This window comes from Capsicum annuum, chromosome 8, assembly GCF_002878395.1.
Source record: "Capsicum annuum cultivar UCD-10X-F1 chromosome 8, UCD10Xv1.1, whole genome shotgun sequence".
Taxonomy (NCBI): domain Eukaryota; kingdom Viridiplantae; phylum Streptophyta; class Magnoliopsida; order Solanales; family Solanaceae; genus Capsicum; species Capsicum annuum.
The window spans coordinates 164768777-164888782 of NC_061118.1; the positions used below are offsets into that span (position 1 = coordinate 164768777).

Sequence of the window (120006 nt, forward strand, 5' to 3'; positions counted from 1 at the left end):
TTCCTTATAGAAGATCAATAAATAATATTACTTCTTCTAGTAAGTTATTTCTCTTTTCCAAAATTGATTAGTTCATCAGGTATAGCAGGGATCACAGATTTATTAAGTGAGGCTTCCAATTATAATATTGATTCGCACATGAATAAATTACCATATTACAATAAATTACAAATTATTCCACCAAAAATCTATAATTGCACTCCTCGATTTAATTTTGAAATCTACCATTACATCTTATTTAACTCCCCACGTTAGAATTACCGACACCAATTAATTAAATTAAATTTCTGAAAAATTTAACTCATTAATTAATTAAATCCTTTATTTACAATGTTTAACTTATTTCACATGACGGATACAAAATTCACCTGCAGTGTTTTCACGTTAAAACTTCTAAGCAACCATAAAGGGGTGTCTTTCATCTCAAGTCTGAGACATGGTTCTATCTACTAATTAATATTTCGCTAAGTGATTTGTCATCATCCAACCTATTAGGAATATGTTGACTCACAAAAGAGTCTCGCCTTTTAATAGATTAAAACGGCAAAACAAACCACATAGATCATAATAATTATATCAAGATTAAGAGTATAAGTACATGTAATGGATTAGAGAAATCGTTAATTAATAGGAAAAATTGCATATATAACGACATGTTTATCAGTATTTATCAAAAATCCCAACTATTTTCAAAATTTCATAAAATCCCCACTTTTATGCTCTGAAGATACATATAACATGTATTAGATACATCCTATAGATACAAGAAATAATTAAACGGATTAGCATGATTTATGGGATGTAACGACCTAAATAGCATTAATATAGCAATTACTCAAACTAATTATTGTTTAAACGGAATAATATCCCACAATATGAGAAAATTTGTTTGTTATCCCACAATAATAGCTAATATGCGTTAAAAAAGGCAAATAACATAAATCTTCATAATTGAGGAGTAAATCACTCTTCATTAGTTCAAAAATCCTTAGAAATCATAAATAATTTTAATGGGTTCATTCAAAAGAAAGGAAATTCATTATTCTTGAAAAAGAATTTGTTATCCCTTCTTCTTTGTTATTCGTTGTTGTTCTTCTTTTTTTTCGAAGATTCATAATAATGAATATCGCGTCTTATTAGTACATTTCAATATTTGGTTGTCTGATGTCAAGCTCGAAGAATATAAGATTGATGGTTGTGGTCGGAGATGTACCAATGTCGATCTCAGACGCTATCTCAAGAAAAGCCGATGAAGATTTTTCCTCACCAGTTGTTTCACTGTCGAATGTCAATAATGTATGCAATTTATCCGTCATGAATACAGATTAAAAAGTCAGATTATAATCAAGAGATGTACTCATGATTTGTTTGTCAACTCGTTTATAACCTGAATTTTAAGTTCCTTTTCTTAGAATTTTAAGTTTTAAGTTTGTGGGTCAAATTACTAGTTTTAAGTTGTCAAATTACTCATTTTAAGTTTATTGGATTATAGTCTGTCTATGCAATCATTGTTTCAATTTTAAAGCCAAACATTCTGATAAACAAAATTATGTATCTCTTGTTGATTGAATTTAGCCAAAAGTACAAAGTTGTTTTCATGTTTAAGTCAAAAATACAACACAGAACGATATATAGAAAAACTGTATGAACATAATATTATAGATACAAATAATACAAATATGTATCTTGGTTGAAATACATGTATCTATTGATATGCATAAATCAATAAATGTTAAACAATAAGAGATACATATAATTCATAAACAGTGAAGCAGTGATCCAAGATATGAGAAATGTATCTATAAGCTTGTAAACATGTATCTATTGTTGTGTTAATTTGAATAATAATTACAGAACATTAGAAACATATAAAAATAAAAAATGTATCTAATGAAAAATAAAAAATGTTCACATTAAGCAAATTTTAATAAATTTCTTATGTATTTGTGAATTTAATATTAATTATATTCAAAGTAACTAAATGATATAAAAAGATTTATCTGAACGTTCATTGATAAATTTCTTACATATTGCACAAGACTATCGTTACGTAATTAACAATTGATACAATCATTAAAAAATTGTATCTATTGAAAAATATATTTTGTGAACTGTATGAAGCGTATGAACAATTACGTTCAGCTCAAAGTTATTCAATTTAGAGACAAAATGTCTTGCAAAGAGAAAAAATTAAGAAAGAAAATTATGATTGAATATGAGATTTAATTGTACGATGTATCGTTATGTTGCACAATGTAATGTTGTGTTGGTTACTTTCATTACTAAACTTAGTTATATATGTTTCAATAAACTTGATACATATAGTTATAAATATGTATCTAATACAATGTGACAAAAAATGTTAAATATGATAACTTTGTAAAGTGTAACAAAAATGTACAATAAAATAATAATATATCATAATTTGGAATAGCCATATGACAATCATTGGTGATAAGGTAGAATCCACGATGTTGAAAAACATCTAAAAAAAACACTAACAACATGTACTAACATCATCAAACTATATAACAGTCAACTAGCCAACAAGTAAACAATTACTCAATATGCAAAGCACAGACTTTTTCTTTTGGTGTGAAGCTGCTCCTTTGCCTTGGTGGATCGTCATTTTCACTAAAGTATCCTTTCTCCGCCTTTATAGAGCCATACTTGCACAAAAAAGTGGCATATCTCATGCGATGGTATTGAGCATCAATACCCGATGAGAGAATGCCTAATTCCTTGCTCAGGTACTCGGCATAGACAGCTACAAATACACCACAATCCCTGCATAGCGATTACTAATTGAATTAAAAATGCATATATACTTGTTTAAGATAATGAAAACAATGAAAAAGGTAATGTAATACTTACAAACTTTCACTATCTTGTTGTGCTATCCCGGTAATATATTTCACTCGGAATGGATCCTAAAAAAATATCAAATTTAAAAAATAGTATTAGATGCAATAATTCTACAAGAACACAGAACAATATATAGAAAAACTGTATGAACATAATACTATAGATACAAGATAATACAAATATGTATCATGGTTGAAATACATGTATCTACTGATATGCTTAAATCAATAAATGTTAAATAATACGAGATACATACAATTCATAAACAGTGAAGTAGTGATACAAGATAAGAGAAAATATATCTATAAGCTTGTAAACATGTATTTATTGTTGAGTTAATTTGAATAATACTTACAAGACATTAGATACATATAAAAAATCAAAAATAAAGAAACAAATATACAAGAAATTGAAAAAAACGTATCACGCATATATAAATATGTATCACGGCCAATTATTTTTCAGATCTGAACATGCAAATACCTTTTGAAGTTCATCTCTTGAAATAACTTTAACCACTCTTCTTCTCTTAGCGGGAACATCAACTCCAACACTGTTAGATCCTCTTTTCTTCGAAACAAGAGCTTCTTTTTTCTTATCTGTTTTGACCTTCTTTTTTAGTAATTTCTTCATAGTATGAGGATCGTTTCTATGATTTGATCTATTTTCATTAAAATCATAAGATTCGTAGTCAAAACTATCAGGAGCGAAATTTACAACTTCTTTATATTGTTTGCTATTGTCTAATTGAGAGATTCCAAGACTGAATCTATTCATTATGTTAATTGAAAAAAATTTAGACGAAAAACACCAATAATCAAAGACTTTATTTCAAAAAATAGCCGAAAATTAGTTTGTAAAAATCAGTGCAAAAAAATTATTTTTGGAGAAATATTGTTCAGATAAGACTACAATAAGTTGAATATAATTTTTAGGGGGGGAAATTACCTTAAATCAAAAGTTTGAAATAGAGGAAGAAAATAGTTGAAATCGTCGCTGAAAAATTGGCGAAGAATGAAAAAAAAAAATGGTGTAAAATTGATAAAGTAAGTGGCTGATATTAAGGGGTTTAAATATGTATCTCAACTTTACCTAAAAGTGGTAAGTGTTGAAATTTTTGTAATATTTTTAAAGTGGGGGGATTTTTTTAAGTTTTGTAAGTAAAGTTGTTTTATTAGATAATTTTTTCTTATTAATATTTAGAACATAACTGAATATCTTTAATTGGTCCGTTCAATACATACGAAATGTACTAGCACAAGAAATTGGAATATTATCACTCCCATAATTAAGATCAAATTATATTTAATCTTGTGCTACAATCATCAAGAAGTTTGTCCTACCTCATCTTTGATTGTGAACGTTGATTTATTACTTATAAGAACCAACAATTTTAATCTTTCGTGCATGAGTTAAGATACTTCATATACAAAATTGTTTACTATATAAGTAAAGGACACACACGTTAACACAATAATCTATTCAAATAAAGATTTTATTAATATAATAAATAGCCTTTACATTGGATGAAAATATAATACTATAAACACAAACTACATGGTTAATAGTATATCCTAACATAGTCGACGCTATTTCAACTCTACATATTTATACTTTTCTTTTGTTTTTCTATATGTTTTTGATATAAACTTGCAATTTCAACTAAATTAAATTCGTATAATTTACATAAGCTTCATTTAAGAAAAACTTTAAATTAATTCTTTTTTTCATCTTCAAGGTCGAACTCAAGACCTAGGCTGAAAATAGATTGATCATATTCATTTCATCATAATCATCGATGGTGCCACGTGTTCATTCACTGATCTCCTAAACAGTATTATATGTACAGTCGGTCCAATTAAATGTAAAGTCATGCACCAAACACGCTACATATTTATACTAATATATTCTTCTCAGACCAACAATTAGTCGTTAATTTATTTGTCTATATATGTGAATGTGCACCTAAACGACCAATGAATTCTATATTTGAAGATTCCACAGAACAGAATTATGTTTGGTCTTGAAATGTTATTTGGGTCTAAATTAAACTAATCTAGATGGTACTACTGTTTTATTATATGCATTTTATTGTATCCCTTTCCTAATCCAAGGGGCAACAAGCTGTAACATGAGTTTACTGTAACTATATATTGTTTATTATTTAATTAACTCGTCGTCTTATTTCCGAAACATTTTATTTATTAATACTTTATTCATTTTATTCAAGATTAGTCATACTAACTTGAGTCACAATAAAAATTCGATAGATTGTTAGTAAATTCAAATATCCACGATATTGATGCAAATGTAGCAATTTTTTTTTGAAACTCTAGGAAAATTTGCAGCCGCTATAACTTTTTTTCACAGCCTCTGCCCTTTTTGATGAGCACTTTGTGCGCAATCGCTCGTAAATTATACAGGAGATGTAAACCGCAAAAATACAGCAAATTATAGATGACAAATGTACAAATATCCATTTCTTCTATTTCAATTTATTTTAGATATTCTAATCGAGCACGAATTCAAAATCTAAGACAAAACGAAAACTTTTAAAACATATAATATTGGCAGAATACATCGGCAGACCCCTTAAGTACGCACCATCTTTCACTAGGCACCTCAAGTGGACGTTACTCACTTTTGACACCTAAAGTAGTCATAAAGTGTGTCATTTTGGCACAATCAGCAAAGAAAGTGTATTACACTCGCTTTTAAGCGAGTTTGAGGGGTATTTTTATAATTTTTTATCTTTAATTTTTTAAAAAAATTATTGAAAATCTCACATTGTCCTCTCCACAACTTCTTTTTAGCTTAACCTCCATTAGTGGAGGTGAAATCAACGCTAAAAAAAAAATTTCACTCCATTAACAAAATACTCAATCCATTAACATGTCTACACAATAATACACACCATGAACACCAAATAATACCCCTTCCATTAATCAACGGAACACACCCAATTATAAGAAATTCAAGAGGAAAAGTAACGAAAATTTATAATCAAAATTTTCAGAAGATAATGAAGATATAATCATGATTGGAACTGAAAATTTTCAAAAGTACTGAAAATTAGAACTAAAATAGTGTGTATTATTTTCTTCTGCTAATTTATTTTCTTTCGTGTGTGTAGCTGTGTGTATGCCTACTTAGATGAAATGAAAGTTGTGTGTGCGTTTTCGATGGTGAAGTGGATGTCTCGATGCGGCGGCCAAACAAAAATGGTAGTTTGGGGGTGGGGGAGGTAGGAGGGGTGGGGAGAGGCTATGGAAAAAATGACTTAAGGGGTTTGGTGGGGTGGGGATGGGGATTGAATTTTATATTTTTTTTTATAATTATTTAAGTTAAAAAAAATTACCAAATGTCAATATTTGATTGGTGTTTTTTTTTAATTAAAAATAGTTATTTAACAATTAATTTGGAGAAAAATGACAAATGTCATAATATTATCAGTCACTTTATACGTCATCGGTGTGTGTAATACACGCACACGATATATTTTTGCTGATTCAGTAAAAGGTGTCAAAATGACACACTTTATGGCTATTTGAGGTGCTAGAAGTGAGCAAGGTCCACCTTGGAGTGCCAAAGTGAAAAATGATGCGTACTTAAGACTCTGACGATGTATTCTGCCTGTAATATTTGATATATCATAAACAACATGCATACGGCTATAAAACTTTTGATTATAGTGATCTTATTCGCTTGAAAGGAGAATAAAAGTTGTTAGGTAAATTATCTACTTTCCTTCCTACAATGGTTGGATTATTGGATACTTTGGATATTGGACGTAACTTTGATCAAGACATCATTAGTATTAAACACAAATTTTATTATGCAAATTATTTTATAATACAATTAAGTGGTTTGTTACCAAAAACCAACTGCCTTAGCTTGACTTGTGACTTTTTCTACTCATAAATGAAAACAAGCTCTTATAAATTACTTCCTCCTTTCTCATACTATTTGAATTATTGCAAAGTTAGAAAGAAATGAAGATTATTAATTAAAATTTATGGTCAAAACCAAACCTTAAACATTTGTTTCAGTTATAAAAGAAGAACTTTTGAGTTAAGTCGTTTCGAATTATAGTATTTTGATATTGTTTTAGAGCAAACTAAAAAAAAATTGTCACAAATTTAAAAAAAAAAGATAGTATTTAATTAATTATTAGATATTTTGAGTCATTTTTCTATTGCAGATTATTAGACATTAGTAACGTAAAGCTGGGGGAAAGAGAAGACTGACCAGAAATTTCAGCTCTAAGTAAACGACCACCTTTTTGAGTAAAGAAGAAAAAGATAAAATTAAACTCTTTTAACTTTCACATTTGGCAAAGTATTTCTATTTGAGTTTATAAGTTATGCATGTGGCTAGGGTAAGAAATTTCTATATCATCAAGAATTTTTAATATATTGTAATCAGTAATTTCCAGACTTCACTTGGTAGGAATGCACTGGATATGTTCTCATTATTGTTGTAATCAGTAATTTACTTTTAATACAAATGACATTCTATAACACTTTTTAAAATAAATAGTCCAAGTTTGATATCTTTTCAAAATGTGGCCAGTCGGGTATACTAATTTCACTTTATATCCATTTCCTAATTTGAGTTATTTTGGCCCATGTAATCCAGATACAGTCCATGTACGATACTGATACAGTTTTCAACTTGAGTCATTCGATCCTTTTAAAAATATTTCAGTTTTTTTTTGCTATAAAATTTTTAACTTGAAAAATATTTTGTTTTTTTTTATTGTTTAGAAATAATAATTAAGTATAATCTATATCTATATCTATAATATAATAATAATAATATATTAAAAGTGTGAAGGGCCTTAGAAATGTTGTTTGAACTTTTTGTCCTTCATTAAAAATCTTTGCTTTAGACAAAATCGTCTTTTCACTATTTTTTCCTATTATTTAAGAGTTAAAAATTATTAAATATATTTATGGTAAAACTTTTCCTTATTAGAAGTCATCTGAATTTAATATTTTTTCCTAATTTAAGAGTTGGAAATTATTAAACCTATTTGTGATAAAACCTTTCCTTATTCGAAGTATCTAAATTAATAACAATTAATAATTTTTTCTATTAATTTAAAAATTCTAAATCAACTAAATTTGATTTTAAAAGGGTTTAGAAAATTTAGAAATAAATATAAAACTATTAGAATAAGAAAAATTTGAGAAACACCACATTTTAAAAAGTTTTAAGTACGTAATAAGAATGTAATCAATGATTTTGTAAATATTTGACTTTAAAAATAAGAAAAATTTTCAAATATATATATATATATATATATATATATATAAACATAACACAAATATGATTAAAATTGATGTGTCTCTCTTGGCCTGTGACAACAAGAGAAAGATGTACCATATGACAAACACAAAAGTAATGATTAATCAACCAATTGAAACTTTTGATGGTAAAACATATTTGTGTATATGTTTATGCTTACATTATTATATGAAAGTGTAAAATATTTTTGAAAAGTGATTTGAACTTTTAGACTTTATTAAAAGTCTTTGCAATAGGCAAAATCATTTAATTTTAAATAATTAAACGTTACACGTGCAAGACACGTGCGGTTAAACTAGTTATGTAAAAACGATATAATTGTTATATAGAATATGATTTTACTTGTCTTTTTTCATTAATTAAGAAGAGACAATTTTTTTTTTTCATATTTTACCCTTTGCATTAATTATTTTTTCTTCAAATTAAAATGTAAACATCATTTAATAGGGGTACTATGGTAAACTAGGCATGTTATTAATTATTTTTCTTAATCAATGTGTTATCTCAATAAGGGACAGAAAATTTGAGACGGAGGGAGTATATAATTGTTGTATAAAATGCGTGGAAAAAAAAAGTACAATTATTGTATAAATTGTGTATCGAAACTGTATAATTTTCATATAGAATATTTATATGTATCAGATATGTATAAAAAATGTATAGAAGGTTTATAGAAACAGTGTAGAATAAGCCAACAAATTGAAATGGCTAGAAAGTGAAATTTAAATTTTATGACCATTTTCATGAAAATAGTTTAATTTGAAGTGCGGTTTATGTTATTTTCCTATAATGCAAGCTCTTCTTGAATGTCCATACTTATTTTAAAGGGATAATAAAATGTATTTAGTTTGTTATTTTAATGCTGAGTGTGATATCATTGAAAAAAAATAAGTATACTAATATACAGTTCTTTTTCTACAAAATAAATAAACTGTGTACATTAATAATGTATAAATTTATTTCATATTATTATTGACTTATAATAGTTTGCATAAAAGCTCTTCAACACAAGCTTTTGTAACTTAAAAAGCAAAAATAATAATCAATAAAGATTATGGTGAAGTTGTAAATGTTCTTCTCAAATTTGAGCCAGTTATTTAGTTATTTCGGATTAATTGGGGTTCAAGAATAGAACCTTGAAAAAAAAATAATAACCATTAAAGATTATGTTAAGTGGTAAACATTCTTCTAAAATTGAAATGAGTTATATTGAGTTAATTGGGGCTCAAGAATCAAATCTTCTAAAAAATAATGACCATTAAAGATTATGTTGAAGTGGTAACCATGCTTCTAAAATCTAAGTTATTTTGAGTTAATTGGGGCCCAAGAATCGATCCTTCAAAAAAAAAAAAAAGGAAAAAATGACAAATATACTCTTCAATTTTGTGATTTAGAACAATAAATGATGGAGAAATTATGTCCTTCCTCTGTCATTTTTTCTTTATTATGTTTCACTTTTCAAATGTCAAGCTTTGCGAACTTTGACAAATATTCTAAAATGTATTTTTTATCGAATTAATATGAAAAAGATTACAACTTTTAACAATTATATTTTATAATTTTTGAATATCTAAATTTAAAATTTTAAATATTAAATTAATCTAATTCAATTTACCGGTAATATACTTTGAGTGACCTAATAGAACAAAATTTCTTATACTAACAATGCATCAGTTTAAACTAATTTTGTATATCTCATATCTCATTTAACTACGGGCAAAAGAAAAAAAAAGTATGAGTTTGATCTCATGTAATCTCTTCTTGATTATCAACGAATTTATTTTGAAGGGAAAATTGAAATGTATTTAACTAGTTACAAGTTTATGCAACTTAAAAGCTAAAATTATAATCACTAAAGATTATGACGAAGCCGTAAGTATTTTTCTCGAATTTGAGCTAGTAAACTATTTCGAGTTAATTGAGGTTCAATACAAAAATTAACTCCGAAGAAAAGAAAAAAAAAAAGATAAAATAAAGAAAAAAAAGGACAAATATACTACTCAATTTTGTATTGGGTCAAAATCATTTTGCCTTCCCAATTTTGCCTTAAAAACCAAACTCCCTCTCAACTTTGAACAATAATCATACTCCCCCTTTATCTTAATTGATTTTTTAAAATTCTTATTTTACCCTTTATCATCAATTTTTTATTCTTTTTTTTAACTTCTTTAAAATCATCATATTTTCATTTAAAAAAAATTCATAGAACAAATTTTTCATAAAAACATAAACATTATTCATATAACAAAATTTTCATAAAAACATAAACATTATCTTCTAGAAAAAAAAAGTAAGAAATATATAAGCTAATGATGATCTTTATAAAGTAAATTGGCGTAATAAGAAAATTAGTTTTATTAATAATAATCAAAACTATAATATTTATTTTACAAGTGAAAATAATAAGTAATACTAATTTTATAAACATATTTCAATGCAGAAAATACAAACAATAAATGAAAGAGATAAGCCTCTAGTACCACCCCGAACTATGGTCAAAGTTGTTATGACATACTCCAACTTCCCAGGGTTCCTATTATTCCCTGAACTCAAAGTTAGCGTATTTTTGTCATTTTTTGTGCTAATGTGGCACCTTTATTGCATAAAATGGAACCCACATCAAAGGTGTCACGTCATCTAAAATGATTGACAAAAGGTATCACGTTAGTTAAAAAGATTGACAAAAATACGCTAAAATTTAGTTTAAGAGTTAATGAAACCCCGTGAAGTTGACGAGACGTAGCAAATTTGATCATAGTTCGGGGATACTAGATGTTTTTCTCGAATAAAAATAAGGTCAAATTTTAAAGATTATATTTATTTATATAAATTATAAAATATGTAATACTCTATTAATGACAATCACAACTTATTTACTGATATAGACAATAGATAATATCATTTCTTATCACTTGATCCTCATACTAAAAATAAATATTTTAATTTATCTATTCAATTTGTGAAATCAAGAGAATTGTATTATATTTTTTTCTACCCTTTAGTGTTAAATAACTATATAAAGTAACAGTATAGACAAATTTAAAGTTTCAAATTATCATTAATAAGGTTAATTTAACAAATATACCTCTAAGTAAAATTTTCTTAAGGATTGTGTTATATCAATAAAACGTTAAGTAATACGAAATAAATTTAGTAAGAGAATGATAAAACACGAAAATATTCGCACATGCATGTACATACATATGTATATATACACACTTAGGGGGTGGGTTGTTTGGAAACAAGTTATTCCGGGATTGGTTATTACAAAATAAGTTGTACTAACATGCATGTGTGATCACTTATCTCATCATTGTGGTATAAATGGTGCGACAAATAATTTTGAGACTACCCAATACATCTAATTAAATGCAGAATAAATAATCATGAACTTTATCTCTGAATTATTATAATTATAACTCACACCAAACGACTCTTTAATACATATAATACTAAAATAACGATCTTAAAAAATAACATTGAATTTTATGATAAATTTATAAAAAGTATTAATTTACATATAAAGTTAATAAATTTAAATAAAATGCTACAAATATCCATGTTAAAAAAATATTCATTACATATAATATAAAAAGATATTACATAAATATAAAATTAAAATTATAAGGATAAAATAAATATTGTATGAAATAAAAGGGGAATATAATTATTCTTCAATGTTGGGAGATAATGATTTTCACCCATTTTGTACTCCACATGGTTATTTATCATTCTTTTAAGGAGGAATATATTCGTTTCAAATAACACAGTCAGTAGGCATATCCCCTTTACCCATAAAATTAATGAAATTTATCAACCTCTTACAATTTGAATTAAACAAGAAAAAATACCTCTTCAAATATCTAATGTATGAAAACATTTCTTTTTATTAAAAAAATATAAAATTAAAATCAAATTGTAAAAGACTAAAAAAAACCCAAATAAATGATGTGCCGCACAAGGTTTAAAAATTATAGAGGCAAAATTCAGAAATAACATACTTATCCCCTTAATTATTAGTTTCATAATAATTATTTCATAATTACATAATATAACAAGTTGTATTTTGTATTTTTGTAAACTGTTGCTACAAAATTACAAATACCCTTATGATTGATATATATTTTGTATTTTTATAAATTGTTGCTATAAAAATATAAATATATCTGCTACAAAATATAATTTGATAAAAGTGTTGTTGTTTTTATACTTAGTATACTAGTTGTCCAAAATTATATATAAGGTGAATGGGAAAACAAAGAAAACATCCTAATCCTAATCGTTGTAGTACAAAACAAAAATGGCAAAGACGAAAGCCTACTTTTATCATTACTAGTAGAAGAAAACTAGATGTCTAGTTGAGTACTATATATATGTACACATAAAGAGAAACGCGTGACACAAGTATCTTTACCTCTTCTTCTACTTTTTCTCTCAACTGTATACAAATTGTTCTCTCTTTCTTTCTTTTTTGTAAAATTGTGGTTGGAAATTCTGATCAAAGAAGATTAGGATGATGATGCGATCGTGTTGTAGGCCATTAGAGAGGTGTTTTGGGAGAATAAACGGAGATGGACTATTATGGCATATGGATTTAAAGCCACATGCTTCTGGTGACTTTTCAATTGCTGTTGTTCAAGCTAATTCTTCTCTTGAAGATCAAAGTCAAGTGTTTACTTCTCCTTCTGCTACTTATGTTGGTGTTTATGATGGACATGGTGGTGCTGAAGCTTCCCGTTTTGTCAACGCACACCTCTTCTCTTATTTGCACAGTGCGTGTTTTTTCTTCTTTTGTTGACTTGATTTTTCAGTTTTTTTTTTTATTTGATGTATGGTTTTATGGGTCATGATTTGTTTCTGCAATTACTTGCGTAATGGGTGATTTTCTGCTGTTTTCGTTTTTGGTCTGATTTTTCAGTTTTGCGCGTGGTATACTTTTCTGGGTATTAGGGTAGAAGGATAGTAGGGTGGGAAAGTTGTCTTATTTTTCGAGAGTTTAGGCTTGTTGGTGTTCTAGCCATAGTCCTTGCTTGTGATATTAATTATCTTGTTTATTGTGTTTTATCACACTATTTTGTTGTTGTTCTTGTTTCATCCTTGTAGAATGGAATTTCACTGGGTATGTTGTTGTTGTACTGTTGTGGGTCACGATTTGTTTCAGCAATTGCTGCTCAAAGTTCTTTTTTAAAAAAAAAAAATAATCCAGGATTAAGCTACGTTTTCTGTTACTAATTTTTATGAGGGATTTTGGTTTTGAATTTGTAGAGTTTTCGAAAGAGCAAGGGGGTTTATCATCAGATGTTATAAAGAGGGCATTTAGTGCTACAGAAGAAGATTTTATTCAATTGGTGAAAAGATCATTGCCTGTAATGCCACAAATTGCTTCTGTTGGATCATGCTGTTTGGTTGGTGCAATATCTGAAGGTGAATTGTACGTGGCTAATTTAGGAGATTCTAGGGCAGTTCTAGGACGCAGAAGTTTTGATGGGGAAAAAAGTTCAGTCATTGCAGAAAGGTTATCGACTGATCACAATGTTTCGTGTGAGCAAGTGAGGAAAGAAGTTGAATCACTTCATCCTGATGATCAGGCTGTGGTGGTATACATTCGAGGTGTTTGGAGAATTAAAGGCATAATTCAGGTGATCTTGCTTGTTTCTCAGTTGACGAATTGCCAAGTTTTTTATATCTGTGTTCTAAATGTGAGAATATGTATTATTTGGAGTAATGTTAAATTTGAACTTTCCAGGTGGGAATGATCTGAGTAGTCCAGGTTATACAATTCACGTTTTTTACTTTGCTTGGTGCTGACTTTATGTTCTTCCAACTAATCTGGAACTGTATCTTTAATGTTAAACTTGAACTCTCAGGTGGGAATGATGTTCTATCTGAATAGTCCAGGTTATACAATTCGCGCTTTTACTTTGCTCGGTGTTGACTTTATGTTGTTCCAACTAACATAGTAATATATATTTTGCAGGCCTCCTTTCACAACATTAGTTTCATCTTTATTTTGCATAATTCTTTTCTCTAACCTTAGATCGTTGTCCTGTTGGTTTGATGGTGGTTATGTTTTGCTCTCTTTCAGTCAGGTTCATTAGTGCTGAGCCCTGAATTTATGAGCTGTGTTGTGTATATTGTATGACTTGGGTAAGTTTAGGCTTCAGAGCATGAACTGTGGTAAATATGCTCTATTTTATTTTGTGTGCATACTGATAGGGAATTTCTGTTTATCTTTGTCTTGTGTGTTCTTAAGGTTTTATATCTTAATACTCTTCCAGGAATCCCACGCTATGCCTCTTGTTCCACTGTTTCATGCAGTTCAAGTTAGAGGAAGCCTGTGTTCCCTACATGAGATGGTCATGAAATTAGACCTAGATCTGTTTGTTTTCTGCTGATAAAAGCATGGACATTATCCTAAGAGAGTACAAGGAATGTTTGCACTCTATGTGTAGTCTTTTGTCCGTTCCTCTCCAGTCTTGTGTGATCGACTGGAGATCTTAGGACGTTTCTAACTTATACATCTTCATTTGCAGGTCTCAAGATCTATTGGAGATGCCTATTTGAAGAAACCTGAATTTAACAGGGATCCTATCTTCCAAAGATATGGGAATATTGTACCTCTGAAGCGGCCTGTACTGACAGCAGAGCCTTCAATCGTTACAAGAAGTATTAGGCCTCATGATTTATTCCTTATATTTGCTTCGGATGGCCTTTGGGAACAATTAAGTGATCAAGTAGCTGTGGAAATAGTATTTAAAAACCCAAGAGCTGTAAGTTTCAATTATTTCTTTCTTGTCTCCTGATGAACTTTTGAAAATCTGTGCATTTATGGATATTGGTGAGTTCAATTGAACTCCGCATTTTTTTTATCACTGAACATAGTTATATATGTTAAAAACTATTCAACTTTCACTGAAAAGTATATAATTAGTTTAGTGCTAAGAAACATAAAGGTTGAACGCGTCAAGTTTATATCCTAGATCCGCCTCTGGGTCGAAGTGTAGATGGCATTAAAAAGTAGTCAAGAGACATTTCATTCAGCATTCAAGTTACATACCTATGCTCAGCCGTCTCTACCGTCCTGGATGCAAGCTTGAGTGAGTATGTGTAACCTGGCTGGCATGGATTGGAATGGGTTTGCTACTTCTACTTTTGTATAGCTCGTCCTGTTTCGTGAACTATTTCCTTGATTTGTAGTTTTAGATATGAGACAATCCTGTTATGACTGATCCTGTTTATTTGGTTGATGTACTTGCAGGGAATAGCTAAGAGACTGGTGCGAGCGGCCCTTCAGGAGGCTGCTAAGAAGAGGGAGATGAGGTATAGGGACATAAAGAAGATTGAAAAGGGGATTAGGCGCCATTTCCATGATGATATAACAGTTATTGTGATCTACCTTGATCACCAGAAAGAATCCTTCCACTCCAAAGGCACTCTTGGCTCTATCACCGCACCTGTAGATGTTTTCTCATATAATTCAGATGATGCTGAGGAGAAACAATGTTTTCTCATATAATTCAGATGATGCTGAGGAGAAACAAGTTATTGGAGCTTTTTGAACAGCCAAAAACCGCAACAAGAGGGTGGTATATTCAGTACATAATGTTACATTATTGGGAAATAGCGACATACATGGCATTACATGGAGAGGATACAGGTTTGATGTAGATAAACCGGGTTTATGGGTGACTGCTTGGATGATTTGGGAGCAGAAATTCAGTTTAGGATCTGACCAAACCCATTGTTTTGTTCTTTTCAGAAGGATTGTGCTTTGAGATAAGTGGTGCAATAGAGGATTGCTGTTAATTTTGAGCTGACAATTTCTAGGTGGGGAAGTTTTCAAGAAACCCTTTCTGAAAATTCCCAGGTTTTGTTGTATTTTGCTTTCTTGCTGGGCAAAAAGTTGAATAATGTGAGAATCAGATTATATCTGTATCTTGCAGTTAAGTGTTATGTGGTCTTTCTATTCATAAACATACACAAATCGTCGATTTGAAATCCATTGGGTATTCTTCAAAATAAGTTAAACAAACTCTTAAACACTTATCCTTGTCGATATAATGCTAAATGTAACAACAATAATCAAGCTTTAATTCAACTAATGGGTCGTAACGATCCTTTGTTTCAATGTGATGTACTTTCTAACAAGGCTCTCCAAGATTGTAAATGTAATCCTTTATACATCAGTTAGCACATTGTTCATATTTTCGCGGTGTACATGTATAACAACAGGAAAAAGGAAGAGAATACAACAAAATGGTATTACTACTAAACTATAGTCCATAAAAAAAAGAAAACTCATTTCTTCATCAATCGCGCTGATAATCTAGTCTTTTCCTCCTTAGAAACGTGAGGATTAAGCTTACGGAGGTTGTTAATAAAAGCCAGAGCTTCATCTCTCCGATTGAGTTTACAATATGAGTCTATAATGGAGTTATATGTGCTATCATTCGGTTTACAACCTTGCTTGATCATGTAACGTACCACTTCAATGGCATCAATAAACATTGCGTCAGCTGCATACCTTGCAACAAAGGTATTATATGTGATCACATCAGGAACAATTCCAGATTCCTTCATTTCTGTAAAGATTCGTGAGGCATCTCTCATCCGCCCATTTCTGCAATAAGCATATATTACTGTGTTATACGAAATAACATCAGGCCTGACTCCTTTTGCTATAATTTCCATCAGTAGTTGCTCCGATTTCTCATAATTGCCAGACCGGCTGTACATGTACATCAAACTATTATACGTAGTCAAGCTAGGAGTGAAACCAGAATCACTCATGAAGTTCATGATCTCAGCTGCCTTTGTAACCATTTGCTTCCGACCATAGATGGAAAGCATGGCATTTAAGGTGGTTATGTCTGGTGAGAAACCTCTACTTCTTAACTCAGAAAAAGCTCGTTCAGTCTCCACTAAAAGATCACTTTTGCTGTAAACTAATACAAGGGTTTTCAGAAGCACAACATGAGGTTGGATTACGGAAGAGTAAATCTCCTCTGCAAGAGAATGAATCCTGTCAATCTCTTTCCCATTAGCATATGCATGGAGTAAGGAACTGTATGTTAGCTCATTGGGCTTACAACGACCATCTTTCATCTCTGCTAGTACTTTTTCAGACTGTTCCCACAGCCCTCCCCGAGCCAATGCTGCTAGAACAGCGTTATATGTGGAGAGATCCGGAGTGACCCCTGCATCTAGCATTCGCCTGTAAATGACCATAGCTTGATCAAAAGCTCCACAACGACTGTAAGCACCAATTAAGGTGTTGAAGGTGTCTCTCTCAGCTACAAACCCTGCTCTCTTCATTTCTTTGAACACTCCAGTGACTTCTGAATCCATTCCATTCTGGCCAAATACGGCTAGGAGCGTGTTCCAAGTGACAATATCCGGAGAACAACCAAACGTCCTGATATCATCGAAAACCTTCATCATTTCAGTGAATTTTCCTCTGTTACCATACATTTTAATAAGAGCATTGAAAGTACAGATGTTTGGCTTACAGCCTGCACTCGTCATTTCCTCAAAGATTCTCATCGCTGATTCATCCTTACCAGCCTTCTCATATCCAGAGAATAAGGTGGTATACGTAAAAACATCAGGCCTAATCACTTTTTCGGTCATCTGGGATTTCAGCTCCATCGCTTCCTCCATCAAACCATCCCTAGCATAAGCAGATACCAACGAATTATAAGTCACAATGCTTGGTGAAAACCCATGCACCTCCATCTCTCGTAAAACCTCCATAGCTTCTTTTGGCCTCCTAGACCTCCCATACACATCTAATAACGCATTATATGTAACCTTATCAGGCAAAAAACCTCCTAGCTTCATCTCCTCAAAAATCTGCCTAGCTTCCTCATGCAAAGATCCACGACGACAGCAAGTAATAAGAGTATTATAAGTATAAGCATCGGGAACAACTCCAGAATTCTTCATACTTTCAAACACACCCGAAATTCGACTCCAAGGCATACCCATTTTCCCATAAACATTCAAAATCACATTGTAAGTAATCAAAGTAGGTTGACACCCTTCCTCCTCCATTTTCTTGTAAGCCATCACCGCATCCCTATACCTCCCATTACGCGCAAATGCAGTAATCAACGAAGTATATGCATAAACATCAATACAAAATCCATCTTTATGCAAATTGTGCAGCAAATTTGAAGCAACCGAAATCTTCCCCTCTTTCCCTAACATACTTACAATCACAGCAATAACAGAACCATTCAACAAAACCCCAGAATTCGGCCGATTTCTCACCCATTCAAACACATTCAACGCTAAGTCACCTTTTTTATAATACCCTAAACCCTTAATAATACCCAAAATATCAAAACCCAAAGACTCTATATCCAATTCAGAACCTTCTACATAATGCTCTGTATACAAACTAACCAAATTTTGGTGAATATTTTGAACTTCAAATTCAGGGTTAATAAGTGTTTGCAGAATTTTTTCACCTTGAGGGGAAAGCCGATGAGGATTCCATGGTTTGCCTTTGTTGAAATCACTGTGTTTGCCAATACGACGTCGTGTTGTTCTCGGTATAGGAGAAGGGAAATTTGTAGATTGAGGAAAATGGGTTGATTGTGTTGAAGTAGAAGGGAAATTTTGATGGTGAAAAAGGTCATTTAAGAATGGTGCTAAAGGTTGATTGGAGGGAACAGTGAAGGGGGGTTTTGGGTCTTGGAATATGGATTTTGAAGGTGGAGGGTTTGGTAGTAGAAGAGGGAGACCTAATTTGTCCGCCATTAACAGAGTTCAGAGAGCTTCTGCTAGTAATATTGCGCAACAAAGATACTATCCCATAGTAGTAATAACTACAATTTCTCCTATCTTGTTTTTTTTCTTTTGGTACTACTAGTACCTCATTACTCACTAGACTTCCTATGGTGACCAGTTGTTTTGTATTCCTAAGATATTTTCTTTTTCATTTATTTCATCTTTTTTTTTTTTGTCTATTTTGTGATTTTCAACTCAGGTTACTCAATCTTGTTCTAAATTGGTGACTTATTTTGACTTGCAATTTTTTTTCTAAAAAATAAAATTATCATCTTAAACTAAAAATTTATCAAATATATATAAAAAAATCAAATTTTGCAATCTTAAAAGAGAGAAAAAAAAAAGTAACTCAGATAAATTGAAACGGAGTAAATATAAATAACCCTACAAAAATACTTTTTTCTTCTTTATCACAATTGGAATGGCAGATGGTTGAAAGGCAAATTTGTGTTTCCCCTTAACAACAAAATACAAAATATATTAAACGTTCCTTCTTGTGCAACCGAAAATTAACAGTATAGCCCGTATATCTTCCGCAAGCTTGCGAGGTGATATTTATGAAAGTAACAAACAAAATAGTATCATAATTAATATAATCGCCGAGGACAATATGAATCATGTTAGTCCTGCAAGTGAAGCGAATGGGATGATTTTCCGGAGGCGTAGCCAACCCTCAGGAGGTTGTCCGAACCATTTCGACGAAAAAACATTTAAGTTTTTTTTTTTTAATTATTGACCCCTTACTTGAAATAATTCAAAGAGAAGGAAAAGAGAACAACTACTTTAAATAAACGTTAAAAGAAAATTATTCATTGATCACACTCTCACAACATTTTCTTGCTTACAACTGCAAGACGAAGACACACAACCTTAGACTATTACACACACACATAATTCAGCTTAAAACAAACATTATTGACAAGGGACTTTCCAAAAAAACAGCTGATCTGCATGCACTTGTTTAACCAGAGATATCAATCGCCTTCACCTCAGGTTTCTTCTGCTCTTCTTTAGGAACAGTTACAGTGAGCACTCCATCCTCCATAGCTGCCTTAATTTCCCCCATCTTCGTATTCTCCGGCAGCCTAAATCTCCTTAAAAACTTGCCACTGCTCCTCTCCATACGGTGCCACTGATCATTCTTCTCCTCTTGTTCTCTGCTCCTCTCACCGCTTATCTGTAGTATCCTTCCTTCTTCAACTTCGACTTTCACTTCCTCTTTCTTGATCCCCGGCACGTCTACTTTGAAGATGTGATCTTGTGGGGTCTCTTTCCAATCGATTCTTGCATTTGCGAAAGCAGAGGTTTCACGAGCTGAGGAGGGGGTGTTAGCGATTGTGCTTGAAATTGGGAAGCCTTCGAATGGATCCCATAAGTCGAGGGAAAATGGGTCGAAGATGTTGCTCCTGCGACCATCGAAGAAGCTTGGAATCAGAGACATCTTGGGGAATTTGTTGTTTGAAGAAAGCAAAAGATTGTATTATGAAGCTTGAGTTTTTCTTTGATAGTAGTGTTTGATTTGCTGATATAAATTTGAGAAAATGTTGTGCTATTTATAGGCGATGAACCAAGAAACCTGTGTAATTCCAATATAATCAAGGATGTTCACCAGAGAATTCAACAATATTCTACAACTTCTTATCCAATTTGAGGCTAATCCAGGATGTTCTTTGGTTAATTTTTAATAGGAAAAATAAGAGGCTTCTACAATATTCCAGAGAATTTTTTTCTGAAGCGTTTAAGTCATAATTTCAGTAGTGCATACAAAGGTAAAATGACTCGGGAGGCTTTGTAATTGACTCTGTTTGTTAGCTGAATCCGTCCAACTCCCTCCACAATTGTCAATTGAACTCCTAAATCTAATAAAATCAAACAACAAATTAAAATAAAATAAAATACTCGATAATACATATATATATATATATATATATATATATATATATATATATATATATTAGTTTCATAAGGCTCGTGCTAAGTTCGGGCCCAAAGTCAAAATATAAACATAATAATGTAAATTTAAAAATATAATTTATATCATATATTTTTTTACTTTATAATTAGTATAATCAGATGGCATATTAAACATATCTTATTGATAAGTTTTCATAATTAGTAAAATACTGAATCACATAATTGGATAAATTTTTTTTAAATCTAATTTGTGAGGACGAAAATATTACCAGAGTATTATAATATATCAAAATGCTACAAGTAATTCGATATTTTATAAAATAATATGATTTAAAATATGTAATAATTAGGATTCAAAGAAGATCACAATAGAAAATATTGATATTTTTATAAATTTGTGGGTACGTAATTATTTAGTTATAGAAAGAAATAAATTATATTTATTGAGTTTTAGTTTCTCTCGTGTGTGATTTCAGTAGCAAGACTTTTGCAACATATTCTTTTTCATCTTATAGAATTATCTGAAATAAAATATTTCAATGACTTCAAGATTATATTATAACAATTATATCCTTAATTTAGAGTCATTATATAAATTAACTTAATAATGATCTATAAGAATATTAAACAATAATTAAACTAACATTAATAGATTACTCCATTTGGTCGATTTAGTTGTTATGTATATTTTTATATGCCCCTTAAAATAATACCTATTCACTCCATTTTAATTATTTCTTTATCTTTTTTCATATCCACCAAGAATTATATTATTTATTAAGTTATTTTATGTATTATATATGTCTGGAGGGTCGAATATAATATTAGAAAAATCTATAAGGTAATAGTTGAAATCATTATAAAATTTAATTTTATATTAAGTTATCTTGAATAATTTTTTTGAGTTAAAGATATTGTTGAATTAAGATAAAGGAAATTTTAATTAAAAGACAATCTAACAAGTGGCAAGAAGAAACCAATTACAAAATTTTAAATCTAATGATCTTAACAAGAAAAATAAGGGCAAAAATAAAAATATATTAAAAAAATCACCATCACTTGCTATGTGTAATAACCTTATTTGACCAAAAAAATAAAATATCAAAAATGCCCTTGTGAAGACTATCGAAAATTGATATCCTCTCTTATATATAGTATAGTAGAAAAATATATATATATATATATATATATATATATATATGAAGAAGCTTCAAGGTTTAAGTTGAAAATCACCAAAATAAAAAAATTGTATGGACTACAATAGATAAGAAAAATATCTTAGGAACACAAAATCAAGGACTCGTACCAATTACAAACAAGATAGGAGTAGTATTTGTTATATCTTGAGCATTACCAGCCGAAGCTATGGACTCAAAATCTATCACCCAAGACCCACATCGTCACTTCGTTTGTTTCCTCCGATCCAACATTTATATGTGATTAAGTTGCGTAGAGCGGCAGAGGTAAACCTTGCATGGACCCTTACACTTTGTTTGGATGGTGGTTTGCTATGATTTCATAATATACGCTACAGTATGAGATGGTATGGTATTGTACTTTGGATGGTTGGAATATACTAAAATATCCCTATGAAATTATTTTATTCAATCACTTATTCCAGGAACTAAGTAATATGAATACCAGCTACAAATTGTATATCTCAAAATTATTATCCTTATCTCACCAATCAAACAATCCAAATTTTTTTTTAACTTAACAATGCATATATATATTTTTTCAAAATTATTATCCTTATCCCACCAATCAAACAACCAACCCGAAGGTTTTCATAATTTGACAACGCATATATATATATATCTTTTGCGAGGTGACGATATGAAAGCAGTATTAGTCCTGTATGTAAAGTGAACGGGCTGATGATTTCAGAAACTTCATTTAAATAGAGAAATAATACCGGATATTTTCATACATATGCAAGGATAACAATTCCCAAAATTCTATAAAGTTCATTAAGTGTTGCAAGTCGAAATTGTTCTAAATATATCCCGTAACAAACTAACAATCCATTGGCTACTAATTTTACATCGAAAAACCGTCATATGTAAATCTCAATACCAAGATCAAAATTTTAGCAAAAGAGTGATCTCCATAGGTTAAGGCTCCTTCAAACAAAGTTCAGATTTACTAAATTAACAAAGCACTACTCTTCTTAGTGAAAAATCATCACCCAATCTAGAGACTAATTTTTTTAAAAAAGTTTTCCTTCTACGCTTGTCTTTAGATCATTTAAAAAAGTGAAAACTAATCAAATCAGTTATCTCAAGGAATCAACACGCTTCTTTCCATCAAAAATTGTCTTTTAACTTCTCATCACAAATTATCACCTTCTCGTTTTGACGACCCTACAAAGGTAACATATGGCTAAGTATCAACCCAACTATATATAGATAGATGGTAACCCCCATAAAGAAAGAACAAGTAGAAATGCACTTCAAACAGTGGAGTACAGTAGAAGAAAGCATGGCCACCCAACTATATATAGATAGATGGTAACCCCCATAAAGAAAGAACAAGTAGAAATGCACTTCAAACAGTGGAGTACAGTAGAAGAAAGCATGGCCGCCTTTTTACGTATCACCCAATACGAATTATAAGTGCAATGCAGAATATACGGTATTAGTAATACTTGCATTAGTAATGCTTATATTAATTAGTTATATTGATATTGTTTCTTATACATTATTTAATTTGACATGTTAAAAATAATATATCTTATATAATTTATATAAAAGAAATATTTATTTATAAAACTATCCTTCTTTGATTTATTACATTTTTTTCAACAAAATTCGTTTGCCATCTCAAACATAATTAGTGTTGTTGAACTAGTATATAGAGGTTTAGGATTAATTGCAAGACCGTCGTCTTTACGCATGAAATGTTATGCAGGCGGATTAACATAATCGAAACAAAAATAAAATACAAGATATAGAATAAAGGAATAGTCTCAATTTTTTTATTTAATTTTTTTAAAGACCCTCGAAGCAAAGCAAAGATGCAGTTATTTAAACCAACAATTCATTATTGGAAATTAAAATGGTGGAAAAAGATATTTTAATATGTTTTGAAAAGATTTACTGTTGCAAATTAAAATGGTGAAAAAAAAATTGTGAAATATTTTGAGAGAAAAATTGGATATATTAAGGTCATTTAATAGGTTAATGCATGTCTTTAAAGTTTTTGTATTACTAATACATAGGAAATGGTGTGTATTACTAATACACATCTCAATATACAATAGAATATATATCTAATGTTTGTATTAGTTATATATAGGCAAAAAGATGTACCAAACAAGGTACTAGTAACACACATTAACTAATGCATGCATTATATTTTCCAATATGCTCTACCGAACGATCCTGGTACAAAGAGAAGTTATCCATGATTAACAATACTGGAATTAGCAATGTAAAAATTGCAGTGCTGAAATTATTTTTCATCAAGTATTTGATTCATTATATTAAAAATTAGATATATCATGTATTGTATTTGAATTTAAAGTTGTACAAAATCTTCTTCAGATTTATATCCTTAAATTTCTGTAGAATTTTTTTACTTTATTTAACTAATGGAAAATGGTCAAAAGCCCTCCCCCAAACCTTTACCCCAAATCCCAACTACGCACTCAACTTTTAAATGTGACCTATTACCCCCGGAACTATTTTAAAGTAGAATTATTATCCCCTGAATTATTTTAAAGTGAAATTATTACCCCCCCCCCCCCCCCTTCCCCCCCCCCCTCCCCTCCCGAAAATTGACAACCAGTCATTTGAAATGTGATGTGATACACGCGCTGCCACGTCATTTTTTTATTTACTCTAAAAAAGTTAATTATTTAACTTTATTATTTTTTTTCTTCCCCATTTTTCATTTTGCTCCATTTTCTTCTTCAATCAATTTCATCTTCTTGGGTCAAATATAGAATTCTTGGGAAAAAAAATGACGGATTAATGAAGTTCTTGAATGACGGGTTAATGAAGTTCTTGAATGGGGTTTTAATGAAGTTCTTGAACCTAATTTCATCTCTTTTTGCTCAAGATCACCATTAGTGGCGAATTCTTCCCCATTGTGGAAATTCAAAGCTTTGAACTCGCCATTAATGATGGATCTTGAGTAAAAATAGAGAAAATCGAAAAAATGGGTTGAACATTATACGTGGGTTATGTTGGAAATTATGTATGGCATTGTGGAAATTCGAAGCTTTGAGCTTGCCATTAATGGTGATCTTGAGCAAAAAGAGAGGAAATCGAAGTTGAATTTTTTCAAGTTTTTTGAATCGGAGTTCCCCAACTTCTTCATTCAAGAATTCATTAATCGGAGAAATCTTATTGTTTCCTTAGTTCAAGTGTTTCTTGGTTTCGATTTCAGAGCAAAGAGAATTTCTTGATTTCGGAGAAATCCATTAATGAGGAAGATGAGAAACCCCATTAATGAGTTCTTAAATTTTTGTTTTAAAAAAGAAAAGAAGAAGACATGACGTGTCAATTAAAATTCATTAAGAAAAAGTAATAATTAAAATATTTATTATATTATTAAAAATAATGACGTGACAATAAAAAATAAAGAATTTAAAGTGAAATGGGGTCAACTGACGCGCCCATGGGCGAGTGTAGTCACGTCCAATGACAGGTCAGCAATTGGTGGTAATAAATTCGATAAAAATAATTTTAGGGGGATAATAGGTCACTTTTAAAGGTTGAGTGCGTAGTTAAGATTTCGACTAAAGGTTGGACGGTAATAGACCATTTTCTCTTTAACTAATCAAATTACTCACTTTTTATGCGATCTTATAAAAAAGTTAAAATATAAATAATAATTCTTACTCCGCTTAATTAATTATTTACTTATTTTTTAAAAAATTGGGCCTAGTTGATTTAAAAAAAATTTAAACAGTAAAAATATATTGTATAAGAACAACATGGATTATTGATAATGTAGTTTCATAATTTTAAATTATATATTTATTGACAATAATCTACTCGTTTTAAATCAGTCAGTCTATAAATTGAATAATTACAAATAGAATAAATGTTAGCTTACGTTTGAAGCTATCAATCAACATGAGAGAGAAAATGACATTTAGGTGCAAATTAAATATGGTATAACCATTAAATTTGAGGTTAGATTTAATATGAAAATAAAAGAAAGCTTTTATTAAAAAAGTAGTTAAATTATTTAATTCTCTTATTTATGTATTATTAAACAACGTATAAATAATTTTATGATTTTTAAAGTATAGATAATCTACTCTATAGTGTATAAGTGTGTATAAGTTATTCATGTATTAGCTGAAATTAAATTTAACTAGAACAATCAAATATTATATTAGCTGAAATTAAATTTGAATAGAACAATCAAATATTATATTGAGAAAATAGTCTATTACCTCCAACCTTTAGTCGAAATCCCAATTACATACTCAACCTTTTAAAGATACCTATTATCCCCTTAATCTATTTTTTTTTCTATATTTATTACTCCCTGACCTGTCAACATAAACCAAGTAATAAGACATTCATGTATTTCATGCGCCTGGCCCACACCTAAACATAACAAAATATCTTTTTTCACAATTTCATTTTCAATTTCCTCTCTCCTCTCTCTTCTCTCTAAACCTTTCATCTTCCTCTCTCCTCTATCTTCTCTCTAAACTGCGATTTCATCTATTTTTTTGGGGGAATTTTTGTTATAATTGAGATATTTTGGGTGTGAATTTTCAAAGAATCATCTTGTTGCTGTTACAAGGTGTTTTTTTTTTTCCGTAAACTGAAAAAAATTGAATTAGAATTTTTAGCTAATCTCCAAATTTACAAATTAATTGAGTGAAATTAACTGATTCTTACTGTTATGGCGTTGTCTCAGTGTTCGATTAACAACATAATTCGTTCGTAAGTACATGTTTTGTTGATTGTTTAAGTGAGTTTATTAGAAATTAGCGCTTTTCTTCGATTTGTTGTTAATGTGAAAACTTAAAAATTCAATTGTGTTTAATAGGAAGTGCGTGTTAATATGTTGTTAATTTGAGTGATTTTTTCCAAAATTGAGTTAAAATTAAATAGAGTTTTATGCTAATTCCCAAAATTTAAAATTAATTGAGTGACATTAAGCTGTGGTTTTTGCTATTATATTGTCTACGTGTTTGATTAACAACATATTACGTTTCTAATTACATCAAATTAGAATTTTTGTTGATTGTTTAAGTTGGTTTATTAGAAATTAGAGCTTTTGTCCGATTTGTTGTTAAAATGATAAAATTTCTCAAAATCAATTGCGTTTAATAGCATGTGTATGTTAATGTCCGAAACTATGACTCAGATAACTCAGCAGTGTGTAGAGCTATGTCGATCTGAAGATAATAAAATTTCAGAGCTAAAAAAAGACGTTGGTAAACTCCATAAAACCCATAACGTTTATTATTATTTTGGTTTTTAATTTTGTAGCATGTTCATGATTTTTTTTTCTTTTTCCATAATGTTTCTACTATGCTACTATGTCTTGTTTGATTCTTTATTGTGATCAGGTAAGACATGAATGATTTTACGTTGATAACTCTAAGATAGTACCATGGTGAGGTCTTACATTTTAGTAGGGGAAAACCAGTTTATAAGGGGGGGTTAGTAACAGAATTTTTGAATGTTGACGTAGATAAGATGTCATATTTTGAGTTGAAAGACTATATTAAAAATTGGGACATAGCATAACTTGCACTTTTAGTATTAAAGCATTTAACTATGGCATTTTGGTAGATGTTGATAATGATATGGATATTTTTGAGATGATGTGTTCCTTGCAAGATGGGGATGAAGTAGAGGTATTTGTCAACCATTTGTTGATGAGCCAGATGTAGTGGCCCCCCCTCCCCCAAACCTTTATTTTTAGAAAATGTCTGTCCTAGAAATTTAGAGGAATCTGGTGCATCTTTTAATACTAAGCCTAACTTTAGGGTAAGTGGGGACCATTTAAATGTGGAGGATCCTACTTCTTTTTTTCCAACCACACCTCCTTTCAATACCACACCTCTTTTCACTACTGCATTAAGTGTTGCTGTAACAACTAATGCTGCAGTAGATGATATAGATGTTGGTCTTGCTGGATTTGATTTTTTAGAAGAAGAAGTAGAGGCTTCTGATTATTCTACTGAGAATAATGTTGAGTCAGAAGGAGAATTAGTTGGAGATGATGATGAAGAGGAGTATGGTAATGATGTACCTGAGGAGGTTAGGGAGTTGAGAGTTGAAAAGAGAAAGTTTCAAAGGAGAAAAAGAAATGAGAGAGTACCAACTGACAATGCAGAGGTACCAGTAGGTGAAGTAGTACCAGATCTAGGTTTTGATGAAACTGAAACCGGTAGAGTAAGTTATGAAGGAAGGCTTGGAGGTGATGAGCCTTACTTTGCAAGTTCTGATGAGGATAGTTTTGTATTAGATGAAGATGATTGTTGTGATGATGATGAACATGAAATGGTTCATTCTGGTAGAGCAAGAACTATGAAGTTGTCAAAAAAGAGGACAACAAATCAAAAAATCATTCATGACCCAACTGCAAAGGAAGTTGTTTGCCAGTTACGTATGGTGTTTAAAGATATGAGTGAATTTAGAAAAGCAGTGACTAAATATGTAATAAGAAAAAGGGTTCTTGTAGAGAAGTGGGTTAATGAGCCAAAAAAGGTTAGAGTTAGGTGCAATGATGGCTGTCCATGGCTTTTATTTGCAGGTCTTGACAAGACAACAAATGATTTCATGATAAAAAACTTATATTCCAAAGCATACTTGCAATAAGACAACCAGAAATTACTTGTGCAATGCAAAGTTCTTAGCTGAAATCTTTAGAGAAAGAATAGTTGAGCAACCCAACATAAGAGTATTCAAGTTGCAAAAGTTGATTAGAAAAAAGTTCAAACTTTATGTTGGTAAGATCACTGTGAGAAAAGCAAGGTCTAAAGTCTTAAAGGAGATAATGGGTGATCATGTTGTAGAATTTGGAAGAATCCTTGACTACAAAGATGAACTGTTGAGGATAAATCCGGGGACCAGTTGCGTTGTCAAACTTGGTGAGGCTGATGAAGCAGGTAAACCAAAATTTCAGACTTTTTACATATGCTTTGATGTTTTGAAGAAGGCATGGGTACATTGTAGGAAGTGCATAGATTTATATGGTTGTTTTCGTAAGGATATTTGTAAAAGCCAATTGTTAGTTGTTGTTGCCAAGGATGGAAATAACTAGATGCTGCCACTTGCTTGGGCAATAGTTGAAAAACAGAATACAAACACCTGGACATGGTTTATTAGGTGCATTAGGGATGACCTAAGACTTGAAGAAGGTGAAAGTCTCACCCTGATTACAGATATGCAGAAGGTATGTACAGTATTTTATGTTTAACCTCATTTCTTTTTAATTTAACTTAGTACATGTAATTATGCCCTAACTTCACCCTTTTTTTGTTATGTATGTTTACTGAAAGGACTGTTTGTAGCAATTGAGGAGGTGTTACCTCAATCTGAACATAAAAGATGTGCAAGACACATCTTAGCTAATTGGGCTAAGGATTGGAGAGGTCTTCAAAGAAGACAACAATTTTGAAAGATAGCAAAAAGTACATTTGAGTCTCAAATGAGGAAGAACATACAGAAGATGAAGTTGCTTGGTCCTGGAAAAATGATGTAAGACTTAATGTACTGCAATATTAATTACTGGTGCAAGCTTTACTTCAACACAGAAGTAAAGTTTGATTCAGTGGATAACAACATGAGTAAGTGTTTTAATGCATCGATCTTGGCAGTTAGCAGAAGACCATCATTTTCCTGCTTGAAGAAATAAGAGTGAAGATGATGACAAGAATAGGCACTCTAAGGGAGTTTCCAAATACCTGGTGTAGTAGTTACTCACCAAGGTGTTTGAAGATTTTAGAGGAGAACATCAACAGGGCTCTGGATTGTACCATTAAGTTTAATGGAGTGACTGGTTTTGAAGTGAAAGAAGGGCTTTGTCAACACACAGTGGATATTATCAAGAGGACATATAGTTATAGGTTGTGGCAGTTAAAGGGCATACCATGTGCACATGGTGTGGCTGCACTATTGTTCAAGAAACATCCCTTGTATGACTATATTGACAGCTGCTACAGTAAGGAAACATATTTGAGGACTTATGCAAATGTTCTTAAACTATTAACAAACATGAAAATGTGGCCTGTTTCATCAAACATTACTGTTGCACCACCTGAAATTAGTACCTTGCCTAGCAGGCCATCTAAGTCTAGGAAGAAGGAAGCTGGAGAAACAAAAAAATCTGCAAAATTGCCTAGAACTGGACTTGCAATGACATGTAGGTTGTGTCATGTAGGTTGTGTCATGTTAGAGGCCACAACAAAAGAAGGTTCCCTCTAAGAGGACAATCAGCAGAACCAAGTGTTGCACTATCAGTAACACCTACTGGTTCAGGCATTGGAAGAGGCAGACCAAAGGTAAGTTTAACACTTAATTTAGTATATTACTTATCTTACTTCTAAAATTTCTTAACATTATTTTAATATGTAGAAAACTACACCAGAAACACCAAATGCACCTCCTTAAGTCAGTGTTGGTTCAGGCAGGGAAAGAGGCAGACCAAAGGTAATTTTACACTTGTACTAATTAGCTCAATAACTTTTATATAACTCTCTTTTTTTTATATGTATAGAAAACTCCATCAGAAATCATTAATGCATGTCAACAACAAAAAAAAGAAGAAGAAGGAGACCAAAAAAGGCAACACTAGCAGCACCTAGTGCATCTCCTCTACCTAAAACACCTTCTGCGCCTACTATTTTTCCAGCATCCTGTTCTGCACCTTCTGATTATTGTGCATCATCTTTAATGGCTGGTATTACTAAAAGGGGAAGGGGTAATGATAAGGAAAAAACACCTCCATTGAAAAGGTCAAAAGTAATGGGAATGGGTGTGTTCCAAGATGAAAATGGATTCAAAGTCCTAAATGTAAGTATCTAGCTTTGTTGTATCTTGTGTACATATGAGTCTTTAATGTATAAGTTTTTGAATAATTTTTATCCTTCACTGTAGCCTGGCATGCCTAGCAGTAAGATCTGCTCTATTGGTCATGCAAGGGTAACAAGATCAGCTGATATAACTGGTAACATTGGTTATACACCAAGTACTACTAATAAGCTGAAATTGAATGGCAAAGTAGCAATATGAACGAAAAAACTACAAGATATTAAAGAGAAGAAAAGAAAGAAGAATGTGCGAAGCAGTTCAAATAATTCAAGTCAAGAAAATACTTCTTCAAAGTCCAAGATGCCCTGAAAATTGTAGTAATGTTGATTATTTTAAGCACTGTTTTAAGTTAGACCAATTGAAATGAAAATAATTTTATTTTGGTGCTGAAAAATAATTTAAGCACTGTATATATATTTTGTTGATGAATGTTGCCTAATGGTTGGTATGAATGATGATGTTGTGCCTAATGGTTGGTATGAATGATGATGTTGTGTGAAGTCGAATATTTTGTTGATGAATGTTGTCATTAGGTATTATTGTTGTGTTAAATGATGGTAAAGTTGATATAATGTCAACACAACATTGTCATTACACGATTTAAGTGTAAAAACATAGCAGCAGCACGGTGCTTTGTCTAACAAGACACAACTTTGAAAGTGTAAACAATAACATAGCAACAACAAAAGACACAATAAGTGTAAACAATAACATAACAGTAATACACAACACAATTTTGTAAATGTAAACAACAACGTAGCAGGAGCACAACATAATTTTAAAAGTGAAAACAATAACATAGCAGCAACACAAATGCAAACAATAACATAGCAGCAGCAACACAAGTGCAAACAATAATATAGCAGCAACACAACAAACATCTGAAGTACGACTAAGCAAAAGACACCATAACAGAACATAATCTGATATATTTAGAGAGAGATATACAAAATTTACACCATAGTAGACAAGATCTAGCAACTAGTTTTAGTTCATTTGTTGCTGATGAACATAGCAACAACACAAATCAAAATAAATTAAAATATCTTCCTATTGAACCTACACCATCTCCATTTTCTATTAAGCTTTTTCTCCCACGTCAAGTTATCAATTTGGACTTGTTTAAGCCATACGTCTTCTTCCAACTCATTGATTTTTTTCACCAATCTTGGAAATATAAAATTTGATCTTGAATCCACTTTTTCTTTGTCCCTTTGTAGGAAAAAATTATATTTTTGAGACTAAAATTTTTTTTAGAAATCAGTACATTATCATAATTTGAATATAAATTGACGGCAAAATACAATGCAAAATACATATACCATAGTAGAGGCAAGACCAAAATCTTCTTCCCGGATTTAACTTCGACCATGAAGTTTGCAAGTTAAGAAAAATACCATGTTTGCATCTCACAACAACATTGACCATTGGATCTGATTCATCTACACAAAGTTTATTCAATTTCGAATTTGTCATTTCATGAATTTCGACAAAATTAATGATAAAATTACAAACCCTAAATTAATAGTTGAACCAAACTACAAAACAAAACTTCACGAATTGAAGTACAAATTGGGATTAAAAATTAAAACGTACGTTAAAGAAATAGAAAAAAAATGGAGAAACATGAAGGAAAATGATGGACAAGAACAAGGGTCTTATAAAGAAGAAGATGACCGTTGGAAGAGAGAGTATTTTTTCATCTTTATTTCATCAAATAATCAATTAATGATGTGTATATTATGTGGAAGGTTAAAATTTTAATTTTAGATGTGCTGGGGCTAAACCAACGCGTCTAGAGGGAGTGTTCTCACCTTCCTTGTCAGGTCAACATTTGGGGTAATAAATATAGAAAACAGGTCAGCATTTGAGGTAATAAATATAGGAAACAATAAATTAGAGGGTAATAGGTCATCTTTTGAAAATTAAGTGTGTAGTTAAATTTTGACTAAAGGTTGATATTAGCTGAACAAAATTTTAACCATAAACAATAGTCCTAAATAGAACAGGATTCATTCACACGACAACTTGCTTCTTGTATTGAAGAATTAGAAGAGGGGTTCTTAAGGATCATTCCTTACAAATAATTCTAAGAGAAAGAAAAGAGACGCAACTACTTTAAATAAATGATAAAAGGAAATTATTTATTAATCAAACTCATAACATTTTCTTGATTACAATTGTAAGACGAAGACCCACAACCTTAGACAAATTACAGACACACATCATTCAGATTGAAACAAACATTATTGACTGACAAAGGGAGTTCGACAAACAACAGTTGATTTGCAATTCTTCTTCAACCAAAGATGTCAATCGCCTTCACCTCATGTTTCTTCTCCTCTTCCTTCGGAACAGTCACAGTGAGCACTCTGTTCTCCATAGCTGCCTTAATTTCCCCTATTTTCGTATTCTCCGGCAGCCTAAATCTCCTCAAAAACTTGCCGTTGCTCCTCTCCATACCGTGCCACTGATCATTCTTCTCCTCTTGCTCTCTGCTTCTCTCACCACTTATCTGTAATATCCTTCCTTCTGCAACTTCGACTTTCACTTTTTCTTTCTTGATCCCCGGAACATCTGCTTTGAAGATATAAGCTTCTGGAGTTTTCTTCGAATCAATTCTTGCATTTACGAAAGTAGAAGTTTCACGAGAAGAGGAGGGGGTGTTGGTGATTGTGCTTGAAATTGGGAAGCCTTCGAACGGATCCCATAGGTCGAGGGAGAATGGGTCAAAGATGTTGCTCCTGCGACCACCGAAGAAGCTTGGAATCAGAGACATTTTCTGGGGACTTTGTTGTTTGAAGAAGACAAAAGATGTACTGTTACAGAGCTTGAATTTTTCTTTGATTGTAGCGTTTGATAATTTGTTGTTGATGAATGAGAGGAGATGCCGTGATATTTATAGGCGATGAACCATGAAACTTAAGTAATTGGAGTGTAATCTAGGATGTTCTCAGAGTATTCGACGATATTCTTCAATAAGCTATCCAATTCGAGGCTAATCTTCGATGTTCTTCGGTTTAACTTTCATTAATAGAAGAAATAAGAAGCTTCTACAGTATTCGAGGGAATTTTTCTAAAAGGGTCATGCACATTATTGTTCGTCAAGTCATAATTTCAAGGGTAAGGTATAATGGGTAAATAATTTTGAAATAAAATGAAGAGTAAATACATAATAATTACCCACTGATGTTGGTCGAGATTTTTAAAAAGACACTTAAACTTTGAATTCGACCCATTATCCTATGATTCTTACTTAATTTATTGCAAACACACTATTTTTCGCTGAATTTTAGTCACAACAAGGAGAGTGAAATACATGCGTCAATCAGATGCCACCACATGTCAAATATGTTTAATTTATATTTTTATTATTATTTTAATAAAATTTTATTTTTTATTTAATTTAATACCCCACCCCACCCCTTCTTCCCCCACCCCACCCCATCCAACAACTCCCCCAGCAGCTCTCCTCCACTCCCCACCCCCATTCAGCACCCCTACCCCTGTCCAATACCCCCACCCCATCAGCATCTCCCCCAAACACTCCAGCCCCCTCCTCCGTCACCATTCTCTCTCCCCGTCTACTTTTTTTCAAATCAATTCAAAAAATAATTTTATAATTAAATTGAGAGTTTTATGATTGAATTTAGTTTTAAAGATAGTTAAATGATATGATTTAACTGAAAAATTGAGCTTTAATGATATGATTTTAATAAAAAAAAAGCTTCAATGGAGGAACTTTAATGATGATATTGTGTTGAAGAGCTTTAATGGTGTTGAAGAAGATATTATGTTGAAGAAGAAATGGTGGATAGTTAAATGATATGATTTAATTGTAAAATGGAGCTTTAATGAATGATTTAAAAAAATTATGAAAAGTTTCAATGGAAGCTTTAATGGTGAGTTGAGTTAAAGAAGAAAGAGTGGGTGGTTGGAGGGCGGAGAGGGGGTAGGGATAATTTTTAAAAATAAATAAATATTATTTTTTTTTAAAAAATATAAATTATATATTAAATTATTTTACACATGACAGCTTTTAATTGGTCAAAAATGTCAAATTCAAGCCATTTCACGCGCCTGTGGTGCATGTATACACGTAGAGGGTCAAAATGGTGTGTTTGCAACGAAATAAAGAAGAATCATGGGGTAATTAATCGAAGTTAAAGTTTAGGTATCTTTTTGTAAATCTCGGACAAGAGAAGGAGGTAATTATGTATTTACTCTAAAATGAAAGATTAATACATCCTTGACTACATATCTACATGTTTCATTATTTACATATTGAAAATGATGGTGTTTGTAACTTTTCACAACATCATTTAGCAAAAAGTACCTGCACAGTACCAAATGATTAATATTTGTCTCATAAAGAGGAAAGAAAAAGCAAGGGCATATTGATAGATGAGATTTCCGACAAATAAGAAACCAAATCATTACTATCACATGAACCTTAAGTTGTTGCAATTAAGAGTTCGGAACTAAAGTATGCCATGCAACTAAAAAAAGAATCATTCTATGTCATATAAAAAAAGTATTAAAATAGGTTTTGTGCACTTATTAAGTGCACAATGCCTTTCTATTTTAACGGTAAATCCATTCACAGTATCAGAGAAAGTCAAACTTAGTCATTTTTTATGAATTGTGCACTTATTAAGTGCACAATTCATTTTTTTATGAATTATGCACTAAATAAGTGCACAATTCTTATTAAAATAGATTGTGCACTTATTAAGTGCACAATGTTTTTTAAATAAACTGTACACTTATTAAGTGCACAATGTTTATTCACTTTTTACGCATGACATTTTCATTTAATTTGTTTATTTATTTATTTATTTATTTATTTTTTGATTGTGCACTTTTTTAGTGCACAATTCATTTATTTATATTGTTCACTTTTTTGTACAATCAATGGATTGTTGTGATTTTGGACTTGTTGAAGAAGATTAACAAACAACAAAAGGAGCTGAAGGCCAAAAGGATCTTAAAGCTAATTTTAAGCATTAGTGTGATATGTAATCTGATGATGTTCATTTACCTTTTGTGCCATTGAAAGAGAATTGTCTATGTATGATGTTTTATTTTGACGAATATAATAGTATTTCTCTGTTAAAGTACAAATACTCTTAACACGAAAATTTTTATGGTAGATGAGGTGCGCCATGTCATATTTATGTGAGGCTTTTCATTATTTGACAAGTGCACATTGTGGGTCCCGTGTAATTATTATCCTTTTCACTTTTTATTGAAATGTCATGCTTTTTTATTTTTTAATTTATTTACACAAAATCAAATAACATGAATAAAATAGGGTGAAAAAATTATCATACAATTTTTTCTTTTTTATTAATATAAATTATCTAACTTTAAAGTTTATCACACATAAATTATTATTTTTTTTATTTTTCATATAAAAAATCATCCATTTTAAAATTATCACAGTAATCTTTTTTTCTAATTTTTAAATGGCAATGAAATGATATAATAAAATTATTTATCATTATTTTATTCAATAAAATTATTTAGATTAATAGATTTATCTCACGAAGTAACAATAGAATTAAAACCCACACTTAGAAAATAGGATAGTTTGTAATTAGCATCCTTAATATATGTGCATTTTTTTTAATTACACTTTATTTTATTTTTAATGTCTTGGCCCTTAAAATCTCATTAAATTCCTACAAAATTATAATTAATCTCATTTTAATTGTTACAAAGACAAAAAAAAAAGGAAAAAATAGAATTAAGAAGAAAAAATAATAATAGCCTTTCAATATTGATTCATACCTCCAGTGAATTTATCTTGAATGACTTTCAAGCCGTCTTTGCTTCTTTAAATAATCAAATTTAATATTTCAAAAGTATATTTATTGAAATTATTTATTAGTTTAGTTTGGTTTATATTAAAATCATGTGTTTTATTTTTGTTTTTTCATCCGGTGTCCGATACCCGCATTGGAGTACGACTAATGCTGATTCGCGCCGCGTAGGGTCCCATTCGGGGGGAAGCGCACCTTACCAAGAATTTTTTCATACCTAGGGCTCAAACCCGAGACCTCTGGTTAAAGGAGGAGCAGCCCCATCCGCTGTATCACATCATTTGGTGGTATTAAAATATGTGGTTGTATTATGGTGAAACTGTTTAGTTTGAAAGCTTATAACAATTATTATTATTATTATTATTATTATTATTATTATTTATGCTTTTTATTTTATTTTATGTTTTTAAAGGGTAATTTATTTTATTATTATTATTATTATTGTATTTTAAATAGATTGCCCTTTTAAAATATAAAATAAAATAAAAACTATATATGCTTATAACAAATTATCGTATTCATACTATAATTTTTTTACATACAAATACATATTTATAATAATAAACATTTTAAATGTCAGCCGTAAAAAGTGAATAGAGATTGTGCACTTAATAAGTGCACAATCTATTTAAAAAATGTTGTGCACAATCTATTTTAAAAAAAATTGTGCACTTTAGTGCACAATTCATAAAAAAAAATGAATTATGCACTTAATAAGTGCACAATCCATTAAAAAATGGATTGTGCACTTAAAAATTGCACAATCTAAGCATGACCTTCTCTGACGCCGCGAATGGATTTGCTGTTAAAATAAAAAGGCATTGTGCACTTAATAAGTGCACAAAGCCTATTTTAGTATTTTTTTTTATATGACATAAAATAATACTTTTTTTAGTTGTAGGACATATTTGGTTTCGGACTCTGCACTTAACTATATTTCATTCTTTTATATCAAATACCTTCGTAGTATTTATTGGAAGAGTTCGTTGTGATGGGAAAAATACTTTCATAGTAAGAAAATCTAGAAAGTACAAACATGTACTCAAACTAACTTAAATAAAGTAGAAACAATTAGATTAGCTAAATTAGAATATCATGTAATGTTGAAAACATACTGAAAGACATTCGAGAAGCTAACATCGACAAGGAATTAAGCCACTTTTACGTCCAAAACTCTCATGTTCTCGATCTTTCTATTGCAGAAAATCAACCTGAAAAATTTAAAAGTAAATTATTATTATTATTATTATTATTATTTATTATTATTATTATTATTATTATTATTATTATTATTTCATTTCTAATTCTTTATTCCATTTTTGAGAAGAGAAAAACTAAATTATAAAGTTGAAGGTTGTTGCCCTTCAAATTAAATAATCTATAGCCAATATAATCTGGAAAACCTCTATTTAGAAAGGGAAAAAAATGAACATTGATATACATTTAATAAAGCAATGGAAAGTTGGACATTAACCTCCTAGAAATACTCACTGCATCTTTTAAAAACCTTAAATCAGAAACTATCAAATCTTTGTTTTTATTAACAACAGGGACTTCCCCCAATTCTTGTAGAAAACTTGAGACACATAAAATGTGATTCTAATGCTTATTCATCTCTTGATTTTTCCATCATTATTTAAATATCTACAACAATAATATACTGGTATAATTTTATTGGTGGGGTTTAGGGAGAGTAAAGTGTACACAGATCTTACCCCTATAATTCGTAAAGATAAGAGAAGTTGTTTCTGATAGACCCTCAGCTGAAGTGAAGTATCTCAAAGCAATTTGAAAAGGGAAATATGGAAATAGAAATAGTAACATCAACACTATATATGAATGCATGGAGCGGAATTTACCTTACTGTTTGCCTTTGCATACGCAATCAGCTGCTAAGTGTCTGACTCAAGAATGCCATCAACTATAGTAGCCACGCCTCTAATGATTGCTTGTTTAAGAGCAGATATGGAGGATGCAACAACATTGCATTGAGTTAAGAAATTAACGATCAGACAGATTGTCTTTCAAGAGATGACGGAGGGCTTGTCACACTACCAACCTTCTGAAAGATACAAAGCTTATAAATACATCAGTAGTGGGATGTGCAACACAGCCAGCTTCAACTCTGTATAACAGGACGGACAACATTAGTTCATATATCGTTTTGGACACACAACCAATAGACATACATGGACAAATTGATTTATAATTAAGCCCTATGTGCTATAATGTTGAGTCAAGATGCTCCGCCTTTTCTATAGAAGCAGTCAACTGAGTTCTAAACGAATTAGCTTCTGGCCATATTACGCCTGTTGGGTTCAATATGTATGGAAGAAGTGTGAATAGAAAATGGAGAGAAAAAGGATGGAGGGAAGGAAACACTAATTTAGAAAGTGTACTCTCAAATTGAAAAGTTCACTAAATCTCCCACATTGGTGGGAGAAGAGAACTTTGGAGTATTTTTAATAAAGAATACTTACTCTACATAGATAGTGAGGCAAGAACAAGGTGGTGCTTCGTGTTGTTGTCGTCGCTTGGCTCGACTTTGAATTTGGATTGATGGAATCTATTATTTTGGACAAAATTTATTTGATCAAAATCTGATCCGAATATTCTAAAGGAAAAATGACAGAAATGCAGAAAATTTTTTTGTGTTTTATCCTCCATTTATATGCATGTATACAGTGAACTGATGCATTATTTCGAACTGAACTGATGCAATGTTATGAACTGATGCTTCAAAAAGATGCAACCATTCAGTAAAAATGATACACTGATTCATGGAAAGGTATGCTTGTTCGGAAAAGATACACTGTTTGGACGAATAGACATGATTTTTCAGGAAAGGTTACACCTTTTTAAATAAACCATTGCCACTTTTCAGAAGAGGCCAGTTATGACTATATAAACCTGCTTTCATCCATAGGTTTAGACATGAAAATTTTTTTGAAACAAAAACTCTTCTTGTTTTCAAATATTTTGTGTGATCAATCAAACTGTTGAGTGAGTTCGTAGAATCCGTCAATTTGAGGTACCGTTATTGTTCGGATTGAAGTCCATTTTATCCTGGGAGGAAGATTCCATAACCTCGGGTACAGTGAGGAGAATTATTCCATAAGGACATTCCATGAAGTCGGGGGACTTGATCTAAATTTCTGTTTCATCTTTTTCTGAATATTAACACACTTCTAAGATAGATTATTCATAATCTAGTGTTGAAGGTGTGAAGAAACTTCATAAGTTCTTGTCTTGAACTTGAACTTTCCTTGAAGTTTCTGTTGCTTATATATAGATTCTTGTACCCGAATACATACAAAATAACAATCTTAAGGAATAATTCAGAATCTGTATTACTTGTTTTTGAAGATTAAATCTTTAAACTTTCTACTCCGTTTGAATTTAACTAGTGATTAGAAGACATAAAATCTTTATCACAAGTTTAAAATTCACTCGGTTGACAATTGGAAGTCATTAAAACTTCATTGTTAACTAGAAACAAGAAGAAGAGTTTAAGTTGCTTAACTTTATAAGTAGTATTCTGAAAATACTAAATATTATTGTCTTGTGGTGACAGGAAAAATAACTAATGAAAGCCAAATGCAAGATGCGGCTACGACTGTGGGGGCAACTAGCATTGCTTCAACAAGTCGAGCAAATGCTCCGCAACCAATGGCACCTGCGGAGAAGCCTGGAAAATTTACGGGCGTTGACTTTAAGCGATGACAGCAAAAAATGTTCTTTTACCTCACCACTCTATGCCTTTAAAGGTTCACTAGTGAAGATGCTCCTGAGGTGCTCGAGGGAACCTCGGACAAAGAGCATTTCATGATTGTAGAAGCTTGAAAATACTCAGACTTTCTTTGTAGGAATTATATATTAAGTGGTCTCCAAGACGACCTCTACAATGTTTACAGTGGAACTAAGACACCGAAGAAATTGTGGGGGGCACTAGATCGAAAATACAAGACATAGGATGCGGAAATTAAGAAATTCTTTGTTGCAAGGTTCTTGGACTTTAAAATGATAGAGAGCAAATCGGTTGTCTCTCAAGTGTAGGAATTGCAAGTAATCATCCATGATCTTCTAGTGGAAGGTTTGATTGTGAATGATGCTTTCCAAGTAGGATCGATAATTGAGAAGCTACCACCAATGTGGAAGACTTCAAAAACTGCTTGAAGCATAAAAGCAAGGAGATGACTGTTGAAGATCTTATTAACCGACTGCGTATTGAAGAGGATAATAAAGCTACCGAGAGAAGGTCAAAAGGGAATTCTGCAATTAATGGAGCACATATTATGGAAGATGACCAAAATAATTCTGAGAAAAGGAAGAAAGTTGAACAAGGAAGCAATCAACCGAAGAAGAAATTCAAGGAAAAATGCTTCAATTGTGGCAAGATTGGCCATAAGTCCACGGATTGTCGAACCCCAAAGAAAGGCAAGAAAAAGGATCAAGCAAATATGATTGAATCCAACAAAGAATGCGATGATCTGTGTGCTATGTTTTCAGAATACAACTTGGTGGGAAATCCTCGCGAATGATGGATGGATTCTGGTGCCACCCGCCATGTATGTGCAACAAAGAGTTGTTTTCGTCATTTGTTCTGGCTCAAGTAGAAGAAATAATCTACATGGCTAACTTCGCTACTGCTAAGGTAGAAGGAACAGGAAAAATGTGCTTGAAAATGACTTCAGGAAAAGTTTTGACACTTAACAATGTCTTGTATGTTTCAGAGTTACGTAGAAATTTAATTTCTGTTTCACTTCTAGACAAGAACGGATTCAAATGTGTAACCGTTTCTAGTAAAATTATAATTAGCAAAGGAGAAATGTATGTAGGAAAATGCTATCTCACCGAGGGCCTTTATAAGATGAATGTAATGAATGTTGAAATAAATAAAAGTTCAAATTCTTCTTATTTTCTTGAGTCTTATGATTTATGGCATGAACATTTAGGCAATGTTAATTATAAAACGCTACAAAAACTGATTAACTTAGAAGTTCTGCCGAACTTTGAGTGCAATAAATCAAAGTGTCAACATGTGTGGAATCAAAGTATGCAAAACATCCTTATAAGTCTGTTGAAAGGAATTTCAATCCCTTAGACTTAGTACACACTGACATTTGAGATATGAAGTCAACACCATCACGTGGTGGAAAAAAGTATTTCATAACTTTTTTTGACAATTGCACTAGATATTGTTATGTCTATTTGCTAAATAGTAAGGATGAAGAAATGGGTACGTTTAGGAAATACAAAATTGAAGTTGAAAATCAGTTAGATAAAAAGATAAAAATAATAAGAAGTGATAGGGGCAGAGAATATAAATCTCCTTTCGCCGAAATATGTGTAGAGAATGGAATTGTCCATCAAACTACGGCCCCGTATTCACCTCAATCTAATGGAATTGCGGAAAGGAAGAAACAAATTTTGAAGGAAATGATGAATGCCTTGCTTATAAGTTTTGGTTTACCGTAAAACTTGTGGGAGGAGACTATCCTTACAGTCAATCGTATACTCAATACAGTTCCCCATAGTAAGACACAGTCAATTTCTTATGAAAAATGGAAAGGAAGGAAACCCAACTTGAAATATTTCAAAGTGTGGGGTTGTCTAGCAAAGGTCCAAGTTTCTATGCCTAAGAGGGTTAAGATAGAACCTAAACTGTGGACTGTGTGCTCATAGGATATGCTAAAAGCAGTAAAGCATGTCGATTTTTGGTTCATAAATCCGAACATCCGGATATAAATAAAAATACGGTAATTGAATCAGATAATGTTGAATTCTTTGAAAATATTTACCTGTATAAAACTAGACATGAACATTCTAGTGGAGGGTCTAAATAACCTCGAGATGAACCAAGTGAGAATATGCATAATGAAGAGAATCCAAGATGTAGTACACGTCGAAGAACTTCTACTACGTTTGGATCAGATTTTGTAACTTTTCTCTTAGAAAATGAGCCTCAAACATTTAAATAAGCGGTGTCGACATCAGACTCATCCTTTTGGAAAGAGGCAGTCAATAGTAAGATTAATTCAATCTTAAGCAATCATACTTGAAAATTGGTTGATTTTCCTCCCGAAAATAAATATTTAGGTTCTAAATAGATCTTCAAAAGGAAGATGAAAGCGGATGGTACTATTGACAAATACAAGGCAAAACTTGTAGTAAAAGGCTTCAAACAAAAAGAAGGTCTTGATTACTTTGATATATACTTGCCAGAAACAAGGATAAAATCAATTCGAATGTTAATTGCCTTAGCTGCGGTATTTGATCTTGAAATTCATCAAATGGATGTGAAAATCGCTTGCCTAAATGGAGAATTGGAGGAAGAAATTTACATGGAACAACCTGAGGATTTTATGGTTCCAGGAAAGGAAAACAAGGTGTGTAAACTTATTAAGTCATTGTATGGACTAAAGCAAGCACCAAAATAATGGCATGCGAAGTTTGACCAAACCATGTTGGCAAACAGATTTAAAATAAATGAATGTGATAAATGTGTTTATATTAAAGACACTCCAAATCACCAAGTCATTGTATGTTTATATGTGGATGATATGTTGATCATCAGCAGAGACATTTCTGACATAAATGCAGTTAAATGAATGCTCGAGAGCAAGTTTGATATGAAAGAACTTGGAGTTGCAGATGTGATCTTAGGTATAAGAATCCATCGAACTCCATAAGGGTTGGCATTGTCACAGTCTTATTATATCAAAAATATACTTGACAAGTTCAAGTATATGGAATTCGGTATTGCCAAGACTCCATTGGATGTGAGCTTTGTACTTCGAAAGAATGAAGGTGAAAGTGACTCACAATTGGAGTACGCAAGAGTATTGGGATGTTTATTGTATACAATGAATTGTACACGATCAAACATAGCATGCGCTATTAGTAAATTGAGTCGGTACACAAGTAATCCCAACAAAACTCATTGGATGGAAATGAAAAGAGTGTTGGGGTATCTTAAATACACTCAAGATTATGCCTTGCATTATAATAAATATCCTGCGGTACTTGAAGAATATAGTGATGGAAATTGGATCACTGGATCGGATGAAGTAAAATCCATAAGTGGATATTTATTTACTATCGGAGGAGGAGTAGTCTCTTGGAAATCATCCAAACAGACTTGTATTGCTCGTTCTACAATGGAATCTGAATTTATCACATTGGATAAAGCCGGTGAAGAAGCAAAATGGCTTCGAAATTTCTTGGAAGACATTCCGTATTAGCCCAAATCAGTGGCACCAGTATGTATACACTGTGATAGCCAAGCGACAATAGGTAGTGTAGGGAGTATGATGTATAACGATAAATCTCGTCAAATACGAGGGAGACATAATACCGTTAGAGAACTTCTCTCTAGTGGAATTATCATTATTGACTACGTAAAGTCAAAGGATAATGTTTTGGATTGACTTACGAAAGGTCTATCTAGAGAAGGAGTGGAAAGGACATCCAAGGGAATGGGTTTAAAGCCTAGGACAAGTCAGCATGGCGGTAACTCTACCTAGCAGACTGGAGATCCCAAGAGCTAGGTTAAAGGAGATCAAACAAAGTTGTGTCTGACAGGTTCAACATTGTCAATTACCCAACCCATTCTCATGATGTAGACAATGTTTAGTAAACAAGGATAAGACTTAAGGTTAAAAGTCTTTTAATGATTATCTAAATTTGGCAGATTTGACCAAATAGTTTAATCTATAGGATTGAACATTTAGAAATCACCTAAGTAAGGACGAAGTGGAAGCTGCTTCAAAGAGAATGTTAGTAAAGGCCCATTCTCTAAGCTCTCATGAAACTGGGACGTGTTCATGGCTGAAAAAAATAAAACTGTGAGAACCATAAACGGTAAAAGGCTGGTTATGTGACACGTGTTGTCTAGGTGTACATTAAAGCTCGATGGTTCAAAGATATCAAATTTGCTAATTGACCGAGTGCATCCGATGCATGTTCACTACGGAAAGGTCAAAGAAAAACCAACTTATGCAGATGCAATCAGTCTTTACTTGATGATCACATACTTGTCCGTAAAAATTTTATGAAAAATAGCCATTCCTCATTCATGTGGGGAATTGTTGGGTTCAATATGTATGAAAGAAGTGTGAATGGAAAATGGAGAGAAAAATGATGGAGGGAAGGAGACACTAATTTAGAAAGTGTACTCCCAAATTGGAAAGTTCACTAAATCTGCCATATTGGTGGGAGAAGAAAACTTTGGAGTGTTTTTAATAATGAATACTTACTCCACATGGATAGTGAGGCAAGAAAAAGGTGGTGCCTCGCGCCGTCGTCGACGTCGCTCGCTCGGCTCGGCTTCAGCTTCGGCCTCAACTTTGGCGTCGGATTTGGATTTGGATTTGGATGAAAATGGAGAGAAAAATGGTGGAGGGAAGGAGACACTAATTTACAAAGTGTACTCCCAAATTGAAAAGTTCACTAAATCTCTCACATTGGTGGGAGAAGAGAACTTTGGAGTGTTTTTAATAATGAATACTTACTCCACATGGATAGTGAGGCAAGAACAAGGTGGTGCCTCGAGCTGTCGTCGTCGCTCGCTCGGCTCGACTTCGGCTTCGACTTTGGATTTGTCAAATGATCGATCAATGAGATCTATCTAATCTTTTTGGACAAAATTTATTTTATCAAAATCTGATCCGAATATACCAAAGAAAAAATGACAGAAACGCAGAAAATTTTTCTGTGTGATCAATCAAACTGTTGAGTGATTTCGTAGAGTCCATCAATTTGAGGTACCGCTATTGTTCGGATTGAAGGCCATTTTATCCTGGGAGAAAGATTCCATAACCTCGGGTACAGTGAGGGGAATTATTCCTTAAGAACACTTCGTGAAGTCGGAGGACTTGGTATAAATTTTTGTTTCATCTTTTTCTGAATATTAAAACACTTCTAAGATAGATTGTTCATAATCTAGTGTTGAAGGTGTTAAGAAACTTCATAAGTTCTTGTCTTGAACTTGAACTTTCTTTGAAGTTTCTGTTGCTTATATATAGATTCTTGTACCCAAATACATACAAAATAACAATGCCTACCACTCCCTTCTCTTTACCTGATACAAGGCAGTCGAAGTACGCACCACCCTGTAGATATGAATGGCGCGAAGGAAAGGTGCAAATTATCATCTGATGCATTTGCTAGACATCAAAAAAGGAATTAACTTATACTATCGTGTAAAAGTTGTTTATACTATTAGACGTAATTTAACCTGTTATAACAAATTACCTACTTTATTTTACAGGTCACTACTTCCATTTACTATGTGAAGTTACATATTGCTATCTTTTAGGTGTGTAATACTATTAATGCATATGAGTTAATTAAAGAAAAGGTCATATAAGCTAACGAAATACTTTTTACACTGATGCAATTCAATCGATTGTAGTAGGTTTCATCACCGTAATATTTAGGTTATCATATTAGACTTGATACGAAGAGTTACCAATTATTGCGAATTATGGTGTTCAGACACTTCAAAAAGGTAGTCACACCCGCGTCGGATCCTCCAAAATACATTATTTTTGGAGGATTTAAAAAGCACATTTTGATGTTTTTAAAGATTCCAAGCAACATAAGTTGTAATTCAATAGTATCTAATGGTCTAAAAAAAGCATACGTAGTCAGTGCACAAAACTTAAGCTCGGAGAATAAAATGACTTACTTCATTTGCTTGGTTTGGACAAGCTTGCCAGCAGTAGAAATATCAGCATCAAGTTCTTCATTTTGGTAGAAAAGTTTAGGATCATTTACCATATCCAATTTTCTCTTCTTGTAAGCAGCAACACAAACTTGCAATAACCTAGTAAAAGGGCTACCAGCAGGATCCAAATTTCTATACAAAGGGTATCCAAATATGAACACAACAATTGAAATAAGCATAGCAATTATTGGTACAACAAATCCAATGCTCCATCCAATATTATCTTGAATGTAAACAATTATCGTGACAGCAACAAGCATTGAAAATCCCATTGGCCTGATTTTGCTTCTTTTTCATTGAAAATCCCATTGGCTTGATTTTGCTTCTTTTTTCATGAGCTATTTACTCATTCTTCTTTTACTCTGAGTTTGAAATTGTTATTTTATGGTGTTTTCGGGTACAAGAATCTGTATTTAGGCACAACTTCAACACTAGTTCAAATTTAAAACAAGAACCCTATAAAGTACAAAAACACCCTCAACACAAGATCGAAGTGATCTTTCTAAGAAGTGTGTTTTAGTTTTTCAGAAATTAAGATGAAATAGAAATATAAAGCCAAGTCCCCCGACTTCATGGAGTGTCCTTAAGAAATAATTTTCCTCACTGTATCCGAGGTTTTGGAATCTTCCTCCAAGGATAAAATGACTTTCAATCCAACTATAGTGGTACCTCAAATAATTGAATTTGTCGAACTCACCCAACGATTTGATTGATCACAAAGAATGTTTTGAATACAAGAAGAGTTTTTATTCCATAAAATTTTTCATTCATTTCTAAACCTGTAGATGAAAGCAGGTTTATACAACCAACAAATACCTTTTCTGAAAGATAACAATGGTTTACTTAAAAGGTGTATCCTTTGGAAGAGTCATGTTTGTTCATTTGAAACATTGTATCTTTTTCTGAACAGACACAATTATCTGAACAGTCACACCTTTTTCAAAATAAGATATCTTTTGCTCAAAGGTTGTGTCCCTCTATTTTCCATTCACACCAATTAAACCAAACAATCCCCCATATGAATGGGGAATGACTATTCTTTGTAAAACTTTACAAAAAAGTATGTGATCATCGAACAAAGATTGATTGCGTCTGGATAAGTGGGTTTTCCTTTGAACTTTTCGTAGTGAACATGCATCGGATGCACTCGGTCAATAGGTAGATTTGATATCTTTGAGCCGTCGAGCTTTAATGTACACCTAGACAACACATGTCACACAGCCTTTTACCATTTATGGTTCTCATGGTTTTGTTTTTTTCAGCCATGAACACGTCTTGCTTTCATGAGATCTTAGAGAATAGACCTTTACTAACATTCTCCTTGAAGCGGCTACCACTTTGCCCTCACATAGGTGATTTCTAAACGTTCAATCCTATAGATTAAACTATTTGAACAAATATTCCAAATTTAGATAATCATTAAAAGAATTTTCACTTTAAGTCTTATCCTTATTTACTAAACATTATCTACATCATGAGAATGGATTGGATAATTGACAATGTTGAACCTGTCTGACACAACTTTGTTTGATCTCATTGAACTTAGCTCTTGGAATCTCCAGTTTACTAGGTAGAGTCACCGCCATGCTGACTTGTCCTAGGACTTAAACCCATTCCTTTGGATGTGCTTTCCACTCCTTCTCTAGATGGGTCTTTTGTAAGTGGATCCGACACATTATCCTTTGACTTTACATAGTCAACAGTGATAATTCTACTAGAGAGAAGTTCCCTAACGGTATTATGTCTCCGTCGTATGTGACAAGATTTACCGTTGTACATTATGATTCCTGCCCTACCTATTGCCGCTTGGCTATCATAGTGTATACATACTAGTGTCACTGGTTTGGGAAAATAACAAATATCTTCCAAGAAATTCTGGAGCCATTCTGCTTCTTCAACGGTTTTATCCAATGCGATAAATTCAGATTCTATGTAGAGCGAGTAATACAAGTCTGTTTGGATGAGTTCCAAGAGACCGCTCCTCCACCGATAGTAAATACATATCCACTTGTGGATTTTACTTCGTTCGATCCGGTGATTCAATTTGCATCACTATATCCTTTGAGTACCGCGGGATATTTATTATAATGCAAGGCATAGTCTTGAGTGTATTTAAGATACCCCAAAACTCTTTTCATTGCCACCCAACGAGTTTTGTTGGGATTACTCATTTACCGACTCAATTTACTAATAACGCATGCTATATCTGGTTATGTACAGTTCATAGTATACATTGAACATCCCAATATTCTTGTATACTCCAATTGTGAGTCACTTTTACCTTTATTCTTTCGAAGTGCAAAGCTCACATCCAATGGAGTCTTGGCAGTACCGAATTCCATATACTTGAATTTGTCAAGTACCTTTTAGATATAATGAGACTGTGACAATGCCAACCCTTGTGGAGTTCTATGGATTCTTATACCTAAGATCACATCCGTAACTCCAAGGTCTTTCATATCGAACTTGCTCTAGAGCATTCGTTTCGTTGCATTTATGTCAGAAATGTCTCTACTGATAATCAACATATCATCTACATATAAACACACAATGACTTGATGATTTGGAGTTTCTTTAATATAAACACATTTATCACATTCACTTATTTTGAACCCGTTTGCCAACATGGTTTAGTCAAACTTCGCATGTCATTGTTTAGGTGCTTGCTTTAGTCCATACAATGAATTAATAAGTTTACAAACCTTATTCTCCTTTCCTGGAACCACAAAACCCTCAGGTTGTTTCATGTAAATTTGTTCCTCCAATTCTCCATTTAGAAATACGTTTTCACATCCATTTGATGGATTTCAAGACCATATACTGTTGCCAAGGCAATTAACATTCGAATCGATGTTATCCTTGTTACTGTCGAGTATGTATCAAAGTAATCAAGACCTTCTTTTTTCTTGAAGCCTTTTACTACAAGTCTTGCCTTGAATTTGTCAATAGTACCATCCGCTTTTATTTTCCTTTTAAAGATCCATTAGAACCTAAAGGTTTATTTTCTGAAGGAAGATCAACCAATTCCCACATATGTTTGCTTAAGATTGAATCAATCTCACTAGTGACTATCTTTTTCTAAAAGGATGAGTTTGACGACGACATCACTTCTTTAAATGTTTGAGACTTATTTTTTAAGAAAAATATTACAAAATCTGATCCAAATGTAGTAGAAGTTCTTTGATGTGTACTACGTCTTGGATTCTCTTCATTATGTATATTCTCACTTGGTTCATATCGAGGTCGTTTAGACCCTCCACAAGACTGTTCATGTCTAGTTTTATACGGGTAAATGTTTTCAAAGAATTCAACATTATCTTATTCAATTACTGTATTTTCATTTATATCCTGATGTTTGAATTTATGAACCAAAAACCGACATGCTTTACTGCTTTTAGCATATCCTATGAATACGCAGTCCATAGTCTTAGGTCCTATCTTAACCCTCTTAGGCATAGGAGCTTTAACCTTTTCTAGACACCTCTACACGTTGAAATATTTCAAGTTGAGTTTTCTTCCTTTCCATTTTCATAAGGAATTGATTGTGTCTTGCTATGAAGAACTCTATTGAGTATATGGCTGTAAGGATAGCCTTCCCCCACAAGTTTTGTGGTAAACCAAAACATATAAGCAAGACATTCATCATTTCTTTTAAAGTTTGATTTTTTCCGCAATTTTGTTAGATTGAGGTGAATACAGGGCCTTAGTTTGATGGAAAATTCCATTCTCTACACATATTTTGGCGAAGGGAGATACATATTCTCCGCCCCTATCACTTCTTATCATTTTTATCTTTTTCTCTAACTGATTTTCTACTTCAGTTTTGTATTGCCTAAATGCATATATTGCTTCATACTTACTATTTAGCAAATAGACATAACAATATCTAGTGCAATTGTCAATAAAAGTTATGAAATACTTTTTCTCACCACATGATGGTGTGACTTCATATCACAAATGTCAGTGTGTACTAAGTCTAAAGGATTGAAATTCCTTTCAACGGACTTATAAGGATGCTTTGCATACTTTGATTCCACACACGTTTGACACTTTGATTTATTGCACTCAAAGTTTCGCAAAACTTCTGAGTTAATCAACTTTTGTAACATTTTTTAATTAACATGACCTAGACGTTCATACCATAAATTATAAGACTCAAGCAAGTAAGAAGAATTTGAACTTTTATTTATTTCAACATTCATTACATTCATCTTATAAAGGCCCTCGGTGAGATAGTCTTTTCCTACATACACTTCTCCTTTTCTAATTACAGTTTTTTCTGAAACGATTACACATTTGAATCCGTTCTTTTCTAGAAGTGAAACAAAAATTAAGTTCCTATGTAATTTCAAAATGTACAAAACATTGTTAATTGTCAACACCTTTTCTGAAGTCATTTTCAAGCCCACTTTTCCTGTTCCTTCTACCTTAGCCGTAGTGGAGTTAGCCAGGTAGATTATTTCTTCCACTTGAGCCAGAGCAAATGACGAAAATAACTCTTTGTTGGCACAAACATGGCGGGTGGTACCAAAATCCATCCACCACTTGGGAGGATTCCCCACCAAGTTGCATTCTGAAAGCATAGCACACAGATTATCACATTCTTTGTTGGAATCAATCATATTTGCTTGGTCCTTTTTCTTGCCTTTCTTAGGGGCACGATAATTTGTGGACTTATGGCCAATCTTGCCACAGTTGAAACACTTTCTCTTGAATTTCTTCTTGGGTTGATGGCTTCCTTGTTCAACTTTCTTCCTTTTCTTAGAATTGTTTTGGTCATCTTCTACAATATGTGCCCCATTAATTGTAGAATTCTCTTTTGACCTTCTCTCGGCAGCCTTGTTATCCTCTTCAATACGTAGTCGGACAATATGATCTTCGATATCCATATTCTTGCGTTTGTGCTTTAAGTAGTTTTTGAAGTCTTTCCATATAGGTGGTAGCTTCTTAATGATCGTTGCTACTTGAAATGCATCATTCACAATCAAACCTACAAAACAGTTTATGTGAGTACTAAGAACATTTTCAATTTGTTTAACTAAGGTATTTTTCAAAGATATACCTTCTGCTAGGAGATCGTGAATGATTACTTGCAATTCCTGCACTTGAGAGACAACCAATTTGCTATCTATCATTTTAAAGCCTAACAACCTTACAACAAAGAATTTCTTAATTCCCGCATCCTCTGTCTTATATTTTCATTCTAGTGACCCCCACAATTCGTTTAATGTCTTAGTTCCACTATAAATATTATAGAGGTCGTCTTGGAGACCACTCAATATATAATTCCTGCAATGGAAGTCTGAGTGTTTCCAAGATTCTACAATCATGAAATGCTCTTTGTCTGAGGTTTCCTCGGGCACCTCAGGAGCATCCTTAGTAGTGAACCTTTAAAGGCATAGATTGGTGAGGTAAAAGAACATCTTTTGCTGCCATCGCTTAAAGTCAATGCCCAAAAATTTTCTGGACTTCTCCGCAGGTGCCATTGGCTGCAGAGCATTTGCTTGACTTGTTGAAGCAATGCTAGTTACCCCCACAGTCGTAGCCGCATCTTGCATTTGACTTTCGTTAGTCATTTTATTGTCACCACAAGACAATAAAATTTAGTATTTTCATAATACTATTTATAAAGTTAAGCAACTTTAAACTTTTCTTCTTGTTTCTAGTTAATGATGAAGTTTTTATGACTTCCAATCGTCAACCGAATGATCTTTAACTTGTGATGAAGATTTTCTGTCTTCGAATTACTAGTTAAGTTCAAATGGAGTACAAAGCTTAAAGCTTTAATCTCTAAAAACAAGCAATACAGATTCTGCAAAAAATTATTTCTTAAGATTGTTATTTTATGGTGTTTTCAAGTACGGGAATTTGTATTTAGGCACAACAACTTCAACACTAGTTCAAGTTTAAAACAAGAACACTATGAAGTACAAAAACACAAGATCAAAGTGATCTTTCGAAGAAGTGTGTTTTATTTTTTCAGAAATTAAGATGAAACAGAAATATAAAGCCAAGTCCCCCGACTTCACGGAGTGTCCTTAAGAAATAATTTCCCTCATTGTACGCGAGGTTTTGGAATCTTCATCCCAGGATAAAATGACTTTCAATCCAACTATAGTGGTACCTCAAATAATTGGATTTGTCGAACTCACTCAACGATTTGATTGATCACAATGAATGTTTTGAAGACAAGAAGAGTTTTTATTCAAGAAAATTTTTCATTCATTTCTAAACCTGTAGATGAAAGCAGGTTTATATAGCCATCAGATGCCTCTTCTGAAAGGTGGCAATGATTCACTTAAAAGGTGTATCCTTTGGAAGAGTCATATCTATTCATTCAAAACATTATGTCTTTTTCTGAACAGACACAACTATCTGAATAATCACACCTTTTCCATACATAATATATTTTTTGCTCAAAGGTTGTGTCCCTCCATTTTCCATTCACACCAATTAAACCCAACAGAAACAAATGAAATCTCACCATCTTAGTGTGACTGCATGTTGTTGAAGAGTTTTTCATTGAATGAAAAAACGGATAGGTGACCTCATCTTATGGCCTTGGATAACCTTAACCTTCTGAGCTAACTTTTGGAGTTAAGATAACTTTAAGATCTACTATTTCTTTTTCGAATAATGCCAACCAACTCGACCAAGACATTTATATGAAAAAGATAAAAAAAAAAAAGATGTGTTAAGTTAGTGTTTTCCCAGCCGACTCGCACACCACCATCTTTTTTTAGATTGAAGAAGTATCAAGAGAAGGTCCACCTCATCTAATATTTATCGATAAGTGGGCTTCCCATATCAACTTATTCACTCTCCAAATATCCAACCATGAGTAAGATCTATTTCTTAATACTGGCAACAAGTATCGATTGACTTTTACTTTAATCATAAGATTAGATTCAGTGCCAGACTCTATGCATTGTGTTACCACTTAGCAGAGTGCTGTGTTTTTAATGAACGATCGATCGCTACCCCCTGAGTCGCAATTGACCATTTCAATAGACATATAGGCAAGGAAACTTCAGTATGTATACTTTTCTGTTGAACATGAGACAACTTGCTTGGGTGTCGAAGAAAGAGAGCCAAAGGGCTAGATAAAGAGAGGAGAGGGTACTCAATGCTCACCATTGGCTCTTCACTCCTGTTTTCAATTAGCAAAATTAAGAGAGACATATCAACAATTTCAATACTGTAAAATAGTTCAAAATCCTGAATTTTGCACTGCATGTAAAAAAGAAATTCAAAAATTTAATCAGTACAATGAGGTCGGAAAAAAAATCTCAACAATGGTTGATCTAAAAGTTAATGAACAAAGGAAAAGAGACATGGCAAAACAATAATAGCAATTTGCCTGAATTGTACTGGAATAGAAAAATTGAAAAGAGGGGAAGAGTCTTAAAACAAAAGAACTTTATTATGCATTCTAACGCTATATTCAAATATTCTTCCTTCTAATTAAAATAGTTGAAGGATGAAATTAACAAACAATGAGAAAACTCAGAAAGAAAGCAGACCAAGAATTTGAAATATGAAAAAGAATCAAAAACATGCAAAATTAAACTGACCGGACGCTAGAAGCCTAAAACCAAGCAATCCTAGTAGCAGGTTTGAGCAAACAATTGATTAAATGATAGGAAGATCCAGCAAAATTGTTTGAGCAAAAAACAAAGAAAAAGGAGAGCAACCAAATGAACAGATGGAGATCAGATCGGTGAAAGGATGGATGGTATGGATAAACGTGGTAAATTTAGTGCAGGTTGAATGACACATAAGGAAAGTAGAGGTGAAGACGAAAATGCCCTTAGTGCTTAAACAGGCATGTTGAAACATAGCCTTTCCTAATATAGTAGTAATAATAATAATCAATGGCGGATGTAGAGTAGAAGGTGTGGGTTCCCGGGAACCCACACCCGCTACCGTAAGACTTAAAATTACATAAAAAAATCAAAAGTTATAAATATTAATAGGTGGGAACCCATAACTAAACCAAGGGATAACTTAGTGACAGGAAAGGAGCCCTTGTGAACCCACAAGTTTATAATTCTGGATCCGCCTCTGATAATAATTGAGGAGCTCCTAGGTTGAAAATCACCAAAACAAAAAATAGTATTTACTACTTACCATAAACGAAGAAAAGGATAAATATATCCTCATAACTATAGTAGGTATAGGTCATTTGTTATATTTTGAGTACATATATATTCTTATCATTAATAAAATAGTATGTATATGTTCCTCAGATTAATGTCAAAGGCATATATGTATCCAAAGTATGACGGTGATCATATGCATATCATGTACCATAGTTCAATGGTATATTTATCTCCTTTTCGTTTTAATTTTTGTAACCCCAATAATTAACGGAAACCTACTATCCAACTCAATAGAATCACTATCCGATCTTGTCTCAATTAAAATTAAAGGAACACCTAACATATGCATTTTTCTCACTCTTGTAACAATATATACACATAAGCCAGTAACACGCACTACTATCAATTTTAAAAAAGAAATCATTAACTTGTAACACCTAAAAACAACATCCAATAAATTCATGTCTCAATTTTTCAGCGAAATTTCATCGAAAAAATGCAATCCACCACCGGTCAGCACCATATAGCCACCGTCTATGTCGAATAAAAAAACATGCATTGGCGAACCACATCACACCGCTAGCTCCAACCACCTTCGACCTAATCTCCACTCCCTCCAACCCGCAAACACCAACTAATAGCATTGATCAATCACTGTAATTTGATTGTGCTTCAAGTTTAAAAGAAAAATAGAGAGAGTATTGAATTTGAAACAAAAATAGAAATTGGATCGAGTTGGTCTGCAAAGGTTCAATGGGTTTATTGAGTTGAATAGGGAGTTTGAATTAATTATTTTAAATAAAAAATTAAACGAAAAAGAAACAAATATATCCCAGAATTATGATAAATAATACGTATAAATAATACGTATATACTCTACATTATACTTTGTGTACACATATGTTCCTACCGTTAGTGTCAGAGATATACATATAATTTCATTAACGAATATATACGTATCATTTATTATAATTCCAATATATATTTACTCTTTTTCCGTACAATAAATAAGGAACACAAACTAACCGTCCACCCTGGAAAGTCTACCAAGGTACTACTACCAATTACTAACAAGATAAGGAGTGGTATTTGTTATAGTTTGAGGCTTAGCTTTACTAGCCGAAGCTCCTGGACTCAAAATCTATCTTCCAAGACCCACATCCTCATTTCGTTGTCTCCGTCAATCAGCCATTAGCGTATGTAATTAATTTGCGTAGTGGCATGTTCGTATCAGTGGTGAAACCGAGATATTTACTAAGGAGTTCATAAGTGAACAAATGAATTAACCAAAGATGGTCAACATCTAATATATATACATAAAATTTAATTTTAATCATGTATATATAGCATAACTTTTTGCCGATCCGAATTCCCTCGGCAAAAGGTAGATCCGCCACTGGTTCGTATATTTTACGCGGACCCTTAATGAGTCTAAGATTAGATATTTGGTTTCATCAACACATTCTTCGTACAGACTGCAAATAAAGAAAAACGGAGAATGAAATTGGCAAGCTTGTGACGTGACTATATGAAAGCAGTAATGGTCCTGCAAGTGAAGTGATGAAGCGGATGATTTCATAAACTTCAAAAGAAAAAAAGACAGAGAAATAATACTGGATAATGTCATTACATAAGCACGGGAAACAATCCCTAAGATCGAATACATTTGATTATATCAGAGTTCAGTAAGTGCTGAAGCCAAGTTGAAATTATATGCCCCGTATTGCATAAAGCATATAAAGCTGAAATGCGTTTAAGATATACAATCCACTTGCTGCTAATCTTACATCCAAAACCTTTATGTAGATTTGAATACCAAAATCAAAACTTCCAAAACCTTTATGTAGATTTGACCATAAAAGAATAATCTTCATAGGTTAAGATTCCTTTTTAGAAGTTTTGATAAAATAAAGAAAAAAACCGCACTCTCCCTTAGGAGCGGAGCCAACCTCAGAAAAATATATTATTTATACGTGATTAAAATTTATTTTTATATGATTATAGTAAATGTTAAACTCCCTTTAACTAAGTTTTCTTTCAAAACCCTTAGTTAAAATCTTAATTTTTTTATTTTTTTTTTTGAATATGAATCTCCTTCATTGAAATCCTGATTCCGCCTCTGCTCTCCCTAGTTAAAAAACATCACCCAATCTAGAGCCTAATTACAAAAAAAATAGTGTTCTTCTATGCTTCCCTTTAGATCTACGCTTCCCTTCAGATTATTTAAGAAAGTGAGGACTAATCAAATCAATTATCTCAAGGAACTCAACACGCTTCTTTCCATCAAAAATCTCATCACAAATTATGACCTCCTTGTTTTGAGGATCCTATAAAGGCCCGTAAAAGAAAGAGTCGGCAGCGCAAAGAGTGGAGATACGCTATCAGAAAGCATTCCCTTCTTTTCACCAACCTCTCGGATAAACCATAGAGAGCATCATGTTAGATATCAACACTAGAAAGCTAAAGCCAGATTACACACCCAACACAATGCAACAAAAGATTTGACATACTAATTACAGTACTACATAGACCGGTAGAAGACAGCAGTCCAAATGCGCTAAGCATTCCAAAACTTCCAATAGATACTTAAGATGGCATCTAGGTAGACAAAGGTAGCAAATCAGAAGCATGCAAAAAGCCAGCAATTGTGGCAAAGAACATAGATTAGAACCAGTATATTCTTTCTCAACATATATACCACTAGATAAAATTTCCGGTGTTAAAGTAAGCATATCGAATGAAAATAACAAATTTACATCTTTGTTCATAGAAGAGACGAAATGAAGCTCAACCCACGAAAACATTAAAGATCAATCGAACAACTACAAACATGTAAAAGAAAAAACTGCATCAATAGCCATTTCAGATAAGAGTGAGCAACTACTTCAGTCAAATGTTAAAATTTATGCCACATGGAAAGGATGTTGCAACAAGGTTTCACCGGGATTCGCTTTAAAGGAGAGTGAAAATTAGGGGCCAGAAAAACTCAAGACATACTAATTCAAGGGAAGGAAAAGAGAACCAGAAATCTTAAATAAATGTAAAGGAAATTATTCATTAATCAAGCTCATACAACAATTTCTTGTTTACAACTACAAAGCCAAGACCCACAACTTAGATAATTACACACACACAATTCAGATTACACCAAACACAATAGACAAAGGACTTTCAACAAAAACAGCTGATCTGCATGCACTTGTTTAACCAGATATGTCAATTGCCTTGACCTCAGGTTTCTTCTCCTCTTCTTTCGGAACAGTTACAGTGAGCACTCCATCCTCCATAGCTGCCTTAATTTCCCCTGTTTTCGTATTCTCCGGCAGCCTAAATCTCCTCAAAAACTTGCCACTGCTCCTCTCCATACGGTGCCACTGATCATTCTTCTCCTCTTGCTCTCTGCTCCTCTCACCGCTTATCTGTAGTATCCTTCCTTCTTCAACTTCGACTTTCACTTCCTCTCTCTTGATCCCCGGAACGTCTACTTTGAAGATGTGCGCTTGTGGGGTCTCTTTCCAATCGATTCTTGCATTTGCGAAAGCAGAGGTTTCACGAGCAGAGGAGGGGGTGTTGGCGATTGTGCTTGAAATTGGGAAGCCTTCGAACGGATCCCATAAGTCGAGGGAGAATGGGTCGAAGATGTTGCTCCTGCGACCACCGAAGAAGCTTGGAATCAGAGACATTTTTTGGGGACTTTGTCGTTTGAAGAAGACAAAAGATGAACTATTACAGAGCTTGAATTTTTCTTTGATTGTAGCGTTTAATAATTTGCTGATGACCAATGAGAGAAGATGTCGTGATATTTATAGGCGATGATGAACCAAGAAACTTAATGTAATTGGAGTGTAATCTAGGATGTTCTCAGAGTATTCGACGATATTCCCCACAAAGCTATCAAATTCGAGGCTAATCTAGGATGTTCGTCGGTTGATTTTTGATAAGAGAAATAAGAAGCTTCTACACTATTCCAGATATTTTTTCTGAAGGGTCACTGCACATTTTTGCTCGTGAAGTCATAAGGTCGATTGTATTCGTCTTAAATTAAAAATGGAACGAAAGAAATATATAATGACTTGACGCTCTTACTATATTCGGACTTGTTTCGTCAATTTGGATCCTTCTATTCATTACATTGCCAATTCAATTCTTAAATTCAACAAAATCACATATGTAAGCAAATTAAAATAAAGAGATTAATTTTAGGAAAAATTACAGAAATTAGTATCCTTAAGATTATAATTACAATAAATAGCAACACTTTTTTAAAATTATAACTAGCAAAAGTAGCAATATTTTACTTATTTCATAGTAATAGAACAATATGTATTTTTCAATTGTGCATATATATTTATGAGTAATATATATATATTTGTATATGTATTTATATAGCAACATTTTACTTAAATACAAATACAATTTACTATTTTTCGTAATTATAAAACTGTTGCTATAAAAGTTATAATTAAGGTTACAGAGTTACTATTTCTGAAACTTTTCCATTATAGGAGCTCTTAGATTGAGTTGAAAATCACCAAAACAATCTGGCAGCTCATAATCGATATGTCTATTTCATTTAATTCAATCATACTTTTATTATATTATTTTTAATTAATTATTATAAATTATTTATATATTCAAAATTAATAATATTTAATGAAAAAATAAAATAGACATATATAACATATTTGTTTCTTCAATTGTAATTTTATTATATCACTCCTAACTAAGTATTATAAGTCATCTATATATTAAAAAATAATAATATTTTATAAAATATAAAATAAACATAAAATAATAAATTAATGTTTGATGTTTTAAATTAAATTGACGTCTTATATTGAATCCACTTAAATTTTTTTCACAAGTATTTAATTTTTTTTATATCATTTGTAACTAATTATTATAATAATTTAAAACATATCTAATTCGCTGCTTTAATCGTGATTTTACTATATCATCCCCTAATTAATTATTATAAATTATTTAAGTATTAAAAAATTAATATAATTTCATAGAAAAAGTAAAATATACACAAAATAAAAGTTAACTCTTAATATCTTAAATTAACGTGTCGACTTAAATAAGATTCATTTAATTTTTTTTATAAATATTTTTTATAATAGTTTTTTATATTACTTTTAATTAGTTATTATAATTCAATTAAATATTAAAAAATAAATACTAATATTTAATAACTGACACAAAATAGATATAAAATACTCCCTCCATTTTATTTTACGTGTCATAATTTGACTAAGGATGGAGTCTAAAAAATAAAAAAAGACTATGATTTTTTTATCAAATTGTCTTCTATTAAAAAAAATGTACTACTAGTATCTTTAATTAAGTGGAACCTCATAAGTTGTACCAATAAAGATAAAAGTGAAATTGTATCTTTAAATAATTATTAAATAAGAAAATATGCATTCTTTTTTATATAGACCCAAAAAAAAAATAACGAAACATAAAATAGGATGGAAGGAGTAACAAATTAAAAATGATTGAATGAAGTATTTTGCAACGGTAATATCTGTGTCAAAAACGACTTACTAATATCTAAATGATTAAATTTAAACAAAATATTAAATACATAGTTGCGAATTAAGAACTGAATTATCAAAATTTATTTTTTATTAGACATAAATGAAGCATAAAATACGTAAATAAGGGAATTAATTTTTTGTTACTATTTTATCATTTCAATTCACTTGACAACATTTAATCAAGCATGGAGTAGAAAAATAAAATGCTTTTGAAATTCGTAAATAAATAAACGTTAAATTTTTTACGATCATAAAATATTTTATCAAAAAATAAAACAAAAATTGTAAAAATAAATTGTTTCTTCTCATCACTCACTACATGCCACTATTTACTTACAATAAATAGAAATTATGTTAGGAACACAAAATAACCGTCCACCATGAGAAGTCCAACAAGGTACTACAACCAAATACCGAACAAATAGGAGTAGTATTTGTTATAGCTCTCGAGGCTTGAGCATTTCTAGCTGAAGCTCCTGGACTCAAAATCTACCTTCCTAGACCCACATCCTCATTTCGCGGTCTCCGATTTTGTGATCCAAATTTAGTTAATTCGATTCTGAAAAGATCGCGGTGCAACTCACGGTTGAAATTTTTTAAGGAATCTATGATGGTAGTGTATTATAGAAGTGCGACTTAAAGGGTTGATTTTAATATAATGATTCTCGTGTGTTATTAAGAACTTTTACTCCTCCCACTCTTCGATATAATGAATTCCTCCTCCTCTCTATGATTTTTCTCATCAAAGATTTTCACTTAAATCTATGTGTATTCATCTTATCTATGCATGTTCGTATATTTTACACGGACCCTTCATGAGTCTTGAGATTTGGATATCTTCAAACAAACAGACACTGCAATAGAGAAAAACGGAGAATGAATGACATTTGGCAAGCTAGTAACGTGACTATATGAAAGCAGTATTAGACCTGCAAGAAAAGTGAAGGAGCTGATGATTCCACAAACTTCATAAAAACAAAGAAATAATACTGAATAGATTCACTACATTTGGCCATGTCAGAGCTGCAGCCAAGTAGAAGTTGTACTAAATATGCCCCACAACAACTCACTTGGCTACTAATTCTGCAATCCAAAAACCGTCACACATATAAATCCGATTACCAAAATCAAAACTTTAACAGGAAAGTAATCCTATAGGTTAAGGCTCCTTCAAAGAAGTTCAGATAAACTTATTGTCTTTCACAAGAATATGTAATTTAACACAGTAACTTTAATATTAATTCAAGTTTAAAACAATAACATTATAGAGTTAATCTTTTTAAGAAGTATATATTTTTTTCAGAAATTTAGATGAAATAAAAATGTAAAGCCAAATCCCCCAACTTCACAGAACGTCCTTAAAAAATAATTCCCTTTCATTTTACCCAAAATTTTAGAATCTTCCTTAAAATGACTTTCAATTCACTGTACCCAAAGTTTTAGAATCTTCCAACTATAATGGTACCTCAGATAATTAAATTCGTCAAACTCAGCGATTTGATTGATCGCAAAAAATATTTTAAAGACAAAAAGTTTGTATTTCAGAAAAAAAATTCCTACCAAAAGCTGTTGATAAATGTAGATTTATATAATCATCAAATGCCCCTTCCAAAAAATGACAATGATTCATCAAACAATGTGTATCCTTTAAAAAATCATATGTCGGTTCATTCAAAATATCTTTTTTTGAACAGGTTCATTCAAAATATCTTTTTTTGAACAGACAACTATCTGAACAATCATTCTTTTACAAAAGAATTGTGTCCCTTTATTTTTTATTCACACCAATTAAACCCAACAAAATCAACAAAACTAAATTAACAAAGCACCCTTCACCCAAGTAAATATTATCAGCCAATTTAGAGCCTAATTTAGAAAAAAAAAAAAAAAAAGAGGAAGGTGCTCCTGCAACGCTTCCCTTTAGATTCGTCCCTTTAGATCATTTTAAGGAAGTAAGGACTAATCAAACTTATCAACCCAACAATATATAGATAGGTGTTAACCCCATAATAAAAGAAAAAGTAGGATAATGCAATTAGAAAGAGTTGGCAACGCAAACAGTGGAGATGCACCAGCAGAAAGCATTCCCTTCTTTTCACTGACCTCCCCAGATAAATTATAGAGATAACATCATGTTAAATAAATATCAACACTAGAAAGCTAAAGCCAGATTACACACCCAATACAAAGCTACAAAAGATTTGACATACTAATTACACTAAATAGACCGATAGAAGACAGCAGACCAAATGCACCAAGCATTCCAAACTTCCAATGGATGCTTAAGATGGCATGGCATCTAGGTAGACAAAGGCAGCAAATCAGAAGCACGCTAAAAGTCAGCAATTGTAGCATAGAATAGATTATATTCTCTCTCGACATACTACTAGATAAAATATCTATCAAATTAAAAGAACAGTCCAGCGTACTAGTAAATATATCAACTATAACTTACAAAATCATAAAAGTCGCACAATAATTTCATTGAAGCTTGATACTTCGTAAGTGAATGAAATTAGACAAACATATATCTTTGTTTATAGAAGAGAGAGAGTATGAAATGAAGCTCAACACACAAACATAACAAAGATCAATCGAACAACTACAAACATGTGGAGAGTGAGCAACAACTTTAGTCAAAAACATACAAATGCAAGGAAGGAAAAAGAGAAACAACAATTTAAAATAAATGCTAAAAGGAAATTATTCATTAATCAAACTCTCACAACATTTTCTTGTTTACAACTCCAAAGCCAAGACCCACAACTTAGACAATTACACAGACACATAATTCAGATTACACCAAACATAACTTACTAAGGACTTTAAAACAACAGTTGATCTGCATGGACTTGTTTAACCAGAGATATCAATTGCCTTCACCTCAGATCTCTTCTCCTCTTCTTTAGGAACAGTTACAGTGAGCACTCCATTCTCCATAGCTGCTTTAATTTCCCCCATCTTCGTATTCTCCGGCAGCCTAAATCTCCTCAAAAACTTGCCACTGCTCCTCTCCATACGGTGCCACTGATCATTCTTCTCCTCCTGCTCTCTGCTCCTCTCACCGCTTATCTGTAATATCCTTCCTTCTTCAACTTCGACTTTCACTTCCTCTTTCTTGATCCCCGGCACGTCTACTTTGAAGATGTGAGCTTGTGGGGTCTCCTTCCAATCGATTCTTGCATTTGCGAAAGCAGAGGTTTCACGAGCAGAGGAGGGGGTGTTAGCGATTGTGCTTGAAATTGGGAAGCCCTCGAACGGATCCCATAGGTCGAGGGAGACTGGGTCGAAGATGTTGCTCCTGCGACCACCGAAGAAGCTTGGAATCAGAGACATTTTTTGGGGCTTTGTTGTTTGAAGGAAACAGAAGAACGTTTAATAAAAAGCTTGAACGAATATTTCCTTGATTGTAGCGTTTGATATGCTTGAAAATTACTTGGTGAAGACGAATTAGAGGTGGTGTCGTGGTCTTTATAGGCAATGAATGGAGAGATTTATGCGATGGGAGTGTAAAAAAGTTAGATGTTCTCCAGAGAATTCAATAATATTCCAGAAAAACGTATCCAATTCGAGGGTAATCTGGGATGTTCTTTGGTTAACTTTTAATAAGAAAATTGCGAGGCTTCTACTATATTCTAGATAATCTTTTTGAATGAGTGATTTTTGTTAGTTTTCTAAGAGAGTACATGTCATTACTTAAAATTAACGATTATAATTTAATTAATTAAAATAAATTTTAATCATAATTAAGATACTAAATATTTTATATTTTTACTTTCAAATTTTTGGATAATATCTCAGTTATAGGTAGACTATTTTATAGTAAATATATTTTTTTAAATGAATCTCGCTCTTTCTACCTTTTCTTTTTTGGATTTGCGCTGGGTTTCTAATTTGTGGATAATATCTCAATTATAGGTAGACTATTTTATAGTAAATATATTTTTTTAAATGAATCTCGCTCTTTCTACTTTTTCTTTTTTGAATTCGCGTCGGGTAGGATTTTATTTGAGGTTTTTCCAAATTCGCACTATGTAGGGCTCCATTTGAGAGATAGCGCTTCCAACAGAATTTTCTTTATGTCCAAAATCAAACTCTCGACCTCTGATTAAGGGTGAAGTAGCTCCATCCGCTGCACCACAACCAATGTTGACGACCTTCTCTTTTCCGAAGCTTCTTGTTTTCCTATACTTCTTCAGTATATATTTTCCAATTTCACTTTGGTTACTTTTGATTTTATTTTAATCATTAGACACTTTCTCTAAATTAATGATATTTCAATGTTTTCAATAAACAGGTCCTTTTCTAATTATATTAATTGATATTTTTTATGATAACACTGATGATGTTGAATTATGTTGTTATAATAATTTGATAAAATTATATATTTATATTTTTAAAAATAGAATCTTTTTGCTGTTATGATTATTTTTGGTGTTGTAGATTTTTTTTATTTATTGTTGTGGTACCAAAAAAGAAAAAAGAATAGGCTAAGTTTTTTCCTATCCTATATTCAATTAAAATTAAAAGTAACTCACATAAATCCCTGATAATTTCAGCAATATTACATAAAATCTTGTTTATTTTGCTAATTACATCTTATCCCAAAATTTTAAATTGATGATACATATGTTAAGCAGTGATACATATCTAAAAGTGATACATATGTAGCAGATCAGGTAATTATTTTAGGAAGCACCGATTTTTTGAGATTTTAATAACATAAATCTCGCCTAAACTGCTACAAGCGGTGAAAACGCAATTCCTTTTGTTAATTGTTCAACATTGAAGCAAACCACATTAGAATCTCAATTTTTTTCAAACTTTGGAACAAAAAATTCAATATTCAATTTTTTTTTTCTGAATTTCTTCAATGGATCTCGTCACTGTGTTGTTGCGTCATTCTGGGGAATGGATTTTTGAAACAAGATACGATAACTATCTGGTTGACGAGATTGTAATTCATAAAAAAACGTCGTACCACGATTTAATGGACGCTATAGCAACTCAATTGAAAATTGACGTATCTCTGAAAAGAATTAATGTTAAATACGTTGTTCAAGGCAATTCATCAGTGTTGGAGATTCATAATGATATGGCTGTGAAACTTTTTCTTCAGATTTTGAAAGCTGAATCTATATTCGGGAAGTATCCGCTGTGAATTACAACAAGTGATATAGTAATTGACAGTGATGGTGTTGACACAGATAATATGATGATTGAGTGTTATGATTTTGTTGAGCCGTCTGATCTTGCACTTGGTGTAGTTCGTAACGTTGAATCTCTGGCAATTGTTAATGTGGGTGGTGAAGAACTAATAAGTGATTGCTATAATAGTGTTGTTAAGGTGAAGCAAAAGTATATAAACAAAGATACACTTGTCTCGGTAATGCGTAACTATTCAATCAAGCATAGGTTCAATTGCAGAGCTGCAAGATCTGACAAGCAGAGGTGCATTTTTTAATTTTTTAATGACAATTATTGATTTATTTCACAATTTGATTCATATAACTAGTTATTCATATAAGTGAAGCAAATGAATATCTAGAAGCTGTAGTGATACATTTGTATATCTGGAAGCTGTAGTTATTCATATAAGTGAAACAAATTTGATTCATTTCCATTTTTTAATGACAATTATTAATTTATTTTGCAATTTAATGACAATTATATCTGAAAACCGTAGTGATACATTTGTATATTAGTTTATGTAAATATTGTGGCAAATAACAAGTGATTCATATAACTAGTTATTCATATAAGTGAAATAAATATCTAATTGTTATTGAAGTTGATATTTATATATATGGTGATTCCTATTGGTCATTAATATAATTGATTATTAATCATGTTAATGGATATTCATATGAATGGCGATTCATCTTGATGATTCATATAAACTAATTGAAAATACATGTTATTCATATTACTGGTGATTCATTTAACTGGTGATGCATGTAACTGATTTTTAATTTTGTTGATTTATGTAAATGGTGATTCATATACCTGGTTTTTTATGTTGGTGCTAAATCTAACATAAGTTTCAAATAACCAGTGATTCATATAACCGGTGATTCATATAAGTTTTAAATAACTCTGGTGATTCATATAAGTTTTGAATAACTCTGGTGATTCAAGTGATTTATATAATTAATTAGTTTTGAATAACTCTGGTGATTCATATAAATGTAACATAACTAATGGTGATTCATATATGTAGTTTTTTATGTTGGTGATAAATGTAACATAAGTTTCAAATAACCAGTGATTCATATAACTGGTGATTCATATAAGTTTTGAATAACTCTGGTGATTCATATAAGTTTTGAATAACTCTGATGATTCAAGTGATTCACATAACTAATTATTCATATAGGTGACACAAATAACTAATTTGTATTGTAAGTGGATTTTTATGTATATGGTGATTCATATTTGTGATTAATATAATTGAATATTCATATAATTGGTGATTTCTATTGGTGAATCATATAAACAGGTTATTCATATAAATGGTGATTCATATAACTGTTGAATTATATAATACAAAAGAATAACAGATTAAGTTCATATTAGCGATATGTGTTAACTGTTTATTCATTGGTTAATTGACTCATTTTTTTATTGAATTAGTGATTCATATGGTATATGGTGATTCATATATAAATAAATTAACGTAACTTCATATTTGCGACTTTTTTTTTGACATATATTTCAGTTATATCTTGTTGTGCAAATCGCCGGAATGTAGTTGGGTATTCAAGGCGTCCTGTAAGCATGGTACTGATACATTTATAGTACGTACCTTCAACGATGAACACACCTGCTCAATAATGGACAAAGTGTTTGAGCAACAACATGCAACCATTGCCTTTGTAGCAGGAATAACAGCTCCAAAGTTAGTGAACTACAAAAGAATAATCACCCCAAGTGACATTATTGAAGATATAAAAAGGAAACTTGGTTTGGACATAAATTATATGAAGGCGTGGCGTGCTAAAGAACGTGCTTTAAAAATGTTGAGAGGGCGACCAGCTGACGGATATAAGAAAATACCTACCTACGTATACATGTTGAATTCGATTTATCCCAATTCACATATAAGGATGCATAAGTCTCCTGATAATCAGTTCATGTATCTATTCGTAGCACTACAACCTTTCATTAGGGATTTGGGTATTGTAGGCCTGTTGTGGTAGTAGACGGTAGTCACATGAAAGGACCATATCAAGGAACATTCGTTTCAGCTAGCACTCTTGATGGAGCAGGTATTGCATGTAGTGGTTTTTTTTTTCTTACAAATGATGGTAATTGTTATATAAGTTAGACATAATCATTGTGTAATTTTATGTATCAGGACATATATTGCCGATTGCGTATGGGGTTGTAGATTCTGAGAATGATTCATCCTGGACGTGGTTTTTCCAGCAATTCAAGTGTGCTTTCGGTGAGCGTGATAATATGTGCGTAGTCTCTGATAGACATGAAAGCATAATCAAGGCGGTTAGTATGATCTATCCATGTATACCACATTTTTCTTGTATTTGGCGTCTTTGGAATAATGTCTGCACGAATTATAGAAAGAGTAAGGACAAACTGAGCGACGAGTTTTTTGCCATGGCTAAAGCGTACAAGTTGGATGTATTTGATGAGCTTATGTGTAAAGTGGGAAAGATTGACAATAGAGTTAAGGTATATTTGGAAAATGTTGGATTTGAAAAGTGGTCACGAGTTCATGCTCCAATAAATAGGGGGGGAGGATAATGGCTTTCAATATTGCAGAATGTACCAACCCTCGTTTTGTTGTGGCTCGTGAACTACCAATTTTAGATTTTCTTGAACAGGTCAGAATCTTATTTGGTGTGTGGAACCGAAAAAATATAGACCGATCTAACTTTCCTTCTAAAAATTCATTGGGAGGTTGATTTCAATAAATTCTTCAATTGAACGAGGCAAAGTCATCACGTATGATGGTAAGTTAAATAACAATATGTATACTTTAACTAAGGTAGTTTGCATTTTTTTTAACATTCTGATAACAGATGTACCAAAGTGATACATCTAGGAGTCATATGTATCATTTTGATACATATGATGAAATATGCTTCTACTTGAAATTGTGTTCTTTATATTTAATTAATCTGCGGCTTTTATGGTTCATATATTATGTTGACTTACATAAAACTTTATGGAATTATATTTTCAGATTAGGGAATCAACTAACTACATATACGGTGTGTATGAAGAAGGAAGAAAATACATTGTTCGGTTGGATATTAGAACTTGCAACTGTGGTAGATTTCAGCTTGATGAGATACCATGCACGCACGTTATTGGTGTTTTGAAAAGCAAATATGTAAAGGAAATGAAGCCATACTGCTCAGATTACTACAAGAAGGAGGCATTGGTGAAGACTTATGAAATGCCGCTTTGTCCAATGCCCGATAAACGAGACTAGCACGTACCATCAGAGGTTTTAGAAGATGTAGTTTTGCCTCCAAAATATAAATGCCCACCAGGAAGACCCAAGAAAGGTAGAAAAGAGAAAAGTAGTGAAAAGTTTTCATCAACATCAAATCGTTGTGGCAAGTGTGGGTATGAAGGCCACAACAGACGCAGTTGCAACTACTTTCCAAAAGAGATACTTGTCTTTAAAGTTTAATCAGACATGTTTACTTAGTTCAAAGTTTTGAATTCAGTAATTAGAGTTAATTATTCAAAAATTCGTTGCTTGATATATTTTGTTTATAATTGGAAAAGATATGAGTTTGTAAGATTATCATTTATAATTCATTATTACTATTATCTTATGCAGATATGTTAAGAGGTACTGAGGAAAGCTAGTGATGCATTCCGTAAATGAAATTATAAAGTGATAAATACTACTATTTAATGTCAACAGGTTAATTATTGTTAAAAGTTAATCATATTGTTTTCAATTGATACATATTAAAAAACTTAATATTGTTATGTGATTCATATAAACCATTCGTGTAAAATTAGTTGTTTCATATTAGAAATTAACATTGACATGTTAATTGGTGATACATTTTCAACATATTAGTTAAATTTTATTCATTTCTAATGTCTTTTAACTGGTGATTTATTTTAATAATATAAATGGTTATTCCTGAAACTAGAGATTCATTTTAACTGGTGATTCATTTTAATAATATAATTGGTTACAGTTTATTCAGGTCTAATCATTTCTAACTGGTGATTCATTTTAACCATTTGAAAAATGATGATTCACATAATTAGTTATTTATTTAACTGATTATTCATGAAAGGGGAGATTCATATGATTACATATCATAAATGGTGATAACAAAATTCAACTATAAAGTTGTATTTGGTGATTTATTTAAAAACTGGTTAGTAATATAAATAGTGATTCATATGGTATTTAGTGATACATATTATATCACTTCTGTTTGTTAACAAAATATTGATGATACATATCAATAGATAAAACTAAAAATTTGTGATAGATTATGTAAACCCACAGAAGTACTAATACCATATATGCTTCTAAGTTAAAATGTCATGACACTTCATACAAAAAAACCACAGTTCATGATATATCCAGAAATCCCCAAACATAAGAAAAATTGAAAAACAAGAATTCCACAAATATAAGAAACCAATTTCCTTTTGTCACACAATAAATGCTAGAGAACTACGGTTCAACATCAATCATCTTTGTATCCTCAGATCGAATGAAGGTGCGTTTAGGCTACGCGAATCTTGGTTCTCACTAACATATCCAGTGCACGCCTTGGTCACACCATATTCCCATAACAAGGATGCGTATCTTGTACGATGCTTTTTCGAATTAAACTCTGAAGATGGTATTTGATGCCGGTCACTTAAAAATTCAGCATATGCTGCAACAAACAAGCCACAGTCCCTGGAAAACAGTAAAGTAGGTATTTTATGTGTTGTCGCAAGCTCTTACTTAAAATAATATATTCAAAAGAATAAATGATACTTACAACGTTCCGCTTGATTGTTGCACAATTCCATCAACAATGTGAACATTGAATGCATGCTGGTCCGTCTTTTCCTTGTATGCGTCTAGAAGTGACCAGTCTGTGCGATCTTTTTTCTCAAAAAAATCAGATATTATCAAATAAGTTGACAACATTTTAGCAAGCTCCTTTATCTCATCAGCATGACCTCTATGACCTTTTATCGAGTCGTAAACACGAATGGATCTTTCCTTGAGTACTATGACTGTCAACACCCAGTGAAACGGACCTTTACAATTTATTGGCACATAAACCTCGTCAATCAAATGCCATGGAATACCAGCTGATATGCATATTCCTTGCATAATCTCACAAATTGATCTCTCCACCGAAGTCACTTTCAATGAGCGAATGTTTTTGACATGCGAGCTAAGATCAATCTCAGAATGACTTCTGTGATAATGAGTGTATGTATCATGGATGTAGTTCATGAAAATGCAATTCACGGTGGTATATCTATATTCACTGGTTGTATCTATTTTTGCTTTCTTTCTAACATAATAGAATACCACATCGATATGTTGTAATAAAAAATTATGATTTGTAAGAATAGGTGATTCATATAACCAGTGATTCATATAACTGTTGATTCATATAAGTGTAGATTCATATAGTTGGCTAGTACAAATAATCAACATTTAATTACTTCAATCATTAACAAATATAATAATCAGTTGTTCATATGATGACACTAACTCATGCTTCCTTATTAAATTTTAAAATTAAATTCAAGTTAGACAGTGATACATATGATACCCAGATGTATCACTATTGTAAAATCAGATTGTGCTTTAATAATAAAAAGGTTAATTGTTATATCTATATATATATATATATATATATATCTTTGAGGTTTTTCTCATCATTCCAACAATTACTTGATTGCGTCATGTAATAAAATTAACTTTTTTTCACCGGGTGTGCAACTACAAAATCAAGAGTTGATTTTAGATCAGCATGTTTGGCCGTGTAGTACTCATCCTTTCCTTTTCTGAAATCAAAGTATAATTCATATAAGTATTGAAAGTAGTACATATATATGATATTGTGAAAAGTGATTCATCAATCTTACTTAGTAGCATGTGGATTGTACAGTCCAGCTGACATCCAAACAGAGAACTTTGAGAAGAGATCTTCAGCATATGGTCCATTAATGTTGTGACCTTCAAACGGATATTTTAACTTTTTATGCGTCTGGATGACTTCTTTATCTTTTGACCCAGAATCAAACACACTGACAAATGGTGACTGATATACTTTTGATGGCTGCCTATTTCTCTTGGAAGTAAGCTTTCTTACATATTTTAGATTAGTCTTGCACACAAGGACCTGAGAAATAGCTGCAATATCGTTGTTGCTAATATAACACTGACTATCAATGTTGTCTTACCGATCACATGTGTCAATAGTTGCAGCATCTTCATAATTGATCCCTGTTGGATAGGTAGCAAGTGATGGTGGTACGTAAAAGGTAATAACTTTAGAAAAATCTTCATCTGTATTATGAAGGGCTTTTTCAAATTCCTGTGTGACGTATTTAAAATGAAAAGTTAGTGTTATAATGAAGTTTAGAATTGAAGTTCCTAAATTATGTGTATGTATCATAATGATACATATGGATCATTATGTATCACTATGATACATCTGAAAAATTTACATAACAAATCACCAACTTCATAAATTTTATTTATTAGGCATCTATAATAAGATTAAAACATTGTTACTGAAATTTTTTTATGCCACATAGAAACTTAAAATAAGGTTGTGATCTTCATAAAGAACTACTTCAAATTATAAAATAAAATTCGTTATAAGTAAATTGATATTACCCTTACGCGTTCTTTCATTATAGCTTCAACTATTTCAGCAACTATAATATACCTATCATCTTCTTGCAGCTTGTCTGCGTACGAACTCTCAGCTTCCTATTAGTAATTAAACGTAACATGTTAATATAAAACAATTGAAAACATATGATGAATCAATCACTGAAAGTTTGTTTAAATTGTCTATAAGCATCAAAGTGATACATATGATGTCAGATGTATCACAGTGATTCATATGAGTAACTTAATAAATACATACACACCATTATATTAACAGTTTGAGCAATTAAGAAAATAACATCTAAACTATTAGAAGGTAATATTTTTGAGCAAGTTGCAACAAAATGATAATATAATTAAGTCAATTTAACTGCCTTCATGGATTCCTCAGTTTCTCCTTCATTGACACCTAATTTAGATGATTGACCAGCAGCATCTACAACATTATAACTTTTAGCATCCGTTGTGCGCTCATTAACGGATTGAAGAGGATCCACTTCTATATTCGGGTTGCCTTTTTCACTTTCATGCATTGGATATTGAGCAACCTGCAAGATAAGAAATTAAAATAATACAGTAACATAGTGATACTAGTGATAAACTATGAATAGTTTGCCAAATGAAGCAAAACCTTCTTTCACAACTCCCAAAAGTCCTGTATACTGATCGACCATCAACTTTTGGAGATTATTGAATTTCATGTCAACCTACATTGTGAATAACATTTTGGACTTCATGTTAACCTATAATATGTTTTAACATTAACAGAACAAAAACAACAAAATTTTATACTTACATAAGTCCTAACATAAGACTTTATCTCGTCCAAATCAGACTTGAATAGTGATAGCTTTTCCTCTGAAGCAGCAGGTGCTTTATCAGCATCCCTCATCTCAATATTAGGCATAACTTTGTCTTTATCCAATGAAACTTGGGGCTCCGAACGATCAATTGAAGAATCTGCCAAATTTTTATCTTTGGACAACTTGTCTGACTGTTTTTTGGACTTTGCTGCTCGTGATCAAACCTTTTCTGACACCTCAACTATTTTTTGTTTATTCGCAGGAGGATATGAAGATTGACCAGTAGCAAGCCTCATCTTTTTTAGAAGGCCTACACTAGGAGGTGTACTAAAATCATCAAATTCAGTCAGAGCAGTCCTCTCAGATTGTTGTTGTACAACTACTGTATGTGCTACATTTCCAGCATCATTTGTTGAACTAAACATCAAAGGATTTGGCAAATCAAGATGGTTCAATTTTTGTATACAAGCTGCAAAAAAAAAGTAAGACAAAAGACCAAAAATTATAAGTACCTTAAAAATTAAAAATAGACATACAAAAGTATAACGGTGAAATAAACACTACCTTACTAAACATATTGTCCATAAGATCCTCGTATCTAGGCTTGGGTTTTACCACTTTCAATTCACCATTCTTGGAATTAAATTGTGAACACGAACGGCAAGTGATTCATCAACTTTGGCACAACATTCGTACCACCAAATCTGAAGTGCGTATGGAAGGCCACTTAGATGGTAAAACTTTTGGACCTCATTCATCGACCGGCTAATAGAAGCCATCAATTTCTCAAAAGTTACTTTTCTCCATGAAAAACGACTATAACTTCCATCATCCACCATGTGGAAGTCTCGGATAGGGATATTAATTTTATCTAATTGGGAGAACACAAATGTGTGTATAAAGTACAATATTCCAATTTTCACCGCATCTTTCATATTTTCCCCCCATTTTTTAGTCAAGAAAAGATCGACCAACTCACCTCTTTTCACACATGATGGCGAATTTGAAAAATATTTTTTTTGCAGTCGACATGGTGGAAGCTCTGAATACTCAAAATCATCAACATTGCCTTGGAATTTCAAGCCGGTAACGATAGCAAACTCATACAATGAAAATCTTAGAATTGTATTGTTGACCAACACCCTTTGTTGATCTTTACATGAGTATTGGACTTCTAAGGTCATCAAACACCTTGCTATCGATCCTTGAAAATTACAATTGGGTAGGTCCAGAAATAACCCAAAACAAGTGCTTCAGAACATTCAAATTCCTTCATCATTCAGGACTTCGTTAAGCTTATCTACCACATTGATATTATGTGTACTACCAATCCTTACATTGTGGGAAGATCGTTTTTTCACAAGCAAACTAACATTCTGTCAACAACACAAAGCAGCAGATGATTCATAAGTCAACTGAATCACATATTTATAAATTACAACAACAAAAAAATGAGTAAGTGCTATCATTTGCTGATTTACTTATATGAGTAAATATGTATAAACAAAAAAAGTTATCCACAGAGAATAAAAGTCACAAGCATATGAATCACCCATATGAATCAACTGTTAAAAGTAACAAGCATATGAATCACCCATATGTATAATGTGTCACACATATGAATCACCGTATGAATCAACAAATAAATATGAATCACAAAATAACCAATTATTCTGTATGAATCACAAATAAATATGCAGTTATATGAAGCACCCTTATGAATCACTAGTTAAAAGAATCAGTTATATTAATCAATATCTATGAATCACTATCACCATATATGTATCACCAAATAAATATGAATCACAAAATATCGAGTTAATCTGTTAATATGCAGTTATATGAAACACCGTTATGAATCACTAGTTAAAAGAATCAGTTATATTAATCAATATGTATGAATAACCATCACCATATATGTATCACTAATTAAATATGAATCACAAAATAACCAGTTAATTTGTTAATATGCAGTTATATGAAGCACTCATACGAATCACTAGTTAAAAGAATCAGTTATATTAATCAATATCTATGAATCACCATCACCATATATAAATCACCAAAAAGATTTGAATCACCAAGTAACAAGTTAATCTGTTAATCAACAATTATATAAATCACCCATATGAATCATCATTTAAAAGAACCCAGTTATTAGTTGCGAAAATAAACCTGCTTCGACAAAAATTTGGGGATTTGTTCAATTTCATATCGATCTTCCATTTGCATGTGGGAAACTTGATTTTTTGCAGCAAAAACTTCTCTTAAAATCTTTAATTTTTCAGGATCATTCCGCTGTTTTGATTGGTTTTCACTAAAACCTAATTTGGTGCAATCAAAACTGTCCGGAGTAAAACCCATGATCTGATTACTATCATGAACAGTTTTTTGTGTTTCAATTTGTGAAATCCCCAAGCTGAATGAGGGTGAATCTTCATTAGCCATTGAAGATAAAACAAATTAACACAAAAGGATTTTAAAGCATAAACAATAAGCTAACCTCTTTGAAGAAGTTGTCACTTTCTGAAATTAAAGGATGAACGGTTGGAATCAGTTGAATTATTGAAGAATAAAGTTGACTCAAAAACTATTAAAATGGGAGAGCTTTTACGGGAATAATTTGTGGTAAAAAAAAAAAGATACGCGTAAAAAGAAAGAGATATATGGCGTGAAAAGAGGAGATGTAAAAAGAAAGAGAGAGATGACGTGAAAAGAGGAGAAAAAATAGGGTAGGTAAGGTATATCATATGTATCACTAGTAAATATGAAAATAGGGATTTTATGTAATTTTTAAAATATTAAGGGATATTATGTAATATGGCGGCTTAGATCAGGGATTTATGTAATTTTTCCTAAAATTAACATGGTATTTAACCCTTTAAAGTAACAATGCCATGGGTAAAACCATCCAAACACTCTGTTAGGAACACAATAACTGGCCCCCATGGAAAGTCTAACAAGTACTACAAATTACAAACAAGATAGGAATAGTATTTGCTATTATAGCTTTGAGCATTGCTTGCAGAAACTCTGGAATCGATCAATGGCGGATAAGTTAGGTCTCCCTCTTCTACTACTATAAATCCTCCACCTTCAAAATCCTTCTTCCAGGACCCTCCGATCAACATTCAGTGTATGTGATAACTTTGCAAGGTGTGATGTTCCTATTTTTTAAACGGACCCTTGATGAGACCAGCTATTGGTTTCATCAATTTTTTCTAGAACAGAAACTGCACATACAAAAAAAATAAAGAAAAGCAGAATTTGAACGACAATAGAATTTGAACGACAATTGATTTGGATGGTCGTTTGATTGGTTGGATGGGATATAATAATAATACGGATGCCTATTGCAAAACTATATCTTAAAATTATTATCCCGATCCCACCAATCAAACAACCCAAAGATTTTTATTAACTAAGCAACGCAACTAGATCTTTTGCAAGCACGGGAGATGACAGATATGAAAGCATTATTAATCCTGCAGGCAAAGTGAAGGGGCTGATTGTTGAAAAAAACAAACATACTAATATGAATGGGCTGATGATTTCACAAACTTTAATACTGGATATTGTCATACATATGTAAGGAAGAAAATCCCTAATATTCAGTAAGTGCAGCAGCCAAAGCCAAAACTTGTTCTACATATGCCGCGTACATAACATACAGCTGCAATACGTTTAAGATTGACGATGCACTGGCTACTAATCTTGCATCGGAATACCTTCACGAGTAGATCTGAAGACCAAAATCAAAACTTTGACAGAAGAGTGATCATATGTGTTAACGGTCCTTCAGAGAAGATCAGATAAACTAAATTAATAAAGCAGCACTCCTAGTAAATACCATCACCCAATCTAGAGCCTAATTTACAAAAAAGAGTTTTCCTTCTAAGCTTCCCTTTAGATCATTTAAGAAAGTGAGGACTAATCAAACCAGCAATCTCAAGGAACCCAACACGCTCCTTCCCATCAAAAATTGTCTTCAATTTCTCATCGCAAATTATGACCTTCTTGTTTTGAGGATCCTACAAAGGTAACATCATTAAGCATCTAACCAACAAAATATAGATAGCTGTTAACTACATAAAAGGATAATGCACTTCGGAAGAGTTGGCAACACAAACAGTGGTGATCACTAGCAGAAAGTATTGCCTTCTTTTCACTGTCTTTCCCACGTAAAATATAGAGATAAAACATCACGTTAAATGACAGTAATAGAGAGCTAAAAACAGATTGTATATCGCACAATACAACGCTACGAAAGTATAACGCACTAATTACACTAAATAGACTAACATCAAGCCCACGTGATATAGATTAGAACCAGTATGTTCTCTCTCAGCATACTTCTAGGAAAAAAAATATAAGGTGGGAAAGTAACCATATCAATCAAAACTTCAAAAAATGATTAAAAATCACTAAAGTTCCACAGTAAGTTCATTGAATTTTGATGCATTATAAGTGAATGAAATTCGACAGATATACATCTTTGATCATAAAAGAGATGAAACAACGTCCAACCAACAAACAAATCAAAGATTGATCAAAACAATTAACATGTAAAGTAATAGATGCATTGACAGCCAGTTTGCAAATTAGAAATTTTGGATCTTTCTCAAACTAAAATATATAAGTCCTACATCTTCTCCATTATGCATCCTGATGAGAGTTTGACAACCAAACATGAAAAGGATACTGCATCAAAGTTTCACCGCGATTGGTTTTAAAGGGGAGTCAAATTCAACTAACAGCTCAAAAACATAGATCATCAGCTTGATACTTTTGCCCATAATGCAAGAACATGAAAGAGTTCAGCGGCATCTTGCTTAGTTCTTAGTTTGGCCGCCACACCAAATGCATATCAATAACCAGAAACTATAACAATGATTCAGATGCTTCAGAAGTCGGAACCATACTACTACACAGAAATACATTCTAGTTTTCTCAATCACCCCTTTTCATTAGACATGATTTCTTGCAAGACCAGCAAATGAAGATAAGTTTTTCGAACTGACTTTCTATAGATTTCCACTTTTGCATCAGTTGACCAGTTTTGATCCCACAGAAAATGTGAAAAGCGTGCAGCCGAATCCTCAACAACAGATGAGGACAAAGATTTATGTTGCGTTTTAAAAGACTATACCATAATATGGGAAATGGAGGTACCCCAATTTAACATTGACATGCAAAGACAAATTAGGAATTTAGCATATAACCAGAAAAAGCTCAGCAACAGCCATGTATGCACATCAGCTAAGATTTACTACATACTAGTATAATACTACACATCTAATAGTGCTAAGATTTACTACATACTAGTATAATACTACACATCTAATAGTGCTAAGATTTACTACATACTAGTATAATACTACATATCTAATTACTAAGAAAGTTAAAGTAAAAACCCATGATTTAGAAAACCAAATAAATCATAAAACAAATTTCACTACAACACAACATAGAAAATTACCAATGAATACACACAACATAAACCTATAATCAGGAAGAAACCCCACACTCAACCTTAAAACAATTGACAAGTTAACATAATCAGACAAACTCCACTCATTCTAGAGCTAACACAACTAACGAGCAGCCCAATAGACTAACGCTCCCGCTATGCACGGGCCGGACCACAAGGAACTAATGTCAGTAGCCTTACCGTTTCAACTTCTTGAACCCGTGACCTCCCAATTATATGGCAGCAACTTTAACAGATACTTCTGAAGGTCATTTCAGCTAACATAATTAAACCGCACAAGTATGTAAACACGTACCAGTACTAAACAGGCAAAATTCCCCATAGCGTCATAATAACATATTCGTTAAGCTTATAAGGGATAATTGGTGGAGCGTAAATAGGGTATACCTGAAGGTTGTTAGCTTTGATGTGTGCCCAAATCAACTTAAGGGCTTGAGTACGAGGAATCTCCGACATGCCACCAAGGAACGCCTGCATTTCCGGCGACACTCGGCGCGGCTTCATAATCCCCCTAGGTTCACGCTTCTTCGGCTCAGCAGCCACCGGCTTAGAAGCCGTCGCCAAAGTGACAGTCCGCACAGTGCGCACGTTAGCATGCTGAACAGCAAACGGAGACGGAAACTTAACGGAGGGAAACGGAGCTGACTTGGCAAACGACGCCGTTTCACCGGTTGAGAACGCCGAGAATAACCCCAAAGACACCGCCATTATATTGTTTCTGTAGCTTTTTGGTAATTTTGAATTTTGCAGAGAGATAAGTGTAGTGTAGCGAAAGGGTTTTTTGTGTCCCTAAAATATCAGGATAACCGCGCCTTTTGGATTTTATGTTTTATTGACCATATTGTCCTTTTATCTGCATTATTTGGGCCGCTGATGACTCATTATCAAGTCATCAAGCCCACATTAACAGCCCATAGTGCCAATTATCAAGCCCGCATTCAAGTTTCTGCTGCTGCTACTCTTCCTCTAATAAGAAATCAAACACTGCTTAGTGATTCTCTTTCAAGTTAAATTTTTGTGCACTCTGTATTTAAAATACTCTATACTATTAGGTAAATTTGCCCTGCTAAAAATGTTGGATAACTTGAAATAACAGGTCAAGTTTACTTGTATAATATTTTGATCTAAAAGCTAAATTATTTTTAGTTTGTGGGAAGATAAATTATTTTTTTGTTCACCAAAGAAAATGGTATCACCTTACGTCTTGGAGGTTTGGAAATGCGACTTTGAATTGGAACGGTCAAGAGAATATTCAATTTAGACGCAGTTAATATTATGTATATTTCATAGAAGACGTGATAATTCACTTTGTATGTCTTCCATGTAGACGATCAAAGCTTGTCAATCACACACAGATAAACAGTTTCGTTCTTATTCCTAGTAACTAGTACTTATTCTTTCCTTTAATATTAAGCCCCCCCAAAAAAATTCTTTCCTTTAATGGGTTGAAGCTATGCCAGCTTTAGACCTTGCTTTGCATAACTTAATTTGTATCCAAATGTCTGGAGTTAATGTTCATTTAACTTGACTTTTAAAACTATGCATACAGGTTTGAAGTTAGCATTTGCCGAGTCAATTTCGAACTCGCACAGTTGTAGTTGGAGTTTAAGTTAGAGTTGTGTTTGGATATGAATATAAATTAAAATTGTTTTTGAAATTTTATAATTTGTGAGAGAAGTGTGAGTTCCAAATATAATTTTGAAATTATATTTGAAATTTTTATAATCAACGCATTTTATTTTACTTTTTTTACTAAAATAAAATAATTTTCATAATCAAATGGCTATTAAATTTAATTTCGAGAGAAATAAGTTTTTGATAGTTGTAATTTTGGGCTATTTATCAAACTATAGTCTTCGTACTGGATATTTCTCAAACGACTGTTTCTCTAGGAATTTCCACCAACTTTGTCCTTTCTCAAACGATAGGAGAATTTTTTGACTTTTCTTTGTAAAATAATCTCAATTTAGTAAAAAAATAAAAATAATAAGTAGTATTTAGTTATAAAAAATATTTTACTTCAGTAAAAATTATTTTTAAAAATATAAAATTACTTTTATTTTTCTTATAAAATTATGTATAATTATATTCAAACAGAACATTAACTTCAAAAAAAATATTATTTTTATAATCAAGAGGGGCCAAATTCCCAAGCTAAAAAGGTGAAAAAGTAAAGGCGGAAAAAGAATTGTTTTCTTACTTTTTGGGGTTCTTCATTTTTGGAAGTTCATCTAAAAAGATGAACTTCACTTTGCAACACATTTCTAAACAAGAACACAAACATAGAGCGATTGGGATCTATAAATAAAAACTTGTGTAATTCAGCTCATTTACTTTTATTAGCATAAATAATTTTAAGCGAAAAAAATCAGATATTTATTTTTATAGACTTTTTTAAAAAAAAATTATACTTATCTGTTACTATTATACTTTTCTCAATATATTGATATTTGTCATTTATTATACTCTCAAAAAAAGTTCTCTTTTTTTTAATTGCGTTGAGATATATCTTAAGGCATTTTCGTAGCTGTTTTTTTTAAAATACACCAAGAAAATGGATCTCCAACCTAATTTAATGCCACATGTTAACCTTTTAACTTGCAATGAGTCTTATACAATAACAACGCATGTTATCAACTACAGATTATGAACTTGTAAAAGGTTGAATACTATTTATATCCTCTATCTTTTCTTTAAAAATTAAAATTCTCTCTAAATTTGAATAGAAAATATCTTTGATAAGAGAAAGTTGCTCAGATGGTAAATCACTCCTCACTTTCAATATAAATATTCTTAGTTCGAGTAGTCTATAGAACAAAAAGAGAGGCGAACTCTTAGATAGGAGTTAAAGAAAAGTATTCTTTCATTTATGTTTTATGCTAAGATCTATTATATTTTAGCCTCCAAATCATTAAAAATATAAGTCATAAGGTATTTAACTTTTAAAACAAAATAAGTTGGAAGAAAATATTTTTTACCTTGGTACCTCGGTATTTTTTTCAATATTCACCTTTTGATATGAGTATTTATTGAAAACGACCTCTCTACCCTTGAAAGGATAGTAATAAGGTGAGTACATCTTACTTTTCTCAAATCTCAATTGTAAGATTGTATGTGATGTATTGTCATTGATAACTTATGATTTTTTTAATGTAGTCTCTATCTTGCTTTTGTTTTGCGAGGAAGAGAGAAAACAACAATAATAATAACATATTCAATATAATTTTATAAGTGTGACATGAGAAAAGAGTGCGCAACCTTTGTTTTCATTATTTTTTAGATGAAATAACTTTTTTTAAAATAATCAATAAAATTATTATCATGTGATCAAATGATCACGAATTAAATCATGAAAATAATTTTTTACAAAAATATAAAAAAAATTACACATAAAACTCTTATATTTCGATTCTTTCTCAAAATTCGACACACAACAAGCACTTTAGTGCATAAAATTGTAAAACGGAACCTCTTAACTGTAGAAGAGGAAGAGTGAAGAGCACATACAATTAAGAAAATAAGGAAAAAAGACAAGGCAACGGTAAGTGAGATGACATTTTCTTAACGTCTATATTAAATCATTACTAGAGCATAGGACAGGTGTAAAGAATTAGAGAGTAGTAATAGACACAATTCCTTTTACTCTACGCCATTTTGGCCTGCATCAAATTAATGGACCACCCAATTTCCGCCCTGCTAGCTGTTCCATTATGCGCACACTGAAATTATTTGTAGGTAACTTGTCTTTTCAATATTTTAGTTAATTATATTCTTCACATATTAACCACAAAATTGAACTTAATTAACGTCAGATCAGCTAAGCTTTCCATAAAGCTACTTAGGACCGTTTGATCATGAAAATCATAATTTTTTAGAGTGAGAGTTGAAGTTGAAGTTTGAGTTGGAATTGTGTTTGGCCATGAATATAAATTAAAGTTGTTTTTGAAATTTTGTGAGAGAAATATGAGTGAAAAAAATAAAAATAAGTAAAACTTATTTTCACTTTTCCAAATACAATTATTTTCATGGCCAAACACATCTTGTTTTCACTTTTTTCACTAAAGTAAAATAATTTTTCAAAAAAAAGAAAATAATTTTCATGATCAAACGATTACTTAGTATTTAAGTAGAAAAGGAGGCATGTCCAAATCTTAACTATTTAATGGTAATGTGAGATCTCAATAGTTCATAAATAATATACATGTGCTTTCTAAGTATTACTCACTATTATGAAAAATCTTACGTGATCAGAGATCAAAATTCAAATTTGAACAAAAACATGAAACGTAGGTATTACTTCTTAATTTAAATTTCATTGGACAAGATTATTGAATATTGTATTATTATTAGTCGTAGTAGATATCTAGCGAAACAATTTTTGTCTCACAAACTAATCTATCATCATTTTAATCAAAAGTTTTTCTTTTAGGGAAAGAGTGAAAGTTGGATTGAAAAGCAAGCAAAAAGTTTACGTTGCATGACTTTTGTTTCAATACCAATAACCCCTAATTAAGTAATTAAGGCCCACCATCAATTTGCTTTTTAGCCTTTGCATTTCATCAATCATTTTAACCTATCCTCCACCACAACGGATATTGGTGAGAACATTAGGTAAATTATATATGAATTGGAATGAGTTATGTTTGATAACACAACAAAAAATATATATTTGATCTAATTCAAATACAAAAGTTGGTTAGTGAGATTAAAATGTTCCAAAATTATATAGGGAATGGTAACTTAACAACATTTAACTCAATGTAACAAACCTTAATACATGTAATATCTAAGTATTTTTTCCAATAATAGCTAAACCAATCTCTTGCATACATTTACTTTATAAATAAATATTACACTATTGTGGTCAATCATACGTAGTTACATGTCGAATTAATTTGGTAGAATAAAGAATCCTTTTATAACTCCAACTAAATTGATGTTAAAGCACTCAAAAGATCAGCAGCAAACCTTAGAAATCAATAAAAGTTGCTGTATTTTACGTAGTACAAAAACTCTCTTTGTAAAATGGCGTTTTATTTTTAATGTGAAAATTTAAATTTAATTGAGGTTAAATAAAAATATCAAACCTGGGAAAAAAAGAGTAAAAACCCTTGCTACCTCCAGAGGTTTTTACAAACGTAAGACAACAACAGAACATCATTAGATTAGTACTTTTGTATTTATGAGAGCTGTAATGGAGATCACATGAGAATAACCCAAGTGGGGTCCATAACCCCACAAACAGATCTGTTTGGAAGTCACAATTCACCAGCCACCTTTCTACTTTGGTTTTCCTCTTTTTTACTCTTCTCCCAAACAAACCCCTATATATATATACATATTTCCTTCTCTCCTCCCTCCTCTTTCATATAGCCGCACACTAAACTTTTCTCTTCCACTCTAGTAGAAAGTAAATAATCTGAGTGTGCGAAAAATACATTGTGATAAAAAATGGATCGGAAAAATGCTCTTTGGATTGGTTTTCTTTGCCTTATAGTCGCCGGAGTTGGTGGTCAAGCTCCTGCCACGTCACCTACTACTAGTCCTGCACCACCAACACCCACTACCCCTGCACCTACTGGTTCTCCACCTCCGGCAGCTTCATCTCCGCCGCCGGCAGCAAGTTCACCTCCACCAGCTGTGTCTTCTCCACCACCGTCTGTAGCATCTCCACCGGCTACTTCACCACCACCAGTAGCTGCTTCTACTCCTCCGCCTGTTAGCGCTCCGCCACCAGCTACTCCTCCACCAGTGAGCACTCCGCCACCAGCTACTCCACCACCAGTGAGCGCTCCGCCACCGGCTACTCCGCCACCAGCTGCAGCACCTTCACCGGTAGCAACTCCACCAGCTGCAACTCCGGCTCCTGCTCCAAAGGCGGTAGCTACATCTCCGGCACCGTCACCGGTGGGATTGTTGAGTCCTCCATCACCACCTATGGGTGCTCCATCACCAAGTACTACTTCAGATTTATCTCCTGCTGCATCAGCCCCTGATCAGGTACTTAGTTTGTTCAAATCTCACTTACATTTTCACTTCCATTTTCTGATTCCGTACCGTTATTATTCGAGCATACATTTTCACTTTTTTGTAATTTATTTATTATACATATAATACAAAAATTTTAGTAAATATTACATTTGAACTTATAATTTCAATACGGCACATTAAAAACTTGCATGTTAAATTCGTTAGATTTAAATTTAGTCACTAATTACTACGTTGATTTTATGTAACAGATTTAAAATATGAAGGTCAAAACTAGGAGAACTCATAACATACATTTTTCAAGTTTTAAAAAATTATGAAAATACATACTTGCAAAGTTACGATGTTACAACATTTATAAAAATATGGCGAAAAAGGGATCTTTTTGTTTTTACTTTTATTCAGTACTAATAAATATAAACATAAAAATGAATATATTTAGATTGTGTTAATATGGAGCGCATGATGGTCAAAGTTAGCATGGAAAATCTAAGATGTACCAGTTTCTCGTAAAGTGTGTGTCTGGGACTATGGTAGAGGATCTAGCTAGTGGAAGATCAGGTGTGGTCGAGAGCATGCGAGCTTTTTTTACGCTTTAGTCCCTCATTAGTCATCAGAGTGAGTTCATAATTTCTGATGAGATATTCACTGGTACATGTCACGTGCTTTGTGCTTCCCCATAATGACTCTCTGTCTTTACCAAAAAAAAAAGATTAATAATTTAAAATGTTTTTATACTGTTAGCCTGTTACACAATATTCTCGTTTCGTTTCGATTTATTTGTCTGATTTTTTTTGACTTGATACATGGTTGAAGTAACGAGTTTGAATTTCGCAATCTTAAGAGTGTCAATCACGGAAAGAGTTAATAGTAGTTGTTTTTGAAATGGATTAAAATGAAAATTAAGACAAACAAATTGAAAAACAAAGGGATTACAACAACAATATACACGCAAACAATAATTTTCCAAGTTTCACTTGTGGACTCTGGGAGAGTAGGATTACATAGACCTTACCTGTGGACCTTTGAGCTATGTGGGATAGAGAGACTGTTTTCGATAAATAAAAGTCTCGGTCCGAAAGAAGTGAAATCAATGTTTCCAAGTGATTGTTACTAGTAAATATTTTTGGTTTGAGAAATGAGAAGCCTGTAACAGTGCATTACCATAATATGAAGTGCAGATCCACATTTTGTCCAATTGAGAAGAAGCAATCCTAACAGAATGTGACACTTTTTAGTTATGTCCACAAATATATACTGAAAAATAACATGTTAGCATACATTGTGTTTATTACTATGATATTAGTTTGATGTGTTATAGTGTTCATGTACATCTTTTTATTAGGCTGTATATCCAAAAACAAATAATTGAAGAGACAGGAAGAGTAATAGTGGGTAGCAAAGTCCATAGAGATAGAATATTAAGTCACGTTGAACCCCAACCAAACATCCCGTATATTTTGAATTTATTTGGATTCTTGTGCCAGTGCTTGCATTTTATGTCGCTAAAAACGCAAACTAACAGCAGCTTGATTATCAGATCAGATCTGATGGTGCTTGAAATTTTTTTTGGGCTATTTTGTATATTTTGAATTTTCTTGGATTCTTATGCATGTTCCAATTTTGTATGTCCCGCAATAATTGTGAACTTAAACTTGATCAGATCAGACTTGATGGTGCTATTTTTTTCCTAATGAATTAAATTTTCTTGTTGCTCTTTAATTAAATTGTCTTTTCCCTTTTCATACATGATTTGATATGCGTTACTTGAGTCGACGGTATATTGGAAACAACCTCTCTACCTTTGCGAGGTAGCGATAAAGTTGCTTAAACTCCACCCTCTCCGGACTCTATACGCCGGTAATGTTGTTGTTGTTGTAGTAGTACTACTATTTTGCTGATATTTTGATGCATGTTTTTTTTCTGCAGAGTGGAATGGAGAGCATGAGATATTCAAAGGTGATCATGGGAAGCTTGGTCTTTGGATGGGGTCTCCTCTACTTGCTGATTTAGAAATCTCTCTCTGATGCCATTTGCTTTTGCCACTCACTATATATTATTATGAAATGCCATCACTTTAGCTATTAGTAGGATGATGATGGCCTTATTTTTCTCACTACATGTACTTGGATTATACATTCACTTGGATTCTTTTTTGGAGGTTTTCTTGTTGATCAGAGGGAGCTTATTTTTGTATTTTGGTACTATTAGTATGCTCATCTATTCTTGCTTTCTTCTTACATCTTTGTGTCACGTTAATCTTTTGGGGAACCTTAATTAGTCACTATAGCTATCCTCTTTCATTAGATGGATAAATATTGTTCACAAAATAGGTAAAAAAGATGCATCAATTCCAAATTCGAGAGGCAGGGAAACTTTTAAAATTAAATTTAGAGTTGGGATTAAAGCTATTGAGCCACGTGTTGAATTCGTACCTTCAATTTACCTCCCAAGTATGCGCATTGTCTCAATTTGAGTACGTTCTTGCGAGAATATAATTACCATAAATTGGTTAGTTGTATGCTAGTTGTCGATAAGTTATACTAGCTGTCGAGAATATAAGTGCTTCCCCTTAATCGAATTTTAAAAGCTGACATACTGAAGGGAAAGTTGTACCAAATGAAGGGAAAGTTTTCCAAAAAGCAAGTCACAACTCACAAGATGGTTGAGTAAAGATGTAGAAACGTTTTTAAGAGAGTTGGTACAGACAGCTTGCTCCGGTTTTTCAGAGTTAAGTTTGGTCTGCCTTTATGATATTTACCTTAGTATATTTCCACCACTGCAGAGGGTAAAGATTTTTTTTTCTTTTTTGGGTTTCATATGTCAATATATGTATTGAACCTTGAATAATTCAATTTCACATATTGCAATGCTCATTTTTGAGGATACATTTTCAATAGAAATGTTTTAGTCTCATGACTCAACCTTAAATATCTAGTTAAAGACCGAGGAACCTCGACTATATCATCAAAACCACGGTGGTGCAAAGGGTAAAGTTACTTTCGCTGAAAAGTGAAAAACTTTGCATTCTGCAGACATTTAAATCTTTCACGAGAAAATATTATTGATCAAGAAATTAAACCTTTCTACGTGGTTGCAGAAATATTTTAAGATCGATGTTGGTAATTAGTAAGACAAAATAAGGATAAGTAAGGTATATTTGCATTTGATTTGAATTAGATAAACTAGAATAAATTTTAATTTTATTTAATATTGACTTCCTTCCAATTTTACATTTACATTTTTGGTTACCTATTCTTTCTAATCATTCAATTAGTTAAATCTTCAACATGAGCTGTGGTGGAATGGTTGAGATCCTTTTACTTTTAATTAGAAATCTCAAGTTAGAGTACTGTTCATGCAAATGAAAGAAATTCATATCGGAAGCGCTGGCCCTAGACATGGGCCCTGTAATGTGTAAGTTTTAGTTAGTCAAGCTTCAATGCAGGTATTGGTCGTCCGAAGAGGGAAAGAAAACATTACCAGTGCTAAAACCTCATCTCAGCTTTAAGTATGACATTTTTAAAAAAGAAAAAGAAAAATTAAGAAATGATACGGGCAAGGCTTGAAAATAACGGGCTCTATCTGGGTTGAATAGGGCCTCAACAAAACCCATTTCTCAAGATAGGCTATATATGGATTGGGTTTGGGTAACGAAATAAAAGTAGGAAAAATTACATATATATATATATATATATATATACACACAAGTTAACTATTAGTTATTACAAAATATTTCTATTTTGACTCCAACATTGTGCTCCATATTCTCCGCCTAAAACCTTGCTAACGTGATTTGGAGGTTTCAAATTTCTTTCAGTAATCAACGATTAACTGATCAAGTAATTAACTTCATCATTTTCTTCATTAAATAAAAAATTATTTCAATTTTTTCTTTGTTGCGTGTATGTAGTGCTCAAATTCACCCCCGCCCCACACCCACTAGACAAAACTCCGCGCGATACACGATATATGACCTGTCAGCTTTGCTTCAAATACTAATAAGGTTAACATAAAAAAAATAGGTTTGAAAACCAGTCTCAGCCTCGACTTTCTCTTCACGTTTGTACATCCGTTAATTCAAAATCCCTCCTCCAATTCCGCCTCGTCTTTCCGGCACATAAGTCTTGATTTTATGGTCACATTATACTTTAGATATTTACTTTATACATTAGAAAGTTTACAGTAGATATTACTTTTATACGTTGTTGATTTTATGGTCACATTATACTTTAGATATATACATTAGAAATGTATATTTTTTATCATACTTTATTTAATTCACTAAATGATTTCTTATACGTTAATACCTTTTCATAATACTTTACATTGATATATTTTGATATATGTTGGGTACATTATACTTTACAATTGTAACCTTACAAAATATAACTATAATACGTTTAAATCGACTGTGTTAATGTAACGACCCGAGACTACCCCTAGTCGTTACACGGTACTTACGACCCCGAAGGACCACAAGCTAATCCATTATCTATTGTGAGCACTGAACAATAATACTGAAATAAATGCTGAAAAAATGGTCTGAAATGCCATAAGGTTCAAAACATCTGAAATACTGATAAACTATAACATCTGTAAAACTGGATACTGTCTGAAAATCTAGTATGAAAAGCCTCTAACTGAATCTGTTTGAAAGTGGAGTTGATAGGACAATCCCCAACTAACTCCATCTACTAAAATACTGCTAAGCTGAAGTACTGAAATAAAAGGATATCCTCGATAGATGAGGACTCACTGCTAAATCTGCTACTACTGGCTGAATCTGGCTAAGCGCGGTCAGGAACCTGAGCGTCCGAAACTATGATATGAAACATTATAGCGCAGAAAAGTATGCGTCAGTACGTGGGAATGTACTGATATGCCAATGAGGTAAGACTGAATGCAACGGTTCATAGGCATGAACAATAACTGACTAAATGATATAAAGTAACCGTATATAAAAGTACGTGTGTACTATACATCCATGATCCATCCCACCATATTTTTGTTTGCTTTTTTTTTTTTTGAATTTTTTTTTTTCTTTTCAAAGGGAATACAAAAAGATGACTCATCACAGTTGAGTTGGGACTTGGCAAAAAATTAAAGTTGCTTAAAGAAATGGTGATGCTTTTATGGTACTGTAATTTAGCATCTTGAACAAGAAAAACAGAAGGTTCAAGTTAATATTCCTTGGAAGCTTAATCAACTTTCAAATCAATTTCAAAGGTAAGCAATACCAAATCCCACAACCAAGAATCACTTCCTTTTTACTGTTCTAATTCTATATTTTTTTTTATTTTTTTTAACTTAGTCAATTGGAAAAAGATACATTATTTATAAAAAATAATATTAATCGGATTACGAAGAATAATAAAGAGCTAGGAATTTGTTCCTTCGTGTCATCAATTAAATAGAATTAGATGTTATTCCTCATCTGTTGTATCCTTTTTTAGTTGAAGAAAAAATCAACATGAGGTGAAATAATTGGAAGATAAACTCTTTGTGTTATTAGTGGCGGATTCAAAATTTATGTTTATGCTGTGGATTAAATGTATATCTTTGTACTGTTACGACAGACTTTATTAGTATTTACTTCTAGACATTGGACCTATAGTAACGATTTTTTTGAGCAACGATTAGATTGTTCCAACTATATGAATTTCTTCCCAATGTTCCTGCATTCAAGAATTTGATTGGGATTCTTTTATTCTAATAGATTTCTTACCCATATACACAATATATATCCACTTTCAAGGTGCTAAATTCTTGTTCTTTTAGATATTCCTTAAATTTTCACTACATCTCATGATTTTCCTAAGAATTTGTGTGGTAATTGATTGAGTAATCTATAATGCCTCATAAGATATGTTTGGAAGTATGTTTTTGTCTTCCAATTTTCAATTCAATTATAAAGGTTCTTTAATCTTATAAGATAGAAGATATTAAAATTATCGATGCCTTACAAGTTTACAATAATATATATTACGTATATTATCCCGAAAATACATAAATATTTTTTGGAGTTAAGTTGGTGACAGATTTAAAATTTTACGTAGCGGTTGATATAGAGAATTGTCTATATCCTTTATTTCTCTTAAAGGAGCCAAGACACGTTAGTCACATTCTCTTGATAATAATAAATTGACATTTGTACGATTTTTGAACTTTCCAGTGTCCCCAATATCGAAAACCTTGCTTGCAACAGGTTTTTAAATTTATTTTCCCTTTGGGGGTTAAGGGATAATTTGATTACACTCTGCACAAGCAAGCACATACATGTATTGATTTTTAGCAATATCAGACTTTTAGCTGATTAATCATTTATTTAAAGTAAAAATTCCTTTTTTTTTTTTCTTTTGGTTGGGTATGGAATTGATGTATGCCTTATGTCTCTCTTCTTCACTTCTTGATGATGTTTAAAGGATTCTTCTACTAGACTCATAGTTTTGCAACTATCGCTATCCACCCATAAGCATAATTCCCTCTTCCTATTTGCTTCAAGTACAAGCCGCTCTTAGATTCATTACCTAAAGTTAAAAGAGTTAAAGGTAATATATATCCCCCGTGTAAAACTATCAGGTCAATCAACGGATATCTACAGATAAATCTTACTAAAACGTGAAATTTATAATCTTGAAAATAAGACATTTGATTGTTATCTGCTGCAAGAAGTAGAGATGACCTAACAATGTAAAAATTCCTTACACTGACGGTGTATATAACTTAAACTTAAATTTAACATTTAATAATAGAGTCCAAGAATCATCTTTATATAGTGACCTCTTAGAATTCTTTTCTTTTGCTAGCTAGCCACCCAAAAACTCTCGTAAAAAATATAAAATAAAATTAGAACCATGAAGTGCAATGAGATATCTCATTTTAGCCACCCTCAACACAAGCTAAGATATGAATACTCAGAATTTCCATTCAAATGTGATGGTTGCAAGGAAGTAGGCATAGGGTCACGTTACAAATGCACAAATTGCGAGTATGATTTACATATGCATTGTGCAATTCCTTCTCCTTCAATTACACATCCATTTTACACAAAGTGTTCTTTCCAATTCCTCTCTCGTCCCCCGGGGAACGTGCCGCGATACTGCAATGCTTGTGAGAAGGATATTACTGGATTTTTGTACCATTGTAGGTCTTGTGGATTTGATCTTCATCCATATTGTGCTAAGCTTCCTATGGTGCTTGATGATGGGGATGTCAAGCTTTACCTGTATAGAAAGGTATGCAAAATTTGAAACAATAGCTATCGTTATGGAATTTCAAGTTTTACAAATGATACAATCCTAGAGTTTCAATATCTACAAGCAAAGTTTCAGGAACAATTATATATGAAATTTCACTCGGAGAACCTAGGACAATGACCATTTTCTCAAAACATGACCAAAAAGTGGTCAATTGGCATTATTTCTTTAGACCAGTGACTATCCTGGATCAATGTAATTAAAATTCAAAGTTGAATCAAACTTACTCATATATATAGATGTTGAATTGATACTTTTTTGTTAGTGTTTAGGTAAATATTTTAATTCTAAAAAAAATTGGCTCTGTCTCCTGATGGAAAGTCCATTTGGCATTTTAGCTGCTTGGCTTTTAATTGAGAGTTGATAAATTTTCTGATCAGATTTATTTTCTAAGTACTCAGTCATAAGTTTTGTAACTTTACTGTGATAAAAACTAATTTAATTACTTTTATAATAATTAAAACCTCATAAACTAAAGGACAATTGGGGAAATCAACTCCACATCACCCTTCCTACAGTATACTCTATCCCCTCAGTGGGGCAGTTTGTTAGATGTTAAGGAAGACTACTGTGAGGTTTCATCATGTAGAAGTGGGACCAATTAACTTTTGTGGTCTATAGTTTTTCATTTTTCATCTAGTAATTGTCTCCCTCTAGGTTTAACTAATTCGAATTTGTATAAAAAGTCTTAATTTAGGTAACGTTCTTTTAGTTTAAGGTGATTTTATTTTCAAAACTTAAACTTAAGACTTCTAATTCAACTTATCAAAGTATTGGAGTTTAGTTTAATTTTAAATAGAATCAACTTGGTCTAACATCTTTTTATCCACAACTCTTATGGCCACTAACAGGGGCGGATCTACGTGTATCCCAGGGGTTCATCTAAATCCCCTTCGTTGAAAAAATACGTTAAATATACACAATTAATTTTTTTTTTCTATGTATATATATATAGAGTTGAAACCCCTTAACATAAGTAGGATACTTGGTTCAGTGGCAAAGGGGGTTCAGAAATTTGCCTTTGAAGGAGAAAACCTTGCGGGTTCGAATCCCGTTTTTGAGGCAGTTTTTTTTTTTTTTTTTACTTCAAGGAACTAAGCTGCTGGAACAAAAATAATTCTAAAAAATTTATTTTTTGCAACTTAATTTAAACGACACCGTTTTAAAATAGGGGCAAAGTTTTTTTTTAATTAAAATCCCACTCAATGTGAAATATTAAAAAATTCAATAACTTATACTAGTACTACCTAATCACTTTTCCTAATTCCATATCTATATGACTTTAACCCTACAGGCTACAATTTGGGTTCATCTGCTCATCGTCTTCGAGCACCGCCGCACGACATCGTTTTTTGATTCAAATTATTGAGTTTCAACCTCAATCTCTCACCGGTGTCTTCCCCAATTTCACTAGCTGTTACGGCTTCTTCGGTAATTCTTAATTTTTTTTAATTTTAATATTCTAATCCTATTTCTATATTTGCTACTGTTAGTTGCTACTTAATTTTTAATTTTTTTTATCTGTATAAAAGCTTCTTCTTTTTACGGCTGATGTATTTTTTATGATTTGATGTGCTACTTGATTTTTGATTGTTATCTATGTAAAAGCATTTATTTTGTTCATTTAATTTGGTATAAAGATGATCGTTTTCTTTTTTATGTTGGTTTATAAGTTCTAACTAAGTTCTTACTTTACGTCTTTACGACAGTCTCAACGTTCTGTGAAGAATGTTTTTATTGTATTACTAAAATCAAATTTAGTCTCTCATATTGATATTCAATCTAACCAACAATCAAATGCCAACCATTCAAAAGTAGCATTACCTTCTCAAGAAAATGCTGAAGAATTTGATTTGAGTTCCTTAAAGTTTGATCCGGGCGAAAGAATCCCAATATTAAAATATCCTTCAAAGCATCGTGATCTTATTAGAAGAGCATATCTCCTAAATGGTCGCTATCAACCCCGTCTCTGTCTCCAGCTTAATGAGTATCCTCAAACGGATATTTCTGGATCAATGCGTCGTTTTAATCATGAATGGTTCGATGATGTGTATCATGATTGGTTAGAATATAGCGTTAGTAAAGATGCAATCTATTGTTTGTATTGTTGTCTTTTTTAAATATAATAACATTCATCAAGGTGGAGGCGAAGTATTTTCAACTACAGGATTTAGAAGTTGGAATAAAAAGAAAGTTTTGAGAAGCATATTGGTCTACCAAATAGCGTACACAATCAGTCAAAGAAAAAATGTCAAGATTTATTACGACAAAAACAGTCTGTTCAATGCATTTGATAAGCAATTAAATTAACTTAAGCATGGATATTGGATCCACGTGAATGCTTCGGTTGATGTAGCAAGACTTCTAATAACTCAGGGCTTTGCATTTCGAGGTCATGATGAATCTAAAACATCACTTAGTAGGGGGAACTTTCTTCAAATACTCTCATGGTATGCAAAAAAGTGTGATAAAATTCATGCTTATGTGCTAGAACATGCTCTTCAAAATGATTAAATGACTGCTCCATCGATTCAGAAAGATATTGTAAGTGCATGTAAAATAGAAACCGTTAAAGCTATTCTTGAGGAATTAAATAGTGACTATTTTTCCTTACTAGTTGATGAGTCTTTTGATGTGTCATGCAAAGAGCAAATGGCTATTGTATTTCGATATGTTGATAGAATGGGGTTTGTGATGGAGAGACTTAGTGATATTATTCATGTTCAAGATACTAGTGCTTTATCTCTAAAAAAGGCAATTGCCAATTTACTTGCTCAACATTCCTTGAGTCTATCATCTGTGCGTGGACAATGTTACGATGGGGCAAGTAATATGCAAGGTGAGATCAATGGTCTTAAAATGTTGATTAGGCAAGACAGTAGATCGGCTCATTCTATCCATTGTTTTGCTCATCAACTTCAACTAATTCTTGTTGGAGTCTCTAAAAAGTGTATTAAAGTGAAAAAACTTGTAGTGTTGGTCTCAAATATTTTGAATGTGTTGGGATCTTATTTTAAGCGTATGGATGAACTTTGAGATTCTTAAAAAGATAAAATTCAAGAGGCATTAGATATGGGTGAAATCACTACCGGTAGGGGCTTGAATCAATAACTTGGTCTTTCAAGAGCTTGTGATACTCGTTGGGGGTCTCATTATAAGTCCTTTGCCAATTTTATTCTTATGTTTGGCTCTATTCTTGATGTTCTTGAATCACTTGTTCTTGATGCACGTAATATGGATGAAAGAGCCAAGGCAATGGGACATCTCGAAGCTTCTCGAACATTTGAGGTTGCATTCATGTTACGTTTGATGAGGGATGTTTTGGCTATCACAAATGAGCTTAACAAATGCTTACAAAAAAAAGAGCTAGATGTTGCAAATGCCATGCTACTTGTTGAAGTAGCAAAGAGAAGGTTGCAATTTTTAAGGGATGATGAATGGAATTCTCTTATTGATAAGGTATCTCTATTTTGTAACAAACATGATGTTTTGATACCTAACTTTGAGGATCCATATGTTAGCTGTTTAAGATCCCCTCATCGACATACCGATTATACAGTCTTAATCATTACCGTGTTGAAGTGTTTTGCAATATTATTGATTGGCAACTTCAAAAACTCAAATGATCATTTTGGTGAGGTGACAACTGATTTGCTTCATGGAATTGCTTCTTTGAATCCAGTTAACTTATTTTCAAGTTTTGACATAAAAAAAATAATGAGAATGGCCGAATTATATCCAGATGATTTTGATGAACTTAATATGAGTATCCTTGAGAATCAACTTTCAAGTTACATTGTTGATGTTCGTGATGTTGATGAAAGGTTCTCCAATTTGAATGGGCTTTGTGATCTTTCCAAAAGATTAGTTCAGACAAAGAAACATTCAAATTATCCTTTCGTATTCCGCTTAGTGAAACTTGCTTTACTTCTACCATTTGCCACAACATCCGTTGAAAGAGCTTTTTTGGCAATGAAGTTTATCAAGAATGACTTGTGGAGTCAGATGAGTGATAGTTTTGTTAGTGGTTGCTTGGTGCCTTATTTGGAAAAAAGATATATTTGATAATATTTCTAATGATGCTATTATTAAGACATTTCAAGATATGAAACCTCGTAGAGTACAATTGTAATAATGTATGTTGTTGCACTTTAAATATTAAAATTATGTTTTGATTAGCTTCTTCGCGTGTTTCATTTTTTTAGAATATTCTGATTGCCTCCACTTAGTCATATACAGTTGAAGTGTAATAAAGTTTCAAAATATACATTAGATCCCTCACTGTATATCGTAGAATTTTACTATCAGGTCCAACCGGTAGTTGCTGCCATAAAAAAATGAGTTTAGTTTGTCTCAGATTTGAGTTATTGCTAATTCTTTTGATCTAAATCTTAATAGCATTAAAGTTGGATGGCAGGTATTGTTTCTTTTTCCTTTTCTACTTTATCTTTTTTATGCCACTTAAAACCAAATCCTTGTAGATTTTGTTCATGATCTCTTTAGAGAGCGAGTAACTAGGATGTAGTTTATTATGCGTATCGCCTCATCATTTCTATAAAAAGTTTGTCTTCTGTATTTTATAGGACCTTATTGCTGGATTTGATCAAGAAGCAGCTGCTGCGGCAAACTAAAGGCAAGTTTATTTCTTTTTTATGACTAACTATTTTGCATTGTTGGTCTTTGCCTTTTTGGAATCCTATTTCACTTTATTTTGCTGGTTGATTTTGATCCCATCAGATGGCTAGACAAGTCATTGAACTTTGTCTATCCCATTCTTGTCTAAACTAATCCGCTCATTTTCCAACACTATCGTCATCCTTAGATATTTTTTGAACCCCCTTGTTAGAAATCCTGCGTCCGCCACTGGCCACTAAGTGTTGTTTCCCAATCGGTCATACTAAAAGTGTAATAGAGATGTAGTTTAACATCGACGTCTCAATATAATAGTTCCATTTTGTTTTTCAGCTTAGTAAATTAACTTCAACATTCAAGAATGCAAAATCTAAGACGAGTTCTGCAAGTTTAATTAAATTCATTGGAGTATTATTTGTTCTAAATTTGCTAACTTTAAATCTTAAATCCGTCAACGACAGGTAAGTGCATCATTGATACGGGACAAACAAGAGGAACACGAAACAACCATAAAATAGTCCAATACACCCTCCAAAATAGTCCACAAATCATAATAAATCGTGGACCAAATGGAGACCTCACTCGGATTCGACAAATATAACAAGAATATAATAAACAAAGGTGTATTTGACACCCAAAACAATCACAAAATACAACAAAAACGTGATGAACAATATGACAACAAAAACAACCAGATTTGGATTCCACAATAACAAGATACAAAAAGGATAGTAACTTGACATACAATATTCACAAATATACGAACCTTAACAATGAGAAAGGACCCTAAGACAAATGAATAGAAACATTAAGTTCTTACTTGGACCAAGAGGGACTCATGAACCTCAAGACCTAAGTTTCCAAGCAAACAAACAACAAAAGTAATTCCACCCTCTTGTTGTTACCTAGTTCCAAGTTTCAGATTTGCCTCAAGGAAAGCGGACTTTGTCTTTCTATGTTATACAATATTCATATTCATGAAAATCTAATGAATGAATCCCTAGAAGGTTGTATTTATAGTTTATTACAAGAATAGTGTGAAATGTCCAAAATGACCTCTTAGTCAAAGTCTTTAAGTGGGCTCCCTTGGAGTGCATTGTATGGACTGATTTTGGAGCCTAGTTAGGCCTTCCTTTGCACTTCACGTGTACACTCCAAGTATCGGGTTCATTCACTCTCGCACTCACCCACCTCCGTGGTCATACCCGTATCATCCTTCCTTTCTTGAAAAGGATTTGACCTCGAATCCGTACCTTGCAAAATCAAGAGAAGACAAACAAGCACACTTCCTCATGGCATGAGGGTTAGGATTAGAAAAAAAAAGTAAACAATAATGGTATGCACTCAAAACACTCAAAATAGCTCACCCAAAAAAAAAGAAACCGAGGACCCTTTGAGTTCAAGTCTCGGCCAACAACAAGTCTCAACATCCCAAGGTGGTTCATATTTGACATATAACCAAGAGTCTTTAGTGTTAAATATTATGAAGCCATCGACAAATTCACCAAGGAATTGGCTATGATAAGCATTCAAAAGAAACGCACCTAAGCCGAGAGTAAATCTTCCCCACCCTGAGATGGCACCAGGATCAAATGGGAAGAGTGACCATAGACACGGGTTTAAACAACACATCCGTTTTCCATAGTCTTTACCATAACCACACGGCCTACTCTCTACATTGGCATACATAGCATCACAAGTAAAGAGAGAGTAGAGAAAAGTGGCATTCAATTCTACTTCTACTATGGTGTCCTCGGAAAAACCACATAAAGTAGAAGAAGAAGTAGTTTCCAAGACCACATATTCCTTACCCTTAAGAGTACTCTCATCTTCCAAGAAGAGATTTCCATCTTTAGAAGGAATGTTGTCACACCATAGTGGGTTAGCATATAGGCTATAGCTTCCAAGGCAAGCTATACCATCATTTTCACCACTAGGTCTATTAGGAGTGTTTAAACTATCTTCAAACAAAACATTGTACCTAAAGAGTGAATGATTTAACCCGCGGACAGATTTGGAACTTTCACTCTGTCACACCCCTTTTTCATACTCCAAAAAAAAGATTTACGTTTTAAGCGTCGAAAGAGTTTTATTATTTAAGTGACAAGAAAAATGAAAATTTGTTTCGGAAAAGGATTATTAACATTTTTATTCAAAGTCGCCACTTGGCATAATCTGGTGTGTCAAGTCACCATTGGAAAATCCTTTTCAAAACCATTTGACTCTTTAAACTGGTTTGCGAGCAGAGATTCCGGCTAAGGAATTCTGTTGACCGAGGGGAAGGTGTTAGGCACCCCTCGATCCCATGGTTCAACCACGGTCGCTTGGTAGAGTGTATCAACTATTTTTTTTTGACACTAAGAAATGTATAAACCACACAAAAGCACGCAAAATAATCAAACAATAAACAAAACAAAACAATCCAAAAATGTAAAGTCCAGTCCAATTATACAGCCCAAAAATAGAAAAATACGAAAATATAAATCCTATTCTAAATTAAATCTAGACTAAGCTCCAATGCCTTATCCGATGCCGCGGGCCTTCATCACGATCATTTTCCGCCAACATGATACGTCGGGGCATTTCCCGGTGAATAAGTATAGAAGATCTCGGGGCATTCCTCGGCTAAATGAATACATTTGAATCGAATATGATAAAGTAGTAAACATTCAACACATACTCCACATTCAAACATCCAACGAAACACTTATTTCTAAATTTTTGCCTACCCGAACCTACATTTGCCTATCTATCTCAACAAAATTCATGCTTATTTCAAATTACACCGCTAATAATGAATTAAAACAAATACGTATTCACTTTTATCAATTTTTAATTCCACCCCAAACAATCAATTTTAATTCTCTAAACGAGATATGATTTCATCACATAATCCATAATCAATCCACAATCAAGGGAAGCAAATACCAAACCAGAACAACAACAATTCACATCATCACGAATTAACCAACACATAATATTAGAATCAATGCATCGGATACCATCAACAATAAAACAAAAAAAAAGGTAAAGAGTAGAATTAGACCTCGATGACGACCTCATTCCAAATATCAGTCAATCAAAAGACGGAATCCGCGCACCAAAGAACCTCAAATCGAACCTCAACAGCGAACCAAATCCAAACTCGGTAGCACCAAAATTGAAACTCCAAACTTTCGACAATCCGATCTTTGTTGATAATAAGAAAATCCGAGACCGATACCCTCGAACAAAGAACCTCGACTATGTCCAACCCAAAATCAGCATAGAGAGACGAAAGCCCGAATAGCGAAACAATAATCCGAAACTGATCGAAAGGCACGGTCGACTAATCCCTAAAATAAGAACAAACGAGAATCCCTAAAGCCCGACTCTAGCAACAGAACACAAAATTGAACGAACCCCTATGATTCAACACACGACAAAACCAACCAGAACAGTGGAGCCGGAGCTCCAGTGAGCTCAGACGACGTTGGAAAATGATGAAAGAAAGGAGGATTCTAGCGAAATCTCAGTGTTTTCTGAACTAGTTTACTTCGAAATCTATCTGAAACTAAGAGATTTGAAGATCCTGAGCTTGAATCGTTCAAGACGATGACGTAGAAGCTCGTTTCGGCAAAGGTTTCGTCGGCAGCTCTTGACAGCGACCAAATTCTTCTCCGCCGCTCTCTCTCTCTCGGCTATAACCTTTCTCTCTCAATTCTCTGTGTGTGCAAATTGTTCGTTGTTGGGTGTGAAGAAGAAACCAAAAATAGAGTCCTCCTTTCCAGTCCGTGATTTGCTGTGATGTATGGAAAAAGGAAGATGTTCTGTGTGTGCTCCTGTGAGGTCCGAGGAATTGTGGTGAAAAAAATCCTCCTCCAGTCTTCGTGCTGTGTGTGGTGTATATATGCTGTGAGGTTAGGGTGGGGTAGTGAGGTAGGGCTAGGTTAGTGGTGAGGTGGGGGTGGGGTATGGTGTGATGTGGTTTATTTTGATTGGATGGGTTGTTAGGATAAGATGTAGGGGTTAGGATAGGATAGAATTTGTTAGGGAGTTTGTTATTTTTTTGTATTTTGTGAGGGTATAATAACATGGATGAGAGTACACGGTAGGATAAAAATAAAAATGGGTAAAAGTGAATAAAAATTGAACTTTAAGAGGACGAAATCAAGTGTCTACACACTCTCTAAGGAATCATTACCAAGTTTCAAAGATATGTCAAACACACGATTAACCCTATGAGCCAAGCAAACATTAGAATCTTTACAACAACATAGGCTCATGGGTTCAGTCCTTTTTTCTTGACCAACATTTTTAAATTCTTCACTCACTTGAGACTCATTAATCATATCACACATATTCTCAAGTGGTGGGAAAGTTTTACAAACAAGTTGGTCAACACAAATTTCACTCGACGATGTACTTTCATTCAACACAATAGCTTCAACACTAGGTGGACACAAATCGATCTTACTAGAAGAGTCGATTAGGTTATCTATAGGATCAACTAGTGTATCCACTCGCACAACATGTACATCATCCACAAGTGGTAAGGAATCAATATACTCATACATAGGTAAGCTACTACTCACACTCAACGGCTTATTAGTCACACGTTCATCATCCACATGTACCAAAGTGTAAGAGATAGCTATTTTACTTTGACGTTCATGAGTACGTTCGTCTTTACCTTGGTGTGAAAGTCTTTCACCAGTTTGGGCAGCAACTTCCTTCGGAAAGCTCTCACCGCAAGGTGTATGGACCTTAGGTTTTAGATTTGTTGAGATAAGTGTGGATACCAATTGGCGTAGCCTTTCAACGTGCCATTTCATGTCCTTAATATTGTCGGTGATGCGGTCAAACGTGACATCAAGATTGGTGGCAGCCATGGTACCTAAGAGAATACAACAACGAACAACAAAACAAACCAACTTGTCAGCTCAAAAATGCCTCACCACACTTTCACTCTCAAATTTTACCTCACACTTGGTTTCACAAGTGTTGAAAGCCGGCTTGTACTTCGTGAGTGATTGAGGGAGGAGTCCATCTTGGTCCGGAATAGATTTTCGTTTGAGTTGACTCAAAGAAAATTTGCTTACGGACTTGAACCAACAAGATATAACAAATTAACAAAAGAGAAAAAGCACAAGAGAAACGTAGACACGAACAACTGATTTAAGAACTAAGTGACAACCCAGTAGAAGTTTACTAGCTTGTTAATTAGTACTAGGATCAATTAAACGAAACTAAGAGACAACAAAATGAAACTAAGAAATCTAGAATTTCGAGATCGAAAATATTGCGTGAACAGTAGCAGTGATGGTGTGGCAGCCACGTATTGGTTCATTTTTATCAAGTGGTTATTCTCAAATGTTCAAGTCTTGGTCAAAAATTAATTTGGATTGGTGGAATTTATTTTAGGAGGGAAAATAAATCTTGGAGCCTTTTCAATTTTCAAGACTTGACTTTTTCTTGTACTTCTCCTTAAAACATGGGTCCTTAAATCATGGAAAAGTAGTTGAGAAGTGATATTAAATTTTTTGGTGGTTGGGGGTCTTTCAAGACTAACAAGTACATACACCTTTTTCCTTCACCTTTTAGGATCTAGCACTTACTTTATGTTCTAACAATAGATGAAGAAAGATGAAGAAATTCAAGAACAACAACAACCACACCAAGAACAATAACAACAGTCTTTAAGAACAATAATAATTCCAACGGCCAACTCCAATCCACAACAACAAACGGCCAAGTCTCTTTTGTGTTGTGTCTTTGATTTTAACGAGAGATGGAGGTTGTGAAGAACTTCAAGAACACAACAAAATTCACCAATAAATACAACAACAACACTCCTTTCAACAACAACAACCACACACACGGCCAATTCAATTTTTTCAACAATAATGTCTACCACACGGTCTTACTTGTTCACGACAACAACAACAATGCTCAAACTTAGATATGGACTCAAGTGTTAGTGAAGAACAAATCTAACACTAGAAACACTCAATACAAACAAAAAATATCGGCCAAGACACAACTAGAACGCAATTCTCGGCCAAGAACACAACACAACAGATTGCACTTTTTCCGGAATTTTCAATTTTTCAACATTTTTTTTAAAAAAAATTTTCAACTAACAAGCCCAAGATTGATCTTGTGGGAACAAGATCAAGCCATTCTTTGATACCAAATGATACGAGACAAAAAAGTGGAACACGAAACAACCATAAAACAGTCCAATACACCCTCCAAAACAGTCCACAAATCACAATAACTCGTGGACCAAATGGAGACCTCACTCGGAGTTGACAAATATAACAAGAATACAAGAAACAAATGTGTATTTGACACCCAAAACATCCATAAAACACAACAAAAATGTGATGAACACTATGACAACAAAAACAACCAGATTTGGATTCCACAATAACAAGATACAAAAAGGATAGTAACTTGACATACAATATTCACAAATCTAAGAACCCTAACAATGAGAAAGGACCCTAAGACAAATGAATAGAAACATCAAGTTCTTACTTTGACCAAGAGGGACTCATGAACCTCAAGACCTAAGTTTCCAAGCAAACAAACAACAAAAGTAATTCCACCCCCTTGTTGTTACCTAGTTCCAAGTTTCAGATTTGCCTCAAGGAAAGAGGACTTTGTCTTTCTATGTTATACAATATTCATATTCATGAAAATCTAATGAATGAATCCCTAGAAGGTTGTATTTATAGTGTATTATAAGAATAATGTGAAATGTCCAAAATGACCCCTTAGTCAAAGTCTTCAAGTGGGCTCCCTTGGAGAGCATTGTATGGACTGATTTTGGAGCCTAGTTAGGCCTTCCTTTGCACTTCACGTGTACACTCCAAGTCTCGGGTTCATTCACTCTCGCACTTACCTACCTCCATGGTCATACCCGTATCAATCATGCCATTGGTGTGGAAGGAAAGGGAGAAAGAGAAGCTGGAGTTACAGATCAACATGCAAGAAGTACAATTTGCACGTGGCATGTGTCAAAGAGATGCTTGTTGATAGTTGGCATGAAATCTATTTTGATAATGACAATAATTATAATAATAGTAATTATAATTATAGAAAATTGGAAAACAGAATCCCAAGTCTGAAAGGTACACTTCAAACTCATCATAAAAAAAGCAAAGGCAAAGCTCAAATATGTTGTGAGGTGATTGGTTTAGCTCTACAGTTTATTATATCTGCTGTTCTTGGCGACCCTGCAACTCTTATTGCTGGAGTGGTTGATTCACTAATTTCAAAATAATTCAAAATTAAATCAAATTGGGATTTTAGTTTCTGGTCAAGTTTGGAAACATATTCAGAGGGAGACTTGACTAAGGACATAATTAAGGAAGTTGGATTAATAATTGTTATGATGTGGGGGGAAAAAATTGGTGGATGGTAGGATGGGGATGTGATATTCAACCACTAATGTAGAAATTTATGTATTTATTTATGAAACTTGCATATGTTCTAACGTTATTTCTATTTCTAAAAAATGCATGCTAGTTTTCTACGCATATACTTAATTCAATTCCTTTTCGATGGCAATAAATAGAGCCGGAGGTACGATTTCAGAAGCGAATTCAGAAAATTATAAAATATTATTATTATTATTATTATGAATCAAACTTATGATTTCAAGTAATTTTTGAATCCTCGTTGTCACTATATGAAAAAGTTTCTTATATAAGTTTCAACAAGTTATATAAAAAATAACTTTATATGGATATATATGATTGTTAATGCTTTCAATCAACGAATATTTATACCACACAAATGGATACATTATATATTTTTGTACACACACTTTTATCACTTAATTATGCTTAATTAATACATGTATTCACTAAATTAAACCACTTAATTGAATTTAAAACCAACATTACAATGGAAAATTGACCTCAAAGAAGCATCAATAAACAAGAAACATGGTACAAGTCTTCTCGAAATTGCAGCCCATTACTCTTTCTGTCTGTGGGTGTTTGATCCAATTTGAATGATTGAAATTGACCCAACATAGCTGAAGAAATTTCTTATTTTCCCCTTTTCTCCAAATATCTAAAGAATGTTTATTGACGAGTAAAAAAAATAGTAGAAAAACTTCTTCGATGAGACAAGATTAATTTTTTTGTGAAAAAAATAAATTAGTCTCTCTATCTCACCTCTAAGGTAGTGGTATCGACTGCATATACATTTCCTCTCCAGATCTCACTTTGTGGAAATATACTGGATATGTAGTTGTTTTTGCTATTGTTCTATCCTAAAAATATTACTCTCTCAGTTCACTTTTACTTGTTATGTTTCACTTCACGAGATTTAACTAATATTTAAAGTTAAATAGAATTAAATCGAGATGTTGAAAACCTATACAAAAGATGCTAGAAATTGTATTTACATTTTAAAATGTTAGTTAAAGTTCATAAAGTTTGACTCTCAATAAGCTAAATGTGATGAATAAAAGTGAAACCAATCGAGGAAGGAGTATAAGAGAAAGATAATTGTCATTAATATTATTGCAAAATATTGTAAAAGTAAAAACTAAAGCTTTTCATCTCATATACTACTACTTAGGACGCATGGCTCAGATTCATGTATTAGATTTATCGAATGGAGATGTTTTATATTCCTTTGAACTAACTCTTTACAAGGAGAGGAAAAAGAAAAAATAGAAACATAATTTAAAAAATTGTAAATTTCATTCCTACCAAGTTTAGCTCAATCACTAAATGACTGATTTGTAGTACTGGTAACTTTCTTTACAAAACCAAATTTTCGAAAATAATAGCCGTTAATAGCTTGTATTTTTTTTGTTTAAATAGATTCTCTTCAATCTTAATAATACAACTCTAATCTTTGCTTAGATTTTCTTCTTCACAAGCAAAAGATTCACAAAATATTTGTAGATTTTTCTCTCTTTTCAATACAAGAGAAATTATATCTTTGTAAGAAAATAAATGACTTCCAAACGTTGTGCAGCTTGCAAACAATTAAGAAGAAAATGTACTTCGGATTGCATATTTTTACCATATTTTCCTCCAAATAATCCTCAAAGATTTTCTTATGTTCACAGAATCTATGGTGCTAGCAATGTTGGAAAGATGCTCCAGGTACATATATTAAGTACTATATTCTGTTACTCCTACAAGAATCTAACTTTTGTCTTGCTCCAAATATTTTAACTAAATTCACACACAAAAACAAAAGTATTATTTTGTATATTTGTATCACATTCAATTTTCAGGATCTCTCTGAGTAAATTATATATTCCAACAATCATTTTATTTAGGTTATTTTATAATCCTAGCTGTTTCAATGACAAGTAACAAAGAAACAAGAACTATAGAAAGAAGTAATGTTTAACTTATTTATCCTTTCTCTCCTACTTACAAGCTTGACTTATAACCTATGATAAATGACCCCATATGTCAAATATGTCATAAAAATTACTAAGTTCTTTTATTAATTTAGTTTTTTTTTTTGTGTGTATTAAATTGTAGCAAGTTGAAGAGCATCAACGAGGAGATGTAGCCGACTCATTGTATCATGAGGCATATTGGAGGATAAAGGATCCAGTTTATGGCTGTGTTGGAATCATTACTGCTTTACATGAAGAGATTTACCATGTACAATCCCAATTGGCTAAAGTACAAGCTCAAATTGACCTACTCTATCAAAATGGAGTTTATATTTTTGATCCTTAATTAATTGGTTTTACTAGCTACAACGAGTTATGTAGAAGTTCTTTTTTGTAGCATTGTGTTTATGGAAACATTTCCAGGTATTTAATGAATTCTTTCTCATCTTGTGTTTGAAATTCACTTTGAATCCTGACTAATCCATATTCTCTCTACGTACACACATCTAATTTGAATGACTGAATTTTAAAAATAATCCCAAATAATCGAATATTTTGTCATTTTTGTCAATATATAAAGATGGTTCTTTGATGACGAGTCAAATATTAGAGTCTTCAATTTCAATAGATGGTAATTGCAACAACAACCCCTTTGATGAGGACAATTAAAATGAATAAATTAGCTCTATCATGAAAACGTTATGCTAGTAGACAAATATAAAGCAGATTTATAGTCAAAAGGTAAAAGGAAAAGGGAAAGGAAGTACAAAAAAAACTTTATCAGTCAATAAGTCAAAAAGTTAGTGTGACATACAAAGATGAATGAATCTCCAAATTGCTTTACCGTTTTTGTTTTTTCCTTCTTATTTAGATTTATTTTCTCTCTTTCTTTCCTTGTACGTGAAAATTTTCCTGTTTTATGTTACAATAAATAAATCAATTAAAATTCACAAGATTAACCTAAGCCAATGAAAAATGGACAATTAACTAGAAAAAAAGGTTCCGACCTTAACATGAGGGGTACGTCAACATATATAGTCATTTGCGATGCGAATTCGAATTAGTTTGAATAAACATGTCAATATTCTTAAGTATTAGGTAGTAAACCAATAAATCATTAACTAAGTCTAAATCTTAAATTAGTTGAATTCATTAGTTATTAGTTATATTCACTCCGTTTCATAATAGTTGGCCCCTATTGACTTGGCATACCCATTAAGAAAATAATAATTAAGGTTTTATTTTACTAAATTAGCCTTATTAATTATACTTTGAAAATATAAATTTTTGTAAATATAGTTTGTTTAGTCATTTAATGTTAAGGGTAGCATTGGAAGAACATAATAAAATTCACTTGATTTCATCGGAACAACTAAATTGAAAGAAATATTTTTAAAAAAAAGGTCAACTAATTAAATGAAACGGAGGGAGTATATATTTTGCTCTATTCAAGTCAATTTCTTTCCAACACTAAATTAATAAAGAATGTTTCAATTAAAGTTCTTGGAATCAGTCACTTCATGATATATGAACATACATAGTTTTTTCAATGAAATAAAAAGAATCAATGATACATTAAAGATTCTCAACCAAGAAATAATAAATGGAAATTAACAAAGACCAAAAAAAAAACCTTAAAATAGAATAAAAAATAGAGTAAAAAAGGAGAAGCAACCATTTTAAAATCGAAGGAAAGAGCAACCCCATCTACTACAACACATCCGTTGCTGGTAATAAATAAATAATCTATCTATATATACACAACACACTTATTGCCAATTTTAAAGAAATTGCACATCAGTTTATTCTTTGTTTGTAAAGAAAATGAACTTATACCATTTTAATAGAGGACGTTACAAGGCACAATGAGAGTACAACAACAAGAACATGTGTACAATTTCACAAGTGTGATGTAAAGAGGATGATGTGTAGACAGACTCATCCCTGCTTTGGAAGATCACACTCAAGTAAAAACAGTTCAAAGTTGAACCAAACTTGCTCATATATAGATGTTGAATTTATACTTTTTTGTTAGTGCTTAGTTAAATATTTTAATTGTGAAAAAATTTTGCTCTGTTTCCTGATAGAAAGTCCATTAGGCATTTTAGCGTTGCTTAGCTTTTCATTGAGAGTTGATAGATTTTCTGACCAGATTTATTCTCTAAGTAATCAGTCATAAATTTTGTAACTTTATAGTGATAAAAAACTAATTTAAAAACTTTTATAATAATAAAAACATCTCATAAACTAAATGACAAATGGGGAAATGAACTCCACACGTGCTCTCTCCCTTCCTACTACATACTCTATTCTCTCAGTGGGCCAGTTTGTTGGAGGTTAAGGAAGACTACTGTAAGGTCTTATCATGTAGAAGTGGGACCAATTAACTTTCATGGTCTATAGTTTTTCGTTTTTCATCTAGTAATTAGCTCCCTCCAGGTTTAACTAATTCGAATTCATATAAAAAATCTTAATTTAGGTGACGTTCTTTTAATTTAAAGTGATTTTATTTTCAAAACTCGAACTTAAAACTTCTAATTGAACTTATCAAAGTATCTGAGTGTAGTTTAATTTTGAATAGAATCAACTTGGTCTAACTTCCTTTTTATCTACAGCAGCTGACCGACTTTCTTCAGCTTTCACTGTATAACTTGACATTCTTTCCTAAGATAATAGATTTCACAAATGATAATCAAAGTAGAAGAAATATGAACCATTGTAATCAACACAGATAATGTGGAAATTCAAGTTTAGTTACCTAAATAAGTCCCAAGGCAACTCAAAATGAGTAGGCACTTCCATAAGACGATGTTTGGCTTAAATGCTCCTATAAACCGGCCTTGCTGACGGCTTTCCGTCAGCAGCTGGCCGACTTTCTTCAACTTTCACTGTATAACTTGACATTCCTCCCTGGGATAATAGAATTCACAAATGACAATGAAAACTAATTTCTGTAATCTCTCAGTAAAGTAATGTTATTATATAAAATAAATGTATATGTGTGTGAATGGATCAACTTTAGCAAAATCTTAGTCCATAAAAGTGATGGGAAAAACAAAATGTGTTGTGGAAAAAGTAGTTAGTTGAGCAGAGGTAAATGCAGCAAAATTCATGACACTTTTTTCATGGAACTGAAGATACTTTTTTCATCATACACAGACATGAAAGTAAATTGCATAGTTCAAATTAACTTAGACAATTTTTTTCACAAAGAGTTACTCGATATCTGTTTGAACAGAATAATTAAATGTCTGTACTGGTAGAAAATAATCTGTAACATGTAGCCCAATGAAATAATCGAAGCAACTTTACAAGCATTATTACTATCTATTTAGACATGCATTTAGTCCAAGTAATTATAGGGTCAGTCTTGGAGGTGGACTTGCATGTGAGAAAGGACATTGTATTAAATGTTCTGCAAAGAAAGTTGTTGAAGATGGATGAAAATTTATTGACGTTGGATTTTCAGCTATTTCCTCTTAATTTTGTTCATTTAATTACAGGGCAAAACGTGGGAGTTTTAGTTAAGAATGATTGAAAAGGGCAGCTCGATGCATTAAAGCTATCGCTATGCGCGGCAACTTTAGCAGTTACTCCGAGGCTCCCGAAGAATTGAACGATTAGATGATATAATTAAACAGACCAGAAAGATTTTTCGTAAGAATACGTAACAAGCTTTATGCCAATTAGAAAACAATTAAAAGGGAAATATTTGGAATGGTAAAAGAGTAATGTTAAGTTACATCTCTTTTAGATAACAATCTCGAACACGGGGAGGAAAAGAAGTCCCCCATTCCATCGAATCTGGACTCTAATATCAATTGTAGATACTCTTATATGGTATGATATTATCCATTATCTATTCAACTAGCTACCAAATGTGAAACTTTTCTTGGCAGATCTAATAAGTTAATTGAATCTTAGTAGCTCAATTAGTTGATTTTGTGAATATTCACCTTGTTCATAAGAATTAAATTCTCCATCTTGTAATCCCTATCCATATGTAATAATTTTCGTTAGAGTAATAATAAAAAATAATGTTTTGTGCTAGAAATTAAGAATGAAGATGAATAGAGATACACTAAGAAGAATTTATTTTTCCATTTTTCAGTTTTTTATCCGTGAATTTGAACTCCATATGATATATGCCTCCAAAATTTATCTAAAGTTCTAAACCAATTGCCCAAATTTTAGGTGAGTTGATGACAATAATATTTCGTGACCTAAATTTGCGTACGAGTCAAATTAGTTTTGTACTAGTGAAGTTAATAACTCTTTAAGGGAGCGGTGGGAAAAAAAGGTTAGACCTTTGGATATGTAATATGTTCTATTATGCACAAATTGTGACGAAAATGACAAACTTATAATCTATAATCTATATACTTAAAAGTGTGAAAATTCAAAATTAATTTGAACTTTTTACGCTTCAGTAAAAATTTCTGCAATAGACAAAATGTCTTTCACTTATTCCCTATAATTATTACATCATTATATTTATAATAAATAAAAAATTCTAAAATATATAGTAAAAAAGAAATATATGAAAATTTATTATTGATGATTTTTTTTCTCCTTGTGTGCTTGAGAAAAGATTCCTAAATACAAAATAAGAGGGAAAAAAAAAGAAAAGAAAAATAAGAGGATACAAAATTCTACTTGCTTCATTGCCCCTTAAGCCACCAAAGAGAATTGGGCATGTCTTGTTTCATTGCCCCTAAAGGTCAATCCTCGAATGTTTATTAATTTCACCCTATCTTATCTTATTAATGTGATATCTTTGTGGTCCCATTTACTCTTTCGTGTTTAAACTAAAAATCGATTAGAGTTGGATTCATATATAATATGGAAAAGACTTATTTTTCAAGAGACACTTTCAATAAAATTTATCATTCTTATAATTTTAATTCGAGATCTCTATTTAAAATGAAAAAATCTACCCACTAAACTATCATAATTCATGATTAAAATTCTGTAACATACTCTATATTTTTTTTCCAACTCGAGGTGTATAAGTTATATTTGTTATTTACCACAATATGGTCGGGTATGCAGAATCTGTATATTACAACAACTTCAACTAGAGTTCAAGTATAAACAAGAACACAAAGAAGTATCAAATACCCTCAACACAAGATCAAAATGACCTTTCCAAGAGGTGTATTTATTTTTCAAGAAAAATAAGATGAAGCAGAAATTGAATAGGCCAAGTCGTCCGAATTCACGGAATTTCCTTAAGGAAATAATTTCCCTCACTGTACCCGAGGTTGTGAAATTTTCCCTCCCAGGATAAAATGGCCTTCAATCCGACAATAGCGGTACCTCAAATAGGCGGATTCTTTGAACGCACAGAACGCTTGGATTGATCACACATAATATTTGTAAAGAAAAGAAAAGAGATTTTATTCTGAAAATTTTATTACATCAAACCTGTGGAAGAAGGCAGGTTTTTATAGCCATAACATGCCTGTTCAAAAAGGTGGAATTGGTTCAACTTAGAGGTGTGACTATTCTGAAATTGCATGGCAGTTTTTCCCCAAAACAGTGCAGTATTTTTGCTGAAACATTACACCATTTCTCAAAACAGTGCACCAGTTCACTGGAACAGTGCATCTGTTACTGTAACAGTGCTCTATATACTGTAATAGTGCATCTGTTTACTGTAACAGTGCATCTGTTCAACGTTCACTGAAACAATGCATCAATTCAGAAAAACATCACCAAAATGCATATAAATGGAGTATCGAACACAGAAAAATATTTACTATGTTATTCCCTTTGGCATTTTTTGGAATTCAAATAAATTTTGTCCAAAAAGATAGATCTCATCGATCGATCATTTGACAAATTCAAATCCAAATCCGAAGCCGAAGCCGAAGCCGAGCCGAGCGAACGATGACGACGACGGCTCGAGGCGTCATCTAGTTCTTGCCTCACTATCCATGTGGAGTTAGTGTTTCTCAATATAAACACTCTCAAGTTCTCTTCTTCCACTAATGTGGGAGAAAGTGTAAACTTGCCAATTTGGGAGTACACTTTCCATTTTTAGTGTCTACTTCCCTCTACGCTTTTACTCTCTATTTTTTCATTCACACTTCTTTCATCTAATATGAACCCAACAATCCCCCACATGAATGAGAATGACTATTCTTTGTAAAATTTTTACGGACAAGTATGTGATCATCAAGCAAAGACTAATTGCATCTGGATAAGTGGGTTTCCCTTTGAACTTTCCATAGTGAACATGCATCGAATGCACTCGGTCAATCGGATGTACACCTAGACAATACATGTCACACAACCAGTCTTTTAACGTTTATGGTTCTCATGGTTTTGTTCTTTTTAGCCATGAACACGTCCCGGTTTCATGAGAGCTTAGAGAATAGGCCTTTACTAACATTCTCCTTGAAGCGGCTTCCACTTCACCCTCGCATAGGTGATTTCTAAAAGCTCAATCTTGTAGATTAAACTATTTGGTCAAATCTGCCAAATTTAGATAATCATTAAAAGACTTTTCACCTTAAGTCTTATCCTAGTTTACTGTACATTGTCTACATCATGAGAATGGGTTGGGTAATTGACAATATTGAACCTGCCAGATACAACTTTGTTTGATCTCCTTGAACCTAGCTCTTGGGATCTCCCGTCTGCTAGGTAGAGTTTCCGCCATGCTGACTTGTCCTAGGCCTTAAACCCATTCCCTTGAATGTCCTTTCTACTCCTTCTCTAGATAGGCCTTTTGTAAGTGGATCTGACACATTATCCTTTGACTTTACATAGTCAATAGTGATAATTCCACTAGAGAGAATTTCCCTAACGGTATTATGTCTCAGTCGTATGTGACAAGATTTACCATTGTACATCATGCTCCCTGCCCTACCTATTGCTGCTTGGCTATCACAGTGTATACATACTGGTGCCACTGGCTTGGGCCAATACGGAATATCTTCCAAGAAATTCCGGAGCCATTCTGCTTCTTCATCGGTTTTATCTAATGCGATAAATTTAGATTTCATTGTAGAGCGAGCGATACAAGTTTGTTTGGATGATTTCCAAGAAATTGCTCCTCCACCGATAGTAAATACATATCCACTTATGGATTTTACTTCGTTCGATCCGGTGATCCAATTTGCATCACTATATCCTTCAAGTACTGCAAGATATTTATTATAATGCAAAGCATAATCTTGAGTGTATTTAAGATACCCCAAAACTCTTTTCAATGTCATCCAATGAGTTTTGTTGGGATTACTCGTGTACCGACTTAATTTTCTGATAGCGCATGCTATGTCTGGTCGTGTATAGTTCATTATATACATTAAACATCCCAATACTCTTGCGTACTCCTATTGCGAGTCATTTTCACCTTCATTCTTTCGAATTGCAAAGTTCACATCCAATGGAGTCTTGGCAATACCGAATTCCATATACTTGAACTTATCAAGTACTTTTTCGATATAATGAGACTGTGACAATGCTAACCCTTATGGAGTTCGATGGATTCTTATACCTAAGATCACATCTGCAACTCCAAGGTCTTTCATATCAAACTTGCTCTCGAGCATTCGTTTTGTTGCATTTATATCAGAAATATCTCTATTGATGATCGACATATCATCCACATATAAGCAAATAATGACTTGGTGATTTTGTGTGTCTTTCATATATACACATTTATTACATTCATTTATCTTGAATCCGTTTGCCAACATGGTTTGGTCAAACTTTGCATGTCGTTGCTTAGGTGCTTGTTTTAGTCCATAAAGTGACTTAACAAGTTTACACACCTTATTTTCTTTTCCTGAAACCACAAAACCCTCAGGTTGTTTCATGTATATTTCTTTCTCCAAATCTCCATTTAGGAATGCGGTCTTCACATCCATTTGATAGATTTGAAGATCATATACCGCTGCCAAGGCAATTAGCATTCGAATTGAGGTTATCCTTGTTACTGGCGAGTATGTATCAAAGTAATCAAGGCCTTCCTTCTGTTTGAAGCCTTTTACTACAAGTCTTGCCTTGTATTTGTCAATAGTACCATCCACTTTCATTTTTCTTTTGAAGATCCATTTAGAACCTAAAGGTTTATTTTCGGGAGGAAGGTCAACCAATTCCCATGTATGGTTGCTTAAGATTGAATCTATCTCACTATTGACTGCCTCTTTCCAAAAGGATGAGTCTGACGACGACATCGCTTCTCTAAACGTTTGAGACTCATTTTCTAAGAGAAATGTTACAAAATCCGATCCAATGAAGTTGACGTTCTTTGACGTGTACTACGTTTTGGATTTTCTTCATTATGTACATTCTCATTTGGTTCATCTCGAGGTCGTTTAGATCCTCCACTAGACTGTTCATGTCTAATTTTATACGGGTAAATGTTTTCAAAGAATTCAGCATTGTCTTATTCAATTACCATATTTTCATTAATAGCAGGATGTTTGGATTTATGAACCAAAAATCGACATGCATTACTACTTTTAGCATATCCTATGACGTCCACCGTTTTAGGTCCTATCTTAACCTTTTTAGGTATAGGTGTAGACACGTGATTTTTTATCTTCCCTCAATTTTAAATATTTATATATTATTTTAATTATTATTTTTATTTTTAATAAATTTTTAATAAAAATAATAATTAAATAAAGTTAAATTCAAGATATTTTATTTTTATTCTAATTTTAAAAATAATATAAAAAAATTAATTAAAAATATTTTTCTTTTATGAATTTTAATAAATAAATTAGTTGTTTTAATACTATTTTAATGTATTTATATTTTTCTATTTATAAATTATTATTATATTTTATTAAATATAAAACTAATTAATTATTATTATATTTATTATTGTTATTATTTCATTTATTTTTTTATTTATTTATTTATTATTATTATTATTATTATTATTATATTTATTCATTATTATTATTATTATTATTATTATTTTATATAAAAAATAATAATAAAAATAATAATAATAATTTGAATTTTAAATACTATCTCCCTTATCTGTTGATGAAATTCCCTCCTAAAAGAATAATTGTTCCCACCCCTAATCCTTTATTTAAGGATTCTATCTGCATACATTCTTACAGACAGAAACCAGACAGTGAAAATCAGAGAGCAAAAATTAGAGGGAGAAAAACTAAAAATCAGTGAGAAAGAATATCAGAATAAAAGAGAATTCAAGAGTTTTCAATTGAGTTTTCGGTGACGACTATTTCCTTGCTTCATTCTTGCGTTTGAATTAATTACAGGTTTTTATTTGAATCTAAATCATATATGTTGTAAGTTTATTGTAGAAAAGTATGAATGAGAATATCCAAGTAATTTTTATGCATTATCTAGTATGTCTAGTTGAATAATTATGTAAATTGTTATTACTATATGCCATACAATTATGATATTGAATATCAATATATCTGTACACGGAGAAAATTTTACATTCATAGTCACATCATGTTGTTTAAAATAAAAATCACAGTTTAGTCATATACTGTACACACATATCTGTATGCAACATAGAAATTGAATAAAAATCAGATGAATAAAATATGATGCGAGGTAGAAACCAGTAAGAGAAAAATCAGTGAGAATCGGGGATAGACGAGAGGGATGGAAAGCCAGTAAAAAAAACAGATCAGAAAACTTGATTTTTTTTATTTATTTTTTTCGATGATAAGTCGCCGGAAACTTTATTCTTCTTGCCAGAAATTGGTCACCAGCGAGACAGCCATTGCTACCGCCTTTTCCTTCCCCATTTTCAGGCGATACCAGCCAACCCCACGCCGGTGCCGCCTCCATATCCTTTCCCAGATCTGCTTCTGGCGCTATCTCTTCTCACCTTACCTGCGCCGTCGACCTTTTTCTTTTTTCTTTCCCTCCGTTGCTGGAATCTATGCCACAATGGCGAAACACCGGCGCCGCCCCTCCTTCCCAAACTCAGCGCCGTCGTTCCCCCACTCCCCTTTCCCGTTTCTGGCGACTGCCTGCCAACCAGTCGCCGGTCATAACCAACTCAGTCCACCACCGGCCACCTACACTACCATCCTCTCTCTTCCTTCTTCCAACCAGAACTGGCCATTACCGGAGAATGGACATGGCCATTAAAAAAGACGCCATTTGTTTCTTTTGCTACTAAAACTATTGAAGAGATTTAATTATGTATATATTCTCCTTTTACAGTGGCTTTAATAGTATTGATTACATATGACTTATAGGACTTGACTATTTAAATATTAACTTTACATAGTTTTAAGGAATTTGCTTTTTTGTTTTCATTAAAAATTCTTTTTATACTCTTATTTGACAACGTATTTGCCATATTATCAATTCTTAATTAAAATATGACATTAATTTGAACTTATTAATTTTTAAACAATTATATTTCACTTAAATTTATGTATCTGTTGTTTTGGATTACTTATTTTCTTTGTTAATTAGTGTTCAAATTAGATTATTGAGATTTTATATTTATTTCATATAATAAAAAAAATATGATTTGAGTTAGTATAAAAAAAATTAAAAAAAATTATTATATATTTTATTATTATTATTATAATTTTATTATTTTTATTTATTTATTATTAATAAAATTTAATAATTATTTGTTAATTAATTAATTGTTTTAAATGTATATTAATTCAGTCTATTATTAAGGTTGAATAGTATTTTTAATAGACGAATCAATGCTTTAAATGCGGCGTACGCATCTTTTCGAGACATTTAATATTCAAGGATGCAATAATGCACCTTGACAAATATTTTTCCAAAATTAACTTTTCACCGATTTATGTAATATAAGATAATAGACAAGTTTTTCGTATAATAAAAATGAGCGAACTTAGGCCTTCAAACATAATTTATCAAATAGTTTAAGTTAAGTATAAGTCGATAAAGTGACTGTGCTAGAACCATGGGACTCGAGGGGTGCCTCACACCTTCCCCTCGGTCAACAGAATTCCTTACCCAGTCTTCTATTTTTGCAGACCTTAATAAAGAGTCATTTCCTTTTGATTAAGGATTCAAAAAGGTGACTTGGAATACCATAACTCAATTCCAAGTGGCGACTCTAAAAATGATAAAAATAATCCTTATTCAAAATCATCTCTTTAACTGGAAAAATCCTTCGACTCGATCCCTTCGGGCGAAAAAAGGGTGTGACATCTCTGGCGACTCTGCTGGGGACTAATAAGAATTCAAGCTTTTTATATTGACTTATACTTGCTTTAATTATTGTTGATATTGTATTTGTTGGCCTTATGTGCTACTTGTTGCTCATTTACTGCTTTGATATTATTTGAACTGTATTATATATTGTCTTCTCTCGCGTACCCCCTCTGAGTCTCTGAAATAGGATAGAGGGAATTCAGCATATGCATCCCACCTTCTTTTTGAGATAGCCGGAGTGTCAAGGCACCTGGTGAAGGATATAGTCACACATGTTAGGCGGCGTTCGGATCGACAACAAAGGCTGTGTTGCCCTGCTACCGACCAAGTTGTCCCTCCCCGGCTCGAGTGTTCGCTCGGGAAAGCCTGTCTAGACACCTATCCCTATTAGGTTTAAACTTAGAAAACTGAAAACTCAGAATCTGGTTATCCCTATTAGGTGCTGCTTTATTTGCATCATATGCATTTGACTTAGCGGGACTCGGCACAGGGGCCAGTTCTGTCTAGGACAGGTGACCTAATTTATAAAGACCAACATGTGCATCATACGTGCTCTTTGACATTAATTTGGAAGACTATTTAAATTGTTGACCGGCTTTTATGCAATTTTAAAATGCGAGAGATTAATTTATCCTCAAATATAGTTAATCATTTTTGAAAGAAAAATTTTGTTTTTAAAAAATAAAGAAAAATTTTAAATATACAACAACATAGTTTTTACAATCTTCATGAACTACGAGGTTCTGATTTTCACTTTTTAGTGGAATACGTAGGAAGTCCTATTCGGGATACGACCCTGGTTTTGATAATAATATATTTATTCACAAATTTATTGAAGGATATTTTTGAAAAAATAATAAGAAGAAAAATGATTATTTTCATGAATATTATTGTCTTTATTTTACTTTTTCTTTTTATTTTCAAAATTAATTTTAACATAAAAATCATAATAGCCTGAACCTTTAGGGGTTGTGAGCTGAATTTTTTTTAAAAATAATAATAAAATGTATAAAATATTTTAACAGTCCTGAACCTTTAGGGGCCGTGAGACTAAAATTTTATACAACTTCATACATAAAACAATCATTCTTCTTTTCTTTATTTCTAAATCCTTTTTTTCTTTCAAATGTACTTAGGGAGTATTGTTTTCAAACCTATAGGTAAAATTGTCTAGAAGTCTGTTATTGCAAAGTTTTTTATAGAGTCAATTTAAATAAGTGTTTTTCTTAAAAATATTATCAGTCTTGCTTCTCTCGCTTTGATTTTTGATAAAATTGTTCTTTACATCTAATTCTCAATTTAAGCGTTGCGATAGTTCTCACAAGTCAAGTTAAAAATTCTTTTAAAAATTTCAGCTTAAATTGAGACATTTATTAATTTCATGTCCTTGCAATAGGTATAAAATTTCTCCCCCTGTTCGTGAAAAGCGACCAAAGAGGAAGAGAGATGGGAGTGTACCGCTTCAGATTATGGATTGTACCCCTTTGCAGCTTTGGTTATGGTGGAACGAAATGGATACATTTAATTATGACGAGATACATAAGTATTTGAGTTTTTTGACGAGTATTATTACAATAAAGCCTAATAGGGAGGTGATTGATTTGTTACTAACCTTCTGGTACTCGAAGAACAATGTGTTTCGTTTTTTAAATTTTGAGTTGACTCCTACTGTAGAGGAGATAGCGGCCTATGTTGGATATGGGGATATGCATCGGAAGAAACTTATCACCCCGAGACTTATTTCGATAAACAAATTCTACAAACTCATGAACATACGGAACTCAAAAGAAGAATCGATAGAAAAAGGTTGGGTTTCCTTGTAGTTTTTGTACGATAGATATGGAAGGCAAGAGGGGTTCAAAAAGTACGGTAAGAAGTGCTGTAATAAGGGAAATTTTGAGGCTTGGAAGGTTCACAGATGATTTGCATTCATGGTATCCTTTTTAGGCACTATGGTCTTCCCAAAGAGAGAACAAAAAATTAACATTCGTTTAGCATGAGTGGTAAAGATACTGATTAAGAAAGATTACACTATGGTACCAATGATCCTGGCAGATATCTACAGTGCTTTAACTGTTTGTCAAAAAAGAAAGAGTTTTTTCGAGAGATGTAATATCTTGTTACAGATATGGATTGTGGAACATCTCTACCGACGTCCTACAATGGCTAGATTTAATCCTGAAAGATTCAATTGCATCAAAGATTACGAAGAGAGTTTAGAGAAATGTAAATGCCCAGAAGGAATTAGAGACTGGGATAAGCTTTTTCGTTCTCTGTCAGCAGATAAAATCACTTGGAATCTCCCTTGGTTCCCTTGGAGGCAAGTCATACATAGTTCTGTCATTCGGCCATTCTTATTATTAATGGGTATTAAGGGTGTTCAACTGTACGTTCCATTGAGAGTTTTACGTCAGCTAGAAAGATGTCAAATAATTCCCATTATGGAAAATATGACCGAGTTTGTATTTGAGGTCAGACTAGAGATCCTACTTCCATAGGAGTTGGCCCGACATATTTGGGAGGGTTTCCGTATCATGGGGATTGAAACGATGGTCATAGAGTGTGATAAAGGAGAAGTCACCCAGATTACTGTGAATGGTTTGAAGAAAAGTTGAGTCCGCCAGTCAGACTAGAAAGATCGGTTAGGGGACCTATAGATCAGGAAGCTACAATCAGGATAGGAATTGAGAGAGCCATGCAAGAACATCATGAGGCCAACCAAGCTTTAACAGCAGAATTAGAGCATGCCAGGGTAAAAATAGATGAATAACAAAGGGAATTTACTGAAGAGAAAGCTAAATCAGCAGATATTGAGGTTGCACTTCGGGGACAAATCAAACTGGCTACAACTAGAGTGTCACACATTGCAGAACTTGCTGCATCTCACCGACAGCAACTGCAAGTAGTTGAAAAGAACATGCAAGAAGAATTTGATCGAGAGAGATCTCAGTGGATCCGTGAAAGAGGAATATTACGAGAACAGTTGGAGGTTGCTTCTGCTCGTGAACAACGTGCAAGAGAGATGGCTGATTTCCAAGATCGACAGGCCCAGGAATGGGATCAGGCCTTCAGTTCCCTTCGAGGGAAGGTCCACCGTGTAGCACAAGATACTGTCAGAATGGGTTTAGATTATCAACAGTTGGATCATGAGAACTTTTTGGCACAAGTACCAGCTTTCGTACAACGTCTCACTACTTCATTGGAGGACATATATTTGAGTTTGGGAGGACATATTAAGCCAAAGTCTCATTGAATGGATAGTTGTTTTCTTTGTCATAGTTTTTCATTTTTTTAGTGTTAAAACTTCTTGTTTAGATATTATGTCTTTTAGTTTTCAGATGTCAGTT

General features: G+C 32.4%; 9 protein-coding genes across 11 annotated transcripts; 3 read left to right on the plus strand and 6 right to left on the minus strand.

Moving 5' to 3' along the window:
* The first annotated feature begins 12446 nt into the window (after window positions 1-12446).
* Window positions 12447-16175, plus strand: LOC107840197 (probable protein phosphatase 2C 63). The gene is made up of 4 exons (XM_016683976.2): window positions 12447-12947; window positions 13441-13814; window positions 14709-14945; window positions 15434-16175. Exons 1-4 carry the CDS (start codon window positions 12689-12691, stop codon window positions 15689-15691), a joined length of 1128 nt encoding a protein of 375 aa, XP_016539462.1. The 5' UTR covers window positions 12447-12688; the 3' UTR covers window positions 15692-16175.
* Window positions 16176-16332: 157 nt separating this feature from the next.
* LOC107840196 (pentatricopeptide repeat-containing protein At5g02860) lies at window positions 16333-19433 on the minus strand. Its single transcript, XM_016683974.2, has one exon. It carries the CDS (start codon window positions 18937-18939, stop codon window positions 16474-16476), a length of 2466 nt encoding a protein of 821 aa, XP_016539460.2. The 5' UTR covers window positions 18940-19433; the 3' UTR covers window positions 16333-16473.
* Window positions 19434-19751: 318 nt separating this feature from the next.
* On the minus strand, window positions 19752-20834 carry LOC107840198 (18.2 kDa class I heat shock protein). The gene has a single exon (XM_016683977.2). The coding sequence runs from the start codon at window positions 20408-20410 to the stop codon at window positions 19931-19933; it is 480 nt and encodes a 159-aa protein (XP_016539463.1). The 5' UTR covers window positions 20411-20834; the 3' UTR covers window positions 19752-19930.
* Window positions 20835-33134: 12300 nt separating this feature from the next.
* Window positions 33135-33782, minus strand: LOC107879949 (18.2 kDa class I heat shock protein-like). The gene has a single exon (XM_016726871.2). The coding sequence runs from the start codon at window positions 33676-33678 to the stop codon at window positions 33199-33201; it is 480 nt and encodes a 159-aa protein (XP_016582357.1). The 5' UTR covers window positions 33679-33782; the 3' UTR covers window positions 33135-33198.
* A 23804-nt stretch (window positions 33783-57586) lies between these two features.
* Window positions 57587-58611, minus strand: LOC107840199 (17.8 kDa class I heat shock protein). Its single transcript, XM_016683978.2, has one exon. The coding sequence runs from the start codon at window positions 58237-58239 to the stop codon at window positions 57760-57762; it is 480 nt and encodes a 159-aa protein (XP_016539464.1). The 5' UTR covers window positions 58240-58611; the 3' UTR covers window positions 57587-57759.
* A 4167-nt stretch (window positions 58612-62778) lies between these two features.
* LOC107840200 (18.2 kDa class I heat shock protein) lies at window positions 62779-63781 on the minus strand. Its single transcript, XM_016683979.2, has one exon. The coding sequence runs from the start codon at window positions 63433-63435 to the stop codon at window positions 62956-62958; it is 480 nt and encodes a 159-aa protein (XP_016539465.1). The 5' UTR covers window positions 63436-63781; the 3' UTR covers window positions 62779-62955.
* Window positions 63782-76290: 12509 nt separating this feature from the next.
* LOC107840201 lies at window positions 76291-79290 on the minus strand. The gene is made up of 2 exons (XM_016683980.2): window positions 78638-79290; window positions 76291-76790 (listed from the first exon to the last, which is right to left on the minus strand). Exons 1-2 carry the CDS (start codon window positions 78956-78958, stop codon window positions 76671-76673), a joined length of 441 nt encoding a protein of 146 aa, XP_016539466.2. The 5' UTR covers window positions 78959-79290; the 3' UTR covers window positions 76291-76670.
* Window positions 79291-83566: 4276 nt separating this feature from the next.
* On the plus strand, window positions 83567-86478 carry LOC107840202 (classical arabinogalactan protein 9). Its single transcript, XM_016683981.2, has 2 exons — window positions 83567-84250; window positions 86168-86478. Exons 1-2 carry the CDS (start codon window positions 83702-83704, stop codon window positions 86249-86251), a joined length of 633 nt encoding a protein of 210 aa, XP_016539467.1. The 5' UTR covers window positions 83567-83701; the 3' UTR covers window positions 86252-86478.
* Window positions 86479-91014: 4536 nt separating this feature from the next.
* LOC107840203 (LOB domain-containing protein 24) lies at window positions 91015-105952 on the plus strand. Of its 3 annotated transcripts, XM_016683982.2 has the most exons (6): window positions 91015-91476; window positions 92792-92928; window positions 94743-94956; window positions 96081-96130; window positions 105115-105245; window positions 105636-105952. In XM_016683982.2, exons 3-6 carry the CDS (start codon window positions 94928-94930, stop codon window positions 105837-105839), a joined length of 414 nt encoding a protein of 137 aa, XP_016539468.1. In that variant the 5' UTR covers window positions 91015-91476; window positions 92792-92928; window positions 94743-94927; the 3' UTR covers window positions 105840-105952. The 3 variants fall into 3 exon arrangements, 2 of the variants coding, with proteins under 2 accessions (XP_016539468.1, XP_047250977.1); XR_001665203.2 differs by lacking the exons at window positions 94743-94956; window positions 105115-105245; window positions 105636-105952 and having other exon boundaries at window positions 91032-91476; window positions 96081-96136; XM_047395021.1 differs by lacking the exons at window positions 94743-94956; window positions 96081-96130; window positions 105115-105245; window positions 105636-105952 and having other exon boundaries at window positions 91019-91476; window positions 92792-93770.
* The last annotated feature ends 14054 nt before the right edge of the window (window positions 105953-120006 follow it).

Coding starts and splice junctions, on each gene's coding strand:
- LOC107840196 (XM_016683974.2), bottom strand. CDS start 18,939: ATGGCGGACAAATTAGGTCTCCCTCTTCTACTACCAAACCCTCCACCT.
- LOC107840199 (XM_016683978.2), bottom strand. CDS start 58,239: ATGTCTCTGATTCCAAGCTTCTTCGGTGGTCGCAGGAGCAACATCTTC.
- LOC107840201 (XM_016683980.2), bottom strand. CDS start 78,958: ATGGCGGTGTCTTTGGGGTTATTCTCGGCGTTCTCAACCGGTGAAACG. Junction 76,791..78,637: donor TCAAAGCTAACAACCTTCAG/GTATACCCTATT, acceptor TTACCTTTGTAG/GATCCTCAAAACAAGAAGGT.
- LOC107840197 (XM_016683976.2), top strand. CDS start 12,689: ATGATGATGCGATCGTGTTGTAGGCCATTAGAGAGGTGTTTTGGGAGA. Junction 12,948..13,440: donor CCTCTTCTCTTATTTGCACA/GTGCGTGTTTTT, acceptor TTGAATTTGTAG/AGTTTTCGAAAGAGCAAGGG. Junction 14,946..15,433: donor TATTTAAAAACCCAAGAGCT/GTAAGTTTCAAT, acceptor ATGTACTTGCAG/GGAATAGCTAAGAGACTGGT.
- LOC107840202 (XM_016683981.2), top strand. CDS start 83,702: ATGGATCGGAAAAATGCTCTTTGGATTGGTTTTCTTTGCCTTATAGTC. Junction 84,251..86,167: donor CTGCATCAGCCCCTGATCAG/GTACTTAGTTTG, acceptor TTTTTTCTGCAG/AGTGGAATGGAGAGCATGAG.
- LOC107840203 (XM_047395021.1), top strand. CDS start 91,096: ATGAAGTGCAATGAGATATCTCATTTTAGCCACCCTCAACACAAGCTA. Junction 91,477..92,791: donor AGCTTTACCTGTATAGAAAG/GTATGCAAAATT, acceptor TTAACCCTACAG/GCTACAATTTGGGTTCATCT.
- LOC107879949 (XM_016726871.2), bottom strand. CDS start 33,678: ATGTCTCTGATTCCAAGCTTCTTCGGTGGTCGCAGGAGCAACATCTTT.
- LOC107840200 (XM_016683979.2), bottom strand. CDS start 63,435: ATGTCTCTGATTCCAAGCTTCTTCGGTGGTCGCAGGAGCAACATCTTC.
- LOC107840198 (XM_016683977.2), bottom strand. CDS start 20,410: ATGTCTCTGATTCCAAGCTTCTTCGATGGTCGCAGGAGCAACATCTTC.